A 144179-nucleotide genomic window follows, 5' to 3' on the forward strand; every position below is an offset into this window, starting at 1 on the left:
GGAACAAATTTATCTTTGTCTCGCGAAGAAAATCAGAGAAAATCGTAGACAAAAGATAACTGCAACACTCATCACTTATCCTGAGTCACAAATTTCGATTTTTATGTTGCATTATTTTGTTAATGACTGTTTTCTTTATTCAGTATGTATATTTTGTTATGCTTACATGAAATCACATTGATTTCATTTTTTTTCTTTTTTATGAGATGTGGAAAATAAACTTGAAACTTGAAACTTGATTTGTTCCCCAATCGTCACAGTACTGCATTCACCGCGATGGTCAACATCTACACAAGAATGACAAACAAAGTTTATATACAATGTATTTGAGAATAAGCTGCTAGACAAAGAAAATATTAAGAAATATGGTATATTTTTGTCATAACCGCAAAACAATCTTATAGTGTAACAAGTGTGGTACCACTGGAAAGGTTTTATTTTGCTTTGATGATGAACTCACAAATGGTTCTTGGCCCAATTCTCGAACAAAATCTTCATGTATCTATACATACCGGTATAGATGTACCTTGTATAATGCATGATACACACATGAAAGAAAAAAAATCTTACATTGACTGAAATAACTTGAATTTTCACTTTTACCATTTCCTCAAGATTAACAATCACCATTTATTATAACAAACCTATTCTGAAATGCCCCCCTTAAGAAAATAACAACTACCAACCCTTATCTATATCTGATCATTGTACATGAACTTTGACTTTTCTCATGCTACATTATACACAAGCAAATTAAAAAGCAAAACAAAAACAAAACAAATGTGTTGCAGTTTCAGCACTCTCAATTTCTGGGTACCTGAAGTTGATAGTTAACCAAGATGTAAATACCCCAGTCTATGCACATGATTTAAAATCATGATGAAGACTACAGGCCGTGTCACACCAGCCTTGCGTGCGACTTGCAAAGAACAATTTTGACTACCCGGAGGTCCCCGTATAGATCCGCACATGACAGTACCTAGCATGTATCTCAAAAGTAGTCGCCCGGAGGTGCGCACGCATATTTTTATACCCGCAACCGTGTTTAGGCCCTGTCACACCGTTCCGGGCGAGCTACTCGGGCTTGTTACGTGTAGGGATTTTCTAGCATACCGGACATTCCTGAGGGCGGAAAAGGATTTGAGCGAGTCAGCGCATGTGTCTTACTTGCTGGACGCGTTCTAATTAAATTATACTTGCGAGTATACTGTGTGACATTTGTACCAGTCGCGTGGGGGCTCACAACTCAGTGGAATTCCTGTAATGGAATGGCTGAAATCCCACAGAATTTCATTACCTTGGCTGCATACGGGACTGCGAAGTACCTGCGTGGGAGTTGCCTGGGAAGTTCTGCCGCTAAGGGCCTCCTACTGGCGTTCTGCGTGGACCTCTACGGGCATTCCTGCGACTCACCCGGAAAAAGTTTGGGTCATGCTCAAAACTTGGCTGCGGTTAAATCGGACTTGCGTGAGCACCTCAGGGCAACTACGCGCTATAAATACTGTCAGGTGCGGACCAACTGTGGAGAGCTCCGGGGAATTAATTTGTTTCCCCGCAAGTCAAGCCACAAAACTTCCCCAGATACGGTATGGCAAGGCATGAATAAAAATTGCAAACATTCTTGTTCGCCCGCTGAAAATCTTCTACGTGCTGGAAACTACCTCCTCGCCACAAGCCCGCGTAGCTTGCCCGGAAAGGTGTGACACGGCCTTTAAAGTATACAATGCATACAAAGAAATTGACGCTTGTCCCATTTGGCGGACTATTCTGGTCACCTGGTCTGCACAAGTTCATGCTTTGTTTAAAAATGAATTCCATGAATTGTTATGTCAAGCAAGCTTATGCATCATGACAGTTTTATAACAAGTGAAGTGCTTAACCAACCGAGAAAATATAAAGGTCATTTGACCCACACATGCATGTGAACATATTATGAACTGGCTTATTGTACTTGGATCTAATGCCCACACACATTCAAAATACAGTGTATTTCCCTCTTTTTATAACAATTCAAGGTTGGATTTTTTAAATGGCTGCATAAGTCAACATTGTGGTCTACCACTGAATGCTCAAATTGACATGTTCTAATGCCCACACACATTCAAAATACAGTGTATTTCCCTCTTTTTATAACAATTCAAGGTTGGATTTTTTAAATGGCTGCATAAGTCAACATTGTGGTCTACCACTGAATTTATAATGCTGATAATGGAAAAACAATAGATATTAAGCCCAGCCCATGAAGGAGAATTCTTAATGTAGTACTCTACAGATGTGTACCTTCCCATAGATTGCTTACTTCTTGGACCACAACAGGTAACTCAGTACGTACACTGTACATATAATACCGGGACATTTAAAAAAATCCTTGCTAGACTGCCTTTCTCTTTCTGAAGTTTGTGGGTTTCACTGAAAGGGGTCTTACATGGACTTAGACTTTTATTTTTTTGGTCTTGTCTTTCCTAGCAGATGTTATATCACCAAATATCACCATGACTTTGGGCTATTCATTGCTGCATCATTGAGGTTCTCTCTCTTTGTGTGTTAACTTCCATCCATCTCTTTCAACATGACATGTTGGATACTTGAGCTGGGTATAGTGTATCCAATTATTGTCTTAAAGGGATCATTTTCATACACTGTAGCAGTGACAGTAAATGAACCAACACATCTACTCACTCACATCTCTCTATATGGAGTTTCTTTATTGTCACACAGATTACATATGACTCTGGCAGAAAATCTGTCAATCTAAATGTCTATAGTCACATAACATTTCACGTTGGATCAACATCCACTTTGGCACATGATAGCAGAAGACTGGTCACATGATCATCAGATGATGTAGACTCCTTTGCCAGTCCCATCGCTGATGCCAGTAAGACGGCCAACATGTGTTTACACTGGATCAGAGAAAAAACAGAATGAATCCTTTACTTTTTTCATGATGGAATGGCAAAAAGTTAAGCATTCAGTACAATAATCTTTGGGTGAGTAACCTTACAATCACACACACACACACACACTCACACTCACACACAAAAGTTGTACCTTGAGGGGTAACTGACACTTTAAAAATTGTTCCCATGAAAGCACACATGTCATTGTACATGTGTATTCAAGCCATAGACCTGTAAAACATTTTTGAGTACATTTGGGGAAAAATGGGAAGGTTTGAATGTTTGAATATGAGGCCCACATATGCAACATTGCCATCCTTGGAGCAACAGTTGTTTTGATAAGTAAAATGCATCTCTTTGGGAATGTACAAGAACGTAATACATGTATTATAAATCCTGTACATAATCATGGAAAATGCATACTTTGAAGAAAATTTTCATTTTGACAAAATGTGATAGTGAGATATCAATTATGAACACAAATTATAACTTTACCAAGATGGCACCTCCTAGATGACACAAAGTGGGACTCACTGAATTTCAGTATTTTGCCTCATTTCTGTCAAATTCACACTCATCTTCTTATGTTCACATTTTGCATGTTACTCTCTGATTTCAGATCTCTTTCTCTCTCCATAAACCATGTTCGATATAGTGGGAGTACACTGTACCATCTGGTTTGCGGAAAATCATATGAAAATGTACCACTCTATATGATTGCCCTTTTGAATACATGTATTTGATATTTTTCATTTGGAAATTACTAATCAATGGATGAAAGCTTGTGAGCCATAAGAGAAATAAATTGAATATAATTTCTAGCACAAGTAATTACTCACCATGGGTGCATCTTGCCTCTTGATTACTGCAAGAGAATAAAATTACTAGTTCTTGATAATTCTTACAAACAGTAAACAAAGTAAAACATTGGGCAGTCAGTAACACAAGCAAATACACAATAAATGACTGTTGTTGAGCATTTCTAGATTAACATGGTAGATATCATGGAACACCTTGGTCAGGAGCCAGAATATGGTTACAAAGAAGGCAAACTAAAAAAACAACAACATATATTTACACACACATACACACACACACACATACACATACATATATACCCGTTGTATATAAACCAGGGCTAGTCCTAGCAGCGGCCCAGTGGCCTGGTGGCCTGGGGCAAAAAATAAAAATAAACTAGAAATGTCGCTAAGGCGACTGGTATGCCTCCGCCAAAAGGCATGATTCTTGTAATAGGTCTATAGTACATGTGGACAATGTGTGATTACATCTTCACAAAATTGGCAAAATATCAAAATGACAAGTTTGTCACAAATGTGTTGAATGTTCACCTTCCTTGACCTAGGTTTAATTGGATGAATAGGAGAGCATGTATTTGGGGATTTAGGGACCTTAACTTGACTTTGACCCATTCATATTGTTTATGTATTGAGTAATTTTCAAGGTATGGAGAAGAGTGCAATTTTTGTATTGAAAAGTACATTGTTACCATTTTCATCTGGCCTTTGACCCTACAATTCATAGGATAATCACTGTCAGGCAGAAAATGCATAAATATGTAGAAAGAGTCAAGATAACTTGAGCGACTTCCGAGATATGGAGGAAAAAGTTAGTTCAGCACTTTCCCTTGATCTTTGACCTTTTGACCTTTGAGGCAAAAAAAGAGAGAAAGTTTCCAGAGAATCTCTATTAGGTTATACATGCATACACTAAGTGTCAAAAAAGTAATCCTGCTGGCATTGCATAAATATGAGGGAAATAGTACAATTTTGAAGTATTGCCCTTGACCTTTGACCCCTGACCTTTGACCCCATGAACCCTAAATTCTCTAGATAATCACTGCCAGTCAGTACATGTATATATACTAATGTTCCATGAAGATACCTTGAACAATTTCCAAGTTACGGAGAAAAAAGTGAAGTTTTAATATTTTTACTCGACCTTTTGACCTTTGACCTTTGACCTCATGACCCCAAACTTTCACCTGAGAATCTTAATTGGGTAATACATGTATACACTAAGTTTCAAGAAAATATCTGCAGGCATGGCATAGATATGGTGGAAATAGTGAAATTTTATGTATCTGACCTTGACCTTTTCACCTTTGCCCTTGAGCATGTGCGCCCAACAGTTGATAGGCACAACTTCACCCCGTAATACACATACATGCCAGGTTTTATTAGGCTACCTTAAAAGGTTTTTTAGTTACGCTGTCCACAAAATTCATTACGGACGGACGGAAGGACGGACGGACGGACAACCCGAAAACATTATGCCTTCCGCACTTCGTGGTGGAGGCATAAAAAATATATAGGTTAAGCTACCAAATTTCCCAAAAGGCTTAGAATCAAAGCATTGATTCAAACTAGATTGTCATGTTTCCATTTATTTTGGGACACATCTTTTGTTTTCCCAGGCCACCAAAATTTCAGATTTAGAGATTTTAGAATCCTGAATAGGTCACCAGAAAATAAAAGAAGAAAAAGTTAGTGACAAGCCCTGTATAATTAGGAATCCAGGTGTGATGGAGGAATAACTGCTGGCAGAGAAAGACAAGGCAATCGCCAAATTGTGTCTCGCTCATTCGCGTACAAGGAATTAATATTTTTTAATAACTCCCAGAAGTTAATTGACCTGCTTATGACCTTTGACCTTGTGGTGACCTTCAACACCCTAAGGGACATTTACCATCCAAGTTTGGTCACAAACGGACAAAGGATCAAAAGTAATGAGCCATAATCGAAACGCGCCGTAAAAACTTAACATTGGGCCCTAAAAATTTGTTGACCCCTTTCTGTGACCTTTGACCTTTTGATGACCTTTAACTCCCCAAGGGACATCTCCCGTCCAAGTTTGGTCACAAACAGACATAGGGATCAAAAGTTATGAGCCACAATCAAAACGCGCCCTAAAAACATAACATTGGGCCCTAAAACTTTGCTGACCCCTGTCTGTGACCTTTGACCTTGTGACAACCTTCACCTCCCCAAGGGACATCTTTCATCCAAGTTTGGTTACAAACGGACAACGGGATCATAAGTTATGAGCCATAAACGAAATGGGCCCTAAAAACTTAACATTGGGCCCTAAAAGTTCGTTGACCCCTGTCTGTAACCTTTGACCTTGTGGTTACCTTCAACTTCCCAAGAGACATCATCTCTCACCATCACCCAAGTTTGATTGCCATTGTAGCAACATGTGCTGAGTTACGTGTGATAAGAGAGTCTTGCAAGTAAACTTTAACGTATGACCTCAAATGACCTTTGACCTTATCATGTGACCTCTTACGGCACCATAACATGAAGGTACCCCCAGTGCATCCATCACCCAAGTTTGATTGCCATTGTAGCAACATGTGTCGAGTTACATGTGATAAGAGAGTCTTGCAAGTAAACTTTAACGTATGACCTCAAATGACCTTTGACCTTATCCTGTGACCTCCAACGGCACCATAACATGAAGGTACCCCCAGTGCATCTATGACCCAAGTTAGGTTGTAATCCAAGCAACTTATGTGAAGTTATTTGTCAAAAGAGAGTCTTGCAGGTAAACTTTAGCATAGAAAAGAGAGTCTTGCACATACTCTTTAATATATGACCTCAAAATGACCTTTGACATCATCACATGACCTCTGACAACACCATAACATGAAGATACCTCTAGAGCTTCTATCACCCAAGTGTGGCTGCCATTGCTGTAACAGTTGCCAAGTTATGCATCATAAGAGAGTCTTGCACGTAAACTTTAATATTTGTGACGGACGACGGACGGACGACGGACGACGGACGAACGCCATTTGGATCCCTTAGTCTCGCCTTCACCTCCGGTGGGCGAGACAACAAAGTGAACATACTGCAACGTCTGCCAGCAGTCATTCCTCCGTCACACCTATACATAACTAGAAATGTCGCTACAGTGACTGGTTATACCCCTGCCAAACAACATTTCATAAGCTTTGGTCAAAACAACATTTGATAAGCTTTGGTCAAAAAACTGAGGAAGTAGTTAAATCCGCAAGATCTTTCCTTGATCTTCTGCCATTAATATGCCGTTACCATGGCAACGTACTTTCGGGTACTGTCGAAAAATGTGTCTTGCACATCTACAACCAAAGGCACACATCTGTACCAAGTTTCATGGAAATTGGGCAAAAACTGAGGAAGTAGTTTGCAACACAAAATTTTCCATCATTTTGGCTCATAATATGTGAGCTGTTACCATGGCAACATACTTTTTGTCACTGTCAAGAAATGTGTCATGCTGACCTAAATCCTAAGACAAACATTCAATATGAATTCCATGAGAATTGGAAGAACACTGATGAAGCAGTTTTGCCATGAAGCATTTGCCCTATATTTTACCAACATGCCGTTACCATGGCAACGCACTTTTTGCCACTGCGGAAATATGTGTCTTGCACATTAACATATTCAGATGAACATCTGTACCTAATTTCATAAAAATTGATCAAAAACTGTGGGAGGAGTTCGCGACGCAAGATTTGTACCCATTTTTGCCCATAATATGCCGTTACCATGGCAACGTACTTTTGGGTACTGTCAAAAAATACGTCTTGCACATCTACAACCCAAGGCACACATCTGTGCCAAGTTTTATGGGAATCGGTTGAAAACTGAGAAAGTAGTTCGCGACGCAAGATTTGTACCCATTTTTGCCCATAATATGCCGTTACCATGGCAACGTACTTTTGGGTACTGTCAAAAAATACGTCTTGCACATCTACAACCCAAGGCACACATCTGTGCCAAGTTTTATGGGAATCGGTTGAAAACTGAGGAAGTAGTTCGCGACGCAAGATTTGCAACGGACCGACGACCGACCGCCCGACCGACCGTCCGCTGATTCCTATATACCCCCTTCAAACTTCGTTTGGCGGGGGTATAAAAATAATGCAGCACCCATCACGTACAAGGTTGCTTTTTTGCGTTTTTGTATGCGTCCCATGCCCTTGAAAAAGACTGGTAACTCAGTTGAAAGCTCAGAATTAAAGACAAAGTGAACATACTGCAACGTCTGCCAGCAGTCTTTCCTCCATCACACCTATACATAAAAACAAGGCAATCGCCAAATTGTGTCTCGCCCATTCGCGCACAAGGAATTAATATTTTTTATAACTCCCAGAAGTTAATTGACCTGCTTATGACCTTTGACCTTGTGGTGACCTTCAACACCCTAAGGGACATTTACCATCCAAGTTTGGTCACAAACGGACAAAGGGATCAAAAGTAATGAGCCGTAATCGAAACGCGCCATAAAAACTTAACATCGGGCCCTAAAAATTTATTGACCCCTTTCTGTGACCTTTGACCTTGTGATAACCTTTAACTCCCCAAGGGACATCTACTGTCCAAGTTTGGTCACAAACGGACACAGGGATCAAAAGTTATGAGCCACAATCAAAACGTGCCCTAAAAACATAACATTGGGCCCTAAAAGTTTGTTGACCCCTGTCTGTGACCTTTGACCTTGTGACGACCTTCACCTCCCCAAGGGACATCTTCCATCCAAGTTTGGTCACAAACGGACAAAGGGATCAAAAGTTATGAGCCATAAATGAAATGCGCCCTAAAAACTTAACATTGGGCCCTAAAAGTTCGTTGACCCCTGTCTGTAACCTTTGACCTTGTGGTTACCTTCAACTTCCCAAGAGACATCATCTCTCACCATCACCCAAGTTTGATTGCCATTGTAGCAACATGTGCTGAGTTACGTGTGATAAGAGAGTCTTGCAAGTAAACTTTAACGTATGACCTCAAATGACCTTTGACCTTATCATGTGACCTCTTACGGCACCATAACATGAAGGTACCCCCAGTGCATCCATCACCCAAGTTTGATTGCCATTGTAGCAACATGTGTCGAGTTACATGTGATAAGAGAGTCTTGCAAGTAAACTTTAACGTATGACCTCAAATGACCTTTGACCTTATCCGGTGACCTCCAACGGCACCATAACATGAAGGTACCCCCAGTGCATCTATGACCCAAGTTAGGTTGTAATCCAAGCAACTTATGTGAAGTTATTTGTCAAAAGAGAGTCTTGCAGGTAAACTTTAACGTAGAAAAGAGAGTCTTGCACATACTCTTTAATATATGACCTCAAATGACCTTTGACATCATCACATGACCTCTGACAACACCATAACATGAAGATACCCCTAGTGCTTCTATCACCCAAGTGTGACTGCCATTGCTGTAACAGTTGCCAAGTTATGCATCATAAGAGAGTCTTGCAGGTAAACTTTAACATTTGTGACGGACGACGGACGGACGACGGACGGACGACGGACGGACGCCATTTGGATCCCTTAGTCTCGCCTTCACCTCCGGTGGGCGAGACAATAATGCAGCACCCATCATGTACGAGGCCGAGCCCACTTCACCTTTATACATATTGAGGTGAAGTGGGCTATGCAACACTTCCATGCGTTCTCCAGTTCTTCATTGCATTACCCAAAGTGAATGACAGAGGGCAGCATACATGTTTTCTTGATAGTCACTGCTTGATTTGGGGGCCTAGGCTAGTACTATCAGTTCCTCCCTGTTTCTTCGGTGTTCATGTGTGATTCTTATCGATACTGAACCAAATAAGCAAGAAATTAACTTCTACCCGGAAGGTTGGCATGTACTCGTTCAGTGTATATCTGACAGGTATGAACTAAAACAACCGCACAAAATATTTTGTTGATTGCTCACTTGGGGTTTAAATGCTCATTTAAAATGCGCTGCAAATAACACAAATCCCCCCCACACACACACACACACACACGCACACACGCACACAACAACAACAACAACAACAACATGATGAGACCCAGCAGGGCTAAGCACTAAAATCAAGTTCACTTTTCAAGCATCTTGCAGAATGTGATCGACTACGAAGAACACAGCAAACATGATGGGAGGCTACCTTACAAGTTCAGTGAAAATCTGTCACGGAGTTTTCAAAAAGAAGCTGAAATTGTAAAAAGTATTTATAAAAGCATGATGCATGCCAGACATTTAAATACATGAGGTCAATAGCACAATCAGGGTATGCAATTGCGTAACAGGGGAAAAATGAAAAAACTTGGTGAAAATGCTTTTTTTTTGCTGTTTGTTGTAGCGGAGTGTTCAAATTTTCATTTCATGTAAAGAAAGAGTCCAAATTTTGCATTTTTTGTGCATAAATTAGCATTTTAATTAGGGGGGTCGAATTACATTAAAATGACTAATACAGTATATTGGAAAAATTCATAAAAAAAAAGGAGAATGTTTTTTTCATCTGATATTGCTGAACTTCCTGATAAATATCCCTTTCTTCACCACCAGCACATAGCCATGACATATCACAAAATATGAATAAATGTCATATTTTCACTTCTCGAAATGAATGATCAATTTTGTAGGCATTATTTTGAATTCAAATAAAACCACTTTTACATATTTTATCATATTTCACTTTTTTGCCAAAGAGTGAAGAGGTGAAACTTTCAGGAATAGGTAACAGACATATATTGGCCATTATTACACAGTTTTATGAAATTAGGGCTGGTACTTTGAAAGATATGATATTTTTCATCAAAAAATTATCTGTACAGTTTGACCTTGAATGTGTGCACAGTGTTTGGATCCATTCTCATGTTTGTAAACACAGATAGAAGAATGAATGTGAGATTTATGATGACTTGAGTTGATATCCAAGCTGTGACACTCAAACAATGATTAAGCCAAAATACTATGTTTTTGCTTATGATATTTTTAGAATTGAACATGCATTGAAATATGAACACTGAACACTTATCATATCACCTTCATGCAGTATAACATGGGCATGGATCGGTCTTTTTTTTTCTCAGCATTTTGTAAAAATAAAAAAAAATAAGTTCTTATCGCTCAAATTTGCTAAAATTTTCACACAATAGATTTCTATATATGTACAATTCCTGGCTTGAAAAAAAAAGGATATTCAATAAGGGGAAAAGATTCTTTTAAGTAGTCAAATTAGGATATACCTCATTGAAAATACTGAAAAACGGCTGCACTTATTTTCCTCAGCATTTGAAAATGGCTCAAAACTCAAAACCGGCTGAACATTTATTGGCAAACAGCACACCATGTTGTAGTGTAGAAAAATAAGCTGTTTCTCCATGCATAGCTGTACAGCACGGGTTAAAAGGTCACAATGTCACAAAAATAAGCCAGCATTACACTCCTACCAGGACGGGACTTCAGACCTCATAACTTTCTCCAGCTGAAAGGACCACTGTTTTTTTGTTGCATGCAAGCAATGCCAGGAAGAAATCCATTAATTTGATACCAAACACATAGGGGTAGACTTAAAATTCGGACCTCAAATCTTGATTTTACGTAAGTTGTAAAACGCTTTTTTTGACGCATTACATGGGTTTTGTGGGACTTTTTGGTAATCAATCTTTGATATTTAACAGTAAATGAGAAGAAATTAGCTATTGTATTACCACATGTGATTACTGATGTCTTAGCATGCTGCATGTGAATTTTTAAGTCAGTTGGTACATTCTTTTAGAAGTTACAATTTTTTAAACTGAGAAAGTCATGATTGCATACCGTGATTGTGCTTATCACCATAAGCTAATAGTTCAGTGCACATTCATGTGTATCCATGGGATTATGGCTTACCTGAAAATGCAAAAAATGGGCAAGGACAATACTGGGCACTTGGAAGACAAAGATATGGTGTTCCAGAACTGCCAACGACCTGTGTGATACAGGAAATAAGCAAAGACTTAATACGTGGAGAATGCAGTTTGGCCTATTGAAAATCACATACAAGGAGACCAAAGGCTTGCAGTACCCTTTCTACAGGCAGAAAGCAATCAGAACATTCAGTTGACTTTGCCTCTGCTAGTATCAAATTCAATTTTAATTTTGGAGCTTAGCACAAAACAGACATGACACAGCTAAACTGATATTCTATTGGTGATATGAGTGTAACCAGGAGCTATTTTCCAGAAAAAAAAATAACAAAATAAAATAAACCTTATCACTGAAAAACGAAAGAACTAGAGCAACTAGACTGTTGTCCGTGTGTAACTGGGATGTCTACACCTTCTCCAGAAGTCTGTAGGCCTATATTCTGCCAAAGGGACATCATTGTGGCCCAACATTTACATATTGACAAAAGTTTGTGGATCATAATTTTATCATGACAGATGGAGAAACGATCTGATAACTAGTATGCCACAGGCTCCTTTCGGCAGAGGCATGAGGCACAGCAAGCAATATAGAAACCATCGGGTACAATAACAAAATCATGAACCTGAATGAATGTGTAATTCTATCTATGAATAAAGACACTGCAATAAATGAATTATGATCAATGTTGACATCAGAGACTAACAAACCAACATGTTTACCTCATATACTACTCTCCCAGAGGGGGTGCCAGTTAATTTGGTCACATTTTGGTGGTCAATGAGATCCAAGGCTTGCAGTAAGGGAGGACCAAACATGAAATGCAACCTGGTTAAGAGACAGAAATAAACCAAATATTCTCAAGATACTGCTGGTACACACTAGCATCACTGTAATCTTCATGTGTGCACTTCTTCTATGAACAACATACAGATATCAAAATGATCCTTCAACAAGCTACTCAAGCAAACTCTACAGCAATGAAAACTATACATGAAAGTAGCCTGAAAAAAAAAGTAAATATGCAGGATTTCCTTAAATGAAAACTGTGAAATCCTTGCTTATCGGTGTCTAAAATTCATAGTCTGTGAATGCTGTGAGGTCTAGAACTTCTGACTTTATTTTTGAAGCATGCTGCCAAAGTATTTTGAAATAGTGTAAGTTCTATAGTGAAATTTAAAACTTTCATGAGTTTGCTTTGATTTTCAAGTCACATACATTAGAATTGACACATTGCTACTTACTATATTATTGTTTATTTGTTTTCTTACTTACGCTGACAGTATTTCATCGGTCACTGCAAGAGGAAAGAGAAAACAAGAGCAGTTAAATGAAGATATCAACCTCAGATCCGTTTCATACACTGAATCTTTGAGCAAGGGCATTTCAACTGTTTTTAGGACATCAAGAAAATAATAACAGAAAATGTTATATCATCTGTCATGTAAATTTTCCTTTTATCTCGATACAGAATAAACAGAACTTTTCTTTTCAATAAATTTCTCTACAAATTTATCTCACATAATTTCATTCAAAGTTCTAAATAAAGACTTACATTCACAGCATTTTTTTCTCTGTGTGTGTCTTATTGGGTGGATTCCTGCTATTATCAAAAATATTCATGACTTCTGAAATCTGAGGATCCAAATATGCAGGGTGCCACCATACTTTTTGTTCTTTGTATCCTGAATTTGGCTTCCAGGTTAACTAAATACACTAAACAGCAAGAGGAGCAGTACAGAATGAATTTTACAATGGTATAAATTGAATGTTTGAACGAAACACAAGAACACTAGACTCTACACAACAAAATCTTCTATGGTTCTCTCAAAATTTATTGTCAACAGTGCCTCAGCTTATGTTGCAAGTAATGACAAATTTAGAACACATGACCACACATAAAATGATTGCTATGAATGTTAATTTGTATGCAAACTAAACACTTTAAATTATCTTTTATACTTACAAGTTCCATGCTCCTCATGAACAGCTTTAGCATGCTGCAGTAACTCAAGATGAACTTCTTCTATGACCTTTGCTGCCATACTTCCTGACCTGTGAAAGGAAAAAAATAAATAATGGTAATCTATCACAATTTCAATTTTGTGTTATCTACACGATATGATGCATTTTAAACTACCACAGAAAGTAGAACATTTTTGAAGGGTACTTTCATACATGAACTAGTGAGGCAGCAACCACAGGAACACACAGAGACTCCAACTCTCCCGTTCTCGACGGGAGATCTCCCGCCGAAAACCCATTTTTGCAAAATCTCCCGTTCTTCCGCTTGAGATTTAATTTCTCTCGCCCTGGCTCTGTGTCTCCCGTTGGAAAGGATTTCTTACTTTATACTGCTACTGTATGTTGACAAAAAAGCCTTAGATAGCACCTGAGAGCATCTAGAACCCTAGGAACTTGGCGCTTCGCACACATCAACTTGGAGTCTCCCGTTTGCTAGGGGTTTCAGGCGGGAGAATCTCCAGATCAGAAGGTGCTTTGGGTTGGAGTCTCTGAACACATGATGAGAAATGTAAGAAATGTAAACAATTGGAATGCACTACCTGAGGAAGTCATCAAAGCTGCCCACATAAACCAAGTCAAGTCTTCTCTAGAAAGATACTGGAGAAACAGCCAATCTTTTTAGTATGAACCCTACCTGAGACGGAACAGAACAGTAACAATGGGACAAATAAGCTTTGCTTCCAATCTCTATGCCCAAGAGTATACCCAATGACACCGGGTGCTGTTTAAAAGTGGGAGTAAAAAAACATCGCATCTGGAGAGCTAACCAAGGGTGAGCGGTGCTATAGGGACTCTGTACAGAGTCAATAGATGGGAACTGAAACCACTGTTAAAGGTAGAATATCCCACAATACACGACGCTGGGGGAAAAAAACTGTACTAGTTTACGTGGTAGGAAAGAATTCTACAGTTATGATTAAATTGTAGGTGATGTCCTCTAGCTTGGTACCGGTAGTCCCAGAATGTTGCAAGAAAGGCGGCATAGCTGGAATAACAATAGATCCACTGATAAATTTTGTACGCTATGGTGACCTCGCCGTGGACTCGACATTCATGGATCAAGGAGACTGCCATTGATTGGAGCTCTCTCAGCATTTGTGCAACTCTAACTGCTCTGTTAGTGTTAGCGTGTAGTGGGAATCTCGACTTGATAGCTTCCTTTTTAAATTTGAATTTAAACTCTGTCTGAGGAAATGCCCTCCTCCTGACATAAACAATAGAATTAAGGATCAGCAGACTTAATACTACTTACTAGACCTGTCTGCCAATCAATTATTGCCGAGTAAATTTCTTCTTCCAAGTGCAGTCCACCATCTCGTGTATTTTCACCCTAGATCTAGAATCTTATACACATACTTTAGAGCGCTGGAGCTCTACTCCTACTCGCGTCCTCATAGTAGAAATCTAACAGTTAATGGTCTATTATACAGCTGTATTCTCCTTCAGTTCCCGACTCTCACCAAAGCATGATAAACATCTCACCTCCTCTAACCAAGATTGAAATGGTCCAATTAACGTGATGCTGCCAGACTGCGATTAAATAGAACAAATACTGATACCAGTCGGTATGTGAATTCTACATGTTTTTTCTTTTTTTTTTTTGATAACAGTGTGCAGTGTGGAATCCTTTTACTTTTATTAATATCAACTCACTCGAGCAAGTACAAAAGTCTGCAGCCCGTTTTGTCCTATGTGATTACAGCCCAACATCATCTTCCACAGCCCTAGTAACAGCATTCGGATGGGATAGCCTTCACTCTCGCCGCCTTCTTGCACAATGCACACTTTTTCACAAAATCCAACATCACCTGGTTGCCATGCCCCTCCCACCCGATATCACCCCAGCTAACTACATCGGAAGACAAGATCACCAACTCAAATACACAATCCCTAGATCCACCATTGACTCCCACAAGTATTCATTCTACCCAAGAGCCATAAGACTATGGAATCGCCTGCCGGGACCCGTAGTAAGCACCGCCAACCCAACATTATTCCAAGGAGCTGCTTTGCCCATCCTCAGGGCAATGCAGCCTCCTGCTGGATCAGCCACTGTGTAAGAGGATCGACGCTGTTTTTACTCGCACTGAGCACCTATACTCACATTTTATTGTATGATAGTGAGACATCTGTACATACACTGAATGACACCCCCTCATGACACCCAGTTCCGAGTTCATCCCAGTATAGCTTCATGTACAAGCTGCTTCAAGGGATTACTACATCAAGGTATCAAGGTATCAAGGTAACATCACATCTTCGGCAACGGTCATCTTGAACAGTAACAGTATAATAACATATAGTATAGACTCTACTCTAACCATTTATTTAGTCTCAGCCACTTGAGCTGAACGGAACATCTGATCGTGTCAGTAGAAGACCAGCCTGTAATTTTGTGTTAGGCCTAAAATTTACTCTAAATTGTTAGTCTCTAGTTTTACAGAGACTCCAACTCTCCCGTTTTCGACGGGAGATCTCCCGCCGAAAGCCCATTTTTGCAAAATCTCCCGTTCTCCCGCTTGTGATTTGATTTCTCCCGCCCTGGCTCTGTGTCTCCCGGTGGGAAGGTTTTCTTACTTATTGCTATCGTGTGTTGAAAAAATAAGCCTTAGAAAGCACCAGACCAGAGAACATCAGAACCCTAGGATTTCAGTACGAACTTCGCGCTTCGCACACATCAACTTGGAGTCTCCCGTTTGCTGAGGTTTCGGGCGGGAGAATCTCCAGATCAGAAGGTGCTTGGGGTTGGAGTCTCTGGTTTTATTTAATGTTTTAACAATCTATCTTTCTATACCGTTATCTGAATAAAACAGTGCAGTGCAGTGTGTGTGTAGATAAAGCATGCATATCATTACTGGACATTAGCCCGACCAGACGCCTTACTGTGTACAGCGACAGGGCTGTGTATAGTTTCTAGCATATCATTAACTAACCCCGTCGCGGGGCGCTGTAACACAGTACGGTACGTATAGACCGGGGGCCCAGAAGATTTATTCAGCTGAAAAGGGTCACACTTTTTAATGGTCTCATCATATAAGGATGTGGCCAAGGGTCAATAAAATGAATTGCTGGCAAGTCACATCCTGTACCGTAAGCCTAGGGACCACAAAAAGGGACCCCGAAAAATGGATTTATTCAGCCGAAGGGGGTCACGGACAAAAGTTGGTGGATATTGTTCCGTTGGGTGTACTTATCATGAAAACAGCAATGCCAGCTATTTTATCCTGTACGGGGCCCCAGACAGTAGCCCCAAAGGGCCCCACAAATATGGTGTTATTCAGCTGAAAAGGGTCACGGCTAATTTCTTTTGCAATGGAAGTAGTTCCCATCAGAGATATCCAAAACACCAATGCCAGCTATTTTATCCTGTACGGGGCCCCAGACAGTAGCCCCATAGGGCCCCACCCCCCATAGGCCTACGTACAAACACACACAAACATTGATTTTATTCAGTTGAAAAGAGTCACGACTAATTTCTTTTGCAATTGAAGTAGTTCCCATCAGAGATATCCAAAACACCAATACCAGCTACTTTATCCGGTACGGGGCCCCAGACAGTAGCCCCAAAGTGCCCCACCCCCATAGGTCATACGTACAAACACACACAAACATTGATTTCATTCGTGCAGCTGAGAAGAGTCACGGCTAATTTCATTTGCAATGGAAGGAGTACCCATCAGAGATACCAAGAACATCAAAGCCAGCTATGTTATCCAGTACGGGGCCCCGGACAGTAGCCCCAAAGGAGCTCCCCCCCCCCCCACACACACACACACATTAGTTTCATTCAGCTGAAAAGAGTCACGGCTATTCTTTTGCAATGGAAGTAGTACCCATCAGAGATATCCAAAACACCAAAGCCAGCTATTCTATCCTGCACGGGGCCCCAGTCAGTAGCCCCAAATTGCTCCCTCCCCCCCCCCCCCCACACACACATTGATTTTATTCAGCTGAAAAGGGTCACCATGGCTACTTTCTTTTGCAATTGGAAGTAGTAGGCATACTCATCAGAGATATCCAAAACACTAAAGCCAGTTATTTTATCCTGTACGGGGTCCCAGACAGTAGCCCCGAAGTGCACCCCCTCCCCCCCCCCAACACACACACACACACACACACACACACACACACACACACACATTAGTTTCATTCAGCCAAAATGGGTCACGGCTAATTTCTTTTGCAATGCAAGTATACCCATCAGAGATATCCAAAGCACCAAAGCCAGTTATTTTATCCCGTACGGGGCCCCAGACAGTAGCCCCAAAGTGCCCCCCCCCCTCTCCACATACACACACATACACACACACACACATTAGTTTCATTCAGCTGAAAAGGGTCACGGCTAATTTCTTTTGCAATGGGAGTAGTACCCATCAGAGATATCCAAAATACCAAAGCCAGTTATTTTATCCTGTACGGGGCCCCGCACAGTATAGCCCCAAACACGGGTAATTTCTTTTGCACTGGAAGAAGTACATGTACCTATCAGAGATATTCAACACACCAAGGCTAGTTATTTTATCCTGCACAGAGCCCCATACAGTAGCTCCACAGTGTCCCATCAATTATACATGTACTGTGAATCAGCTGAAAATGGTCTTACAAATTCTTTTGTAGCGTTAATATCAGGGCCTACTGAACAGAGATATCACAAACACACTAAAGCAAGTCATCTTATCCTGTATACGGGATCCCATAGATTACAGTAGCAAAACACTCAAGAAATTTGCAAAGGAAGCATACTTCTGTAAAGTGCACATCTAAGATGACCATATTACGAAAACCAGTCATTTCATCTTGTACTGGGCCCAGGTTACAGTAGCCATACAGTGCCCCTCCCCCACATAATTATTATGACATCATTTAGCTGAAAAGAGTCATAGTTTTTCTTTTACAGTCGAAGTAGGCCTTAGTTTACATCATAGATACCCAAAACATCAAAGCCAGTTAGGTTTTCCCAGCCAATTTCGCACTTTTGTTGGTTCATTTGATAGAAGGTTCGAATTCGTAAAATGTGTATTCAAATTGGCTGGTACCCTACGTTCATTCAAATTCGCCTTGATTTGCCGAAAAGGGTATTTCAGCCATTAAATTTCGCGAAAGACAGTCAAATTCCAAACGTGTTCATTCAAATTCAAATCATGCTATTTCTTTGTTTCAGATCATTTTAACATGTCTTTCTATGTGTGTTTTCGTTTCATCTATGAATTACTGTTATAAAGCAGTAAAAGTATCATATTTCCTATCTAGTATAACTGGATTAGGTTGTTCTGTAACCAGACTAGTAACGCTCCTTCTCTTTCATATACATGTCATTATAGGCCTATACGTGTACCAGTAATGCAGATTAACTTCATTTTTTATAGTCATGACAGCACAATAGATACAGACGTATATCTCTAGAAGACATAGAAAGAATTATTAAAAAAAACCCAAAACATTTGAGGATCATAACCTTGACTTCTTGGAACTGGCCGACCGCTCGTAATAAAGTGCTCGTAACGGCCAGATAATTTGTGGCTTCTTACTTCTTTGAATTTAAAAAACACGTTAAAAAATGGTGTCAAAGTCTCTTAAACGAATACGAAAACATGAAATGCTATGATGCTTACAAAACAATAACTACGATGAAAGAATAAAGGAAAGAGGCCAAGCATGAACATATCTGTTTAATTGACTGCAGAACATGTTAAATTAGATGGCCAGAAATCAATTTGAATGAACGAGCGCAGCATGTAATCACGTGACTATATCATTATGAATTTATGAATGAACGGATAGTGGAATGGCACTTGTCTTATATATGGATTTCAGTTGAAAAAGTGTTATTTAGAATAAGGTTAGAGGTAATGTGAATGTTTCAAAATAAATTTGAATGAAGAGATTAATATGACATTGAACTACCATGTCATCTAGGCGAAATTTTTGCTAAATTTAATTCAACAATAAAGAATTCGATTAAAAGAGGTGCGATATTGGCCCGGATGCAGGGCCCTTGACAGGTATAGCCCCAAGGTATTCCCACCCCATATGAATTAAGTGTTTTTAGGTGAAAAGAGTCATGTATGCCCATTTTCCTTGGCAGCTAGTGGAATTAACAGCTGAGATACGTAAAACACAAACCCATCCAGTTAAGGGGCCCCCAGCCAGTAGCTGGAAAGTGCTCCCGTATTATTTTATTCTAAGTGAAAAGAATCACTGCTATAATTTCTTTTGCAATGGAAGTAGTACTCAACGAGTTATCAAAAACACCGAAACCAGTTATATAGCTGTACGGGGCCCCACGGAGTGTTCCTAAAGTGTCCCCACATGTAATTCCACTATCAAGATCTGCATCCCGATCTATTCTCATGGTCGGACATCCGGGTATTTTGCGTGTCACGGGGTCATGGATAGCGTTGGAGTGAAAACAAACCACTCGCGTGAGCCTGGAGTGAACGCTGTACGTGTTTTCTGCCGGGGCGCCCCGCGAGCATAGCGCTAGCGCAAGCTGTACTGCTGTAGCTGTGCGGGCGGCAGGATTAGGCCCTAGGCCTACCCTGAGCCTACTACAGTACTAACGTTAGGCCTATAGCCCTACCTGAAGTTTCTATGAGGTAAAGTAAGCGTAGATATCGGGGTAGGGCCTACTCAAAGAGATTGTATACTGCACATCTGGCCATTTTGTCGGGTCGTTGATCCAGAGTCCTGCCGCGATTTCATACGGGCACAGGTCCAGTCCGACTGCCTTCAACTTGGCAAAATACCGAGACCGATCGATCGACAGGATCCAGATTATTAGAATATTGCTGGCAAGACATGGTGCATGTATCTCATGAATGATGGCACAAATGACAAAATGAATAATGAAAAACAGTCGATCCCCATGATGTCTGCGTAGAGTTGCACATAAATTATACGCGTCGCACATGCACAGCATGCAGTATGCGCATTATGCAGGCTTAGCGTTTGCAAGCTGTTTGTTTTCCCTCCAGTCAACCGGAAGTGACGTGTAGCCGACCGCAAGAATTCAATCTGTCAGATCGGGAGAGAGCGGCAAAAGTGTACGGGGACCGGGAGTTATAGCAGCAGCGTTTGGGTGATGGGGTTGGATCTGGCAATTTTACAGATCGGGAAGAAATGTTGAACTGGTTCAAAATTTCTTCCTCATCTTCCCATCAAGATTGACCTATTTTGAATCGTAGCTCAAACGGGGAGAGAGCAGTGACAGTGTAAATACCGCGGGATGAGCGTAGCAATTCCAGGTTTTTCTGACCGTAGTAACAGCGGCACAAGAACGGGAAATATATAAGTCTAAACTAGACACCGACGACATGGTCCCGCTGCTGCGCCGCTTTCTTGATCAAAGCACGACCTTCCCGCTTTAACGACGCCCCCGTCACACTAGAGCGGATCGAGCCAACGAATGCCCAGCGGATCCGAAAATTTGGACATACGCTCACATCCGTTGCTCGTCGTTCGTGACCCGCTTGAAGTCCGTTGTATCCGCTAGCTGTTCGCAGAGATTCGCAGAGATCCGCCGGAGCAAAATTTTGATTTTGGACATGTCCAAAATCTTGAGCGGATGACGAACGGAATGACAATCCGCTCTGTGTTCGCTTAGCATCCGCTGATTGAAAGTTTTGGTCGCTCTGCATTAATTTCTCATTCGTCCGCCGTTCGTCCAAATTCTCCCAGCAAATGTGCACAGCAACACACATTAATCAAACGTAGATAAAAAATAGATATTCATATATAGCACATATAATAATAATGATGATAATTATAATGATAAGAAAAAAAGGGTCTTATTTGCCCAGGGTAGCCTCTTCAGTGTTGTCACTGCTCTACCAGAGGGCCCTGCCATTATTATTACCCCAGCGTTGCCAGGTACCCATTTATACACCTGGGTCGAGAAGGACATCGTGGGTAAAAAAAAATCTTGTCCAAGAATGTAAGCACTGGGCGGGATTCGAACCCGGGTCCTCGGTTCGGGAGTCGGATCCACTATGCCACAGCCCCCCACATGACATTTCATTATATGTATTCTGACATTAAGTAATAAGAGAACATTATTCTAAACCACTGCTATAAAAGTCAACCTGTAGTAAATGGGAATCTCTGAATGGAAATTGGGAATTGTGAAAGTTCGACTCCAGTTGGAGGCACCAGACGCAATGGAGGATGTTGGACTACCAACCTCATCGTCACGTGATCATCAGAAGGAAGTACACTTTTAGGGGAATCTTGAATGAGTGACATCAGGAGTACTTGGTGGTTACTTCGGCTTCCTTCTTTTTGGGGCCATTTTCGCAGTCACAACTAGCTAAAAAAAGAAGATCACTCCAAAATCTTCGAGTGATCCCTGAGGTCACTCCAAAATTAGTGAAAATGAACATTTTTACTCCAAAGTCACTCCAATTTCACTCGAAACACACTCTTTTTTGTTATTTACTCCTTCATGAGTGAACAATTTCACTCTTCTTTTTTTAGAGGGACAACATTACTTGACACTGTCACTGCTCAAAATGATTTGGTAAAGACCGTGTGCGTCATCCGAGATCCGTCACGTAATTGCCGCAGTATCGCTCTGCATATGTTGGGCATTCGCTGCTCATTCGCTTTGTCCGCTCAGCATCTGTTGGATGGACTGTAGGCCTACGCATTCGCTTTCATTCGTTACTTTATCCGCTCGTTACACGGTCAGCATATGCTCATCATTCGTCAGGCGAACGTTCGAAAACCACATTTTGCTTGCGAATTCGAGCGGATACGAGCGTAATCTGGACTTTGCCAAATTTTGCCCATCCGCTAGGCATTCGCTGATTTATACGCTGTAGTGTGACGGGGCCTAGTTCTCTACTCTCGTATAAAATCAAGGCCTGTTCCTACGACGCTTCATTCCTGCTTCGATAACGCTGTTGGCCCCTTTAGCTACGCTGTTCTTACGCTTTCCCAGAGTCAATTATGCATGCAATTACAGTGCACTCCCGTTATAACGAACACGGTTATAACGAAATTCCGGTTACAACGAAGTAAAATTTAGGGCCGCAACATTGTAAACTCTATGTATTTTCATTGTTTATTCATTCGGTTATAACGAAATTTCGATACAACGAAAGAAAATTGCCGGTCCCGAGGACTTCGTTATAACGGGAGTCCACTGTATGCGATACGCTGGAAAATGTTTGCCAGAACAGCAAAACTGATGATGATCAGGAGGACGCGTTGTCGTTGTCGCGAAAATGAAGACGAAGGAGCGCATATTTAAGAAGAAGAAGAGATGCAAACAATAAAGAGAATAAAGCAAAACACTTTGGAGCTACTGTCTGGGGGCCCGTGCAGGATAAAATATCTGACTTTGGTATTTTGATATCCGATGGATACTACTTCCATTGCAAAAGAAATTAGCCGTGACCCTTTTCGGCTGAATGAAACAAAATATATATATATATATATATATATATATATATATATGTGTGTGTGTGTGTGTGTGTGTAGGGGGCACTTTGGGGCTACTGTCTGGGGCCCCGTACAGGATAAAATAACTGGCTTTAGTGCTTTGGATATCTCTGATGAGTACTACTTCCGATTGCAAAAGAAAGTAGCTGTGACCCTTTTCAGCTGAATAAAATCAATGTGTGTGGGGGGAGGGGGTAAGGGGGCAATTTGGGGCAACTGTCTGGGGCTACTGTCTGGGGCTACTGTCTGGGGCCCCATGCAGGATAAAATAACTGGCTTTGGTATTTTGGATTTCTCTGATGGGTACTAATTCCATTGCAAAAGAAATTAGCCGTGACCCTTTTCAGCTGAATGAAACTATTGTGTGAGTATGTGTGTTGGGGGGGGGGGCACTTTGGGGCTACTGTCTGGGGCCCCGCACAGGACAAAATAACTGGCTTTGGTGTTTTGTATGTCTCTGATGGGTACTACTTCCATTGCAAATGAAATTAGCCGTTACTCTTATCAGCTGAATAAAGTCAATGTGTGTGTGTGTGTTTGTACGTAGAGCTTACAGGGGGTGGGGCACTTTGGGGCTACTGTCTGGGGCCCCGTGCAGGATAAAATAGCTGGCTTTGGTGTTTTGGATATCTCTGATTGGTACTCCTTACATTGCAAAAGAAATTAGCCGTGACTCTTTTCAACTGAATAAAATCAATGTTTGTGTGTGTTTGTACGTAGGCCTATGGGGGGTGGGGCCCTATGGGGCTACTGTCTGGGGCCCCGTACAGGATAAAATAGCTGGCTTTGGTGTTTTGGATATCTCTGATGGGAACTACTTCCATTGCAAAAGAAATTAGCCGTGACCCTTTTCAGCTGAATAACACCATATTTGTGGGGCCCTTTGGGGCTACTGTCTGGGGCCCCGTACAGGATAAAATAGCTGGCATTGCTGTTTTCATGATAAGTACACCCAAAGGAACAATATCCACCAACTTTTGTCCGTGACCCCCTTCGGCTGAATAAATCCATTTTTCGGGGTCCCTTTTTGTGGCCCCTAGGCTTACGGTACAGGATGTGACTGGCCAGCAATTCATTTTATTGACCCTTGGCCACATCCTTACATGATGAGACCATCAAAAAGTGTGACCCTTTTCAGCTGAATAAATGCTCTGGGACCCCGGTCTAGTATTTGTCCGTATGGGGTCGTTGCTGCGGTTAATCATCACTAGTAACTAGATACACAGACAGCCCTGTCGCTGTACACACGGTACCTGACACAAGTGTAATTTAGTCGCGACATCACATATCATAAACATTGCACTTTGCAGTACATTCAGTCAAACCCTCTAACTGAAGATTTAGAAAATAGAACTACACATCATTTTGTACATTGTCTACGTCTTACGCAATCCGGTGATCATCTGCCACATGGATCCTATCATGACATGGCCGTCTTGTACCTCTCCTTTTGAAATGACCAGATAGGTACACAGGTACGGACGGATACTTTGCTAGTATCCTCCGTTGAGCGGTTTGACCTGCACCACCTAGCCTAGCACCTGTAAAATACGCCTGTATACAAACACGTGCACGTGTACGTCATGATCACCAACTTGTTTACATCCTTCGACCACTGTGACGTGCCTCCGACCCATGCCCACGCGCGCGCCTAGCCTCACATGCGCCGCGCGAGCCGGCGGCGGCAAACGGCGGACAGCCTGGGCGCAGCGATGGATATGGAACGGACGAGTGCTGCCAAGCCATTTTTCGTTTGTGGGTGCTTTTTTACTCACAACATTTTTCTCAAAAAGTTCAAACAGCATGTCACGTATTTGGGTGATGATGATCTATTCATGGATACTTGGAGTAAGGTGGGAGAACAACTTTTGTTAGACTCTTTTTTCTTTTACCGTGCCGTGTAACACTTTTTATAACGAGAGACGAGAACGCGGAGCGCGTCACTGCGAACTGAGTACTAGTACTTCTGTGCGTGTCGCAGTGAGGAAAAGAAATGAATGAATTCCGTTTACTACTATTTGTTATCATTTTGGTGTGTATGTAAGCGAGAAGAAACCCACACACTCGCACCAAGCTCCTGTGCACTGTGTGCACATCACATGGGAAGCTACCAATAGCCTCATGACCATTTTTCTCCCCTGAACAGACGATCGAGTACAATAGGCCTACTCGTAAATCCCCCGTCTGTGCACACGATTGGCATCTCTCCAAACACGCCTACGTGGAGCTTGCATGTGCGTGTGTGTGTTTGTATGTGTGTGTGGGGGGGGGGGGAATTTGTATTATTCGCAGCGCATTTTAAATGAGCATTTAAACCCCAAGTGAGCAATCAACAAAATATTTTGTGCGGTTGTTGTAGTTCATGCCTGTCAGATATACACTGAACGAGTACATGCCAACCTTCCGGGTAGAAGTTAATTTCTTGCTTATTTGGTTCAGTTGCACTCATGACGTTTGAATCGAGAGTGAACAATACATCAAAATTGCAATATTACATAACGTTTTTGTTGTTTTTTCACAGAACAGTAGTCAGTATCGATAAGAATCACACATGAACACCAAAGAAACTTGAGGGAGGAACTGATCGTACTTCATGGGTTTCCAGCGTGTGTGTGCGTGTGCGTGCGTGTGTGTGCGTGTGTGTATGTGTGTGTGTGTGTGTGTGTTTAAAGCTCCTTGATAGTACCGGTCGTATGCTATAACCGAAAAGGAGGGAGATTTATCGGCTATGGGTCACCTCGAAATAAAAAAAGTTGCCGGACCTCAGAGCTTCGTGAAAGCGATAAATTTTTAGCATGCCATATTACCGGTAGTTCCATTGTTTGACCATGGAGGTAGAAAACTTTTCTACCTCCATGGTTTGACTGTATAACCTCGATCTCGTAAACACGGAATGTGTACGTACTCAGTGACCAAAATACCATACCGATGAGTTCGCGAGCGAGGGCACATGCAAGCGGGGATTCCCCTGCAGTCTTCGTTGAGTTACCGGTTCTGTATAATATGACTCTGGATAGACAATAATCTGACAATCGCATAACATTTCACGTTAGATCAACATCCACTTTGGCACATGATAGCAGAAGACTGATCACATGATCATCAGATGATGTAGACTCCTTTCCCAGTCCCATCGCTGATGACAGCAAGACTGCCAAAACAAACAAACAAACAAACAAACAAACAAACAAACAAACAAACAAACAAACAAACAAACAAACAAACATGTGCTTACACTGGATCAAAGAAAAAATTGAATAAATCCTTCACTTTTTCCATGAAGGAATGGCAAAAAGCTTAGCATTCAGTACTTTGGTTGAGTAACCTCATAAACACATAGACACACACACACACACACACACACACACACACACACAATCTGTACTTTGAGGGGCAATTAACTAAAAGATAATTGTTTCAATGAAAACAAACATGTTCACATCATAGACCTGTACAATTTTAAGTGCAATTGGCAAGAGAGAAAAAAAATGCAAAATTTTTCCCATGGAGCAACAGATGTTTTGACAGGGAAAATGTTCTGTTTACTTGGGGACGGATAAAAATGTAACATCATAAATCCTGTGCATGATCACGACAAATGTCATTTTGACAAAATGTTGGAAGTAGCGAGATATCAATTATGAAGACAAATTATAACTTTACCAAGATGGCACCTCATGGATGACACAATGTGGGACTCACTGAATTTCATTATTTTGCCTCATTTCTATAAAATTCACACTCATCTTCAGCTTATGTTCACTCCTAACAATTTGCATGTTACTATCTCTCTCTCTCTCTCTGTATGTATATATATATATATATATATATATATATATATACAGTATATATATATATATATATATATATACAGTATATACATATATATATATATATATATATATATATATATATATATATATGTACAGTGCACTCCCGTTATAACGAAATGCTCGGGACCGGCAGTTTTCTTTCGTTATAACGAAATTTCGTTATAACCGAACAAATACAATATATAACGAAAACAAGGAAACCACGTATATTTGTATATCATATTCTGTTTACTGAATACTCATCATACACTGGAAAGCTATGTGAGATGTGATGGGATAACTGTATCACAATAATAAACGCAAGTTCCCCTCAGAAACTGTGCGTGACACAAAGAGCGAACACACAGTGGTGTGAAGCGTTCACCCATGCAGAGACGCTATAAATGCTTGTTCCGCTAGGTATTTTCGAAAGCAACTCGCATTTCGTTATAACGGAGCACATTTCTTTTGTTTGTCTTTGTCTGTGGCGCCCGGAAAAGACTTCGTTATAACGGAAATTTCGCTATAACCGTGTTCGTTATAAGCGAATTTTTTACCACAGACTTTAATGCTGATAATTTTGGGACCAGAAGATTTACTTCGTTATAACGAAATTTCGTTATAACCGTGTTCGTTATAACGGGAGTGCACTGTATATATAATTGGCAGCAAAACTTGCACATGGACGTGGCTGATGTTGGGTTGCACCCCTTTATTCAAGCTTTCGGGCGAAATGCCCTTCTTCAGAATCTACACAGTCAATGACAACAACGTATAAACAAAATCAACCTAAATATTGAATCATACTAAACTTAGCTAAAAGAAGGGCATTTCGCCCGAAAGCTTGAATAAAGGGGCGCAACCCAACATCAGCCACGTCCATGTGCAAGTTTTGCTGCCAATTATACAAACTGTCCTTGCATCGCCCCGCCATGTTGTGGTTAAGTCCTTTGCTGTCACTATATATAATCAATTTTTTCAATTTAAAGTTTATTTCATTTTTCGACAAAACATATAAGTTACACTTCTTTTGACAACAGAGAATAAGGTAAACAGAAAATTATGTATCAAAACGAATGTACAACAATTGAGATCCTTATAGTAATTATACATTGTAGTAAAAAGGAAACAGAAGTGATCGAAATGAGGTACATGTATAACTTTGCTTAAGTGCGAAAAATGGAGAGACCCACTAAAAAGACAGAGCTTGTAGAATGTAGGCCCCTCTGGAGTAATAACATCTATAGGAAGATTTAAATAATTGAAGCATCATAAATACAAAAGGAAAAAAAAAAAGAAAAAAGAAGAGGAAGAAGTCTGGAAGCCCACTGAGAATTAGATTCACAAATAAGTACACTTTTATACTCATGTAGACGTGAACAATATAGGACAAGACTAGACAACAAAACAACTGCTGGAGAAAAGGCTGTACGGGACAAAACGAGATGGACAAGACTAACAGTCTTGTCCATCCTGTAAATTGTAATTCAATTACTGATACCTGTGTCAAAAATCTTTTCAAACTGTGTACTGTTAGCGAAGAAGATATTTTAAAAGAAATACATTTATTAAAAGATAAGAAATCTGAAGGTTTAGATGGTATATCTGTACATATTTTGAAAATTTCTCAGAATGAAATTGTTAAACCTATAACATTTTTGATTAATAAATCCATAACCCTTGGTATCGTTCTCAAGAAATGGAAGGTTGGTAAAATTATTCCTTTACATAAAAAGGGTGACAGATCGATTCCAAATAATTACCGACCAATTTCTATATTGTCATGTTTATCCAAAATCCTTGAGAGAGTCATACAAAAACAGTTGATTCAGCATTTGAATCAGAATAATATACTCACAATAGAACAATCGGGTTTTCGTCCGAATCATTCTACTTCCACAGCACTGATTAAGGTCACGGATACGTGGTTAAAAGCCATGGATGAAGGAATGTATACAGGTGCCGTATTTGTCGATCTTCAAAAGGCTTTCGACCTGGTCAATGTGAAATGCCTTCTCAATACAATGCATAGAATAGGGATCAGTATCACCTCGCTTAAAAATTTGAAAGCTATCTCTCGGATCGGAGGATCGTTACTAGTATAGGGAATTGTTTTTCTGAAGAATTACCCATTGGGCTGGGGGTGCCTCAAGGATCTATCTTAGGTCCCTTGCTATTCATTATATTTATCAATGATTTACCTTCTGTATTTGACTTATGTAGCGTACATTTGTATGCGGACGACACAGTTTTATATGTTTCTCATAAAGACCCGCGTATAGTACAATCAATTTTGCGATATGAGCTTCTGAAACTCGACAAGTGGATTTCCAAAAATAAACTTAAAATCAATTATGAAAAAAACTGTGAGTATGCTCATTGGGAACCGTCATATGATTACAAGGTATAATAGATTGGATCTTAGCATAAAAGGCCATATGATAAATCAAGTACAGAGTGTGAAATATTTGGGCCTTTATATCGATGCTGAACTCAAATGGGATGTTCATATTGATCATTTGTGTCAAAAGGTGGGTCGCATGATTTCATTTCTTCGTCGTTTACGACAATTTATCAGTAGAAAATATTTAAATTTGATATATCGAACGGTTATTTTACCTCATCTAGATTATGCAGATATTATATTTCAATCATCACGTGGGCAACTTCTTGATCAAATACAAAAGCTTCAAAATAGAGCAGGAAGAATCATTTTAAAGATTAAGCCACAATCTCATTTTTCCGTATCATCCATGCATGAAATATTACAGTTCGTCAAATTCGTCACGTTCAAATTATGATGTTTAAAGTTTTGAACAATTTAACACCCAGTCATTTGCAAGAAAATATATCATATGTTGATAAACCCTATCATTTTCGATACAACAATCTTCCTTTACCAAAACCTCGAACAAATAGTTGTAAACGCACATTTTTTTTATAGAGGTATAAAGTTGCATAATAGTCTTCCCATTTGTATTCGTAACTGCCCAACAATTGTAACATTTAAGCGATTATTGTTAAACAATTAGACTGAATAAGACTCAATGGTGTTTATTATATGAACAATTCAAAGATTTTTCATGTATGATGTTTATGTATCAATCTGTATATCGATTTTTAATTTGAATAAGAAGATAATATTGAATATCATTATTGTTATTACAAGACGATATTACCCCCTTTCCTCCCTCTTTTTTTTCTATATTTTTTTTCTTCTTCTTTTTCTTCTTCTTCTGGTCCCCATGGAAGACCAGTGACTCTACAACAGTGTCGCTGAATATGGGTTTTCCAGCCGTTTTCCACCATCTCATCTATCACTTTGTCTTTGTTATTGTTGCTTAGGTTCTCTGTTTGTAAACTCACACTCGTACTGCTTAATGATGTTAATTTTTTTTTTGTATAGTTTGTATAAAATTGCATTTCTGTAAACTCTGTATATTTGTAAAGTTATTTCATTGTATGCTTTTTATGACGGGAAATAAAACCAAACCAAACCAAACCAAACCAAACAGACGCGAACAAACATGAAACAAGACTAGACAATAAAACAACTAATGAAGAAAAGGCTGTACGGGACAAAACGGAATGGACAAGACTAACAAACAGAAGACAAAATAGCAAACAAAAATGCGCAACAGAGACAGCGATCTTCGACAGAAGCGTGTCAAGAGAAACAGATGATAGTTGTGGAGAAAAAAAAAAGTGATATTGTAACGCCTGAAAGGAGAAAAACAAGGAAATGAAGGGACGTATGAACAAGAATAAGACAGAAATTCAAGTCTTTGACTCTTTTGGCGATAACGTAGATGACAGCAGACATTCAAAATATTACTATTGATTCTTCGTAGAGGAAAAAATTAAATAAGTCAGTATATTATGTGAGAAAGAAGGCCAAATGGCTAGCTCAGTACTCTAGAGTCATACGACTGCAATAGAAAGGACTTCAGTCTCCTCTTAAAAGAATATATGGATAGGGCGTTTTTCATTTCATGATTCAAAGAGTTCCAATGATTTGGGCCTATATAAATAAGTGCATTTTTAGCAAGGATCGTGCGTAAAAGGGGTAAATGAAATTCATTGGAACGCCTAGTGGGATATTCATGAAATGATTGTTTTTTTTAGGAGCATAGAATCAAAGATTGATAGAAGCAAATTGTTACAATACTTGTACATGAATTGACCTAAATTATACAAAAACAGATCTTTAATTTTTAAAAGCTTGTTAGAGGCAAACAACGTGTTTGTTTGAGAACGTACAGAGGAATGGCAGATAACGCGGAGGGCTTTATTTTGCAAGAGGGACACTCTTTCAAGTAAATTCTGATGCGTGTTGCCTCAAACTAAAACTCCATAATTCAAATGAGGCAATATTAACGACGAATATATCATAAGTAATGTTTTTTGTGGAATATGAAATTTCAATCTATTAATAACACCTATATTACGCGATATTATAATACAAACATTATCAACATGTGATTTCCAAGATAGTTTATCGTCCACGATAACCCCAAAAAATTTAATATTTGAAACTCTTTGTAGATGAGAATCATCTAAAATTATATTTGTGTTTAAACTATCAACAGTATTACTAAAAATCATATATTTCGTTTTTTGAGCATTAAGTGATAACTTATTAGCTCTGACCCAATTTGTCACTTTATTCAATTTAATGTTGATTTTGTGAACGAGAAAATCAATATCATTATGGGCAAAAAATACGTTGGTATCATCTGCAAAATGAATAAAAGAGAGATCATCAGATACGCGACAAAAAAATCATTTATATAAATAATGAACAATAACGGCCCTAAAAACTACCTTGTGGGACGCCACATTTAACTTCTCTGATAACTGAATCATTATTTTTAATTGTAACAAGTTGTTTTCTATCGACTTAATAACTCTTGAACCACTCCAAGGCCTTCCCACGTACTCCATAATGCGATAATTTATAGAGTAAAAATGTCATGATTGATGGTGTCGAAGGCCTTGGAGAAGTCCAAGAAAATACTAACTAAATGAGAATGATTAAATGGCATGAACTACTCTATAAACGAAATGTAAAAGAGCATGCGAAGTACTATGTTTCTCACGAAAACCAAACTGAGAGTTCGTAAAAACTTCATGTACCTTCAAAAAATTGATCATTCTCTTATAAATATTGTATCCCTCCCCCTCTCTCTATAATACACACTTTTATACTTACTTCAAATATGACAAATAAGTAGGATTGAATATACATTAGTAATGCAAAACAAAGAGATGCCATCTGGTTTGCCGAAGAAATTATTATCAGATTCTTAAATTATTGTATATGTTTGCTCTTCGAGTAATCAATTTTTAAACATAGCTATACAAATTGCTCCCCATGGATGAAAGCTTGTACGCTATAAGGGAATAGGTTATTGATTACTACAACAAGTAATCACTCAGTATTGATGCATCTTTCCCCCTGATTATTGTAAGAGAAAATGATTACTTAGTTCTTGATAATATGTCTTACAAACAGTAAACAATGTCCAACATTGACTAGTCATTATAGCAAAGGGCAATAAATGATAAATAACAGTTGTTGAACACTTCCAGATTAACATTCATAAAATCATGGAATATCTTGGCCAGTAGTCCAGCCTATGGTTACAGAAATGTCAATATTGGAAATAAAAATATACATAATAATACAAGCCAAGCCAAGTCCACATAATCATTTCAATTAAGCAAAACCTTTGTGTTCTTCAGCTCTTCATTGAATTACCCGAAGTGAATGACAGAGGGCAGTATGCATATTTTCTGGATAGACACTGATTGATTTGGGGACTGGGCTTCATTAAAAAAAAATAACCAACCAACAAACAAAGAACCCTACAAGAGACCCAGCTGCAGGCCTGGCGCTCACCAGAGTATATCGTAAATAGGTATTCGCTTTCCACGCATTCTTGCACTATACTGTGCAGCAAATTTGGGAGGAGCGGGCTTGAGACCTCAAGGAAAGATGTCATCCGTATAATCATTCTATCCTGGCGATGATACCTGCCAAGTTTGCATAAATTTGAGATGGTGTTATAAGAAAGAAATTTAGTATATATATATATATATATATAAGTAACAAAGCTGCAACAAAGTTCATGCTGTATTCACCAACGGTTTATTTCTTCACACAAATTTTCGAGCGTCTCGCCGCCCTTTCTCAAGTGTTGAGAAAGGGCGGCGAGACGCTCGAAAATTTGTGTGAAGAAATAAACCAATGGTGAATACAGCATGAACTTTGTTGCAGCTTTGTTACTTATCTTTTTATCTTGCCAACACGTGGACTACCTTATCAACATATATATATATATATATATATTTTTTTTTTTTTTTTTTTTTTTTTTAAGATCCTCTGAGTTGGGAGTTCTGGGACCCCCACAGGTGAGAGGGGGGGGGGGGGGATGGTGCCCATTGTGCAAATACATGTATATCATATTCTATCACCGTAGCGATAGCACCTGCTAAGTTTTGTGTTAAAATAGACCATGCATTCTGAAAAAGAAGATGAAAATGTGAAAATTAGATTTTCCTAGTTTGGTCCACCCTCCCCCTTCGGGGGTGGGGGGCATGAACAAACCTTACTCATATTGTACTTTGCTCTCTCACCTCTGGTTCTACATAAGAAGATTTTAAAGACTCCTTGATCTTACATTTTGGGGGCCCCATGGGGCACCATGTGACATTTGACCCATTTAAACAAATTTAACTCCATTCACCCGAGAGACCCTACACCTGCTAAGTTCAGTAGAAATTCGTGGGGTTTCAAAAAGAAAAAAGTTGAAAATGTAAAAGGTACAGAACGCACGATGCATGTCTGACACTAGACGATCGATCAGGGCCCCGTTTTATCAAAAGATAAAATCGATTTTAAATATCCTGACCACACAGGCTGCCATAGACTTACAGTTAAAATCAACTATATAGTTGATTTTAACTCTTCATAAAACAGGGCCCAGGTGAGCTAAAAGCTCAGTATTATTCTTGTGAATCAATGGGATTATGGATTACCTGAGAATGCATAAAATGGGCAGGGACAATGTATGGTGTTACTGAACTGCCAACGACCTGTGTAACGCAGGATATAAGCAAAAATTGTTGGACTTTAAGTTTGGTCTGCTGATATTATCATGAACCATGAATTATTAGATACCTCATTGGAACCGTAAATTTATCGTGGAATGTTTGACTTGGCGCTAAAATTCCCACAGGCAGAAAGCAATCAATTGATTTTGCCCCCGTTTGCCTATGCTCGTTTCAATTCAATGTTTATTTGCAAGCTGAAGCTATGTAAAAAACAGGTATGATACAACTGGTGATATGAGTATTATTGTAACCCGAAGTCAATACGATTTCTTGCAAAAAAAAAGAAGGAGTTCATTCACATGCAAGAGTGGATGCGTATAAACACAAGCAAGCAATAAAGAAACTATGAGTAAATAACAAAACCATGACATTGAATGAATTCATGATTTCATCTATCAATAAAGACTCTGCTATAAATGAATTTTGATCAATATTGACATCATGGACTTACATTTTTTTTTTGGTGAGCTGGTGAGAAATCCAGGGGCGGATCCAGGAATTCTGTAAGGGGGGGGGGGGGGGCTCAACTAATATTTCTGGTGCCATTTTCGGGTTTCATTTCATTTGCTTCTTTTTATTTCTTTTGTTTTTAACGATAAATACAGGGGGCGTGCGCCTCTTGCGCCCCCTCTGGATCCTCCACTGAAATCTCTAATGAAATATAAAAGAGCATGTAATTTCATAAGGATTTCAACATTTTTGATGAAAATTGATTCTGAAATGGCTGAGATATCCAAAACAGAGTGCTCCTAATGAAGTGTGGGACCCACATCTTAATACTATCGTTTTGTTTTACTTTGTTTTTGGATGTTTCAGCTATTCCAAACCCGATTTTCATCCAATAAACTTTGAATTTCTCTTAAAATGGTATGCTCTATACTATTTCATAAGTGTTTTCTCGGTGTCTCACAAAAAAAGAAGAAGTTAAAACCCAATTTTCATCTCCACCAATACTGTAATAGACCACTTTCCTGAGGGAGTGCACTTAATTTTTATCACATTTTGGTGGTCAATGAGATCACTGGCCTGCAGTGAGGGCGTCGCGACGCGTCGGGAGGACCAAAATAACTGTGTTTACAGTCAACTACAGAGGGTCTCCTATTTCTTGTGTACACATGCACCATCTAGTCTCGCACCACAGAATATTACCGATTATATTTGTTAGTTGTCAAACTTTTCGTGCTTGTATGTCGAATCTTTGCCATATATTCGTGATTCGTTTAATTCATTTAATTTTATTCGTTTGATGTCTGAATAACTCTGAAGACTACTCGAGTGTTCTTAACTTTTAATATAGACTAGTTGTTGACGCACATACAATAAGATGTCTTTTGCGTGAATCGTTCTCAATAAGGTCAAGTAGGCCTTCCTGTTCTATTGCACATTTTATAAAGAGCATCTTAATGGAAACGAACACGGTTTAACAACATTTTCTTTACAGCGGAGTAGAAAAACTAATATCCCCAAACTATCATCCATACATTTCTATACTTTACCCTTCTGTTATAACGAAAGAATACTGCCGGTCCCAAGGGCTTTGTCATAACGGAACCCGCCTGTAGTACAAGTATCATGATACTGTAGTTCCAAACACACAAACTCTGTGGATTAGGGCCATGGGGCACAGTTTCGGCTGGACTTAGGTTAGGTTAGCTTATCGCCGATTTTGAAGGGAATGAATCTGCATGAGGTACTGAATAGATGCAGATGCATGTGTTTATGTTTGAAATGTTACTTAGTGAGTGATTGTTATTGATTTAGTAAGAGAAATATAGAGATAGAGGTAGTATCAGAGTTTAGATAGAAAAATAATGAGAAAGGGAACAAAGGAAACATTAAAAAAACATTTTTTCTAACTATTCAATCTTTTAGTAAAATCTGAAAATTACCTCTTGAGGGAGGAAAGAGTTAGAACGTCTTGTTAGAGTTTTACCATATGAGTATCTGCATATAAGAACGACCCAAGTCCATGGAAGACCATTTCGAGTAAACTTTAAAAAACTTAGTATCTTTTTTGTTTGTCCAATAATATTCTATTTAACTGTGATGGGAAGGCAACATTGTATATACAAACCAGAACATATTATAATGACAATTAACATTGACATTAATTGTGGAGAGGCCATTTTGTGTGATGGACTTGGGTCGTTCTTTGAATCATATGGACTTGGGTCGTTCTTTTAATCATACACATGATATTCTGCTATAGAGATGAGAGAAGGATGAGAGAGGGCGCTATAATATGAATGTAAGAATGACCCAAGTCCTTCATTCTTACATACGATTTAACTCATTCATTTCAGGCACTTCCGGGGGTAATTAGGCTTTTTCACTTATACACAAGATGAGTCCATGCATAAGCTACAATTTTCTATGTCAAACTGAATTTGGTCAAGAATTGGACTTGGGTAGTTCTTATATTCAGGTCTTCATATAGAAATGATCGATCATCTCTAGAATTATTCTTTTTTTATCAGAACATTGTAACTGTAAGTCCTGATTGCTGATGTAATCTGTTGTTTCTAAATACCACTTGACGCATAATTTCTTGGCGGTGTCGCGCATCACTTCAAGGTTAAGAGCACTTCGTTTCTATTCCATCTTTGACACCTCCCGTGTTTGAGTTCGATGTTGTATACATCATTGTCACGGGGTAAAATATGCAATCAATTCAGCATCGATTTCTTACAGATTAAAATAATATAGAATGTCTCGAAGTAAAGATGATAGATAAGATTGTTTGTACTGCCCATATACACACAAATAATTATGATTCTTTTTTTTTTCTTATATAGACTGAAGCTGATTACCGCAGAGCTTTCCTTCGGCAAAAATGTTGTAGTTTATATTTACTAAGCCCTATAAGTTCAAATCCGGTGTTATTCTTTATTCACTGTTATTCATTTTCTTATTTATTTATGTATTTATGTATTCATATATTCATCTTTTTATTTGTCTATACATCTAATAATGTTATGCATTTTTTCATTAATCTATTTATTCATTTATTTATAAATTATTCCTTTTTTTAACTTTTGATATAAATCGGGATAAGGTCCATCTCAAATATATAGACACAATGATTGACAACAAGTAAAAAAAAAAATCCGAAAACAAAAAGGAGTAAACATAATCTATATCGGACCTAGGAATAGACTATCGCTGCTGACGGGTCTGCGATATGTTTTGATTTACACTCTGTGCTTAGCCAGTGTATCGATATTTGACAATATTCAAGCAAGGAGGTTCAAGAAAATGGAGTCAAACTGCCATATTTCCTTGGATTCATGTTCAATGCTGCCACTCAAAAATATTTGAAGCATGTACTAAATAGATCTGCCACACAGACAGGAAGACAATATGATTTATTGACTCGTGTCTCAATGCATAATCACCAGCCACTTTTAAAGGAAGATAACGATATAATTATTTTCACCATCCCTATACTTACAATAGAAATTGCGCAAAAAAAAAATGATAATATGAAAACGAAAATGACTCGACTGAACAAACTTAGACACTAATCTCATTTATCTTTTAATATAGGACTATATACTTGCAGATTATTCCATGTCAGTTTTATTTGTCGGAATCATGCAGAAAGGTGATGAAGCCAGCTTTTCCGGGGAGTACAGTCTTAAACACTTTCACATGTCACAGCTCTGATTTACATTTTTGCACAAATTTCTGGACGTGATAGACTTTTGTTTTATATGCTTTGTCATTAAGTGATATTATCATTTAGAGTCATTTCATAAATAAACAACATGTAGCCAACATTATAAACGAGTGTTCACATTGCTCAGCCAGACGGCCATAGAACCTCGATCATCAAAGGCACAAAACACTATGGAATTCTTTTATACATCAACAGAAAACTAAAAACTGTTCGAAAACAGCCAGTTGGCACTCCATCTCTTGAAGCTCCTTGATGCCACTTTCTTTCTGAGGTTTCTTCTTAGACAATGACTACCAGTAGAATCGCGCCATCTACGGACGGACAATCAAAGAATGAAGTAATGACGTGGCAAAAAATGCGCCTCATGCAAGACTAAACTTGTGATTGGGGTCCTTTTTTTCGGGTGCACATCACGAGAGCGACATCCTCGAGTCATACAACCAACGAGTCATACAGCTCACAAGTCATACAGCCCACGAGTTATACAGCTCACGAGTCATACAGCCTATTAGTTCAACACTAAGCTAACTAAGCCCACGAGACCGACGCAAGCCTCGTGCTGTATCTGTCGAACTCGTGGGCTATTTTAACCTAGAATCGAACTCGTGGGCTTTATTTGCCTAGTGTCGAACTCATGGGCTGTATGACTCGTGAGCTGTATAACTCATGGACCTTATTTCAATGTCTAACTCGTGGGCTCAATGACTCTTGGGTGTCGGTCGAGTGGGATGACCCCACTTTTGTCCCCGCCGAACGAGTTCGAGCAGGGGACTATGAAACGGGCTCCGTACGACCGTCGTGTGTGTGTCTGTGTGTCCTTGCGTGTGTCCGTGCGTGTGTCAGTGTGTGGTGGCGGGGACATTACGCACCGCGTAATTTCTACTTTTCCTTGTTTTCCCTGTTACAAAGTCTGTGTAAGTAGGACCGTTGCACCAGCGATCTTGACTTATCATGTTGTTATCTAGAGCCCGCGCAACGGCAGAATGTATGCAGAATATGATGCATATGGCTACGGTGGCGAAATGTCATCAAATCTATGTACCGGTACGAATCTTGCCTAGAAAGTAATTGTGCTTTTTCTAACTGCAACATGGACAGTTACATGGCGGATCATTTTTTTTTTTTCAGGTAACACTGATGAAAAAGAAACAAAGATCTTGAACATGATCCTGTTCTGATAGGCCAAACGTTAGGCTAATCGTTCATGCCTTTAAAGGGTCTGTAACTGTTAGTTTTAATGACACTGACATTTAAGAATACTTAAGAGCAGAAGAGCTTTCAGAAAAGAGTACAGAAAGAATGAAATAGGAACCAATATTATTGCCCCACCACTAAATCTTGCTACTAAACTGTCGACATCTGATTCAGATAAAACTACAATTTACTAAGTATTAGACTAGTGTGGTGACATGTTTCACAGGAAAGTACAAGATGATGTACACGCGTACACACACATACATACACTAACACATATGATCTCTGATATTGTGAACACATCACACACAATAGCGCATGATTAAGGCTGTTGCCTCGACGGCATTGTTTTTATGCACGTTCCAGAGAATTGAGCCCTTTTTCTGTCCTACGCAATGAATATTTATGAATTTGCAAACGTTTATTTTAGAAAAAAAAAAGAGAAAAACAAAAAGACCGGTTAGAGTGGGTGCATGCAAACATGGATGACGTCATTATATCATTTGGCCAATGAGAGCTATTCTTCGCTCTGCAGCATGCTTGGAATTGGAAGTTAGTCACTCAAATAACACTGACTGCTTTGATGCGCAGCAGTAACATTATTCTGCAAGAGTCGAAGGCACACGGGCTCCCTTTGACTCCATTATTCCACTGGCTCGGCAGCTTTAGCAGCTTTAGCAGCTTTTTATCGTTGCTGCACTTGATAAATTTGTATTCATATCACACTGGGGGAAGCGTATCTCCGTCTCATCGGGGAGGTGAGACTACCTCCCTGGTCTCATACTCACCTCGAGTGATAGCCCAACCAGACGACGTGCGAAGCACGGCCTGTCGCGATTTATACAACGACTGGGCACCGTTTTTCAAACAACGAGACTGGACTGTTTGTCTGGACCCCCTGGAAACGCTCTAGTCCTGCCAAGGAGGTACTAGGCTCGCCGCCAGCATCTCCTTGGCCCCCTCATGAGCACTGTCCTTCTTTTGTACAGCCACCGCACTCTCACTCTGGACGTTAGTGGTGTGGACCAGGACTCGACACCATCAATGCTGGTGAGTGGTAGCTATCCTTCTGGGAGGGAACTCATTTCGTCACTAAAGTATAGGCTAAGTCAAAGTAAAAACAGGGAGGTGAAACGACTTCCCTGGTAAAAGGTGCGCAAATCGTATTCTTTCGTATATATCTGATTTCCTTAAATTTAAAACTTTAAAATCAAATGACAGTAAAATTGCATGAAGTAATTGATAGATTTTGCCAGTCTGTCACTTCAATTTGAATTAAATCTGTTTCCGGGATCTTTTGTTATGGACGACGAATTGCATATCTGGGCCAATGATTGTCATAACATCGGCTCAGCTGAAATTTTAAGAAGACTCCAATGTTAAGTTCTTCAAATAACTTATTCCCTATCAAGTTCCCCCCCCCCCAAAAAAAAATGAATTTACAAAATCCTTTTATCACCAATAAACATCAAACGCAATCGAGTTGCTACGGGAGAGCATGGATTTACAATCTGAAGTCAAGATTCTCACTTGAAACTCATAGTCATATCCATTACCCGTGACTCAATGTGAAAATACACATCCATGAATCTTTCATGTTGGCTGTGATGATGGGGTAATTTAATTACAGCGATTAAATTTAGCTCAAAGTTTCGAGCGATTTGTGTGCTAGTTGTAGTAGGACTATAGCACGTTAGAAACACAAAAAACAAGCCTTGATAAAATAATGTGAAGGAAATGACGCAATTTGGTAAGGAGGGATTTGAGATATCTACATGGCTAAGAAAGTTCTAATCCCTTCGAATTTTTGGATGACTTGCCAAGGACAATATTCATCCATGTTGTTACTTCTAAAGGAAATTTATAGCGATATATTACAAACTGAATCACAATTTTGTTTATTCTTCTTTTGAACCTATCGACAGGTCAAAACTTGAGGGAATAATGTCGCTAACCCATTTTCAGTTGATTATATAGGCATATTATGTTTGCATAATCTGATATGCATTCATTGTGAAGACAATATACAAAACTGTATTTCTTACTCTAAATTATTTTCGTAGTCGATACCATCATTATTCTTTATACAGTCGCTATTAGGCTATTTTGAAGCCTTACAAAAACTGTATTCCTGCTTATCTGCCTGTAGGGAAATTCAACATCGCTCTGATTGCAGCGATTGGACAGGATTTTCACTGCCATTCGAATCAGAGGATCATCGGTTCAGTCACTCCCGGCTGAAGACAACAAGCATAAATTCCATCCACCAGACCTGTGGCTGACTAGACAAGATGGGTGCGATGAGCAAAATGAGTGATGAACATAATGAGGATGCTGTGATCAAGAAGGGTGATTTGACCATCACCATGAGTAATGGAACCCTGGTCAAAATTGTTGGTATTGCCTGTGCTACTGTGGCGGTGATCAGCATAGGGTACATCATGGGACCCACTGCCACTGCTGCGTTGGCACAATTTTTTATTACCGCAGTTACTACTCTTGCACTGACCGGTATGACGGAGGTTTCAAGGTTGGGGGAACTTATGATTACTAAACTATCTAGTCTTTCTAAGGATGCAATTAACGACTTTATGAAACTTCTAACGAAACACCTAGAAAACAATCCTAAGTTAGTGAAGGAACTGACGACACTGTTTCAATCGTAATTTGGTTCCAACGAACCTTTATGAATGAACCTTTGGGAACTCATGTGGGAACTCTTTTATTGCGAGGTACTGTAAATCTTAGACTAAAAATGCAAAGAAAAGCAAAGATTTCAAAGTTTTATAATGTAGATAATGTTTGGTACCGAAACAGACAGCGGTGAAAATCACAGGCACTGTCAAAACCTGGGTGTCCAGCGGAGTACCGTTGAATAACTTGTCTCTAGGACTCTATACTTGCCTGCACAATATCGCTGCTTGTGCTCTGCACACGACATTTCGAAAAGAGGGACTTTCAGTTTTGTTATCATTCATTTGGAATATACCTCCACACTATTGGAGCTGGAAACATTCTTTTCATTATTTCCCCACACCATTCGTAGATGAAATGTTTCGTCTTCGTTTTGATCTGTTCATACATCGAAAATTATCTCTTTTTTTATCCTAGTGACAAACACGTTTATTCCATGTATTTGTAAGAAATTTGAACACGTTTGTTGTTTACCACTTACACTTTTGTTTCTTGGGTACAAGCCCAAGACAGAGACCAATCACATTCGACCTTTATCGAATCCAATTTGCTTCATAGCGTTCTGTTATCAAATCCTCTTATCCCTTAACTTCTATAGCTATCTTCTTGTATTCACCTGTCCGATTACTTTAATACTATAATAGCGTGCTATCTCCACAACCTCGTTTCTGTTTTTAAATTCGCCCTAATTCAATATTCGTCAGAAATCCCTGTTGGAAAGAGCACAGTGTCCCACTGTGTGTTCAATAGTCGATTATGTGAAAACGCTGGTTTCACAGTGTGGCGTGGTTTTTCACAGAGAGTTCACATAGTAATGTTTTGTTTCACACTGTGAATTGATGATTCAAAATGTGTTCACTGTTACGAAATTGCCCATAATCACTTTAATTACTAGTACATGTAGTAGATTTGGTACGTTCGGCTGTGGTCGCGTTGTATGGTCGTGATCAGGTACACGCGGCGTGCGATCACGAATGTTTGTAAACACTGTACATAGTAGCCTTTCTGGTTACGTAGTCATAATGTTGAGCTGTTCGCGGTACAAAGTGTATTCGATTCAAACCGCAGACCTGCAATGTCATGTATATATGAAATATTAAGCTTGTCGTAGCCACACTTAGCTGATGGAAATTTCCATGTGTATGAGTATAGGACTGGAAATTAGTCCTAGTTAAACTACATTGGTTGTGTCAGTCAATAATCCGACTCCTGAGAGAGGACCATTATAGCCCTCTCAACGTTCCCGACCACGGTCTTGAGAGAAGTTGTTTCCTTTAGACAATCATTCTGCTAATAAACTGAGTTAAAGTACTAAACAGCAGAGTAATCCGGGAGACGCTATCCTGCCCGCCTGTTTTCCCTCGACGTTCAACGACGACGACGACGACGATAATAACGTCGACTTGGCCAGGCGGTCTGGAGCCAACGTCCACCTGAGAGTACTATACGCGGTAACCAGTGGGAGCCACGCCGAGGTCGATCCAGGGTGTGGAGACAGTGTCACTGTCCGGCATAGTCGCGAAGCTGCAAGACGAGTTGGGCCCACACGCGTCGCGACGTTGCTCCTCTTGAACCTCTTTGGTTCTCTAAAGGGGATATCTCACTGAGCGGCGAACGTTTGCGAACGTAGCGAATTTGGGATTTCGCTAGGGTTCGCAAAGGGTTGCAAAAGGTTCATTAACAGTTGCAAGAAAGTTCGCAAACGGTTTTTATTGTCGCAAAAAGTTTTTCTTGTCGCAAAGAAATTTTGAACATGTTCAAAATTTCTTTGCGAACCTTTGCGAATTTGTATTTTCGCTAACAGTTGCAAACATTCGCAAAACACTCGTAAGAATTCGCAAACGGTTGTAATACGGTGTCGCTAACATTTTTATTTGATTCGCCACTGCTAGCGAACAAGTAATCATATGGTTCTTTTATAAAAGCTCCTGAAACAGGCAAGGTTCCACTCTAAGAAAGTTCTTAAAGCTCTTGACATCTCCATCATGTAATTGCTGCAAAAGCTTTTCATATTGACCAAAGTCTGTCCTCAACAACCACTCTTTGATCCCAACAGTCTTTCTTTTCTTCTTCCTTTCTTGTTTTTCTTTATCTTCTTTTTCTTATGCTGCACGATAGCTGTAGCAGCAGCCTGGCAAAGCAGCTCTTCAAGGATATCAGCACGTTGAGCCTCTTCTTGGCAGAAATTTATTTCCATATACCTTTAAGTGTGTATATACTGGAAATCCATCTTAAACGGTTGTCAAAAGAGATCTGAATTCAGTGGAAGGTTGTACGTTCGTTTTATGGGTCTGGCTATACATAATCGCCTGGTACTTTTCTAGGTCCCAGGACATTCGCAAATTGTCGCAAAGGATTTGCAAACAGTTGCTGATATTTGCAAAACTGTCGCTAACATTTGCAAAATTGTCGCTAACATTTGCTAACAGTCGCTAATAGTCGCCACCTGTGTTTCGCAAACACTTTCGCAAACATTCGCTGAAGTGTTGCTAATTGTCGCTATATATATAAACATCGCTAAAAGTCGCTAACTGACGCTAATGGTAGAAGCGAACCTTGATTTTTCGCAAACAGAAAAGTTGGCGAATCTCAAATTCGCTACGTTCGCAAACGTTCGCCGCTCAGTGAGATACCAGCTTTAGGGCACATGTAGGGTAAAACCCCGGCCAGGTATTACATTGTCTGTGTTTAAGTTATTTTTCGTCGAAACGATCCCATCTAACCTTGAATTGTTATATCTATCACTCAATCACTCACTCAATCAATCAATCAATCAATCAATCAATCAATCAATCAATCAATCAATCAGTCAATCAATCAATCATTTATTGCTTTCAATTAAAGGAAAGTAATAAGGTGAAACATTTTCATTTTGTGTAACATGCACAGTATAGAACAGTGTATTCCTTTGTAATGTTCATTCTGGTTTCTGTTTCATGCTTGTAATGTTTATGATGATTATGTATCCTATATTCTTTTCCTGACGGAATTAATAATAGTACATAATGTAATAGTGATAGTAATATAGTAATACCAGTAATAGTAATACTGATAGTAATAATACAAGGTGATACATGGGGACGGAATAGTAGGGGCAAGTAAATATTACATTTCTTGTTTAGGCCTCGCTGTTTTGTGTGTACATTCATTTGAATTCAGTTCAGTTCAGTTTAGTTCAATTTAACACAATTTCTATTTTCCATTCATGGAGTGGAGCACCTTCGTCAGCCAAGACTGGATTTTTAACTGTGTGTTTCAAATATAATTATGCATGATAACATACATACACTTCAACCTCATGTGATTGTAGCGTGAAGGTTTTTAATACTCTGGCGTAAACCTTTCTTGCACAACTCCCAACGATATAGACGTTAAGAATTCACAACAGACTGGTGTAAGTAATTAGTACAAAGATGGTATCTTGTTCTTGTCATGATGAAGTTCTCAAGTCTCCTTTGCCTTGCAGTATACGATAGTGGATGCCTCCCACTGAATGAGTTAAAGACCGATGAATGAATGCTTATGTCACACTTCAGTGAACATGAAATTTTATGCTGGGTGTCTTCTGCCTGAGCAGCACATTGTGCCATGGAACATTAATGTAACACCACCTAGCAACAAAGTAATGAATACAATATCATCGACGCGATGCTTGTTCCCTTAATGATTGATAGAAACCTGCATGCAATGGTATTCTGTGTAAGACTGAGTACACTGCTATGGATATCAAAACTTTCCACTTAATTTCCTATGAGCTTTGTGTGTATATTTTCATATATGGCTTGCAAAGGGGAAGACGATGTTTCTCCTTGAATGATAACGTTTTCCAGCATAGAGCCAATATGGCGGCGGCAGTATATCTCATATAGGCTTACGTATATCTTTATGTAATCATGGATATATTTATAGATAAAGTACAGTTTATTTTGGTGTAATTATACTCCATCAAACAATGTATATCTTCCCAAATGATATATTGTTCCATAAACATCCATTACTGTACCATGCACCTGTTGTAAACATGTGAAGCACGATTATTGCATTTGCTCTGCCATGCACGACTAACGAGCTGAGAATGTAGAAGTGTTCACAAAGGCGGGCCAGGTGGCGTATTAAATGCAACACTGAGCTATCTAAGCTGCACGTATATTATGTGTTCAATTGTTTTCATTCAGTGTCAGTACTATATAGTATGTTTTGTACATCTACACTGCAAAAAGTCCGGTGTTAAATAGTGAACACCGAGCTGGTGTTAAATTTTCGGTGCTCATTTAATGGTGTTAAATTAACACCTTCGGGTGTCATTTCCAAATTTTAAAATGTTTTTTGAAGAGTTTCTTAGTAACTGCACTTCTAGTTGATTTTTAATTTAAACAAGACGATCAAGAATTTTGCATTAAAATACTAGATTTTTGAAAAAATGTGAAAATAAATTTACACCAAAGTAACACCAGCTGGTGTGGTCCCTTATTGAAGCTGGACGGGTGTTAAACCATTGATATTAACACCAACAAATATCAAATCAACACCATGTGGTGTCATTTTTTAATTAACACCAGTACAGTGTCAAAATAACACCAGGTACAGTGTCAAATTAACACCACGAAGTGTCAGGTGAACACTTTTCAACACCATCACAGTGCATTTTCAACACCTGTGGGTGTGGTCCTCTATTGAAGTTTGATCGATGTTAGATTTAACACCCGAGGTGTTAAATCTAACACCGATGTTTTTACAGTGTATGTATCCACCATACATGTATAAAGAAACCTGTCGCAGCAACCACCTTAAACAGACTTCTCAAACATTTACCCCAGACCTTTCCCTTGATCCTAACTCCAAAACTAATTCTGAATCGAATCCTGACCCCAACCCTATAATTCTAACAACCTTATAACCCGTACCCTAATGTTTCTCTAACCCTATCACTAACTGGTATTTGACCGGGGGAGGGGGGGGGGGGGTAATAATTAGCCTTTGGGGGTAATGATTGTCCTGATAAGCTTAAAGAAACCATTCAATAATGGAGATAATTTATCCTCTTATACCACCAAAAGGGGAAAAACAGTTTTCTCGCTCCCAATGTGCCTTTCACAAAACAATAAGAAGAACTTGGAGTTCGGCTATTCAATTCATTTTTTTTTCTATTGAAATTCATTTCAGTTCAATTCACTTGAACAGTTTTAAAAATTATTACAGGAAACTCTTCAGGGGATTTTTGCATTTACATAAATGAAATTTACATGCATGATGAGACAAAAACATCAAGAACATGAAATACATCATAAAGAAATACAGGCATGCATGCACAAATACAAGATTTCAATACAAAAATAAATTACATGTAATATAAAATGAGGACATAAAATCGATTCAATTACTGTATAGCAAAAACTCCTGAAATCTTGTTGCCTACCATGCCCACATCTTGCTTGTTCCCATCCAGTCCCGTCCCTCTCCATCCTCTCAACCTACGATAAACTAAAGCAAATCCGCGATGGAACACACACACACACACACACACACACACACACACACACACACACACAACTACCAAGCTCTTTACAAGATCGCGGTTTTGCAGCAGGGAATGGTGGGGGAAAGGGGTGAGAAGGAGTCAGAAGTCATCTTTTTGGACTGGGAAACGGAATTGCAGATGAAAAATAACAAAAACCTCGTACAAAACTTAAACTTCGGATGGAGAAAAGTATGCGCACTAAAATAGTATAAAAAGGACGAATTGTATAAATCGAAGTAATAAAGTACAAAGCTTTGGATTACTGACAATGTTTAGGCTAATAATGGTTCTCAGAAGATCGTGAACAGAAACAATTTCAGTTTAGATTATATGAATGGGGACAACTTTACATATTACTTTTATCGCACTTCTATGAAAACTTACGCACGAAACCTTTATAGAGCAGACATTAATGAAAGACTTCTTCGTGAGGAGGATCAAATACAGTATTGCCTAGAAGTCTATCTAAGCATTGATAAAAAAACGTATGTAGAGCTTGCTTCCAAAAGGCGCTAAGTCCATTACTTTCAATGGAATTGGCACGTTTTGGAAGCAAGTTCTTCATATATTCGTCTTTTCAACAACTAATGACAATTTTTATCCTTGTGCGACATCTTTTAATTCATCATCAACACACTGCGCTTATCAAAATATTAATGTCAGGGTGAGAATAGAAAAGTTTGTAGTCATCCGCGAATAACATACATGAGAGTTTGTCTGAGGACCTATACAAATGAATCAATATGAATTGATAAAGATTATAAATGGTCCGAGCAAACTTCCTTGTAGGACGCTACATTAAGTTGTTTTCATTTTGGAATCAAGCCGTTGACATGTCACTATTGTGTTAAATGTTCTGTTACGTATAGAACTCGTGAACAAGCCTATAGGATTTTCGACGTATGGGATAATTTAAAAAGAGGTTTAACATTTAGTAGTCGTATCAAAAGCCTTTGAAAAGTCCACGAAGATGCCTATATTGTATGTGAAAAATGTATCGTGTGCATGTGTAACCTTCTCAACAATGGTAATAAGTATATATAAATGCGGGCATATCTTGTGTTGTGATATTCTCTGATTCCAAATAGGAAGTTTTAAAATACATCGCTAATTTTAAGAAATTTTACAGTTATGATAAACATCATTCTTTCAAAAAAGAATAAAACGAAGTTAATTTAGACAAAAGATGATACAAGAATTACGGTGCGTGTGGCCGATTCATAATCGATAATCGGTACTGGGTACTAAAATTGTGTGTGAGTGTGTGTGTGTGTGGGGGGGTGTGTCTATTTGTTTTAAGTGTGGGTGTGTGCGTGTGTTGATGTCTTTCTCGCAGTGTTTCGTCGGGCACCAACCGTTAATTATCGACAGGCTGTCTCCTGAGGACAATGCTGTGGTTTCACACGATGGTAACAAAGAGACAATTAACTGCAATCCTATCTTCTCATGTGGAATCAAGCAGAATTTTCAAAACATTTTTTTTTTTTCATATTGGCGAGTTACAGTCTGTTAAATATGTCAATCTCATGTGAAGGCCACTTCAAGGAGGTTTGGTGAAAATCTGCAATCTGCATCTTCAAAAGTAGCTAAAATGTGAAAAATCTGCTCCCTTCCTATCCATCTCCCATGAACATAATATGATAGACATCCCTAATCCGTCATAGCAAACCTGAAACTACCTTTACAAAGTAGCGTACATAGGAAGCAAATGATATAGCACTGTATATTAGCTCTATCACCTTTTGTAACATTTTTAAAACAATCCCTTGAATTGCCCCCCCCCCCCCCCCCGGATTTCGCGTCCCTTTGAATAAAGTGATATTCTGTACCCTAGGGATGCTACCTGCCACGTTTGATGAAAATCTGACACATCAGGGAAGTGCATACCCAGTGTTTTCAAGGAGTTTTGACCCATCGGCCCCATGAAGGCACCCCTTGATCCGCCATAAGCAAACTTAAAGGACAAGTCCACCTTCATATACATGTGGATTGAGTGAATGCAGCAATATTAGTAGAACACATCAGTGAAAGTTTGGGGAAAATCAGACAATCCGTTCAAAAGTTATGAATTTTTAAAGTATCTGCGTAGTCACTACTGGATGAGAAGACTACTATAGTGTATGACGTCATATGCGTACAACCATATAAAGAAAAGAAAAAGAGAATTTCACAAAACTTTACTTTTTGAATTAAGTGAACATTTCTTCGACTTGTTACTGACATATGTTAAGGGTAATATTATTCCCCCTGCCTTCTGAAAGAGAGAATTCAAGTGTTCTTTTGTTATGCGAGAAAAGTGAGAATATGTTGAATTTTCTTTATTCTTTCTTTATATCGTTGTACTCATGTGACATCACAAGCTATAGTAGTCTTCTCATCCAGCCTTGAGTGAGCAGAAACTTCAAAAATTCATAACTTTTGAACGGATTGTCCGATTTTCCTCAAACTCTCAATGATGTGCTCTACTAATATTGCTGCATTCACTCAACCCACATGTCTATGAAGGTGAACTTGTCCTTTAAAGACAAAATTTACCATTTGCAGATGAAACAAAAACTCAACATTAGTGCCTCAAAATGTTCTAAAATGTGAGTTAGGGATAGAAACAACTAATGTAAAAATTCAAACAGTATAATCGATGTTAAGTATTGTTAGATATACAGAATGTTGACAATATTGATAATAAAAATGTTTCCAGTTACCGTCTACAGTTATGGTTTAATTTGTCAATTCAATTTATTCAATTTTCCACAATCAGGTAAAACATAAACAAAATACGACTGTGATTAAGAATAGCAACAAAAAATAAAATACTTAGTTTACATGACACCTCATGTATGCACCTGCGTATAATCATCACAAAGGGCTGTTAAAATACAAAAGTGGATGGGGATAACAAAAGCAAAGTTGCTTTTCGAGGTTAACCCCACAAAAATGTCATGCATAGCGAATCCCATCAATCAAGTATCTGATCATAAAAGCTATGTATGTACAGAGTAAACTTGTATGCAAAGGGAATAAAATAAGTTTCTAAATCATTGCGTCTATAGTCATACAAGCAAACAAGAACACACACTCTTAGACATACACACACCCACACACACATGCAGACACGAACGTGTATACACGCACGTGCATACAACCATACGTGCACATTACACGAACATTATATTTTGCCCTAATACTTCCTTTTTTGTGTTTTAGACGTTGCCAATCATAGATGCTTTTAATCTGCGTTCGAAAATATCTAATGAAGTACTACAAATTATTCTATCACTCAAACTATTCCATATAACTGGGCCCTTATAAAAAAAGAAATAGAACACTTTGAAACATGAGTTCTTATTAGAGGAATATGAAATTTGTTGGCTAATCTGGTATTATGATTATGTATATTACTATTGACGTGAAAATGTAAAAATATATGACGAGGCATTTCATTTTTAAAACACAAAAGCATGAAAATTGCAATGTTGTAATAATTCAAATCAAATATATTCATAATTCTCAATTTGGCAAAAAGAGGCATGGTATATATGCGCTAAGAAAAATGAATTGGAAAGTACTCGTATAGCTCTCTTTTGTAATAAAAACAATCTATTCATACAATAATCTGTTGAATTACTCCAGGCAAGGTTACAATAATTCAAATGTGGAAATATTATTGCATTATATACTATTCTTAAAATACATCGAGAAACGTAATCTACTCAACATTTCAACACCTTTGGATATCTTATTACAGACGCTACCAATATGATCATGCCATGTTAATCGATTGTCAACTATTACTCCGAGGAACTTTGTTGAGGAAACACATTTTGTTCTGTTCTTCTCCAATTTTAACATCAATATCAAAATTTATATATCTTTTGGTAAATATCATATAACTTGTTTTCTTGATATGCAAAAACAATTTATTAACAGATAACCACTGAGTTAGTTTTTCTAATTCCATATTGAATCGATTAGATAAATTTTGAGGATCATTACCGTACATAAAGACACTTGTGTCATCAGCAAATTGAATGAACTGCAAAGTACTTGATCATTGTAAACATCATTCATATAAAACAGAAATAATAAGGGTCCCAAAATGGATCCCTGGGGCAGTCCACATCTTATAGTTTGTAATTTATATTCAAAATTATCATTGATAACATATTGTTTTTTATCACTTGGATAACTTTTATATCAGTCCAGCAAAACACCCCTAATTCCAAAATTTTTTAATTTTTCTCGTAAAAAAAAATGATCTAAAGTATCAAAGGCCTTGCTTAAGTCAAGAAATAATGCTAACATTATTTCTCTTCTGTCAAAACAATTTGCGACTTTGGCAATAAGATTTGATATAGCTGAAGATGTGGAGTGCCCCGGTCTAAACCCATATTGGTGATTGGAAATAACAAATAATATTTTTCTCGTAAAAAAATGATCTAAAGTATCAAAGGCCTTGCTTAAGTCAAGAAATAATGCTAACATTATTTCTCTTCTGTCAAAACAATTTGCGACTTTGGCAATAAGATTTGATATAGCTGAAGATGTGGAGTGCCCCGGTCTAAACCCATATTGGTGATGGAAATAACAAATAATATTTTTCTCGTAAAAAAATGATCTTAAGTATCAAAGGCCTTGCTTAAGTCAAGAAATAATGCTAACATTATTTCTCTTCTGTCAAAACAATTTGCGACTTTGGCAATAAGATTTGATATAGCTGAAGATGTGGAGTGCCCCGGTCTAAACCCATATTGGTGATTGGAAATAATATTGCATTCATTCAAAAAATCAAAGAGTCTATTATAAAACAATTTTTCTGATACTTTTGAAAACACAGGCAAAAGTGATATATTGACCGATAGTTACATATTATCTCACTTTCTTTACCACCTTTGTAAATTGGAACTACTTTTGCCATTTTCAATTTGTCTGGAAATACTCCTTTCTCTAAAGATAAATTAGATATGTTGCATAATGGGACACATATGGTATCAACAACACGCTTAATGATTGAAATGTAAGTCTATGTCATGAAGTCCTGGACTACAATGGTTCTTTAGATTACGTACATCAATAATGTCTTCCTTTATTACAGGTAAAAGTAAACATTTTTTCCATTCTTAGTAACATACATACCAAAATTATTTTGCGAAGATTGCACATTGTCCCGTAATTTACAACCAATGTTGACAAAATAATAACTAAACATTTCTGCTATTGTGCATTTTATTTTGCCTTGTACAGGAATTCCATTCACCTCTATTTCAGATAATATATTCTTCATAATCCTTTTCCTTTCAGTTTCTAAAAAATCCTGTAATACATTCCAAGTAGGTTTCATATTTTCTTTCGCATTTTCAATTATTGTCGCAAATGAAAATGTTTCGCATTTTTCAGTTCTCTGTTAATAAAATTTCTGTATTCTTTGAACACCTTATGCCTGTATTCTGTACGGCTTTTAATAGTTTAAGGTATTTTTGTAGAGTTGCCATTTCTTTTTGCACATCCTATATATAACTCTTTAGTGAACCAAGATTTGTTTTTAAACTTTTTACCGTATGTTACAATCTTAATTGGAAAGCACTCATTGTAACATTCAAGAAATCGATGTAAAAAACAACACGGAAAATAGTGATATCTCCCTGTATTTGAGGCTTTATTGCAAAAATGGTACATGGTAGGATGTTTTGTGATACAACCGACTTACACATTATGCATCAAAAGTGATATCTTAATCTTTTTTTAATCACTGCTCCCAGAGGAAAACAGAACCTTTAAAATTTTTCATGACATCATCATTTGATCTCTATCTTTCTGGTTCATTAGAATAAGAAGATCAAAACAAAATCCATAGATCAAGGACTCTGAATCTCCATATCTCCTTCATTTTTTTTTTTTTTTTTGGGGGGGGGGGGGGGGGGGGGGGGAGGGGGAGATGCTTATTCATGAATGTTATTCAAACAATTGAGATCCTGGGTTATAGCCCCATAAGTCTTCTGTCTGCCCGGTTTGGTGAAAATCGCGAGGGGGTTTTTCATAAGAAGCTGAAAAATTTGAAAATTACGCCCAAATTGAGATACATTATCCCTATTAAGGGATGCTACCTGCCGAGTTGAAAATCTGTCATGGCATTTTCAAGAAAATGAAATCGTTGGAGGTTCAAGCGCAGTTTTCATATTGAGTTGTTCCGCCATCTATACGCACATGTACTTAACTGTTGAAGCAAACGAATGATTTGCACGAATGCCAGATGTGTTTGTATTCAAGGTATACCCTGTCAAAATGGAAAATTTATACATTTACCGGGGTCATTTTGGCACATTTGCCATTGATACAATAAAGTGTATGAAGTATAGAGATCTGCACATTTCTCGGCATTTACAAAGACCTCTCTGTGAATAATGTATGACACATTGTGGGAGCCAGGCGTCTTTGAATGTTTATACAGATAAATGGCGCTCTGTGTCTGTTTCATCATCATCACCACCAACACCACGCCGCGCCGCGGCGTTTGTACATTTCCCGGCTCCACAAACCATCAACACGATCTCACCAACGATTTTCTGTAGGTGACGTTCCAGTTTCCTGAATGAATGTTGGGAGTACCGGTAGATAAAAAAAAAGGGGGGCGGGGAGTATATCAAGCAGATTTTTTTTGTAACATAAAGTCCAGGAAACAAACTCAATTATCTGAATTAAAGCTGATATCAACAGAGTGCTCATAAATCTTTGATGTTCCTAAAAGTAATAGTGTGTGTATGTGTGTGTGTGTGTGTGTGTGTGTGTGTGCGTGTCTTATTGAGTAATACCAATGCTGAAACTGAGATGGAATTGCACTAAATGCAGTGGTAGTCTTGATCTTGGCTCCTGTGAACCAGTATGACTGATTTGTTTGAGTCTTTATTTATTGAAATCACAGTTCCAGGCAGCAAAAATATAATCATAGGTGTAGTATATCGACCACCAAACGCGAATACTAAATCATTTTTAGATTATTTTTCGGATCTGGTTAAAAACCCACTTTTTATCAATAAAAATTGTTTTATAATGGGTGATTTCAATATAGATTTACTAAAACAGAATAATATGTCGCAAGATTTTTTGGAAATATTTTTGTCTGCCTCTTTTTTACCCTTAATATCTAAACCCACACGTATAGTTAATGAAATTGTTTCTTTAATTGATAACATTTTTTGTAACATTCTTCCTCCTCCTGATTCTTTTGTAGTACTCTCAGATATCACCGATCATTTCCCCATCTCGACTGGTTTTTCTTTAAATGAAACAGTTAATAATAAAAACAACAATATATTTAAACGAAGAATTACTCATGAAAGTATAGCTAGGCTAGGTGCTAGCTTAGACACCGCAGACTGGTCCTGTATCTTTGATACAGATGATGTTAATTTGTCTTATGAATATTTTATGAAGATTTTTATCCAACATTTGGACATTTGTATTCCAAAACGTAGAGAAAAATCAGCTAATTACAAAAAAATACCCAGGCTCCCATGGATTTCAAAATCGCTCCTGCGTTCAATAAATAGAAAGAATAATTTATATTACAGATTTAAAATGAAACGTACTGAGCAATCAAAGTTGAAATACACTAGTTACAAAAATACTTTGACGAAAATTATACGAATAGAAAAGAAAAAATATACTAATCAGTTACAATTTTACAGGCATGATATGCAAAATACATGGAAAGTTTTAAAGCAAGCCATGAATATATCAAATGTTAAGTCAAATATTACAAAAAATTAGATTTGATGGTGAAATTGTTGAAGATTCTCAACAAATTTCTGATATTTTGAATAACAATTTTTCTTCAATTGGGGAAAGCCTGGCAAGTAATATTCCTCCCTCCACAAAACATTTTTCCGAATTTTTGGGTCCCCCAAATTCTAGTTCAATATTTTTTAATCCAACATACACTCAGGAGATAATCGATATTGTCTCTGATTTCAGTTCCAAAAAAAGTGCTGGACACGATGACATCAGCAATTTTCTTTTAAAGGGGGTAATATCGTCAATTGCGGATCCCTTAGCTCATATATTTAATCTATCCCTTTTTAATGGCACCTTCCCCGAAAGTATGAAAATAGCAAAAGTCATCCCCTTGTTTAAAAAAGGTGACAAATTAGATGTAAATAATTACCGACCAATTTCTTTGTTAAGTGCATTGTCAAAAATTCTTGAAAAAATTATTTATAAAAGAACTATTAATTTCTTTAAATTTAATAATATATTTACGAATTCTCAGTTTGGATTTAGGGAGAAACATAGCACCACATATGCATTATTGAGTTTTATAGAAAAAGTGGCACATGCTATCGATAAATCTTCTCATTTGATAGGTTTGTTCCTGGACTTCTCCAAGGCCTTCGACACCATTAATCATGATATTCTACTTAACAAATTACACCATTATGGAGTGCGTGGGAAGGCCTTGGAGTGGTTCAGGAGCTACCTCATGAACAGGAAACAATATGTTTCTTTAAATGGTTGTAATTCACAAATATCAAATATTAAATGTGGGGTGCCACAGGGAAGTTTATTAGGTGCACTGTTGTTTACTGTTTACATAAATGATTTTTGTAGATCATCAGATGTTCTTTCTTTTATTCTTTTTGCAGACGACTCAAATCTATTTTTTTCACACAATAATCTTTTTACCCTTGTTAATACAATAAATTCAGAATTAGAAAATGTTGCCCAGTGGATAAAAGCAAATAAGCTATCTCTTAACCTTCAAAAAACAAAATATATGCTCTTTAGTAATTCTACTGAGGCATTACCTGTTGATATTGTTTTAGATGGTACTCCACTCGAAAATGTTTCCCATATAAAATTTCTTGGAGTAACAGTTGACAATAAGCTGTCCTGAAAATTTCATATTGACAGTATATGTAAAATTATTTCACGTAATATTGGTATAATTAATAAGCTTAAGTTTTGTTTTCCTTTGTCGTCCCTGCTCGTATTATATTCATCCTTAATATTGCCATATTTAAGTTACGGTATTCTCGCGTGGGGAAATACATATAAAACATTCTTAGATAAATTACTTTTATTGCAAAAGAAATCACTCCGTGTTATATGTCATACTGCATTTTTGTCCCATACTGACCCACTATTTTATGAGCATAAAATATTGAAAATTAATGATTTGTATTTGTTTAATCTAGGACAATTTATGTATAATTATAATAAAAATAATCTCCTAAATATATTTGAAACAATGTTTCAAAGAAATCAATCCATTCATAATTATCCAACACGGCGATCAAATGATTTCCATTTGCCATTTCTGAGAACTTTGTTGGCTCAAAACACATTTATTTACGACGGGCCAAAGTACTGGAATTCACTTCCCAGTAACATTACTACAGCTCAATCTCTGAATTCCTTTAAGAATAAATCAAAATCATTTTTATTGAAATTTTACAACATCCAACAGAGTTAGTTTCCCTTTATCATCTCAGTCAAGTCATCATTCTTTTTTACATAAGTCCTCCTATTAAATTATGTCCCTGTCTGTGTTCTAAATATAACGATGTGTTTTTTTTCTCCTGCATTCTTACCAACATAACTACGTATAAAAATGTTTTGCATTACATTCAATCCAGCTTGTATTTTATCACTTATTTTACATTATGAAATCCAGATTGCTTGCGTCCACGATGGCACATGCTGTAGTTCCCTCTTTTTTCTCCCTTTTTTTCCTCTCTTTTTTTCCTCTTTTTTTTCCTTTCCTTTTCTCTCTTTTTCCTCTTCCCAATCATTTTGATGTCAGTTGACATCGGTTCGTTTATTGTGTTTCATATTGATGTTTGTGTATTTTTCTGAGGGTCCCATATCGTACAAGCTTTGCTTCTTAGTGGGACCCTCCACTTCCATCCTCATCCTTAGTTGACTTGTATTATACGCTTTATGTATTTAACAAAGATGTAATCACATCTACTTTTCATTTTCATAATTTTCTTATGTACCTTTTCAAGTTTTGTTCTGTATCACAAATATCCCGTGTATATGCAATGTACATAAATTTCTTTGTTCATTTTGATGGAGGTGAAAATAAAGTTGAAAGTTGAAAGTTGAACCTTTGATTGTACACAAGACAGTGTTTAAATCTGAACGTACTTTGGAGATTCATGCGACGTTACTAGGCACTTAAATAATCTTATTGTTGTGTGCATGTTTGTGTGTCTATGCGTGCATGTGCATTATTAGATGTCCTTGATTTCTCGTGTATTTCTCAAAGTATCGTCGACGTCTATAGCACTAACCGTAGTTATTGACAGGCTGTCTTCTGAAGACAAACAATGCTTCGGTTTCACATGATAAAAGACATAACTGATTCATATCTTCTCATGTGAAATCAAGCAGAATTTCAAAAACATTTATATTCGTTACAGTCTGTTAAATATGTCAATCTATAATGTGAAAAAAAAAAGAATTGACGGCCTCATTTTGCACGTAGGCCTACTAGGTCACCTTCACACGTCTCCCATTTCCCAAAATCAAAACTTTGATCAATGCGTACCATTGGTATAATATATACTCGTGATGGAGAGGTAAAGGTGTTTCTTCTTGAAAACCAACAACGGATTTTCACCAAACTTGGCAGATAGCATCCTTAGCGTGACACGATTTAAATTTGATCAAATGAGCACGGAGAGGGGGGGTGGGGGTGGAGATGGAGTCTCATTTTTGGTCATTGGTCATGGGCGTCACGAGGGGGAGATGGGTGCGTTGGGTGCGAACGCACCCCTCTTCAGACCCTTAAAAAAAAAATCACCTTTTCAGTCTGCGAGCGAATTCAACGCCGGACGTTAAATAATTATTCTTGCTTTTTATTGTTTTATTTTTTCAGTTTGCACCAGGGACAAAAAATTCGTGGGCAAAAACAATTCGCACCCTGGGTTCTGGAAGCACTGATTTTATACATATCTACTATATTCTACAGTGTTTACTACATGTGTATTGTATCTATCGACCGTACTGTACATCCGTACGGTACGGAGCACGTACACGTTTGCATGTACGTGTGCTACTTACAAGTATACATACAGGGTCTATGTACAGCACGTTACTTCAGACCAGTCCATATTGAAAATGCGAGCCTTAGCCTCTGTTTCAAGTCGATAAAACAAGCAAAAACATGCACCAAATTGCACCATTTACAACATCAAAATGCAAACAGTTCTCACCGTGGGAGGAGGACACCCCCTCCCACCCCCCGCCGCCCCCCCCCCCCCCCCCCGCTCACTCCGCTTGCTCGGACTCGGTCGCTTCGCTCCCTCGCATACTAACACCCCCAAAATAAGATGAAATCCTAGCTACGCCGGGGCCCTTTCCCCGCTTGATTTCCCTTAAAAAACGCTGAAAAGTCTTGGGATTGAGAGCTTCCTAAATTCCAAATGTCTGTCAAAAAAAAAAAAACCCACACACACACACACAAAAAAAAAAACCTCGTTACATTAAATGTCAAAACGCCCTCCTTGACAAAAAGCTGGTGACGCCCCTGTTTAGGCATCCCCTAATCCGCCAGAGCGAGCTTACTTGATGCACTGCAAAGTACTAGCTCAATCCCTTTTGATTCTAAAGGATGTTTTTCCTTTTAACGATCCGTTATATGTTATATTTGGGCATTTACCCACCCAACTTGGGGCCTCTTTGATACAAACGAATTTATAATACAATCCTAAGGATGCTACCTGCCACGTACGTTTTATGAAATCTGTCACAGAAAGGAGATGAAAATGTGAAAGCCTCATAATGGTATTGGTACCCCTTGATTCGTCATGAGCCAAGTTGAAATTGCAACCGTGATAATGTTTAGCATTTAACTTATGTCTGTCTTATCCTGTAAAACAGCGGTGCCATGTTGAATATTCGCTGAGTGAGACAATCCAGTCATATACCCATCAGATGTACACACCTGATGTAAATGTATCATAATTATTTGCACGATTTTGTTGTTTGTTAAGATTTACATTTAAAATTAAGTGCATGGACATGGTGTCGCTCTATCTGATGGGAGATTTTTGTTTCTTCCCCTGATGGGCGAAGTGACGTAGCGGTGGTGTCTATTTATTTCACTTTATTTTTCTTCTTATACGCAAATGAATCTGTTTTGCATAAACGTAGATAGTTCTGCTGCTAGGTGGTAAAAACATTACAAAGGCATGACGTCACGCATCTGCTATCTCGTTTATTTTGTGGGAGTGGGAGGGTAGGGGGGTAGACAATCTGCAGTTGGTATATAATTTTTGTACTAAACAACAATTGTGGTCCGTGACGCCATTTTCATAGGAAAGGATGATTTTATGTTTTTTCTTTCTTCCCCGATAGAGTTTCAGTACCCGATTCAGAAAGAAAAGTTTATTCATATATCAAATTTTGAACAATTTGGTTTGATAAAATAGGTGGTATTACTGTTTTGATAATGTAGTGTTATGACCATCGTATGCATTTCTATGCATTTTGTGTTATAGTCCCCTCGTGGATCAGTTATTATTATTTTTTTTTTATTCATTCTCATTTCATGGAGAACTCTGGTTCTAACTTTGATCTGGTTGGGGTTGGTCTTTAATAGGCACTGAATAGAGTTTGGGCTTTGCAGTCATTCCATCGGAGTTCTAGGTTTTGCATATAGGCTCTACCATCATGTGGTGATGCGGAGTTTTGTCCATGGTGTTGTCTTGGGTGTACCTTTCTGCTTGTAATATTTTGATGGCATACACTAAGCAAATGCAGCTTTCCCAAATTCTGAGCGATGTATGTCGCATTGGAGTTTATAGGGGAGTAAAGTAATAAAGCGGGAGAGTTTTGAATTACATGGGACCTATGTGCAGGTTTCTTTTGTTATATGGGCATGAATATATATCAATGAATGTGGTATATCTGACGTGTTTCTTACGACTGGTTTAGTTGTTGTTTTTTTCAAACCTTGATAGCAAGGTGGAAAATTGGTTAGTAATTCTGAATAAACGTTGGGGTGGTGTCAAACAAGAAGGTAAGGTCGTTGTTATAACGTTGGTCTAACGTTGATTTTACACTCTGATGGTACGGTGACACGACAGTTTTTGGTGACATTTTTTCCGGTCTTATTTTCTCCAAGGACTCAGAGTTGGGTTGTGATACGGTTTTAGGTTTAAGGCTTAGTTAGATCTGAGGATTATATATAGGATTATGGATGGAGTTATGTTTGTGGATAGAATTTATATTTGGCTTAGCGTCACAGATTTTTCATGGGAGCAATTTTCGCCTGGTGTAAATGTCATGGAAGTACAGGAACCGATATTACCGAGTACGAAAAATGGGAGGTTTATTAAAAAATTTACGACAGCGGGAGATGATCTTCTATGTGGCGTAAGTAACTTGACTACAATGTATTAAAGAAACCGTACAGTTCTGGTTGAGGTGAGGATTTAGCTTTGAATGTTTTGCGAGATATTCAGAAACCACTCTGATGTCAAAAAGCATACAATTCTAAGAGGAATCAGAAGTTTATAAGAAGAAAATCGGTTTTGAAATGACAGAGATATCCAAAAAAAATGTGATACAAAGAGATCCCAGTAAAAGGCATGGCCTATTGCCTTTTTTATTATCGCTTTTTTGATATCTCGGCCATTTGAAAACCAATTTTCATCAAATAAACGTTGAATCCTTCTTAAGATTACATGCTCTTTGATATTACATTAGAGGTTTCTCATTTTCTCACTTATAGGAATGTTATAAACCTGAATCCTCCACTAAACCAGTACTGTACAGTTCCTTTATATTAAGTTTGCCAAAGGAGAAATCCAATCCAAATATAAGTTAGTCTGATAAGAAAGAATAAAATATTACGAGTTCAACGGTAAAATTTTGATCAAAATCGGGTGGAAAAAAAAAGGAAGTTATGACATTTTGAAGTTTCGCTAATTGTTCAGGAAACAGTTCTTGAACGGTCAATACGAATATTCAAATTAATGGCAAAGTGAGCATGTCACCCCAGCAACATGCCAAAATAGTTTGTACATAATATAATTTTTGAATTCCCAGTTTTTCATGCAAACGCTATTATGCCCGAGCCTCAAATCCTGGTATATCTTACTGATCACTATTCTGAAGTTATTCAGCCTGGAATAACATCATGTTTTAGACTTCAATGACAGAAACATTGAATTTTCGTCATTTTTTTATACACGATCATTGGAAAATTGTGAGGTTATGACATGGTCACCTCATTTATTTGCATATTCATATCCACTATAGAAGAACTGTTCATAAGTTCCTTAGTTTTCATCCGATTTCAGTCAAATTTTTACCGTTGAATTCGTAAGATTTTGCTCTTTTTTATTACACTAACTTATTTTTGGACTGGATTTCCCCTTAAAACCATCATCGACCTTCCCGCGAGTTCTTCTCTATAGCCACCACACAAAGACATTCTATTTTTGTCTGAGGCAATTACACAGCATATCCTCTCTTGAATGTTTTGTAGGGTATCGTTTTGTGCGTGCGTGTCACCTGTGCATGGCGAAGGGATACGTGAAATGTGACAGTAAGATTAGAAGTAGGCAAAATAAAACAATCCAGAAATGATCACAATGTACATTTAGATGAACAGTTGCCCAGTCTCAAGCCTGCTTTTCTCTTACATGCGAGGAGATTAAAACAAAAAATACATATTTGGGCAAAAACGTATGTATACAGAATATACACCTCTGTGTACGCGGGGATTTATTCTGCCAGTGCCAGACTGTGTACATCCAGTGGTGAACAATCACGTTTATTTTATTCATTTGTGTGTGTGTGTGTGTGTGTGTGTGTGTGTGTGTGTGTGTGTGTGTCCTTGTTTGCATGTAAATTTGTTGGGAGTGTACTTAAAGATTTACATTTAGAATTATGTGCGTGGCCATGGCGTCTCTCTATCCATCTGATCGGAGATCTTTTGTTTCGTCTCCCCAATCTGATGGGCGGAGTGAAGTCGCGGTCTATTGTCTGTTTATTTCATCAACATCTTCTTTTTTACGCAAATGATTGTTTTTGCATACACGTAAATAGATATTGTTGCTAGGTATATTACAAAGGCATGTCACGCATCTGCAATCTTTTTTAAAATCATTTTTCGGTAGAGTGGGAGGGTTTGGGGTAGACAATTCACAATAATATTGTCGTTCTTGGCGCCATTTTTTTTTTTTAAATCCGAAAGGATGATGTTGTGCGGTTTTTTTTTTTTTCTTCCCCGGATGGGTGGAGTGGCGTAGATTCAAGATGATTTTTAAGTGGAAAATGTGGAATGTACAGGATAGTGACTTGGGAATGGGTGTGTATACAATGTATATGGCTGTAAGGTGTACGCTAATACTTGAAGCATCTGAACTCCTTTTGGGTTGTCTGCCCAGAGTACACCCTGATGAAGGGTTCTGTTTCCGCCTGGCGGGTATTGCTCCAACTTGTGGTAATTTTTGTCAGGTGGTGGATGTGGTACGTGGAGCTCGCCGTGAGTGCGGGGCTTGCACACGCGGTCAGTCAGGCTTTGATGTTGTGATAACGGTTTCATGTACAGTTTCGATACCTGATGAAGAAAGAAAAGTTTATTCATATACAATTTTTAACAATTTGGTTTGGTGTATAGGTGGTATATAGGAAGCTGTTTTGATGAAATATGTTACAACTACATTGTTGTACCATATGCATCTCTATGTATTATGTGTTATAACGAGCTACATAGTATTTCCCTCCTCGGGGATCCTTTATTTTATTATTACAGTGCATTTTCTTTAAATTCATTCTCATTTCATGGAGAACTCTGGTTCTAACCTTCATTTGGTGAGGGGTTTTGCAATCATTCCATCGGGGGAGGGGCTTTTGGCAACATGCTCGGTTTTGCATGTACACCTACCACTCATTGATAATAATTTTATTGATGCAGAGTATTGTCGATGGAGTTGCCTTGGGGTGTACATTCCTGCTTAAAATATTTTGATGTCGTATACTAAGCACAGGTACAGTTTTCCCAAATTATGAGCAATTATGTTACAGTGGAGTTCGCAGAGGAGTAGGTATACCTATCGAGTGAAGTATTAAATCGGGAGAGTTTATAATGTACAGTGTATGTGGATATGCTACATAGGACTTATGTGCAGTTTTCTTTTGTTACAAGGGCATGAATGTATAGTGAATGTGGTATTTCTGACGTGTTTCCTATGACTGGTTGAATTTTTATTTCTTAAACCTTAATTAAAAGGTGAAAAATTGGTTAATAACTCTGAGTAAACGTTGGGGTAATGTCAAACAAGATGGAAAGGTCGTTGTTATAACGTTTGTCTAACGTTGGAATAACGTCTTAACAAGGAGGAGTTTACACTATGATTGTACGGTGACACGACAGTTGCTCCTGTTACAATTGCTCCGGTCTTATTTTCTCCAAGGGTTGTGATAGTGTTTAGGTTTAGTCTGATGTGAGGATGATACTGTATGGGATTATGGATAGAGTTATATTTGTGGGTAGAATTCATGTTATGTTTGGCTTACCGTCACAGATTTTTCAATGGAGCAATCGAGATATTGTCGCCGGAGGTAAACGTCATGGAAGTACAGGAACTCACTGTATAGAGTACGAAAAAGGGGAAGTTTATTTAGAAATCTACGACAGCGGGAGATGATCTTCTATGTAACCTATGAAAGTTCGTTAAACCGTCATCGACCTTCCCCCGAGTTCTGCTCTATAGCCATCACACAAAGACATTTTATTTTTGTCTGAGGCAATGACGCAGCATATCCTCTCTTGAATGTTTTGTAGGGTATCGTTTTGTGCGTGCGTGTCACCTGTGCATGGCGAAGGGATACGTGAAATGGGACAGTAAGATTAGAAGTAGGCAAAATAAAACAATCCAGAAATGATCAGAAGGTACATTTAGATGAACAGTTGCCCAGTCTCAAGCCTACTTTTCTCTTACATGCAAGGAGATTAAAACAAAAATGTACAGGATAGTGACTTGGGAATGGGTGTGTATATATGGCTGTAAGGTGTACGCTAATACTTGAAGCATCTGATCTCCTTTTGGGTTGTCTGCCCAGAGCACACCCTGATGAAAGGTTCTGTCTCCGTCTGGCGGGTATTGCTCCAACTTATGGCAATTTTTGTCAGGTGGTGGATGTGGTATGATATGGAGCTCGCCGTGGATACGGGGCTTGCACATGCTGTCAGTCAGGCTTTGATGTTGTGATAACGGTTTCATGTACAGTTTCGATACCTGATGAAGAAAGAAAAGTTTATTTATATACAATTTTTAACAATTTGGTTTGGTGTATAGGTGGTATATAGGAAGCTGTTTTGATGAAATATGTTACAACTACCATATGCATCTCTATGTATTATGCGTTATAACGAGCTACATAGTATTTCCCTCCTCGAGGATCCTTTATTTTATTATTACAGTGCATTATTCTTTAAATTCATTCTCATTTCATGGAGAACTCTGGTTCTAACCTTCATTTGGTGAGGAGTAAGTCTTAGGCACTGAATACAGATTTTGGGTTTTGCAATCATTCCATCGGGGGAGGGGCTTTTGGCAACATGCTTGGTTTTGCATGTACACTTACAGGAGTTGCCTTTTGGGTGTTTTACATTTCTGCTTAAAGGGAATGTAAACCCAAAGAGCAATGTGGATTGAGTGAAAGCAGCAATATTAGTAGAACACATCAGTGAAAGTTTGAGGAAAATCGGACAATCGATGCAACAGTTATGAATTTTTAAAGTTTTGGTGTTGGAACCGCTGGATGAGGAGACTACTAGAGGATATGACGTATGAGTGGACAACAATACAAAGAAAATATAAAGGAAATTCAACAAAAATTCACTTTTCTAGAATTATGAAAGAGCAACAGACCAACCGCTTTCAGAAAGCAGGGGGAATAATTGCTACCCTAAACATATGTCAATATCAAGTTGATGGAATTTGTAATTTTCTTGAAAAATAGATTTTTGTAGAATTTTCTTTATATTTTCTTGGTATTGTTGTCCACTCATACGTCATAACCTCTAGTAGTCTCCTCATCCAGCGGTTCCAACACCAAAACTTTAAAAATTCATAACTTTTGCATCGATTGTCCGATTTTCTTCAAACTTTCACTGATGTGTTCTGCTAATGTTGCTGCTTTCACTCAATCCACATTGCTCTTGGGGTTTATCTTCCCTTTAAAATTATTTTGATGGCATATACATTGTACTAAGCACAAGTACAGTTTTTCCCAAATTATGAGCGATTATGTCACAGTGGAGTTTGCAGGGGAGTATCGAGTGATGAAATCGGGAGAGTTTATAGTGTATGTGGGTATGCTACATAGGACCTACTGTATGTGCAGGTTTCTTTTGTTAAAAGGGCATGAATATCAGAATGTGGTATTTCTGACGTGTTTCTTATGACTGGTTTAATTTTCATTTCCTTAACCTTGATAACAAGGTGGAAAATTGGTCAATAACTCTGAGTAAACGTTGGGGTAATGTCAAACAAGATGGAAAGGTCGTTGTTATAAAGTTTGTCTAACGTTGGAATAACGTCTTAACAAGGTGGATTTTGCATTATGATTGTACGGTGACACGACAGTTGCTCCTGTTACAGTTGCGCCAGTCTTATTTTCTCCAAGGACTAAGAGTTAGGGTTGTGATATATAGAGGTATAGGTTAAGTTTGATGTGAGGATGATATAGGATTATGTTTGTGGGTAGAATTAATGTTTGGCTTACCGTCACAGATTTTTCATTGGAGCAATTAATTGTCGCCGGAGGTAAACGTCATGGAAGTACAGGAACCGTTTGTACAGAGTACGAAAAGGGGGAGGTTTATTTAGAAATCTACGACAGCGGGAGATGATCTTTTTTTTTTTTTTTGTGGCGTAAGTAAAACATATGAAAGTTCGTTAAACCATCATCGACCTTCCCGAGGGTTCTGCTCTGTAGCCATCACACGTGCACACAAAGACATTCTATTTTTGTCTGAGGTAATGACACAGCACATACATTGTATTGTCTTGCCTGTTTTGTAATGTGTTTGTTCGTGTGTGTCAATACATGTAATGACAAATAAACGATCGGGGAACAAATTTATCTTTGTCTCGCGAAGAAAATCAGAGAAAATCGTAGACAAAAGATAACTGCAACACTCATCACTTATCCTGAGTCACAAATTTCGATTTTTATGTTGCATTATTTTGTTAATGACTGTTTTCTTTATTCAGTATGTATATTTTGTTATGCTTACATGAAATCACATTGATTTCATTTTTTTTCTTTTTTATGAGATGTGGAAAATAAACTTGAAACTTGAAACTTGATTTGTTCCCCAATCGTCACAGTACTGCATTCACCGCGATGGTCAACATCTACACAAGAATGACAAACAAAGTTTATATACAATGTATTTGAGAATAAGCTGCTAGACAAAGAAAATATCAAGAAATGTGGTATATTTTTGTCATAACCGCAAATCAATCTTATAGTGTAACAAGTGTGGTACCACTGGAAAGGTTTTATTTTGCTTTGATGATGAACTCACAAATGGTTCTTGGCCCAATTCTCGAACAAAATCTTCATGTATCTATACATACCGGTATAGATGTACCTTGTATAATGCATGATACACACATGAAAGAAAAAAAATCTTACATTGACTGAAATAACTTGAATTTTCACTTTTACCATTTCCTCAAGATTAACAATCACCATTTATTATAACAAACCTATTCTGAAATGCCCCCCTTAAGAAAATAACAACTACCAACCCTTATCTATATCTGATCATTGTACATGAACTTTGACTTGTCTCATGCTACATTATACACAAGCAAATTAAAAAGCAAAACAAAAACAAAAGTGTTGCAGTTTCAGCACTCTCAATGCCTGGGTACCTGAAGATGATAGTTAAAGGGACCGTACAGTTTTGGTTGAGACCTAATTTCAGGTTTCTAACATTTTTTGGTGAGATAATGAGAAACCTCTTAAGAAATATGAAAGAGCACGTAATTCTATGACGAATTCAACGTTTATTTAAGGAAAATTGGTTTTGAAATGGCTGAGATATCCAAAAAAGAGCAATTCTAATAAAGTGTGGGACCCACACTTTATTACAACCGCTTTGTTTTACTTTGTTTTTGGATGTTTCTGTCATTCCAAACTCAATTTTCATCATATAAACTTTGATTACCTCTTAAAATGGTATGTTCTGTACTATATCATAAGTGTTATGTTAGTATCTCGCAAAAAGTTAAAAGCCCAATTCTCATTTCCACCAATACTGTACCATCCCTTTAACCAAGATGTAAATACCCCAGTCTATGCACATGATTTAAAATCATGATGAAGACTAAGTCGGTTCGTAGTTCCACTTTGCACATGAGCAGTAAAAAAAAATCATTTGTACCAACAGGCATGATGGTTTTCAACTTCACTGAGATAAGCATCTGCAATGCAATGAGTATTCATGCTATCCTTGAAAATGTTTCTTGCCAGCACATCCAGCTGACAGCAGGCCTGGTATTTGAGCAAGATTGGCATGAAAAGTTTCTTAAGGCCGTGTCACACCTTTCCGGGCCAGCCTTGCGTGTGACTTGCAAAGAACAATTTTGACTACCCGGAGGTCTGCGTAGATGATCCGCACATGACAGTACCTAGCACGTATCTCAACCGTAGTCGCCCCGAGGTGCGCACGCATATTTTTATACCCGCAACCGTGTTTAGGCCCTGACACACCTTTCCGGGCGAGCTACTCGGGCTTGTTACGTGTAGGGATTTTCTAGCATACCGGACATTCCTGAGGGCGGACAAGGATTTGAGCGAGTCAGCGCATGTGTCTTACTTGCTGGACGCGTTCTAATTAAATTATACTTGCGAGTATACTGTGTGACATTTGTACCAGTCGCTTGGGGGCTGACAACTCAGTGGAATTCCTGTAATGGAATGGCTGAAATCCCACAGAATTTCATTACCTTGGCTGCATACGGGACTGCGAAGTACCTGCCTGGGAGTTGCCTGGGAAGTTCTGCCGCTAAGGGCCTCCTACTGGCGTTCTGCGTGGACCTCTACGGGCATTCCCGCGACTCACCCAGAAAAAGTTTGGGTCATGCTCAAAACTTGGCTGCGGTTAAATCGGACTTGCGTGAGCACCTCCGGGCAACTACGCGCTATAGATACTGTCAGGTGCGGACCAACTGCGGAGAGCTCCGGGGAGTAAATTTGTTTCCCCGCAAGTCAAGTCGCAAAACTTCCCCAGATACGGTATGGCAAGGCATGAATGAAAATTGCAAACATTCTTGTTCGCCCGCTGAAAATCTGCTACGTGCTGGAAACTACCTCCTCGCCACAAGCCCGCGTAGCTTGCCCGGAAAGGTGTGACACGGCCTTTAAAGTATACAATGCATACAAAGAAATTGACGCTTGCCCCAGTTGGCGGACTATTCTGGTCACCTGGTCTGCACAAGTTCATGCTTTGTTTGAAAATGAATTCCATGAATTGTTATGTCAAGCAAGCTTATGCATCATAACAGTTTTATAACAAGTGAAGTGCTTAACCAACCGAGAAAATATAAAGGTCATTTGACCAACACATGCATGTGAACTTATTATGAACTGGCTTATTGTACTTGGATCTAATGCCCACACACATTCAAAATACAGTGTACATGTATTTCCCTCTTTTTATAACAATTCAAGGTTGGATTTTTTACATGGCTGCATAAGTCAACATTGTGGTCTACCACTGAATTTATAATGCTGATAATGGAAAAACAATAGATATTAAGCCCAGCCCATGAAGGAGAATTCTTAATGTAGTACTCTACAGATGTGTACATTCCCATAGATTGCTTACTTCTTGGACCACAACAGGTAACTCAGTACGTACACTGTACATATAATACCGGGACATTTAAAAAAATCCTTGCTAGACTGCCTTTCTCTTTCTGAAGTTTGTGGATTTCACTGAAAGGGGTCTTACATAAACTTAAACTCTTATTTTTTGGTCTTGTCTTTCCTAGCAGATGTTATATCACCAAATATCACCATGACTTTGGGCTATTCATTGCTGCATCATTGTGGTTCTCTCTCTTTGAGTGTTAACTTCCATCCATCTCTTTCAACATGACATGTTGGATACTTGAGCTGGGTATAGTGTATCCAATTATTGTCTTAAAGGGATCATTTTCATACACTGTAGCAGTGACAGTAAATGAACCAACACATCTACTCACTCACATCTCTCTATATGGAGTTTGTTTATTGTCACACAAATTACGTATGACTCTGACAGAAAATCTGTCAATCGAAATGTCTATAGTCTCACAACATTTCACGTCAGATCAACATCCACTTTGGTACATGATAGCAGAAGACTGATCACATGATCATCAGATGATGTAGACTCCTTTGCCAGTCCCATCGCTGATGCCAGTAAGACGGCCAACATGTGTTTACACTAGATCAGAGAAAAAACAGAATGAATCCTTTACTTTTTTCATGATGGAATGGCAAAAAGTTAAGCATTCAGTACAATAATCTTTGGGTGAGTAACCTTACAATCACACACACACACACACACTCACTCACACACAAAAGTTGTACCTTGAGGGGTAACTGACACTTTAAAAATTGTTTCCATGAAAGCACACATACATTGTACATGTGTATTCAAGCCATAGACCTGTAAAACATTTTTGAGTACATTTGGGGAAAAAATGGGAAGGTTTGAATGTTTGAACATGAGCCCCACATATGCAACATTGCCATCCTTGGAGCAACAGTTGTTTTGATAAGTAAAATGCATCTCTTTGGGAATGTACAAGAACGTAATACATGTATTATAAATCCTGTACATAATCATGGAAAATGCATACTTTGAAGAAAATTTTCATTTTGACAAAATGTGATAGTGAGATATCAATTATGAACACAAATTATAACTTTACCAAGATGGCACCTCCTAGATGACACAAAGTGGGACTCACTGAATTTCAGTATTTTGCCTCATTTCTGTCAAATTCACACTCATCTTCTTATGTTCACATTTTGCATGTTACTCTCTGATTTCAGATCTCTTTCTCTCTCCATAAACCATGTTCGATATAGTGGGAGTACACTGTACCATCTGGTTTGCGGAAAATCATATGAAAATGTACCACTCTATATGATTGCCCTTTTGAATACATGTATTTGATATTTTTCATTTGGAAATTACTAATCAATGGATGAAAGCTTGTGAGCCATAAGAGAAATAAATTGAATATAATTTCTAGCACAAGTAATTACTCACCATGGGTGCATCTTGCCTCTTGATTACTGCAAGAGAATAAAATTACTAGTTCTTGATAATTCTTACAAACAGTAAACAAAGTAAAACATTGGGCAGTCAGTAACACAAGCAAATACACAATAAATGACTGTTGTTGAGCATTTCTAGATTAACATGGTAGATATCATGGAACACCTTGGTCAGGAGCCAGAATATGGTTACAAAGAAGGCAAACTAAAAAAACAACAACATATATTTACACACACATACACACACACACACACACATACACATACACATACATATATACCCGCGTTGTATATAAACCAGGGCTAGTCCTAGCAGCGGCCCAGTGGCCTGGTGGCCTGGGGCAAAAAATAAAAATAAACTAGAAATGTCGCTAAGGCGACTGGTATGCCTCCGCCATAAGGCATGATTCTTGTAATAGGTCTATAGTACATGTGGACAATGTGTGATTACATCTTCACAAAATTGGCAAAATATCAAAATGACAAGTTTGTCACAAATGTGTTGAATGTTCACCTTCCTTGACCTAGGTTTAATTGGATGAATAGGAGAGCATGTATTTGGGGATTTAAGGACCTTAACTTGACTTTGACCCATTCATATTGTTTATGTATTGAGTAATTTTCAAGGTATGGAGAAGAGTGCAATTTTTGTATTGAAAAGTACATTGTTACCATTTTCATCTGGCCTTTGACCCTACAATTCATAGGATAATCACTGTCAGGCAGAAAATGCATAAATATGTAGAAAGAGTCAAGATAACTTGAGCGACTTCCGAGATATGGAGGAAAAAGTTAGTTCAGCACTTTCCCTTGATCTTTGACCTTTTGACCTTTGAGGCAAAAAAAGAGAGAAAGTTTCCAGAGAATCTCTATTAGGTTATACATGCATACACTAAGTGTCAAAAAAGTAATCCTGCTGGCATTGCATAAATATGAGGGAAATAGCACAATTTTGAAGTATTGCCCTTGACCTTTGACCCCTGACCTTTGACCCCATGAACCCTAAATTCTCTAGATAATCACTGCCAGTCAGTACATGTATATATACTAATGTTCCATGAAGATACCTTGAACAATTTCCAAGTTACGGAGAAAAAAGTGAAGTTTTAATATTTTTACTCGACCTTTTGACCTTTGACCTCATGACCCCAAACTTTCACCTGAGAATCTTAATTGGGTAATACATGTATACACTAAGTTTCAAGAAAATATCTGCAGGCATGGCATAGATATGGTGGAAATAGTGAAATTTTATGTATCTGACCTTGACCTTTTCACCTTTGCCCTTGAGCATGTGCGCCCAACAGTTGATAGGCACAACTTCACCCCGTAATACACATACATGCCAGGTTTTATTAGGCTACCTTAAAAGGTTTTTTAGTTACGCTGTCCACAAAATTCATTACGGACGGACGGAAGGACGGACGGACGGACAACCCGAAAACATTATGCCTTCCGCACTTCGTGGTGGAGGCATAAAAAATATATAGGTTAAGCTACCAAATTTCCCAAAAGGCTTAGAATCAAAGCATTGATTCAAACTAGATTGTCATGTTTCCATTTATTTTGGGACACTACATCTTTTTTTTTCCCAGGCCACCAAAATTTCAGATTTAGAGATTTTAGAATCCTGAATAGGTCACCAGAAAATAAAAGAAGAAAAAGTTAGTGACAAGCCCTGTATAATTAGGAATCCAGGTGTGATGGAGGAATAACTGCTGGCAGAGAAAGACAAGGCAATCGCCAAATTGTGTCTCGCTCATTCGCGTACAAGGAATTAATATTTTTTTATAACTCCCAGAAGTTAATTGACCTGCTTATGACCTTTGACCTTGTGGTGACCTTCAACACCCTAAGGGACATTTACCATCCAAGTTTGGTCACAAACGGACAAAGGATCAAAAGTAATGAGCCATAATCGAAACGCGCCGTAAAAACTTAACATTGGGCCCTAAAAATTTGTTGACCCCTTTCTGTGACCTTTGACCTTTTGATGACCTTTAACTCCCCAAGGGACATCTCCCGTCCAAGTTTGGTCACAAACAGACATAGGGATCAAAAGTTATGAGCCACAATCAAAACGCGCCCTAAAAACATAACATTGGGCCCTAAAACTTTGCTGACCCCTGTCTGTGACCTTTGACCTTGTGACAACCTTCACCTCCCCAAGGGACATCTTCCATCCAAGTTTGGTTACAAACGGACAACGGGATCATAAGTTATGAGCCATAAACGAAATGGGCCCTAAAAACTTAACATTGGGCCCTAAAAGTTCGTTGACCCCTGTCTGTAACCTTTGACCTTGTGGTTACCTTCAACTTGACCCAAGAGACATCATCTCTCACCATCACCCAAGTTTGATTGCCATTGTAGCAACATGTGTCGAGTTACATGTGATAAGAGAGTCTTGCAAGTAAACTTTAACGTATGACCTCAAATGACCTTTGACCTTATCCTGTGACCTCCAACGGCACCATAACATGAAGGTACCCCCAGTGCATCTATGACCCAAGTTAGGTTGTAATCCAAGCAACTTATGTGAAGTTATTTGTCAAAAGAGAGTCTTGCAGGTAAACTTTAGCATAGAAAAGAGAGTCTTGCACATACTCTTTAATATATGACCTCAAAATGACCTTTGACATCATCACATGACCTCTGACAACACCATAACATGAAGATACCTCTAGAGCTTCTATCACCCAAGTGTGGCTGCCATTGCTGTAACAGTTGCCAAGTTATGCATCATAAGAGAGTCTTGCACGTAAACTTTAATATTTGTGACGGACGACGGACGGACGACGGACGACGGACGAACGCCATTTGGATCCCTTAGTCTCGCCTTCACCTCCGGTGGGCGAGACAACAAAGTGAACATACTGCAACGTCTGCCAGCAGTCATTCCTCCGTCACACCTATACATAACTAGAAATGTCGCTACAGTGACTGGTTATACCCCTGCCAAACAACATTTCATAAGCTTTGGTCAAAACAACATTTGATAAGCTTTGGTCAAAAAACTGAGGAAGTAGTTAAATCCGCAAGATCTTTCCTTGATCTTCTGCCATTAATATGCCGTTACCATGGCAACGTACTTTCGGGTACTGTCGAAAAATGTGTCTTGCACATCTACAACCAAAGGCACACATCTGTACCAAGTTTCATGGAAATTGGGCAAAAACTGAGGAAGTAGTTTGCAACACAAAATTTTCCATCATTTTGGCTCATAATATGTGAGCTGTTACCATGGCAACATACTTTTTGTCACTGTCAAGAAATGTGTCATGCTGACCTAAATCCTAAGACAAACATTCAATATGAATTCCATGAGAATTGGAAGAACACTGATGAAGCAGTTTTGCCATGAAGCATTTTGCCCTATATTTTACCAACATGCCGTTACCATGGCAACGCACTTTTTGCCACTGCGGAAATATGTGTCTTGCACATTAACATATTCAGATGAACATCTGTACCTAATTTCATAAAAATTGATCAAAAACTGTGGGAGGAGTTCGCGACGCAAGATTTGTACCCATTTTTGCCCATAATATGCCGTTACCATGGCAACGTACTTTTGGGTACTGTCAAAAAATACGTCTTGCACATCTACAACCCAAGGCACACATCTGTGCCAAGTTTTATGGGAATCGGTTGAAAACTGAGAAAGTAGTTCGCGACGCAAGATTTGTACCCATTTTTGCCCATAATATGCCGTTACCATGGCAACGTACTTTTGGGTACTGTCAAAAAATACGTCTTGCACATCTACAACCCAAGGCACACATCTGTGCCAAGTTTTATGGGAATCGGTTGAAAACTGAGGAAGTAGTTCGCGACGCAAGATTTGCAACGGACCGACCGCCCGACCGACCGCCCGACCGACCGTCCGCTGATTCCTATATACCCCCTTCAAACTTCGTTTGGCGGGGGTATAAAAATAATGCAGCACCCATCACGTACAAGGTTGCTTTTTTGCGTTTTTGTATGCGTCCCATGCCCTTGAAAAAGACTGGTAACTCAGTTGAAAGCTCAGAATTAAAGACAAAGTGAACATACTGCAACGTCTGCCAGCAGTCTTTCCTCCATCACACCTATACATAAAAACAAGGCAATCGCCAAATTGTGTCTCGCCCATTCGCGCACAAGGAATTAATATTTTTTATAACTCCCAGAAGTTAATTGACCTGCTTATGACCTTTGACCTTGTGGTGACCTTCAACACCCTAAGGGACATTTACCATCCAAGTTTGGTCACAAACGGACAAAGGGATCAAAAGTAATGAGCCGTAATCGAAACGCGCCATAAAAACTTAACATCGGGCCCTAAAAATTTATTGACCCCTTTCTGTGACCTTTGACCTTGTGATAACCTTTAACTCCCCAAGGGACATCTACTGTCCAAGTTTGGTCACAAACGGACACAGGGATCAAAAGTTATGAGCCACAATCAAAACGTGCCCTAAAAACATCACATTGGGCCCTAAAAGTTTGTTGACCCCTGTCTGTGACCTTTGACCTTGTGACGACCTTCACCTCCCCAAGGGACATCTTCCATCCAAGTTTGGTCACAAACGGACAAAGGGATCAAAAGTTATGAGCCATAAACGAAATGCGCCCTAAAAACTTAACATTGGGCCCTAAAAGTTCGTTGACCCCTGTCTGTAACCTTTGACCTTGTGGTTACCTTCAACTTCCCAAGAGACATCATCTCTCACCATCACCCAAGTTTGATTGCCATTGTAGCAACATGTGCTGAGTTACGTGTGATAAGAGAGTCTTGCAAGTAAACTTTAACGTATGACCTCAAATGACCTTTGACCTTATCATGTGACCTCTTACGGCACCATAACATGAAGGTACCCCCAGTGCATCCATCACCCAAGTTTGATTGCCATTGTAGCAACATGTGTCGAGTTACATGTGATAAGAGAGTCTTGCAAGTAAACTTTAACGTATGACCTCAAATGACCTTTGACCTTATCCGGTGACCTCCAACGGCACCATAACATGAAGGTACCCCCAGTGCATCTATGACCCAAGTTAGGTTGTAATCCAAGCAACGTATGTGAAGTTATTTGTCAAAAGAGAGTCTTGCAGGTAAACTTTAACGTAGAAAAGAGAGTCTTGCACATACTCTTTAATATATGACCTCAAATGACCTTTGACATCATCACATGACCTCTGACAACACCATAACATGAAGATACCCCTAGTGCTTCTATCACCCAAGTGTGACTGCCATTGCTGTAACAGTTGCCAAGTTATGCATCATAAGAGAGTCTTGCAGGTAAACTTTAACATTTGTGACGGACGACGGACGGACGACGGACGGACGACGGACGGACGCCATTTGGATCCCTTAGTCTCGCCTTCACCTCCGGTGGGCGAGACAATAATGCAGCACCCATCATGTACGAGGCCGAGCCCACTTCACCTTTATACATATTGAGGTGAAGTGGGCTATGCAACACTTCCATGCGTTCTCCAGTTCTTCATTGCATTACCCAAAGTGAATGACAGAGGGCAGCATACATGTTTTCTTGATAGTCACTGCTTGATTTGGGGGCCTAGGCTAGTACTATCAGTTCCTCCCTGTTTCTTCGGTGTTCATGTGTGATTCTTATCGATACTGAACCAAATAAGCAAGAAATTAACTTCTACCCGGAAGGTTGGCATGTACTCGTTCAGTGTATATCTGACAGGTATGAACTAAAACAACCGCACAAAATATTTTGTTGATTGCTCACTTGGGGTTTAAATGCTCATTTAAAATGCGCTGCAAATAACACAAATCCCCCCCCCCACACACACACACACGCACACACGCACACAACAACAACAACAACAACAACATGATGAGACCCAGCAGGGCTAAGCACTAAAATCAAGTTCACTTTTCAAGCATCTTGCAGAATGTGATCGACTACGAAGAACACAGCAAACATGATGGGAGGCTACCTTACAAGTTCAGTGAAAATCTGTCACGGAGTTTTCAAAAAGAAGCTGAAATTGTAAAAAGTATTTATAAAAGCATGATGCATGCCAGACATTTAAATACATGAGGTCAATAGCACAATCAGGGTATGCAATTGCGTAACAGGGGAAAAATGAAAAAACTTGGTGAAAATGCTTTTTTTTTGCTGTTTGTTGTAGCGGAGTGTTCAAATTTTCATTTCATGTAAAGAAAGAGTCCAAATTTTGCATTTTTTGTGCATAAATTAGCATTTTAATTAGGGGGGTCGAATTACATTAAAATGACTAATACAGTATATTGGAAAAATTCATAAAAAAAAAGGAGAATGTTTTTTTCATCTGATATTGCTGAACTTCCTGATAAATATCCCTTTCTTCACCACCAGCACATAGCCATGACATATCACAAAATATGAATAAATGTCATATTTTCACTTCTCGAAATGAATGATCAATTTTGTAGGCATTATTTTGAATTCAAATAAAACCACTTTTACATATTTTATCATATTTCACTTTTTTGCCAAAGAGTGAAGAGGTGAAACTTTCAGGAATAGGTAACAGACATATATTGGCCATTATTACACAGTTTTATGAAATTAGGGCTGGTACTTTGAAAGATATGATATTTTTCATCAAAAAATTATCTGTACAGTTTGACCTTGAATGTGTGCACAGTGTTTGGATCCATTCTCATGTTTGTAAACACAGATAGAAGAATGAATGTGAGATTTATGATGACTTGAGTTGATATCCAAGCTGTGACACTCAAACAATGATTAAGCCAAAATACTATGTTTTTGCTTATGATATTTTTAGAATTGAACATGCATTGAAATATGAACACTGAACACTTATCATATCACCTTCATGCAGTATAACATGGGCATGGATCGGTCTTTTTTTTTCTCAGCATTTTGTAAAAATAAAAAAAAAATAAGTTCTTATCGCTCAAATTTGCTAAAATTTTCACACAATAGATTTCTATATATGTACAATTCCTGGCTTGAAAAAAAAAGGATATTCAATAAGGGGAAAAGATTCTTTTAAGTAGTCAAATTAGGATATACCTCATTGAAAATACTGAAAAACGGCTGCACTTATTTTCCTCAGCATTTGAAAATGGCTCAAAACTCAAAACCGGCTGAACATTTATTGGCAAACAGCACACCATGTTGTAGTGTAGAAAAATAAGCTGTTTCTCCATGCATAGCTGTACAGCACGGGTTAAAAGGTCACAATGTCACAAAAATAAGCCAGCATTACACTCCTACCAGGACGGGATTTCAGACCTCATAACTTTCTCCAGCTGAAAGGACCACTGTTTTTTTGTTGCATGCAAGCAATGCCAGGAAGAAATCCATTAATTTGATACCAAACACATAGGGGTAGACTTAAAATTCGGACCTCAAATCTTGATTTTACGTAAAGTTGTAAAACGCTTTTTTTGACGCATTACATGGGTTTTGTGGGACTTTTTGGTAATCAATCTTTGATATTTAACAGTAAATGAGAAGAAATTAGCTATTGTATTACCACATGTGATTACTGATGTCTTAGCATGCTGCATGTGAATTTTTAAGTCAGTTGGTACATTCTTTTAGAAGTTACAATTTTTTAAACTGAGAAAGTCATGATTGCATACCGTGATTGTGCTTATCACCATGAGCTAATAGTTCAGTGTACATTCATGTGTATCCATGGGATTATGGCTTACCTGAAAATGCAAAAAATGGGCAAGGACAATACTGGGCACTTGGAAGACAAAGATATGGTGTTCCAGAACTGCCAACGACCTGTGTGATACAGGAATTAAGCAAAGACTTATTACGTGGAGAATGCAGTTTGGCCTATTGAAAATCACATACAAGGAGACCAAAAGGCTTGCAGTACCCTTTCTACAGGCAGAAAGCAATCAGAACATTCAGTTGACTTTGCCTCTGCTAGTATCAAATTCAATTTTAATTTTGGAGCTTAGCACAAAACAGACATGACACAGCTAAACTGATATTCTATTGGTGATATGAGTGTAACCAGGAGCTATTTTCCAGAAAAAACCAAAACAAAATAAAATAAACCTTATCACTGAAAAATGAAAGAACTAGAGCAACTGGACTGTTGTCTGTGTGTAACTGGGATGTCTACACCTTCTCCAGAAGTCTGTAGGCCTATATTCTGCCAAAGGGACATCATTGTGGCCCAACATTTACATATTGACAAAAGTTTGTGGATCATAATTTTATCATGACAGATGGAGAAACGATCTGATAACTAGTATGTCACAGGCTCCTTTCGGCAGAGGCATGAGGCACAGCAAGCAATATAGAAACCATGGGTACAATAACAAAATCATGAACCTGAATGAATGTGTAATTCTATCTATGAATAAAGACACTGCAATAAATGAATTATGATCAATGTTGACATCAGAGACTAACAAACCAACATGTTTACCTCATATACTACTCTCCCAGAGGGGGTGCCAGTTAATTTGGTCACATTTTGGTGGTCAATGAGATCCAAGGCTTGCAGTAAGGGAGGACCAAACATGAAATGCAACCTGGTAAAGAGACAGAAATAAACCAAATATTCTCAAGATACTGCTGGTACACACTAGCATCACTGTAATCTTCATGTGTGCACTTGTTCTATGAACAACATACAGATATCAAAATGATCCTTCAACAAGCTACTCAAGCAAACTCTACAGCAAAGAAAACTATACATGAAAGTAGCCTGAAAAAAATGTAAATATGCAGGATTTCCTTAAATGAAAACTGTGAAATCCTTGCTTATCGGTGTCTAAAATTCATAGTCTGTGAATGCTGTGAGGTCTAGAACTTCTGACTTTATTTTTGAAGCATGCTGCTAAAGTATTTTGAAATCTAGTGTAAGTTCTATAGTGAAATTTAAAACTTTCATGAGTTTGCTTTGATTTTCAAGTCACATACATTAGAATTGACACATTGCTACTTACTATATTATTGTTTATTTGTTTTCTTACTTACGCTGACAGTATTTCAGCGGTCACTGCAAGAGAAAAGAGAAAATAAGAGCAGTTACTCATAAATGAAGATATCAACCTCAAATCCGTTTCATACACTGAATCTTTGAGCAAGGGCATTTCAACTGTTTTTAGGACATCAAGAAAATAATAATAGAAAATGTTATATTATCTTTCATGTAAATTTTCCTTTTATCTTGATACAGAATAAACAGAACTTTTCTCTTTTCAATAAATTTCTCTACAAATTTATCTTACATAATTTCATTCAAAGTTCTAAATAAAGACTTACATTCATAGTATTTTTTTTCTCTCTGTGTGTCTTATTGGGTGGATTCCTGCTATTATCAAAAACATTCATGACTTCTGAAATCTGAGGATCCAAATATGCAGGGTGCCACCATACTTTTTGTTCTTTGTATCCTGAATTTGGCTTCCAGGTTAACTGAATACACTAAACAGCAAGGAAAGAGCAGTACAGAATGACTTTTAAAATGGTATAAATTGAATGTTTGAACAAAACACAAGAACACTAGACTCTATACAACAAAATCTTCTGTGGTTCCCTTAAACTATTGTTGACAGTGCCTCAGCTTATGTTGTGAGTAATGACAAATTTAGAAGACATGACCACACATAAAATGATTGCTATGAATGTTACTTTGTATGCAAACTACTGTAAACTTATCTTTCATACTTACATGTTCCATGCTCCTCATGAACAGCCTTAGCATGCTGCAGTAACTCGAGATGAACTTCGTCTATGACCTTTGCTGCCATCCTTCCTGACCTGTGAAAGGAAAATGAAAAAATAATGGTAATCTATGTGTTATCTACATGATATGATGCATCTTAAACTAAAACAGAAAGTAGAATATTTTTGGAGAGTACTTTCGTACAAGAACTATAGTTAGGCAGGAACCACAGGAACACATGAGAAATGTAAGAAATGTATTAACAATTGGAATGCACTACCTATCAGGAAGTCATCAAAGCTGCCAACATAAACCATGTCAAGTCTTCTCTAGAAAGATACTGGAGAAACAGCCAATCTTTTCAGTATGAACCCTACCTGAGACGGAACAGAACAGTAACAATGGGACAAATAAGCTTTGCTTCCAATCTCTATGCCCAAGAGTATACCCAATGACACCGGGTGCTGTTTAAAAGTGGGAGTAAAAAAACATCGCATCTGGAGAGCTAACGAAGGGTGAGCAGTGCTATAGGGACTCTGTACAGAGTCAATAGATGGGAACTGAAACCACTGTTAAAGGTAGAATATCCCACAATACATGACGCTGGGGGAAAAAACTGTACTAGTTTACGTGGTAGGAAAGAATTCTACAGTTATGATTAAATTGTAGGCGATGTCCTCTAGCTTGGTAGTCCCAGAATGTTGCAAGAAAGGCGGCATAGCTGGAATAACAATAGATCCACTGATAAATTTTGTACGCTATGGTGACCTCGTCGTGGACTCGACATTCATGGATCAAGGAGACTGCCATTGATTGGAGCTCTCTCAGCATTTGTGCAACTCTAACTGCTCTGTTAGTGTTAGCGTGTAGTGGGAATCTCGACTTGATAACTTCCTTTTTAAATTTGAATTTAAACTCTATCTGAGGAAATTAATGCCCTCCTCCTGACATAAACAATAGAATTAAGGATCAGCAGACTTAATACTACTTACTAGACCTGTCTGCCAATCAATTATTGCCGAGTAAATTTCTTCTTCCAAGTGCAGTCCACCATCTCGTGTATTTTCACCCTAGATCTAGAATCTTATACACATACTTTAGAGCGCTGAATCTTATACACATACTTTAGAGTGCTCCTACTCGCGTCCTCATAGTAGAAATCTAACAGTTAATGGTCTATTATACAGCTGTTTTCTCCTTCAGTTCCCGACTCTCACCAAAGCATGATAGATATCTCACCTCCCTCCTCTAACCAAGATTGAAATGGTCCAATTAACGTGATGCTGCCAGATTGCGATTAGATAGAACAAATACTGATACGTGTACCAGTCGGTATGTGAATTCTACATGTTTTTTTTTTTTTTGTTGTTGATAACATCAAATCTTCAGCAACGGTCATCTTGAACAGTAACAGTAAACGCGTTAGTATAGTATACAGACTCTACTCTAACCATTTATTTAGTCTCAGCCACTTGAGCTGAACGGAACATCTGATCGTGTCAGTAGATTGGTTCTGGATTAAAATGCAGATTTAAACCCTTCCTTGGATATCCAAAGGGCAGGCTCCCATTGTTACTCCTAGCCAATATTCTTGCATGGGATGTAAACTTAAACCCTGGCCCTGTGAAATACCCGTGCGGTGTATGTACCAAAGCATGCAAGTGGAAGCAAGATTGTATTGCATGCGATAACTGTGACACTTGGCTTCATAAGGAATGTATACAAATGAGCTCCCAGATTTTCCAAATCCTAGGCAATTCTTCTTATTCTTGGATATGCGATAATTGTGGCCTCCCAAATTTCGGCTCGTCATTATTTGATACACAAATTCTTGAAGATGAAAACTCCTTTGCCTGCCTGTCTGACTTGTCGTCCAGTTCTCCCATGTCAACCAACAATACCAACATAGGCACTCCAGTTGCATCCTCCTCCCCGAAGTATCGACCAAAAAAGGACAACAAGAAACAAGAGAAACAATCGATTAAGTTTCTAAATATCAATTTTCAGAGTATCAAAAATAAAGTGGCAACACTACAAGCCCTGATTGAAAAAGAACATCCTGACGTAATATTTGGAACAGAGACATGGCTTGATGACTCTGTCTTCTCTCATGAAATTTTTTCAACTGAATACCAAGTTTACAGAAAAGACAGAGGCACACTAGGTGGCGGAGTCCTGCTGGCCATTAAATCTGAACTGATTGCATGTGAAGAACCACACCTTACAGCACAGTGTGAATCGGTTTGGGCGAGCATACACACAAAGGGACACCAAACTATGTACCTGGGTGTGTTTTACAGACCTGATACAGGTTGTAAAACAAAAGACATGGACTGTATTGATCAACTTGATTCAATCCTGAGCAAAATTCCTCGCAACGGTCACATCTGGTTATGTGGTGACCCAAATCTTCCAGACATTAACTGGTCCAACAACACCTTTTTACCTGGAGGCAAATGTCCCTCGGTCAGCAGAAAGCTCCTGGACATGGCCCTTGATTATAACCTAACTCAAGTTGTTACGTCCCCTACTAGAGATGGAAATGTTCTTGATTTAGTATTCACAAACACTCCCTCCTTCATTCAAGACGTTACTATAATACCTGGCTTGAGTGACCACGACGCCGTCCTCACTGATATCGCGTTGTCTAGACAAAAAGTGAAATGCCCACGTCGAAAGGTATACCTGTACAAAAAGGGTAACTTTGATAAAATTAACGAAGATATTAGATTATTTGGTGAATCTCTCACAGAAGATGCCATCAAACAATCAAGTGTGAATGAATTATGGTGTTGTTTCAAAGACACAATTTCTTCTTCAATAGAGAAACATATACCCACTGGTCTATCTAGGAAATGTTCTCAGGCACCATGGATTCATCGTTCCCACATCAGAGGGATTAGACGCAAACAACGTTTGTACAATAAAGCTAAAAAGTTCCAGACTACTGCTACTAACACAGAATTTAGGAAATATCGCCGTGAATTAGATAGGAGTATTCGCAAATCCAGGTCTCAGTTCCTGTCAGACATCGGGCATAGTTTAGAACTTGGAAATGTAAAACCTTTCTGGCGTTACATCAAGAACTCTCGACAAAACTTTTCAGGTATCGCACCCTTAAAAACGGTAAACGGATTTGCAACAACAGCCTTAGAGAAAGCTTCGTTACTCAACAAGCACTTCCAGTCTATCTTCACAAAGGAAGACACCATGAATGCTCCTCCAATATCCACAAATAGTGGAGACTCTCCAGCTATGGCACCTATCACAGTCACTGTAGAAGGAGTTGAAAAGCTCTTGAAAAACTTGGACCCCCAGAAATCTCCAGGCCCAGACGGAATCTCAGCTAGGGTTTTGAAAGAATGTGCATCCAGTGTAGCACCTGTCCTAACAACAATTTTCCAGAAATCCCTTTCTACCGGAGATGTCCCAGAAGACTGGCTCCAAGCCAACATTACGCCCTTGTATAAAAAGGGAAATCGTTCAGATGTCAGTAATTATCGTCCCATTTCGTTAACCTCAATAACGTGCAAGGTTCTTGAACACATTATACACACGAACATCATGTCCTTCATCGAATACCATGGCATCTTGAACGAAAACCAACACGGTTTTCGGAAGAAGCATTCCTGCGAGACACAGTTGGCTCTTCTTATTGATGACCTCACCAAAATTTTAGACAACAAAGGGCAAGTAGACTTAATAATTATGGATTTCAGCAAAGCATTTGACTTAGTTCCCCATGAACGACTCCTCTACAAGCTCCACAACATTGGAATTCAGGGTGCCCTCTTGACATGGATCAGAAATTTCCTCACAAAACGAACCCAACAAGTAATAATCGAAGGTGTCGCATCTACGTCAGTACCAGTTCTGTTCGGAGTTCCACAGGGTACCGTTCTCGAACCGCTCTTTTTTCTTCTCTATATAAATGACATCTCTAATGACTCTTCTTCAATAATTCGATTATTAGCAGACGACTGTATTATGTACAAGGAGATCCACACTACACAAGATAGTCAGGCCCTTCAAACAGATCTTGATCGTCTGAGAACGTGGGAACAACAATGGCAGATGAGATTCAACAAAACAAAATGCTTCGTTATGCACATTTCACATAAAAAGAACCTAATTAAGGCAACTTATTATATTGGAGAAACCATCTTGGAGGCTGTTACAGATCACACTTACTTAGGGATCCAATTAAACAATAAATTGAACTGAGCAAATCACATTCGAGGTGTATCTTCAAAAGGAAACCAAATCCTTGGCCTCCTGAGAAGAAATCTCTTCAGTTGCTCATCAAAAGTCAAATCCATCGCCTACAAAACCCTCGTACGACCCAGACTAGAGTACTGCGCATCAGTTTGGGACCCATACCAGAAAGAATATATAACTCAACTGGAAGCCATTCAACGACGATCTGCCAGATTTGTCCTCAACATCCACCAAAGAACCTCCAGTGTCACTGACATGCTTGAACGCCTTGAGTGGAAACCACTTGAACATCGTAGGGCTGCCCTTAGACTGACATTACTCTATAAATCGATCTACAATTTTAATGCTCTGGATACGTCTCATCTACAATCAAGTCCACTGGAAAACAGCAGGACGACAAGGCAACAACAGTCTATTTTCTTCAGAAAGTTAAAAACATCAAAAGATTGTTATAAGTATTCCTTATTCCCGAGAACCTGTGCTGAATGGAATCTCCTTCCACCGGATATCAGAGAAGCTCCCAGTCTAAACTCATTCAAACGGAAGTTATATTCATTTGACTTGGGGAAAATTATCCAAAAAGCACATTACAAAATATAAACGCTCCGCTCACTCGACCACGCCTGCACGTTTATATCCCTGATGTGGAGTTTGTGAGTATCTCACCAGATCCAGAAGACCAGCCTGTAATTTTGTGTTAGGCCTAAAATTTACTCTAAATTGTTAGTCTCTAGTTTTACAGAGACTCCAACTCTCCTGTTTTTGACGGGAGATCTCCCGCCGAAAGCCCATTTTTGCAAAATCTCCCGTTCTCCCGCTTGAGATTTGATTTCTCCCGCCCTGGCTCTGTGTCTCCCGGTGGAAAGGATTTCTTACTTATTGCTATCGTATGTTGAAAAAATAAGCCTTAGATAGCACCAGACCAGAGAACATCAGATTCGCAGAACCCTAGGAACTTCGCACTTCGCACACATCAACTTGGAGTCTCCCGTTTGCTGAGGTGTCGGGCGGGAGAATCTCCACTCCAGATCAGAAGGTGCTTGGGGTTGGAGTCTCTGGTTTTAAAATGTTTTAACAATCTATCTTTCTATACCGTTATCTGAATAAAACAGTGCAATGCAGTGTGTGTGTAGATAAAGCATGCATATCATTACTGGACATTAGCCCGACCAGACGCCTTACTGTGTACAGCGACAGGGCTGTGTATAGTTTCTAGCATATCATTAACTAGATACACGGACAGCCCTGTCGCTGTACACACACCTGACACAAGTGTAATTAGTCGCGACATCACATATCAGTTCGGGAAACCCACTCACAAGGGGGGCCCCTCCTTATAAGTAACCCGTCCGCCTTATAAGTAACCCCGTCCCCTTATAAGGAGTCTCCACGCTTTTTTGCAATGCAACGCGAAAATGAAAGGACTGCGGCAATTCGCTTGATTATGTCCATAAAGCTTCACAAGTTTCCTAGTTACTCACGAAATTTGAGCAAAATCGGTTTGAGGCATCATATCTAAAATCATGGATTTAAATGCGATGTCAAACGACCCATGCGAATGCTGAAATGCGAGCGATTACTGGCGTGAGTGTCGCCAGGCGCGGCGGCGCGGCAATGCTTGAGTGCAGACGTGGCGACTGAGTATGCACTCAGTACAAGGAGATCCACACTACACAAGATAGTCAGGCCCTTCAAACAGATCTTGATCGTCTGAGAACGTGGGAACAACAATGGCAGATGAGAGTCAACAAAACAAAATGCTTCGTTATGCACATTTCACATAAAAAGAACCTAATTAAGGCAACTTATTATATTGGAGAAACCATCTTGGAGGCTGTTACAGATCACACTTACTTAGGGATCCAATTAAACAATAAATTGAACTGAGCAAATCACATTCGAGGTGTATCTTCAAAAGGAAACCAAATCCTTGGCCTCCTGAGAAGAAATCTCTTCAGTTGCTCATCAAAAGTCAAATCCATCGCCTACAAAACCCTCGTACGACCCAGACTAGAGTACTGCGCATCAGTTTGGGACCCATACCAGAAAGAATATATAACTCAACTGGAAGCCATTCAACGACGATCTGCCAGATTTGTCCTCAACATCCACCAAAGAACCTCCAGTGTCACTGACATGCTTGAACGCCTTGTATGAGTGCGTACTCAGTCGCCACGTCTGCACTCAAGCATTGCCGCGCCGCCGCGCCTGGCGACACTCACGCCAGTAATCGCTCGCATTTCAGCATTCGCATGGGTCGTTTGACATCGCATTTAAATCCATGATTTTAGATATGATGCCTCAAACCGATTTAGCTCAAATTTCGTGAGTAACTAGGAAACTTGTGAAGCTTTATGGACATAATCAAGCGAATTGCCGCAGTCCTTTCATTTTCGCGTTGCATTGCAAAAAAGCATGGAGACTCCTTATAAGGGGTGCCCCGGGGGTTACTTATAACTAAGGGGGACGGGGTTACTTATAAGGGGGACGGGTTACTTATAAGGAGGGGCCCCCTTGTGCGTGGGTTTCCCGAACTGATATCATAAACATTGCAAAGTTGCAGTATTCATTCAGTCAAACCTTCTAAATTAAGATTTAGAAAATAGAACTACACATCATTTGTACATTGTCTACGTCTTACGCAATCCGGTGATCATCTGCCACATGGATCCTATCATGACATAGCCGTCTTGTACTCTCCTTTTGAAATGACCAGGTACGGGTACGGACGGATACTAACTAGTATCGTTCGTTGAGCGGTTTGACCTGCACCACCTAGCCTAGACAGAAAGATCCGTCTGTCCGGAGGACTCTTTTATATTTTGCCATTAACGCTGTCCTCCGTAGACAGACGGAAGGTTGTAGTACCCATTGCTGTGTGGATGTTCTTAACCACTGTCTCTATGGAAAATTGGGTGAGGTACCTCACCCTTCTCGATTGCGTCTAATTCACGGCCCTAGGTCGGCAAATTTAAGCTTGAATAGTTAAATCAACTATTCAAGAATAGACTACACTCACCAGATTAATGAATAATCCAATATTTTAGTAGAATTTTCAACGTAAAACACAGCCTGTCGCGTCGTCACGTTCAAACTGCAGAAACACACACTATGAATCTCTTAGCCAATCACATGCGAGGTAGCTTCTACGTGTTTGTTTTACTAAAACACGTACCTCGCATGTGATTGGCTTTCAATGGCTTACAGATTAAAAATGGCGACTTACTGCTTGCGAACGGCGATGTTGCGATATCGATAAAATTTCTGCGTTATAACCGAGTAACCATGGGCGTCACCAGGGGGGGTGCGTTGGGTGCGAACGCACCCCCTTCAGATCCTTTAAAAAAAAAAAAAAAAAAAAAAAAAAAATCAGTCTGCGAGTGACCTCAACGCCGGACGCTAAATAATTATTCTTTTCTATTTTTTTTTTATAGTTTGCACCAGGGACACACAAAACAAAAAACTCGTCGGCAAAAACAATTCGCATCCCTGGTTCTGGCAGGACTGAATTTATATCTATCAGTATTCTACAGTGTTTATACTATCTATCGACCGTAATGTACATCCGTACGATACGGAGCACTTATACATGTTTGCATGTACGTGTGCTACCTACAAGTATGTAGGGTCTATGTATTGCTTCTGACCAATCCATATTGCCAGCCCAAGAGCGAGCCTTAGCCTCATTAAAAAAAAAAAGAGGGGCAAGCATATTTCAGTTTTGCCCCCCCCCCCATAACTAATAATTCCCGAAATGAGAAGATTTTCTTGCTTTTGAAAGAAAAAATGTTTCCCCCATAAAAATATTGGAAGGCAAGCGCACCATTTGCCCACCCCACATAATCATAATTCCCGCGATGAAAAGATTTTCTTGCTTTTTTGTTAGAATTCAAGAAATCTGTCCAATTATTTCACCCAAAAGCAGTGGCGTAACTACGGAGGAGGGGGGGGGGGGGTGCGCCCCCTCCGAATCCGCTGGTAAAAAAAAAAAAAAAGATTTACCGAAATAGTAGTTCAAGTGTTAGTAAACTGTTTTTGAATGAAAGGGTGATCCAGAAATAAGATATTTTTCTATGATTTCCTTTAACCATAATTAAATAGGTATATAGTGTGAAACATTGTTCAACAAGCCCGGACCCGACAAAAGATTGTGATTCCTGGTTGGCATTCTGCATATAAGCAGGATGTGCGCAGTGTACATCCGAACGAAGAGTGGCTACAATGTTGCGCAATGTGATGTTAGAATGTACTTAGTACACCTTTGTACCTTACGCTTCGTTGTATCAAAGCTCGATCATCGATTTTGCAGTGTTGCTTTACATACTAGTATATATAAAAATGTCTTGCATTGCCAATAAAAAGACTTGACCTGGGGTAATTCCTAACTTTTCCATGCAGAACACACACACAAACAAACACGCACAATTAGTTTAGGGGATGCTCTAAAGTGCAGATTTTGGACATCCTTTCCCCGCTTGGTCACTTCGACGCCACCTCGCTGGTCATACCTCCCCCAGTCATGAACATAAACCCACACCCTTGATTTCCACTGTATCCAGGGGGAGGGGCGCATAGGGCGTCCCTTCCCCCCCCCCCCACCCTTTGATTTTAAAAGCGAAAAAAAAAATAAAATAGCTGCAAACGGGCAGTTTTTGGACAGTAAAATGTCAAAATTTTCAAGCTCGCTCGCTCCTCTCGCTCGCATTTAGTCCTAATGCCATTCTCCTGAAGTTGCTGCCAGTAATTGCCGGCAGTTGCGCCTGGTGCGCCCCCCCCCCCCTTAATTTCCAAAGCAAAAAAATATATAGCTATACAAACGGCAGTTTGGGGACTGTAAAATGTCAAAATTTTCGAGCTCGCTCGCTCCGTTCGCTCGCATTTAATCTTTATGCCATTCTTCTGATGTTGCTGCCAGTAATTGCCTGCAGTTGCGCCCGGTGCGTCCCCCCCCCCCCTTAATTTCCAAAGCGAAAAAATATGGCTAAGAACGGCAGTTTTTAGACTGTAAAATGTAAAATTTTCAAGCTCGCTCGTTCCGCTCGCTCGAATGTAATCATTTATGCTCTCCTGATATTGCTGCCAGTATTTGCCAGCAGTTGCGCCCGATGCGCCCCCTTAAATTCTAAAGCAAAGAAATATAGCTATACAAACGGCAGTTTGTTTGTCTTTTACTGTAAAATGTCAAAATTTTCAAGCTCGCTCGCTCGCTCGCATTTAATTGTTACGCAATTCTCCTGATGTTGCTGCCTTGCGCCCAGTGCGCCCCCTCCTTTATTTCCAAAGCGAAAAAAATATGGCTCCAAATGGCAGTTTTGGGACTGTAAAATGTCAAAATTTTCAAGCTCACTCTCTTCGCTCGCTCGCATTTAATTGTTATGCCATTCACCGGATGTTGCTGCCAGTAATTGCCAGCAGTTGCGCCCGGTGCGCCCCCTTAATTTCCAAAGCAAAAAAATATGGCTACAAATGGCAGTTTTGGGACTGTAAAATGTCAAAATTTTCAAGCTCGCTCGCTCGTTCGCTCGCATTTAATTGTTATGCAATTCTCCTGATGTTGCTGCCAGTAATTACCGGCAGTTGCGCCCGTTGCGCCCCCACCCCTCCTTTATTTCCAAAGCGAAAAAATATGGCTCCAAATGGCAGATTTTGGACTGTAAAATGTCAAAATTTTCAAGCTCGCTCTCTTCGCTCGCTCGCATTAATTGCTATGCCATTCACCTGATGTTGCTGCCAGTAATTGCCAGCAGTTGCGCCCGGTGTGCCCCCCTTAATTTCCAAAGCAAATAAATATGGCTACAAACGGCAGTTTTGGGACTGTAAAATGTCAAAATTTTCAAGCTCGCTCGCTCGCTCGCATTCAATTGTTATGCAATTCTCCTGATGTTGCTGCCAGTAATTACCGCCAGTTGCGCCCGTTGCGCCCGTTGCGCACCCCACCCCTCCTTTATTTCCAAAGCGAAAAAGTATGGCTCCAAATGGCAGTTTTGGGACTGTAAAATGTCAAATTTTTCAAGCTCGCTCTCTTCGCTCGCTCGCATTTGATTATTATGCCATTCACCTGATGTTGCTGCCAGTAATTGCCAGCAGTTGCGCCCTGTGCCCCCCTTAATTTACAAAGCAAAAAGATATGGCTACAAACGGCAGTTTTGGGACTACAAAATGTCAAAATTTTCAAGCTCGCTCGTTCCCCTCGCTCGCATGTAGTCGTTACGCCATTCTCCTGATATCGCTGCTACTAAGTGCCAGTAATTTGTCGTTTCACACCGTCATCCATAATCCATTTATAGGGGGTACAACCCCCTCCGGCACTTCCACACCCTCCCCCCACCCTTGCTCGCTCCCTCGCATACTAACCCCCCCCCCCCCCCCCCCCCCCCAAGATGAAATCCTAGCTACGCCGGTGCCCTTTCCCCGCTTGGTTTCCCTCAAAAAACAGTAAAAGTCTAGGGATTGAGAGCTTCCTATATTCCAAATGTCTGTCCAAAAAATTTCGTAAACATTTAGTGTCAAAACGCACCCCCCTTGAAAAAAAGCTGGTGACGCCCCTGGTAACTGTGAGTATTTCGATTGCACAATGTGAGAAATTAACCCCAAGTATTGCTGCATAATGTGTCATGTCATGTCAAACTTGTTTGAATGTAAAATAGCTGCCTGAAATTTGGTTAATCGTAACGTTTGATCTGTGCGCTATTGCCACACAGGAGCTGGCATCATTGACTTCGGTCTGTATACGGAGGGGATCCGTGAAGCCAGACGTAGTCTCCGCGGAACATTCCCCGACGGACAGATACAGACCGATCTTTCGGTCAACACCTAGCCTAGCACCTGTAAAATACACCTGTATACAAACACGTGCACGTGTACGTCATGATCACCAACTTGTTTACATCCTTCGACCACAGAACTGTGCCTCCGACCCATGCCCACGCGCGCCTAGCCTCATGCGTGCGCCGCGCGAGCCGGCGGCGGACAGCCGTAGCCCTGCGCATGCTTGCGATGGATATGGAATGGACGTCATATCAATGGTTATCGGAACTTCAAAATAATGAGTGCTGCCAAGCGATTTTTCGTTTGTGGGTGCTTTTTTACTCACAACATTTTTCTCAAAAAGTTCAAACAGCATGTCACGTATTTTGGTGATGATGATCTATTCATGGATACTTGGAGTAAGGTGGGAGAACAACTTTTGTTAGACTCTTTTTCTTTTACCGTGCCGTGTAACGTTACGTGTGTGTCCCATTGCGGGCATTGGCATTGGGTACAGTATAACTGGAGTAATGTAGTCCCACTCGCGCATTATTGTGTGAGAGGACTAGCTACACGTTTACTTGTTGGCATTTGTGACAATTGATGTGATGTAATGCAATGGAAACGCCGCATCTGGATGCAAAGGTCTAACAATACATATTGCTGCAGCATGTGGAATGCTGTTACTTACAGTTCGTGTTGGTTGGGATGTCCTATTACAGTTCGGGAAACCCACTCACAAGGGGGGGGGGGGGGCCCTCCTTATAAGTAACCCGTCCCCCTTATAAGTAACCCCGTCCCCCTTATAAGTAACCCCCGGGGCACCCCTTATAAGGAGTCTCCACGCTTTTTTGCAATGCAACGCGAAAATGAAAGGACTGCGGCAATTCGCTTGATTATGTCCATAAAGCTTCACAAGTTTCCTACTTACTCACGAAATTTGAGCAAAATTGGTTTGAGGCATCATATCTAAAATCATGGATTTAAATGCGATGTCAAACGACCCATGCGAATGCTGAAATGCGAGCGATTACTGGCGTGAGTGTCGCCCGGCGCGGCAATGCTTGAGTGCAGACGTGGCGACTGAGTACGTACTCGGTCGCCACGTCTGCACTCAAGCATTGTCGCGACCATGGCATAATTCAACTTCAGGTTACAGAGTAACACTAAACAGTTAGGCAAGAGATCTTTCTACACTGCTGTAGAGATAACGAATGAAAAAGGCTGTGTTTGATGCTCAATGTGTGGTAGTACAGTACTCTCCGCGTAATCGGGTATCACTTAAACGGGTACTCCGTTTAATTGGGTAAAAATGTCAAAATCAGTTCCAATGCACATTAAAATTACCTGATAATCGGGTTGCCTCTCCGCATAAACGGGTAAATAATTTTCGTCTAATCTAATTTCTACCCACGTTTTATCGCAGATATAATACTTTAAGAAACCATGAATGTCAAAATTTCCACGACTAATCGCATTCTCTGCTTAATTTGCTAAGAAGACCGATCATTTTGCGAGTGAATAGCCTAAACATTGAAACACATGTACCAGTACCGACTTGCCACATGTAAACGAACATTACACATGTAGCTGGCATTCCAATTGCATAGTCAGTCAGGAGTTGAACACACTTGCGCTCCTCCCTGGCTCCGCAACATCATTTCACAATACGAGAAGTTTTCAACGAAAATCAGGTCATGCACCAGCTTCATAATTTTGCTTTTCCCATGCATTCACTTATCGAAAAGTAACTCGACGTTCTACGTGAGAGAAGTGTTCATTTCGGAAAACGCCTGCTTGTTAGCGAGGAGTCCATACAATTCAAATGACGAAGTTTTCTGCAAACATATTATTTGTCCATAAAAAGAGTGTAAATTTTTGCTCGTGACTGAGCAAATGTGAGGTATATAAGTATAATGTGCCGTGCAAGCTTAAGCATACAGTGTAGGTGTTTGGTGCGGTGTACAATGCATTATGTACATACACATTATGTGTGTCAACTGTGAATGAGACGTGTTCTTCTGTTAATCGGGTACTCCGCTTAATTGGGTAAGAAACGCTCTGCTAGAGCCTACCCGATTATGCGGAGAGTACTGTATGCCAATATTTAGATTGGTGAACTGGGTGATGCTGTATAACAGATATTATTACCTGCCTACGATGAGGCCAGTCTACTTGGGCAGGCAGGGGTCTGTGGGAAATGCATGTTGTAGCAAAGTCAGTCCGTCCTCAACAGGTTTAAAGTCTTTTCAAAGTCATTTCACTTCACTATTGTGACTACTTTCACACAGACTTTGGAGAACAAAGGATGTACAGATGAAGAGCTACCAACTGTACTCTGCCAGGTATTCAGAATTTAAAGCATGATTTATGTGATCCACATCAAACTGAAAAGTTTGCATAGTTGGAAGCTGCATATTATCTCTGTTGATTTGTGCTGTGATCTTGTAGTGCTACCATAGGCATGGTCTTATGAGTTTGCATTTGCCTATGGTCTGGACAAGTGTTGTTCACAACTAGGACTCATTTGATGTTTTGTTGGTGTGTTTTCATCGTCTTTGTTGTTGCAATTATGTAATTTGTTTGTATCTTTATGTATTGCATGCTTTGCATGCTGAAATGATCAAAATCTGTTTCAAATTCTGGTATTCAATCATGTATGTTATGAACCTGTGTTTGTGTGTGACCTCCTGCATCACAAATCACCATCACCACCAGTACCACCACCACCAACAAACAAACAAAAGTCACCAGACATTGATTTGGAATTATGGCTAGATTTTTAAAGGGCAGACTGTCTAGCTTTAAAATGATGCATAACTCATACATCAATACAAATGGATGTTCCTTACTCATCTTTTTTTTTTCAAAGATAACATGCCCTGTGGAAAAGTACATGTAATTAACTTGGAAAAAAAGTGACATTTTGGTTTTATGATGCACAGTCAAGTGTATATCAGTCAGTAAGTTTGAAAGCAAGACAAAAACTTTGAAATTTGTTTTTAAAATCAGTTTATTTCAAATTACATCAGTCTCAAGTGAAGTCTTGTCAATTATGTCATTCATCTATCAGACCCAAACTAGTACATAACCCTATTCAATGCCCCCCCCCCCCCCCCGATGTTTCAGGTGATTGATATTCCGCAACGCGTGATGCTCTCACCGCGACATTTTGTGACTTTTTTCTTTCAAGTATCACACAACTTTTGAGACCAAATTTGTCGCTCCTGGGCATACCGTTTTGAAGCCACGCCCCTTTGAAAACAAATTTGTCGACCCAAAAATTGCTCAAAAATGTGATTTTGTGTACAAATCCATTGCAAATTGTGTTTTTGCAATTAATTCATATTAAAAAAAAAAATGTTTTTACTTTCAATTGGTGGTAATGATTTATTTTAGCCTGATTATGCTTTAAAAAGTTTCTGCGACAAATTTTGATGAAAAAAAACCCACAAAAAGTAAAAAAAAAAACAAATACATATAAGAAATTCAATATGAAATACATAGGAAATGATGATGAAGCCGAATTTTTGCTTCAATATCATTGTTGAGGATATTGAAAAGAATATGTTCACCAAAAATTAGAAGTCTTGGAGCTTTATTTTTTTATTTATAGGCAAAAAAATATATATATTTTTTTCATAAATTAGCATAAATTAATTAATATAAAATACATAAATAAAAAATTTGAAAAATCTAACTATACAGTCTTGTAGATTGCAAATTTTTGTGAGGATTGCGCGATCCACGACCGAGATCTGAAGGGGGGCCAGAAAGGCTCCCCGGTGGTTTCAAGTCCCTCAAAAAACCCGATGATATTAGGGTTAAGAGGCTGAGTCTTTTTTGTGTGTGTGTGTTTGTATATTTAAAGTTACTGTGGTTCATTAGTTTGTTATTGTAACACAGTTATATATTTGCTGTCGTGTTTTCATTTGGTTATACACAATGATGATTGATGCATACTAGAATTTGAATTTATATTGCCACTGTGTTAACATCTCATGCTTTACTGAATACTAGAAAATTGTGTACTGATGACACCGAGTTGTGTATTTTTGATCGCTGCAAATTGGTTTAGGTGAAGGCTGAGGTAGAGAGGAGAAGAAATCTTGGCAGACAATGTCTGGACAGGACAGAGAAAATATCAGCTGGATACAAGTCTCTTCACCCCCAAATCTACACGCTAAGGGTGAGCTTCTTTCAAACAAACGGAAACTAACTGGGAGGAAAATGGTAAAGGTCCATTTTACCTTTGGGAGAAGTGATTTCAGAAATGTACAAGACATCACATTTGATGCATATGTGTCGGTCTGTTGTATCACAAAACATATTACCATATGAAATTTTTACAATAAAGCCTAAAATATATGGAGATATCAGTGTTTTTTGCAATAAACTGTAACTGCATAGATGGTTTAATCTGGAAACATTTTTATTATAACTATTGTTCACATTTTGTGTATTTTACAATGTTCACTTAACATTGATTATTCAAATTTGTATAGCGGTTGTTTCTATCCCTAACTCACATTTTAGAACTATTTTAAAGCACTACTGCTGTGTTTTTGTTTAATTTGCAAATGGTAAATTATGCCTTTAAATCTCATGTTTGGGTCTTGTTTCATGAAACAATAAAAACAACTTGAACTTGCAAAAATTGCATGCTTGCTCTATCCTGATAATATTTAGGCAATATTTCTTTAGCCTACTACATCATTTGGCATTCTAGTAGCTGTGATTTTTCGGAAATTTACTATTATTCGGAATGATTTCTTCATTTAGTTGTTCAGCTTGATGTAGAAACAATATCAATCACATCTTTGTCCTGAAAGAAATACTGCTGATATCTTTACAGTGCCAGCATTCTTCTGAATGACAACAGGTCCCTTCAAAACCTATTGATTATTATTATTTTTTTTGTTAATGATGGAAAAGTCAACATTTTCTTTTTTGATGACACTGTAAACAGATTTATTCTTTGTTTAATTGACTTTGCACCTTGGAACAAAAGCTGATTGCTTGATGTTTGATCTCTGTTTCCAGGATTCCTACTTTTCTGGTGAGTTTTTGAAGATTGTAGATTACTGCAAGACCCATGGTGCCACAGCGGAAGGACTGGCTGAAAAGTTAACAAAGGAAGAAGGTTAGCTTCATTGTTATTTGAAAGAAAGGCATTTAGCCGGGCCTGCATATACATTGTACATGTATTCCAGCTGTGAATGGTGTAAGCAGAAATGATGTACAAGTCTGACTGGTGAGACCAACCTTGAGTGAGAATTTGAAGTGAGACACTGCTGTGCAAGGGAGCAAAGTGACCGTGGGATGGGGTTGTGGAAGGGTGTCTAACCCTAGCACATTCTTAGCAAGTCCAAAGGTAGCTAGCTGTGCACAAACTCTTCGTAGCTTCAGTGTCTTTTGCAATTGTGTGTGCAGCGAGTACTCAAAGTCATGCCCTACAATAACCTTGTTACACTGCTCTCTGTGTATACCTCATTGTTTTTTTTTTGTTGTTTTTTTTTTGTTTTTTTTTCCAAATGAAGATGAAATGTCTTCCTCCAGATACAGTATGTTTTAGCCACAGGAAAACTTTCAAATGGCCCACCATCACATTATCATGTTTATCCAATTGCTGTCTGGTATATGACTAACCTATACATTTATGCTATGTGTGATATACAGAGGTAGAGTCTTCTAGTGAAGTGTTGATATATGACATGTAACATCTTTACATCTTGTCCCTTAGCTGAATGACTCTTATGCCTTCTTTCACTGTGTCTTTGTTTAGGGAGTAGAGTCTTCTCATTCCCAGTTTTCTCCGGTGAGTTTTGTGACCTCTTTGTGGAGGAGATTGCCCACTTTGAAGCATCCCCACTACCCAAAGGAAGACCAAACACCATGAACAATTATGGAGTGAGTTCAACCTCTCTGTGTTCCAGTCTGGTTAACATTGAGTTAATAGAAAACTCATTTGGTTTAATTTGTGCTGGTACAGCATGGTGCTGAAGGGTTAGAATATTGCATACCTGCAATTTTTCTCTTATCTAAGGAGAGTGAGTGCAGACATTGTTTACCTGGCCTTTTTGATTTGAAAGTTATATAGAAAACCTGGAGCATCTAAATACCTAATGTGAAGCACAAGTTTCATGTTTAGAAGTAAGAAAGAACGTAGCAGTCATATTTTCTGTAATTTTCTTTATGTGTTATGTGTTTTTCCTACATTGTATACACCAAGTGTAATACATTGACCTGTTTCATTTATTTCACACAATAAATTTCCATTTTGAGGTGCACCCAATCTAGTTTCTCCCATTTATGATGTTTCAACTAAGAAAGCTTCAAGCTTAATCCTTAATCTGCTGTTGATGCTGTGCTACTGTGAATGCCTGGTGCTACTTTACTCAATGTGATGATCATTGTACCAGGTGATGAGTGAAACCGTTGTATGTTTTGTGTGGTGCCAAAGCTTGCAAGGGATTAAATCATCTCATCTCATCTCATTTCAATCAGGTTCTCCTAAAGGAGCTTGGCTTTGATGAGAACTTCCTGGATCCCCTGAGGACGGAATACCTGTTACCCCTGACGACCTTACTCTATCCGGATGTTGGGGGAGATGCGCTCGACTCTCATCGGGCCTTCGTCGTGAAGTACAAACTGGGAGAGGATGTGGACCTCAACTATCACTATGACAACGCAGAGGTGACAATCAATGTCAGTTTGGGGAAAGAGTTCAGTGATGGGGAGCTGTACTTTGGAGATATGAGACAGGTACAAACATGGATCATGCCTTTAATATGTAGCCAACACAATTCACGAACATACTCTAATGTCAAATAGTTCAGTGTTTTAATGCATTTACTGTATACGCCAAATATTTAGCGAGGTTTTTATTTTTGTGAATTTCACAAGTTAGGTAGTATTTGCAAATTTAGAAACACAGAATTATTCATTCTGATCCCTGATCTGAATTGATGTGCATGCATATATTTCTCTGTTCAGTACTGTACTCTATGATCTTGAATTTAACCAATCACAAAATTGTCAGGAAGTCCCAATTCTCAAAATATTAGACTCACTATTATATGGTGTATACAATAATTCATTAAAGGATGCATTTCCAGATTGATTATCCTTATGATTTCTCCCTGTGTAGATTATGTTTAAGATATGCGTATAAATCTGGTTTCACTCATTGCATGATGTCTCACCTATATGTATGAATTAAATTCCTAAGCTGACTGCTACAAGTAAGCTTACTGGTGCCTGCATTTGTTCAGTAACATGCTGTAAAAGTGGTTATTTTTGTGCGAGTAGTATTTTACGCTGGGCTGGGAAGATGAATTTCGCATGTTTGTAATTGTGCGAAGTCAGTAGAATAATTACTGGAACATATGGCATACAAAAATACTTGTGTGCTGTTATTTTGTGCTAGCTTCTGGTGCAGCAAAATGCGGGAAAATTTTCACTTTTACAGTCAATGCATTCATAAAACCAAAGACAGTGTGTATCTGTGTGCATGTAAAACATGTTTTTTTTAATGTCTCATAAGAGCAGATACAGATATCATTCATGCAAGACTAGTGTTATTTGGAGGGAATGATAAAATATGAGGATCATATTTCAGAGATGAATATTACATGTATTTTCAATATCCAACAGAAAACTTGCTAGCCATCTTTCATTATTTATTGACTGCATCTTACCCGATGTTGTAGATTCCCAGAGATGGTGTGAAGTACACAAGATTCCAGCACAAAAGGACCTTTGGTCTTCTGCACCGCGGCCAACACATGCACGGAGCAATGCCCATCAGTGATGGAGAGCGCTACAACCTCATTATATGGATGCGGTCGTCACGGCAACGGAATGCGCTTTGCCCCATGTGTGACGAGGAGCCAGAGCTGGTTGAGAGTGTTGGGTATGGTGATGGGTTCACGTCTGATGGAAGGCCATACAGGAGGTCAAGTCCAGAGACTGTTGACATGTGCGTGACTCTCTGACCGCTGTCAATCTTTAAAGCTGATGTGAGGCTGTGTTTAATATGGCTTGCTCAAAGTTGGCTGTTGGACATGCGTTTTAGGCTGGCTAAGGCTGTGCAATCCTCATATGTTGGTGGTTACACAATACTGGTACCTCTCTGATGTTTGCTTCTTCACTCTGCCCCTCCAGTGTGCTGTAGTGCACTGGAGAGTTAGGAGAGTTCAGAGCTTGCTGTTCACACAGCCTCTGGTTGGTTTGGTAATACAGTGGACTCCCGCTATAATGAAGTCCTTGGGACCGGCAGTTTTCTTTCATTATATCAAAATTGCATAATGCTGCAGCCTGACTTTTTATTTTGTTGTAACCAGAATTTCATTATAACTGTGTTCGTTATTACGGGAGTGCACTGTACATTAAAGGGGATGGCTAGTAACCGATCAGTGGGAATCAGTGGGAATGCTGAGGGATGATTGTTCCAGTCCTTGTGGGATTCATTTAAGAGTACATTATCATTTACTGTTGTGTGAAAATCATTTGCTTCAGAACGGTCTCATATTCAAGTAATGTGCAGATTAATGCCCCGTCACTGACCAGGCACGCTAACCTGGAAACATTAAAATGCACATTACTTGATTATGAGACCATTCTGAACCAAATAATTTTCACGCAAGAATAGATATAAAATGTACTCTTAAATGAATCCCACAAGGATTGGAACAATCATCCTCCAGCATTCCCACTGATTCCCACTGATCAGTTACTAGCCATCCCCTTTAAATACTGCCTATGAGTAATTCTTACTGCATTCTAAATCTACAAGTTTGGTTAAACTTCTTTAAAGCTGGTTTCAATTTTCATGTTACTTCCCACATATTGTGGGGACAGCTAGAAGCAATCAGTGTGACTCATATTGCCTGTAAGAATGGTCTGTACTTCAAGTCCGAGTGATCTGATTTCTCATCAAAGCAAAGATTGCTACTGCTTATACAAGAAATCATTAACTGGTCCATGTTAGGTCATGTATCATTGTCATCAAAATAAAGCCACGATCAAAAACTCTCATTAAAAAAAAAGAGACTTTTAAATTTGCAATACATGTATCTGTATCCTTCCAGTGCATAGACAAATACTTTAAAAAGGTCTCCTCCATGTATCAGTGAATTTGGGTACAGGAACTGATTATCAAAGTGCCAAAAGGTGGCTGTGGTGTTTAATTATGTTTTAGATGAAACAACTCAGCGTTACTTTCATGTCATTATCAGCTTTTGTACCATCCTTCTATCTATTCCACCTGTTCAACTAACTCATTGCCACAATACTAATTGCTCTTATACTAGTAGTTACCACATTGTGTTAACATGTAGGGCCACTGTGGCCAGTTTCCTGTATTGTGGTTTATGTCAAGTTAATTACATGCCACAATAGATCTTAATTCTGGGGGTGTCAAAAACTAACAAACAAACAGACTTTGTGGATGGTTTACAATGCAACAAATACATATTTCAATTGAGTCAATTATCTGATATTAGTGATATTTTCTTCTGTTTTCAAGGACGGGATGTGCTTCTATAAGGTTTGAAGAAGTGGCATTTAACCATATTGCAAAGAACAAGATATGTAAAGCAGCAATTTTGATAAGTCTGAAGGAATTCTAGTTGATATGCCTTCACTTCTGGGCATGGTTGAACCATTGGCCAGCAGTCTGGTTCTGATTTGAATCCCTTAACCTGTTGAGGACGAGTCCTGAGTATACTCGGACAAGGGTCTATGCTTGTTGTAGCAAAATCAGCCCATCCTCAACGGGTTAATTCTATCATCCATGGCATTGAATGCTCGTGTATAATCTTCACAAGTCAAGACAGAGTTTCAGGGAAGCGAAGGATAATAGTCCAAAACTTTACATCACATTTATTTCAGAATCTTGTGAGGCAAGTCTTCGATTAAAACATGTGCAAATAGGGCATTGGTAAGAAAAACATATTTGTAAGGGAAGTACATTGTATGTGAATTATAAACTTCAGGGGTGGATCCAGGAATTCCGTAAAGGGGAGGCACCTGGACTAAATTAGGTGGGGGGGCTCCTCATTTTTTCTTTTTATTTCTTTTGTTTTGACCAAAAATAAAGAAGGGGCACAAGTCCGGTGTGCCCCCCCCCCCCCCCCCCCCCCCGCCACTGGAGTACATTTATACGTACATGTACATTGTATTATGTATTGTCTTTTATCACCGTGATATTGTATATGTAATGGCACTAGTTCAAAATTAATGTTTGGCATGATCTTCAGATTTTCATTTCGACTTCGCTGATTCATACTGTTAAGATTCATGAGAACTTTTGTGATGGAAAAAATGAAACAGTTGGTTTTCCTCAAATGAAACTTTTACATTTGTAGGGATGATTAGCCCATGTAGCAGTGTTACTTTTTATGCTGGTAAATGTTTCAGAGAATATTGTAAAGTACAGCATAGTATCTATGTAAAAGATGTTGATATATAAAAGTAATATATATTTTCACAAATAATGGCATGAATTTTCTCTTATGTACTGAAAACTACGATAACAATTTACTCGAAAGAATGATTGGGTAATGTGTGTTCAGTTTACCTGTTTGTTAGTGTGTGTGCATGTGTGTGTGCATGTGTATGTGCGTGTGTGTGTGTTTATTTGCAGAGTGGTCAGTTTGTCTGGAAATTCAATGCACTGTACTTTAATCTTGATGACTATAAACAGGAATAAAAATCTTTCAGGAAAAACAGTCAGAAATTATTTGGTGGTTTGCCTGAAAATTCAAATATGTATGTCTGAACGTGTATTCAAATTTAATAAAACAATAGTAAAGTGAAGGTATTTTTTAATATGAACACTTGATGAACCCCCATAAAGCCCCTTGAAGGTTGCTTGTATGCTTCTGATAATGTAAATATCTGCACGCACAGTCATGCACCAATCAATGTCTCTTCTCTAATCACCTTTGACTCAATTTACACAAATTTGTTCAGTTTGATATGTAACTTGAATAAGATACATGCACACTCTGAGCACTACAATGTGCAAGTGACTCCTGTTACAGTGCACTCCTGTTATAACGAAATTTCGTTATAACCGAACAAATACAATATATAACGAAAACAAGGAAACCACGTATATATATGATATTCTGTTTGCTGAATACTCATCATACACTGGAAAGCTATGTGAAATGTGATGGGATAACTGTATTACAATAATAAACGCAAGTTCCCCTCAGAAACTGTGCATGACACAAGGAGCGAACACACAGTGATGTGAAGCGTTCACCCATGCAGAGACGCAATAAATGCTTGTTCCGCTACGTATTTTCGAAAGCAATTCGCATTTCGTTATAACGGAGCACATTTCTTTTGTTTTTCTTTGTCTGTGGCGCTCGGAAAAGACTTCGTTATAACGGAAATTTCGCTATAGCTGTGTTCGTTATAAGCGAATTTTGCACCATAGACTTTAATGGTGATAATTTTGGGACCAGAAGATTTACTTCGTTATAACGAAATTTCGTTATAACCGTGTTCGTTGTAACGGGAGTGCACTGTACTGTATAATGAAGTCCTCAGGACTGGCAGTTTTCAATTGTTATATTGAAACATAATTATTATAACTGAACAAAGAAAGTAAATAAAGATATATCGATAATGAATTTGGGACCGAAAATTTTACTTTGCTGTAATGGGATTTGCGTTACAATTCGTGTTCATTATAAGGGGAGTGCATTGTAGTACATGTACAATGCATACACCAGGGGCCCGTTGCATAAAAGTTACTATTATCATAACTTCGCCATCCAATGGTAACTTCCATAGAATTCTTGATTTTGATTGGCTCTTGAGTATTGTTGCCATGGTAGTTACCATTGGATGGCAAAGTTACCATAATAGTAACTTTTATGCAACAGGCCCCAGGAAAAACACACCACAGATTGCTCTCTATCACTGAAACTGAATTTGTAAATCACCAAGATACATGCATTCCTCTGATCATCCGTGCATCTGCTTTATTGCCACACTCAATACATACATGCCACTCCATTGTATGGAGTCTGCTGATTGATACATGTGACATGCAGTACTGTACTTACTTCCTACAGAACAAAAGCTACTGCAATATGACATTCAAAAACCCACAGAAGTCATCTCCTCTACTGAATTGCTTACTTCAGATCCAGTCTTTGTCCCAAAGGTCTATCAAAAAAAGGTTTTCAACGAATCTTTCATACTTTCTGTTCCTTTATTAAGTCCTGATTGATTTTTCACCATCGATCATTTTGCAGTTTAAACATTAACTGCCTTTTGCCACAGGGTTCACACGCCTCCCAAAACCGTGCACTACTGTAAAAGTGGATATTTTCGCGCAACAAATTTTTCACGCTCCGCCGGGTAAGAAGAGTTTCACACGTTTTTAATTCTGACACCAACTGCTAAAACATACGCGAGCAAAAATTTTCGCGTGCTTTCATTTTCGCGCTAGTTTCTGGTTGCGCGAAATGCGCAAAAATTTCAACACCATGAAAATTTCCACTTTTACAGTATATCCAGAATAACGAAGAATTGTCAGGAAAAGGTTAATATTTCATATAGTGTTGTCAGTCTACAAGAAAATGAGGTTGCAAACAGTACTAAAGAGTTCTGAACTCTTACACTTGTAGCCAATTTAAAGATTCCCTTGCCATTCACGCATTTGCTACTAAATGACAAAATGCTTCAGCACATAAAAAAATCTATGAACACACACAAAAAGGCACATAATGAGATTTGTTGGTGATTCAATATGAAACTATTGGTAGTTCATGTCTATCACTAGGTGCTCCCTCACGGCTCCTGGATACTTCTGTGAATGCCTTCTGTTTTATACCAAAGTGGGAAGCATTGTAAATCAAAGCCTAGAGTTCTCTGCTTTGCTACATATGGTATACTTGACAAAGGAGAAAATGAAAACAACAGTCTCTAGATGGCTAGAAGTTTACAGACTATTTGTGACCCACTACAACCAAAGGATCCGAAAGGCAGGGAAGGTTTATGTTCTTTATTGCATTATTTCCTTGTTCTTCCACTTTGATTTCATATATAACATGACTCATAAAATGCCTTGGTTGTGGAGATATCGACAATTTTATGAGAGCATGTCAAGTGGTCTAGGAAATCAGCGCTTCAAGAAACCGCCTTCAAAAGTTTCCTTCCAATGCAATAGCGATCTAGGGGAGGTAGGACAGTTTTCACCTCTTGATAGTAGAAGGTACACTCCTAGCAACCTCTGCAATGTTCATTTCAGCTTAGTGCCAGCAGTCTATGCATGACCAATCAGTAACCAGGATGCCACCCACTAACCAATATCATCAGTCCCTCGTTGCTAGGGGCGGAGTCTATCTGCAGCGCTAAATCCAAATCTTCGGACACATTTTTTTTCCACTGAAAGTTGGAAAATCATGGCCCAGAAAAACGCTAATTTCTTGCCTTTCCTTTGATCAGTTAGCTTCAAAAATTTTTTTTAAACATAAATTTGCTTCAGCTTCTTATCAGGTAAAACCTAGGACTAGCCTTCGACTGTTTAGAGACATTGCTGACAACATTTCCTTTATGATATAGGACTGACTGCAAACCCTAAATGTAAGTTTTTGAAAAGAACAAGATGATTTCACCTGATGCACAGGACATCTACTTATCTGTCTGGCTCTAGTGAGTTCATAAATTTAGCTGACACAAATTAACTCTGATCTTGTCACCAGCCAAGAGAGAAAGAGTAGGGCATGCAAACAACAGGAAAACTACAAAAGTTTATGATCAAAGTCACTTCAGGTAATGTCTTCCTATGTGTCAGTCATCAAATACAAGATTCACTCAACTAGTAACGTGATGTTTACTTGCTAGTAGAAGTATAGCCGAAAGACTGGTGAATCTCCATGCCTGTTTGCTGCAGGCAGCAGTAAAACTGCTTAATCTCATTGTACTGGTATACATGTTAGGCGTAGCAATGAGACTGGTGAATCACCCCCATCTATTTGCCAGGGATAGCATAAGACTGGTGAATCTCTACGTCTATCAGTCAAGGATAGCAATAAGACTGGTGAATCTCCAGATCTCTCTTGTTGTTGTACATCTTGTCACACTGATGGCAGATATATGTGTCCACTGGTTCATAATGGCTGTTCCGAGACTGTGTGCCCTCTGACCTTTGACCTGGGTCAGGTGTTTTCCATGCAGTCCTATTTTTAGCAGGGGGCCTACTGCCTACAAAGAAATCAGGACCTAAGAACAAAACAAATAAACAAACAAACAAGAAATGCAAAGATAAATCTTATCTCCACTGCTCAAATAATTCATGATTTTTTTATTTTTTTTAATGTTTGATGTAATATTAATCCGGTTGACATATACAATTACATGACCACAAGGCAAGCAATAAACAGGAGCAAAAATTTGTATCATAACAGCAGTATATAATGTGAAGCAACATGAGCAAGGGTACTGCAGATGTGTACTCATTCTGATATTTCAAAAAGAGAGAAAATTAAAGATGTTAAAATGCTACGCACAATCGGAACTATAGTCTTATAATGCAACTTGCCACACTAGATTTACAATGCATCGCTTGCAGCCAAATGGCTGATTTGGCCATGTGTAAAAGGTGGTGAATGATACTGATTCTTCCTACATGATCCTAAAACCAACAACTTTTGTGTGTGACATATGACACAAATTGAGACTTGTGTGAAAGGATATAACCTTGAATATTGCTTGTGGTATAAAGCCCGATGATCACATATAACTGCCAAAAACATTACCATCTATCATAAAGGAGTAACTCCTCATCTTGGAAAGATGTCTACAGAGTAATAAGCAGCCAGATCAACCCAAAATGAGCATAAAACAAAATTTGCTGGGCAGGGACACTCCACCCTACTATTATACAGGGAAGCAATGAAAGAATTAGTATCTGCAAAGATGAATTTATTGTATACTGTCCTTTTTAGTGACTGGAGCACATCAACATCTTTCAAAATTGTGTATATATAAATCTGCTTTGATCTTATTTGGGAGAAGAGCATGCTGGATTTAAGATTAATAACTCTGCCTTGATTAACTTGTTGCTAGCTTCCTTTGACCACACTGACGTGACCTGTTATAACATGGGAGTTGATACACTCTGCGTGTTGTGAGATAGAGAGAGAGAGAATTTATTGGAGAAGTGTCTCCGACACGTGCTTACAGCAGACTGCTCACACAAATGCATTTCTGGAGAGTAGAGTTGGGATCGGTAGCATGGTGGTCCACCATGGAGACACCTGTTTCTGTAATGAATATATATATACAAAAAAAAAAAACTCTCTTCCTGGGGATCTAATAATGGTCGGTGGCTGGGACCTGTGGTCAGACAGACGTTACACAGAGTTTGGCCATGGCTAACCTGGCTATTATATAATATATGACACACACCAGGGCAGAACTGCTTGATGAGAGAGAAGAACTCACCATCCTTCTCCATCACAGCTGTCTGAGTTTTAATGGCACCACTGCTCTTCAGGATGCGGTAGGCATGGAGACTAGAGTTTGTTGGTCCAGTGAGGCGCCCGACGTTGACACCACTCTTACTTGAAGTTCGTTTTGCTGTACATCAGGAAAACAAAGACATGGTCGTTTTCCATAAACACTCAATTTTATATTTTTAGTATAAAAATACTTCTTGCATCTCACAACATTTCACAATAGCATGTCAAAAAATGAAGAAAAGATACATGATTCTCACTAATCATGCTTTAGCACAATTTGATGGTGTAAAATTTCATAGGAGACCTCCAGATGATATTCTGACTTTTACATTTGAACCACTCTAAATTGGTTATAGTGGGTACAGAGTTTCAGAATTTATAGTCATTGGAATGAGAAATAAGAATGGTTTCAAAATTTATCACATATCACAATGAACAAGGATGAGACATGTCAACCTCAGCATAAGAATACATGAGTGGGGGCTCACAGAAGCGGAACAAAATACAAAAGCACGCATAAATTTTACACTGGTTAACTTGTAATGAAATTACATTGCTACATTTCTGAAACATGTGAGCCTCCTATGTTATCATTATTACCTCCGCCAAGGGAGGAGGTTATGTTTTCGTTACCGTTGGTTTGTGTGTTTGTTTGTCTTTGTGCAAAGTAACTCAAAAAGTAGTTAACGGATTGGGATGGAACTTGCAGGAAAGGTTGAGAATGACACAAGTAACAAATGATTAACTTTTGGTAGTAATCCGAGAATTTTGGGGGAATTTACGAAGGATTTTTGATATTTTGGCAGGTAGGGTCAATGAACTTGGGAGTTCAGGCTGCGCGTATTTGAGGTTTGCATGCATGCACTAAAGTGCGTGCTCTAGTTTCTGCCAGGGCGAGGTGCGCCGTGCAGCTGAGGGTTTATGACGTAACAAAGGCTTCTATATCAGGAAATCGGGCGACTTTCAGCACACAATGCGACGTATGGGTGGAAATCACTGATATCTCTATGGAAGAACAAGATCAGTGGTGGAAATGAGCTGCATGCTTGGCGGAGGTCTGTGCTCTGAGAGTGCTTTTCTAGTTGTTCAATGTAATTTGTTTTGGGTTTTTAGAATACTGTTTTCGCTGCTCAAGGACCACAATAGATTCTACAAATCTATAGGGCCTACATGGAGATGTTGATTTATGTACGACATGATGTGGAATTATGAATATCCTCTGGACTTCTCCTTTTAATGAAACATCAGTAAAATGTGGTAAATTAAAAGAAGGAAGACACCAACCTGACTTTGGTCTGGTCTTGTCTCTGTCTCCTTTCCTAGATGGAGGTCTGGGAGGAATGTGGTAGTTTGAAGCCTCATCCGATGCTGGGCTGAATTGACGATTCTTCCCACCTTGACCCATGTACTTTTTAATAACCTCCTCCTCACTGAGATGCTCACTGGAACCAGAGAAGAGTCAACAAAACCATGGCAACCAGTTGACCTTGGGTATATTCCATCTCACCACTATACAGTCCTTTCTCTTGCAGCAATAATCATCTATTGATATAATACTCTTTCTTAGGTATATATTCTCTCTCTCTCTCCTCAATATAATCATTCCATCCCCTGTAAAGGTTTAAAAACAACACAGCACACTTGTCAAGAAGTATAAGACTCATACTGGACTACATTTTACTACAAATATTTCAAAAAGCTAAATCCTGTCATGGTTCTGCTTGTTTGAGTCAAGATTGCTGACTTGTCTCTTTAACACTATGATAATGATAATGATAAGGTCTTATTTACCCAGGGTAGCCTCTTCAGTGTTGCCACTGCTCTACCAGAGGGCCCTGCTATTATCATTACCCTAGCGTTATCAGGTACCCATTTACACACCTGGGTCGAGAGGGACATTGTGGGTAAAAACATCTTGTCCAAGGATGTAAGCACTGGGCGGGATTCGAACTCACGATCATCCGTTCGGGAGTCGGAAGTCTTATCCACTATGCCACAGCGCCCCCACATCAAAGTACCTAGTACTGATACACCACTGAGCGGTGTCGTCATAGGTCAATCCTTCTTCATATCCTTACACTAATGTCTAATTGAGTTTTTATTAAGCAAAGACCAGTGACAGCTACCAGTCATCTGAGTTCTGAAAACCACTCACTGCATGTTATAGTGACCATTGGAACGGACAGGTTCTGTTTGACCTCTTGGTGACCTCGGTGACCTTGGTGACCTGTGTGACCTCTTGTCCACATTGCTGTTGTTGTTACTGCTGGCTGCTTGCTTTGCATGCTGCAGTGAATCCTTCTGCCAGAGAGGGATTGCCGGACCAGACATCTGAAAAGTCATTTAGGGTAGAGGTGGGGTATGGTGTGTTAATATTTAACAAAGGAGAAATGAGAGAGTGGATGAAATTTTCATGACTTTTACAAACAAAGGATAACGGGCAAAGATTGTCATGAAAAAAAAATAAAATAAAAAAGAATATATAAATATACAGTATATACATATAATACTTATTCTGTCTGGAGATGACTTAACTTATACTATTTCATTACCATCCAAACATGGCACAAGCTATGAAGCATTATTTGTTTTATAACATAGAAATAGATCCCATGATGTATAGTATGACAATGCAATCATCATTTCATGCATTACAAGAGAATAAATTCTAAAGTTGTTAATTGAGGAGCTAATACTAGAAAGTTCTGCACTCCGTGCACCTATATGATGTGTATCCTAAACACTGTGTAACACAGGTGCATACAAAGAATGAATAACATACATGCAGAAGACATATGATCAGTGAAGTTTGTATTTGGGATACAGGTCAGGTTACACAGTGGTTTTCTAGCATAATGTATCATGGTTCTGATAAAAAGGAATTGTGTTTGCCATATTTGGATTTTATGAAGAAAAGATACACACTCTACGCAGATGCAAAGTAATATTTTGAAACTATACAATACCTAAATAAATAGACAATTAGCTAGTGCAGAAAAAAAAGAAAAATATATATATATATATATTCCCAGTGAGTAAATACAATTTCCAGTTCCAAAGTTTGATTCAGTTTGAATGCATGATCTTCTTTCCCCCTTTACAAGTAGCTTTGCAATGACTGTGATTATGGTAAAGTACTTTCACTGTACAACTGGTCAAGTATCCTGTGGAATGTAGAAATCTCTGACAAAGAGAAGGAATCAGATTCCTACCTGTGTATGTATGTCACGTTCTGTCACAACCCATCCTATCTTGATTGGAATTATTGTTTCTCTATCACACAGAATGAGGGTAAATTAATATCAGCAGAGAAACATTCTTTGCACATCAGATTGATACTGGAACATACAAAGGTCTAAACTTGGCAGTTCACACATAAGTTAACTGCATTTAATGAATCTCAATATAGTCAATTTACAAAACCTGCAACCAGGGGGTGTTTCATCAAGCCGTTCTTAAAGTTACAAACAACATAAGAATGACTGGAGTTCAGTTCTTGTGCTGAATTGTTGCAGGGAGGGGACTCACCTCCCTGATTATTGAAATTTTGATAAGCATAGCACACAAAAACTGATCAACAGTCGTTCTTAAGTCGTTCGTAACTTTAAGAACAGCTTTTTGAAACACCCCCTATGACGTCATGGACCTGCTACATCATTCTACCAAGCCGGTAGTTCCCCTCACCTCTTGGACTGGTCCCTGGGGTGGGCCATCCAGAAGCTTGTCAATGTTCTTACGCAGGAGACCGTTTTGCTCCTCCAGGATCTGGATGCGGAGGTTATTGACCTGAACCTGCTGACCCAGGTCACTGGCGCTGTCTCCTGTGAGAGGTAGGATCCACGAACAGGAAACATGAATTCTTAACCCTTACATACCCAGAGATAAGACTATCAACAGAATAGAGCTTAGAATTCTGCTCCATGAGTGGAAAGAAGTACATTCTTTAGATCCAAAATACTTGCAAAACCTTATTCGAGGATAATTATCTACATTCCTGGAAGCTTCTTCCATAAAGTAAACAATGAACAGTCCAAAGAATGACCTAAACTCTTGGAGAAAAGGCTTTCATTTCAGCAGCCACATCTATCTGAAATGACCTTTCACTGAGGGTCCGATTAGCAGAATCCATAGAAACACTTGAAGTGGTACATGTTGGCATCTTTTTTTTTTCTTTCTTCTCTCTCTGGTCTCTCTCTCTCTCTCTCTCTCTCTCTTACTTAAATATGTGTTAGAATTGTTTATTTTTTATAATTCTATCTCTCCCTCTTCCTTTTCCTCTTGGTTTTCTACCAAACTCTCTCAGTCTGGAAGGCATCAGGGGGTTGCCTGCAGCAGCAGCAGCAGCAGCAGCAAAAAAAAAATGAATAAATAAAATAGAAAAAAATAAAATTAAAGAAAAAATAAAGAAGAAGAGTGCATCCCTTTTGATTTTTGTTAAAGAACCAAGAAACCATCTTTGTGAGGAGATGGTAGTGGTACCAGAAAATCACTCAGGAGCCTTATTTATTTATTTTTTTTTTTTTGGCTTGTCAGCTGATTAAACCCAGAGGTGCACAGATTTTATTATTTTTCTTTAATGTGGAAAATAAACGAACTAAAAGGCCCACTTTTTCTAATTCTGAACCCTCCTACAAGAATCCTAGTTCTGGCCTGAACAGGCCACTGATATTGTATGCAATCAAGTTACTGCTAGTAACAAGGTAGTTCATGTTGGTATTCCTGATTACCAAACACATGTGTGCTACAGGAAGGCTAACCCTACAATGTAAGATATTTTTGTCTTAAACTGATGTGAATCAAAATGAAGACATGTGATTGGGTGTTTCTAAGTTGAGTGTAAAAAGAAAGTTCACTGTTCCAGAATGGTTTGTGGTTCACTCACCGTCTGCTCTCTTCGTTGCAGGAACCAAACCAGGGTTGGAGTCTGGATAGATAACTAGTAGCCGCTCACGTTCCTTTGACTCATTCACCTGTTCTTCTAGAGCTAGAATCATGGTCTGAAGATCTCCAACTGAACTCTCCAGAAACTCCTTCTCTTCTTTGATGGACGTGACTAAATTCTGGGGAAAAGTAGCATAATCACACATTGCATATGAGGACTGAGGAATTACAGAATTTTCATAGAAGCATATCACACGATCATTATCATTACTTTCACCATCCATTTTTTTTTCTAAGTTTGAAACAGCTGCTTTAACATCAACCCATTCTCTAAATTCAAGCTATCTGGTACAACCATTATTACCACAACCACCGCAATTATGACAACTGTTCACAGTACAACAACAATCAATATCACTCTCTCAACTTTAGTCTCAAACCAGAACAGTATTTTATCTTTAAATCATGGCATCATATCCACTACCTCAACCACCACTTTTAACCCTTACTGTACTGGGCTATTTGGCTCCATGAAAATACTGGGGGGGGGGGGGGGGGGGGGGGGGCCTGGGAGGCCCCCCCATTGATCTCGGAAACGCAATGTCCGATGAACTTGAAAATTTGCATGCTGATAGATCTTTGCGTGCTGAATCTGATGGTGTAATTTATTTTAATCAATTATGCACATTTTTGCATAATTAGCTAATTAATCATTCATAATCCGTATTTTATGCATTTGGGGGATATTTTCATAATTTCAGCCTAAACAAGTACAAAATTACATGAAAACTGTGTAATAATGAAGAATAATGTTTCCCAAATGTGAAATAAATCAGAGAGAGAAAAAAAAAAACGAGAAAAAAACAACTTTTTTGTTATGTTTTGTATTGTTTCTATTCCTTATGTATATTATTGTTTCTAAACTTTGCCCAATTTATTTCAGAACAATATAGAAGCATGAACCAAGTGGGAAACCAGTTCCTGAGCAAAATTTATAAAGTAATGCAAGCCATGGTCTATTGACAGTATGTAACTGTACACAAATATATGCAGCGATTAGCCGTTTTAATGACACGTGCATACTAATTGGCCCATAACACCCCCTAGGTAGGTCTGATATGGACAAATGTGGTATCAAAATGTGCGCAAGACTTCAGGGGAAAAAGTCATGAAGCGAGAATCGGAAATTCCCAGCGGTCGCGATGCAATCGCCAAAAGTATGGAGGGGGGGGGGCCTCCGAGGCCCCCCCCCCCCCCCCCCCCCCCCCCCAGTGCAGTTAGGGTTGAGACCACTACCAAAATCACCACCACCTCAACCCAGCAATACTAAATCTATCACTTTAACAACACCCACCACCATCACCATCATTATCACCACAACTGCCTTAACCGGTTCCATGACATTTGCTCTTACAACAATCACTCCCATGAAATATGTGCATGCTAACCCAAACATATATTCTACCTACAAACATAACCCTAACCCTAACCCTAATCCTCACATCAAATTAAACATAAAACCCTATCACAACCCTAACCCTAAGTCCTTGGAGAAAACATGACCGGAGCAATAGTCGCAGGAGTAAATGCCGTGCCACCCCCTCAACCATTAACCTAATATCGCTCTTCACACCCACACCATCATACCGTCTGTGTCTGCAGCTCTTCCTGCAACCCCTGCAACTCCTCCTGAGTTGCCTTGAGTTGCTCTACCACCTCCTCCTTGCCATCTTCAGCATCAGCCACAGCATCTCTCAGGTCCTGGCATTCTTGGTCCAGCTCATCGACCCGCTGCACCAGGGCATCATGCTTGCTCTGGAGGGCCTGAGAGGTGGAGGTACACAGGAGGATGACAACAGTGTAACATCTTTTGACTTGATTAACACACCGTTTGCTTCCAGTTTATACCAAACAATAATAATGTCAAAGGACAAACGTGTCAATGGTAATTATAGCTCTCAATATCTTCCTCCAACAGTAAAATTCATGATGGTCAATTAGACTGTAATAACATTAGTAATGATGTGATGTTCCACCCGATGAAATTTGGACTTTGGTCATGGGGGATTAAAACAAGTCATGGGCATCTCAAGAAATTTGATTAAGATTCAGCCACATCATCACAATTTAGGGAAATTGTGTTGTCAGAAATGTGCTACACACTACTGTGGTATCTACACTCATCCAATGACTGCTGTAGAAAAAAAAAATGAGCATTACAAGCCTGCTTAAATACCTATGCTAACATTTAAGCTGCACTGTGCCAGTTGCAATTACTAAATCAAAGAACAAACAAGAAGAAATTCTCATGGTGCATATTCATTAACACAAAGAAACAGTAAAGGATATATCCACCTGGGGAGATACATAAGTAATAACAGGCCATCTACTACCATTAAAGATTGATATGGAATGATTTGTGAGAAAAAATCAGTGTGACGCTCTGTTCAAACTCACCTCTCCGTGTTTGTCAATGCTGCGGTTCTTGGCCTGCTCCTTGCCCAGCTGTCGGCTGGACTCGGTCAGTTGCTCCCGGGTCTCGGTCAGTTGCAGACTGAGCTGACCGACCTGACTCTCCAGCCGGGTGATGGCCGCTTGGTTGACCACACTCGTGTCCAGTGTCTGACTCAGCTCTTCTTTCACACCCTCTGGGTCAACAGTAATGTAACAGGCCAGTTTACTAATGTGTTAAACTTATCCATTTGTCCCTGTGAACTGCTTAACACATTAATTCCTGTGTCACTAAGACCTACATTTCAATATTTGGAACCCAGTTTGCATGCACTAGGTGCTGCTTTGTTTGGCAAGCCTTAGGTAGGCCCTGGACAGGCTTTCTGGTAGACATCCCTTGACAGAAAGATGTCCATAAAACGTTGAATACATTTACCAAATTACTAGATTGCACAAGGCAAATATTACATAAGCACACAATTGCTATGATAAAAATGTATTTTCAGATACACCATCTGATTTCTTCCTTGATATGTCATCATGTAAAAAAACAAAGATCTCTAACATTCTGTGTTCTTTATAATCAAATATCAAATGTCGGAATTTCATTGAAAAATATTTACTTAACAATGTAAAAGTGAAGCAACACTAACAACATAGGATTTAAAGAAAATTTCACATACAATTGAAGATTGTTAGTACAGAACAACCCTCTACACTATATGACATTGATGCTGATTTTAAGAACCAGATCCCGTACAAAGAAGATGTGACATATGATCAAATGCTGTGATTGTACTTAAATCACATTAAAGGACAAGTTCACCTTCATAAAAATAAGGGTTGAGAAAATGCAGCAATATAAGTAGAGCACATCAGTGAAAGTTTGAGGAAAATTGGACAATCGATGCAAAAGTTATGAATTTTTAAGATTTTTGTGTTGGAACCGCTGGATGAGGAGACTACTACAGCTTGTGAGTCATATGCGTACAACAGTATAAAGAAAATATAAAGAAAATTCAACATATTTTCACTTTTTTCGTATAATAAAAGACCACTTGACTTGCCTCTTTCTAAAGGCAGGGGGAATAATATTACCCATAACATATGTCGGTAACGAGTCAAGGGAATGTGTACTTTTTTTCAAAAGATGAAATTTTGTGAAATTCTCTTTATATTTTCCTTGTATTGTTGTACGCATGTGACATCTAAGTTATTCATACACTGCAGTAGTCTTCTCATCCAGCGGTTACTACACAAAAACTTCAAAAATTCATAACTTTTGAAGGGATTGTCCGATTTTCCTCAAACTTTCAATGATGTGTTCTACTAATATTGCTACATTCTCTCAATCCTTATGTTTATGAAGGTGAACTTGTCCTTTAAACTGCTCAATAGCTGTACAGCTTTACCTAATTCCTTGAGTGCTGCGTATTGTCTCTGTAGCTCCCTCTTGAGTTTCACCAATTCATCATCAGCCTTCTTCTTCCCACTTCTCGTCTCCTCATAACTTCGTTTGACCACCATGATGGACTCGGCGTGCTGTCGCTCTATCTCCTTAAGCTTCGCCTCAAACTGTTTGATCTCTGATCCATGCGACATCCTGGCACTTTTGAGATCCCTTTCTCTGCTTGCCACATTCTCTGTCAGCTCCTGGCATCTATTCCTGGCTTCCTCCAGCTCAGCCTTCAGTGGGTCTATCTGCATCATCAGGTTGGTGAGGTGGTCTTTGATCTTATCCAGATCCTTGCCCTGCTCTAGAGCCCACCTTGCAATGTCCGCAGCAGACATCACATCTCCTGGCAGCATCTTGCGGTGCCTAGCAACGGATGATGGCATGCCTTGTGAGCGGCACACCTCTGAGATGGTCTCACCCACTTCCTTCAGACACAGCTGCACTCTGTCACAGGCTTCACATGGTACAAACGCTGTCTCATGTGTCTGTGAAGATACTGTCCTAGTGTCTATGGATATCGCTGGCTGTGGAGTGAGGACTGCAGCCTGTGATTTGGAGAGGGTTGATGTCTCAGGGGATAGTGACCCTGGTTCATCAGAGTCCCCGTCTGGTAAAAAACCCACATGACTGCCAAGGAGGTGGTTAGAAAGGTTAGCTGATTGCATTGTCCTGCGAACTTGGTCCTGTAACTCTGCATTGATGACTTCAAGCTTGTTGATGGTGCTCCCTTTTGATTTGCTCTGGAAAGAAAAATGTTACATCACTTTAAGAAACAGAATAAAGAAGACAGACATATGACATAAAGAAAGATAACATTCCCTCTCTACAACACATGCACGTCACATATTACTGCATCTCCAGGCAGAAAGTTGTACCTCACTTTTGTAACAAGTAATGCAGACCATGTGCTGCAACTACTACAAATACATGCTGATTTCATTTTCACCTATAGATGTGGTATTTTACAGTTTAGAGATTCGGTTAAGTCCAGAAGTTAGTGAAGTTTCTGTATGACTACTATTCTTCTCCAGGACACATTCTTTATTCCCTCTTAGATAATAATACCTCAGTATGAAGCTTATGTGTGATGTTGTTCAGCTGCACAATTTTGTTCCAAAACTTCTTGACTACAAGGCCAATGGACATCTGTGAACCCATGGAGGTTGCTGTTGGTGGTCGCCCTACTGTGCCCTGGATCAACTGTTCCACAAAGCGAGTGAAACTTTGCAAAAGCAGAACCATCCTGGGGGAAAAAATGAGATGGACAGACTTAAAACATCAGGTTTCTGAAGTCATGATGTACCATAATTAAGTTCATTAGTATGAATACAAGAAAACATAAATCTCTAGGGGTATAAAAGAACTCAGTTGAATTCCGTTGGATGCTTCAATGACAGGAATATCATTGCCCCTAAGCTGCATGGTATCAGCTACAATCATTACACTGAGATTAAGAAGGAAATAGAATTATCCTTGACGATTCTGCAATTAGTGGATTGGAAAGATATGATTTTTTTCCCCCCATAATATAACAATCAATTCTTGAAAGCATGTGCTCAAACAACAATTTGAATCAATGAAACCTGTGCCTGCACAGAGGAAATTGTCTGTGATAGCAAACATATATTGTCAACAGCTCTACTTCTACTGTAAAACATCTTATCTAGGAACCATTGTAGTTGGTATCACCAATGTTTTCAAATGTGGGGGATCTCCTTCTCAAATTGTCACTGTGAAACTGACCTGTCAATGACCAGCTCAAAGAGGATGATATGGGAGACCTGATTGTCCTCTTCATCCTCACAGAATGCATGATCCTGCAGTAACTCCTCAATGTCCACTTCACTGGACACCTGTGACACGAGGTGGACCAGAGAACAAGGATTGAGATTGGAATGCAATTGAATAATCATCATTAGTGTTGACATTTGTGACACACAGAATGTGATCTAAAAAGATTAAATGATTGTATAGTATATACAGCAAATGAAACTTTTGCTGGTTTGTACCATTTGCTCGGCTGCCAACATGCACAAACTGAAATCATGGATATTCCAAGGAGCAGTCACAGAGATAAAAGTGTATCACATGTATCTCAATATGTGAAACTATAATAATAAATGAATAAATAAAATCATATTAAGGAGTCTTCATTAGTGTTTGATTAAAACTTGTCAAGGAGTCCCCTGAAAAATCAGGGAGACTTGGCAGCCCTCTCAGTGCAATGAGACTTTAATCTTGGCCATGTTTCCTTCATCATGCTATCCTGACTAGCCAAGCAATAGTTTACAATTATGTCTACACCATTGTACATGTACTGTAAAACATGATACATTCGTGGCATGAAATTTTCGTGAATCGCCACTGGCATTCTCAATGCATGTAGTGTAGACAAGAACTTTTGTGTGCTTTCTAATTTCGCGAATCTTGGCTCTCGCAAAATTTGCGAAATTAGAATGCACGCAAACATTCCTCGTTTTACAGTGTGATGTAATACAAATGCAGCATTTCAGCAATGGTAGAAACACCTAACTTGAAGCCCATTTCACTGCAGCTGTTTGTTTTTATCTGCAGTTTGAGTAAATGAGAGACAAAAAGTGCCCTTCATTTGATATTGGCTAGACTACACGGAATATTGAAAAGCATGTAGCATCATGTCAATAATTCAACAAACAGCAAATCTGACAGTCAAGAGATTAATTTTACACATGACTCCCATACAATGTATATTTAAAACGTAGAGTTTGGGACCGGCAGTTTTCTTTCATAGATCAAATTTTGTAATAGCTGAACAATAAAGTATTTAAAGGTTTATCTTGAATCTTGAATGGGTAATCCCTGCTGCAGCAGCTCATAGAAAGCTAAACTGGGATTAGAAAATGATTGTGGGACCTGAACTTTTGCTTCGTTGTACTTGTAATGAATTTTGCTGCAACCCTATTCATTATAACTGGAGTGCAGAGTAGCGTTCTTCAAAAGACTAGACCTTCTACATCTCTTCTGTTTTTCTCACCTTGTCTGGAAATTTCCAAGAAGGATACCTGACAGGCCCCACCCTAGAGAGAGTGTCAGCCACAGCAGACTGAAGATCCATCACATCACTGTGGAGACTCTCCACACAGTACTTGCTGCCCAGCATGTGTGCCATGGTAAGCGTTCTGAAGTGAAGGGGGAAAAATATTCGCAGGGCATAAGAAAGAGAGTCAACTCATATGCCCCACTCTTAGAGTCTTACCTCAGTTTCCTTTGTTTGAAGTGATGGCATCAATTATTTGTGACATTCAACTACAGTAGCTCCAACACTAACAGTTACATTCTACTTCAGTATTTTACTGACATTCATAGCTTCACAAAGGAGGCAAACATTTTGTTAATCATACAAAATTCTAGGCATTTTTTTTTTAAATTTAATGATCCAATGGTGACATGATCCAAGTCTTCAAAATCATGAATGACTTCACCGACACCAACTGTTCCAAGCTTTTCAAAACAAAAAACAAGAAAGTTTATCTTCATGGCCACAACTTCATCAAGATCCAGAAACAACATGCACGTCTTAACATCAGGAAAAAGATAACTTCACTCACAGGGTAGTATCTCACTGGAATATGCTACCAAAGTCAGCTGTGGAAGCAACTACAGTTAACAGATTCAATTCAGAAGTCGATGTATTCCTGTCAAAGAAGTACTACAAATTCACATACAACAACAAATTCACATTTACATTATTTACTCAAATTCACATTTACTCCTCAGAGTAAATTAGATTGAATTATCTCAAATAGACAATTCTAGTAGGTAACATACAGGTCTGTAGCACTAGCAGTCATAACTGCAATAAAGAAGACGAGGCAAAATACTCAATACGCTAAACCTGATGAAACTTTCTCTATAAAACAAGATTACCTGGGGCCCGTTTCATAAACCTTGTTATCAGTGACCACTACAACTGCCACATTTCTATGAGTGGTAGGGCCTACAACTGTTTGACAAATTTTCTCTCTCAGCCAATCATATGCAAGGATGTCAGTAGCTTGTCACAGAGTATGACAACTTGTCACCGATGACAAGACAAAGTTTTATGAAACGGGTCCCCGGTACTCTACGAGACATAAAGCTGAAATGCAGTCCTATACAAGTAGGGCCTAGCACGCAAATTTTACTATTCATAGTCAATAAGCATATTAAATAAGCAGGGGCAGCACCTGGCAGCAAAGCTATTTCACCGGTGGCGTTACTTCCATGGACAGCAACAAACGCCACGTATGGGACTAGCAAATCTGCATGCGCCATTCACTTGCCCTAAACAAACAACTCAGTATCTCTATATGTTCATTACTTGAAAACATTGCTACGTACATCGGCACCAGTACTTACGTTGTAAGACTACAGCAAAGTTAAATGTGACATTTGAGTGCTGGGACGGCTTCTACATTACACCTTTATTGCACTTTGGCCGTCGGACGAGTTGAGCTTCGGTGTCGTTGTGTACAATCTCCATAGGAATTTTTCTCACGGATCGGAGTAGTCTTTCGTTCCAGTCGTTAAAATCGAAAGCGGGTACTCTATCAGCTGGAATCGGAAGCGCTCCAGTCGTTTCATGCACCTGCCCCCTCCCTCTCTCTCCCTCTCTGTCTGTCTGTCTGTCTGTCTATCTCTCTTGGTCAAAATCATAGAGCACACTAAATCTATTATCGTGTCATTCAGAAAAATGGTATACATTGTACTAATAGCGCAGTTTAGTAAGTCAACAGGGTATGCAACTCTCAATCTTTTGTCAATTATTTTGGTTACACAAGCACTGCCATTTTTCTTTATAGATAGGAATATTTTGTCAACTTGGTGCACACTGCAAATTTTTAGGAAGCAGTACAAGGAATTTAGACTGTGTGTGTGTGTGTGTGTGTGAGTGTGTGTGTGTGTGTGTGCGTGTGTGAGAGTGTTATGTGTGATTCCAACAGAAGCTGTTAATTTTTACTTCTGTGAAAAAAAAGGTACACATCATCAGGAAGGATATAATTCTTTCAGCTGTGTAAATTGTTACATGTACTTTGTTACAGTAATACCAATTTAAAACATTGCCTCTGTATTATTTGAATTGAAATTAACAAATATCATTGACAAAAGTGTGTGTGTGTGTGTGTGTGTGTGTGTGCCTGCCTGTTGGAAGCTGTAGGTTATCTAATGCATGAATCTATATGTCACTTTATTCTACCTGGGCCCCGTCTTATAAAGACTTGTGATTGATTCAAATCAATCACAACTTTACCATTGAATGCAAATCCATCTTATAAAAAAAGTTATGATTGAAATTAAGACGGAGAACTACAATCAATCAACCACAGGTTGCGATTGATTGCAGCTTTCAAGAGATTTGTGATTGATTGATTTCTATCATAAGTTTTATAAGACAGGGCCCTGGGGGTGTTTCACAAAGAATTTAAGTCTAATTTAAAATTTAAGATTGATTAGAACTTATGGTATATGCTGTGTGTGTCTTCAATCTTGCTCAACTTTTGAACAGAAATGAAGATTTTGGAGACTTTTTTTTTACTGTAGACATCGATAATACAAGATAGACTATATATCTAAAGAATCATTCTGTAAACATTAATGATAATTTGAAGTGGATGGTGATTATGCTAATACATTGTAAAATTGAACAGGGAAACTACAATCACCACTGGCATGCCGCACCCATGGTCATTGGTTGGAAGTTGTATGATTGCAGTACTGTACTTGAACAAAGGCAGTCGTTACTGTTACACATCTAGGCCTACACATAATTACAACACTACATCACATGGTGAGCTCAGTGTGACACACTACACTACAAAATTAAAAAGCACAGTCAGTATTTCAAGGAGAATAAAACCCAAATATGCATGTGTGGATTGCCTGAATGTAGAAATATTAAGTGTAGAACACATTAGTGAAGTTTGAGGAAAATCAGACAATCCGTTGAAAAGCTACACATTGTTTAAAGGGGATGGCTAGTAACTCAAATCAGTGGGAATCAGTGGGAATGCTGGGGGATGATGGTTCCAATCCTTGTGGGATTCATTTAAGAGTACTGTACATTAGGTATGTCTACTGTTGTGTGAAAATTATTTGCTTCAGAATGGTCTCATATTCAAGTACATGTATATTGTAATGTGCAGTTAAATGTTTCCAGGTTAGCATGCCTGTACAGTGTTGGGGCAATCGTTAACGATCGCCCCAACACTGTACAGGCATGCTAACATGGAAACATTTAACTGCACATAACTTGAATATGAGACCATTCTGAAGCAAATATTTTCACACAACAATAGATATATAATGTACTCTTGGAACAATCATCCCCCAGCATTCCCACTGATTCCCACTGATCACTTACAAGCCATCCCCTTTAAGGCACAGCACAGCCATCGCTGGATGAGAAGACAACTACTGTACAGTTTGTGCCATCACATACCGGTACAATACGAACAAAATATACACATAATTCAAAAAAAAAAATGCTTTTTATGAAAAGTACACAAACTCTTCAAATTGTTACCAATATATGTTGAGCATAATATCATATTTTCCCTGTTATCTGAAAGACATCATGGTCTAGTGCTCTTTCAGAGAGCTAAAAAAGTGAAAATATGTTGAATTTTCTTCATAGTTTCTTTATATACATCTTGTACTGTACAACGTTGTACATATTGTACATACAATTTACTTGACATTACAAAGTGCTGTAGTCTTCTCATCCAGAGATGGCTGCACCATAACTTAAAAGATTCATAACTACACGGATGTACTAGACATTTGGTCCAATTTTCCTCAAGCTTCACTGAAGTGTTCTACTAATATTGCTGCATTCCCTCAGTTCACACATATATGTGGGTTTCATTCTCCTTTAAATGTTGTTCAGACAACAAAGCATGGATGGGGTACATCAGAATTTTGTACAGCTTTTATTACAAGTGTTTAATTCAACAGGCAAGTCAATGGATCCTTACACATTCTACCCATGGAAGTACAAGTACAGAATTTTTTGCATGATTATCATGTGTGCTACATTTGTACTTTGTGCTAAAAACTGACAACACATCTCATTATTATCATAAGAGGGGAAAAAAATCAAATCCATGTCCTCAGCAAAGTGATCATGCCCTTCTGTTTCACTTCACTGCTGAGGTTACAAGGATTTTTCCCCCATTTCTGTTTTTTTTTTTTTGAAATTCATTTCTACTTCAAGACTGGTACAGAACCCTCGGTAAGGCTCTAGACTGTTACCTCTGACTGACCACCAGAGGGCAGTACACAATGGAAACAAAGATCCTCGAAACAAGCCTCTTGTCGGTGTTAGAAATCAACAACACACAAACAAAATCAATCAAACAAACAAGCAAACAAACAAACAAACAAACAAACAAACAAACAAACCTATACCTTCTTTGTACTGTATACACTGTACTAGGAAACATTCTTGTAAGCATAGTTGTACTGTTGTACATGATCAATGGTAAGCAGTGATGCATATAAATGTGAATAAATGTGAAATAAGACTGATGTACGGTAAATGTAGGTTATTTCTTATGCAGGAAACAATGAAATGCAACATTCCTTATAAAACTGTATACCAATGAACACATCACTTTTTACAGTTAATGAAAGTACATGTACACTGTAAACTGTTTTGAAGTTCTTGTTCACTCCTCCCAAAGTGGAATGTGTTTGAAGTACCAGCAGTACAGTGCACTCCCGTTATAACAAAATGCTCGGGACCGGCAGTTTTCTTTCGTTATAACGAAATTTCGTTATAACCGAACAAATGCAATATAAAACGAAAACAAGGAACCACGTGTATCATATTATGTTTGCTGAATACTCATCCTACACTGGAAAGCTATGTGAAATGTGATGGGATAACTGTATTACAATAATAAACGCAAGTTCCCATCAGAAACTGTGCATGACACAAAGAGCGAACACACAGTGGTGTGAAGCGTTCACCCATGCAGAGACGCTATAAATGCTTGTTCCGCTACGTATTTTCGAAAGCAATTCGCATTTCATTATAACGGAGCACATTTCTTTTGTTTTTCTTTGTCTGTGGCGCTCGGAAAAGACTTCGTTATAACGGAAATTTCGCTATAACCGTGTTCGTTATAAGCGAATTTTGTACCATAGACTTGAATGGTGATAATTTTGGGACCAGAAGATTTACTTCGTTATAACGAAATTTCGTTATAACCGTGTTCGTTGTAACGGGAGTGCAATGTACAAATATCAGCACATCATGCCTTCAAGTAGCACAAACATCTCTATCTACTTACCACGACATCTATAACTTCAACTTTCATTGCAAAGGTTTGAGCTGTTTTGGGACTGTGATTCCTGCACTTAAAATCTGACTTTGACATATGTCCATGCATTTTATGAAGTAGAAATATATATCCACAACTCTCAAGGGCAACGGATGCTGACAGAATTAGTTAACTTATATAACATTTATCTTTGAGAGGGGTTTGTTACACAGTATATTCAAAACAAACAAACAAACAGTTCTTGTGTCTCTGAAGTTGCACTGCATATGTCCACAAACATCTGAAGGTCACTGAAAATCCTCTCCCCGTGAAGTATGTGAATCTCAATCTTCTTCAAAGAATAGACTAACAAGATCTTCTTTAGCGCATTCCTCCTCTACCAATTTTTTGGGCTGAAAGGCAAACAGACAGACAAACAAACAAATGTAATTGAACAACATTGTGAGTTAGTCCACAAAACAACAACAACAACAAAGATTCTGGCTCATGGCATTTGCAAATTATTCTACAATGAATGACAATTCTGAATATTTTTGGTTGAAGTTCTTGTTGATGCGAAAGTAATTCGAGCATTTTCCAGACTGTCTTCAAGAGCTTTAGAAATGTCATTAATCTAGCTGCAAACAAGAAATAATTGGTGGAAATTACAATGTGTTCTTGGTTGATGACTGATAAGAAATTATTGTATATCTGCAGGAAGGGTTTACAGCAAACTGTAAGTTTCAAATCTTTTAATTTTGTCTATTATGCCATCATTAACACACAGACAATATACAAGTATCAATATATGAATACAGAAAGAGTAAATGACTCTACACTGTACTCTGAGTACATAATACATGTAGTAGAGTTAGGAAATAATGTTCACGGTTCCAATTAAGCCATCCTTAAAGCTGAATCAAATTACATTCTTGTAATTATACCTGAAAAGCACTTGTTTGAATCTGTGTACATGTGAGCAAATATCCTTAATGTTAAAATAACCCTATCAGGCCAACAAATACAGACTAGAACTTGACTGATTTCTCAGTAAATAAGCTGACAGACAGAAATCGTTTACTCTCTTTGTTCACAAGATAAGAGGATTACATACTTGTTTTTTTTTTTTAATACTTTTTAAAATACTTTTTTAAGCCATAAAAACAATATGAACTTGAAATCATTTATGAAGGAAATGTACAGAATTCCAATCTCTGATTTTTGGTTATGGCAGAGATTCTGAGTTAGGGATAAAAAGGTTTACTTACAGTATTCCATTGAAGAAGAGTTGGTACACCTTTGAGCAGCAACTTTGGATGTGTTCGGTATGAATTGTTTGGATCCTTCCAGCTAGAAACAAACAATCAAATAATGGAAGTTACAGTTCTAAGCAAAACCCCGGATGTGGTTCATACAGCTTTGTCTAAACATGAGAATTTAACAGTGATAGTCATGTGTCATTACCTAATTTTTAACTGCTCTCTTTTTCCCATGTACAGCTTCTAGTACTGTACACAATTCTCTTGCATCAAGATCAGCATCCTTTCTTCTTGTATCAACTTTTCATGTGCCCTCTGCATTTCAGATCAGCATCAGGCTATTACTGTATACGCCATATATTTCGCGAGTCTAAATTTTCGCAAATCGGGAACTCCCGATGATTTCGCGATCAGGGAGTCCTGTGCTGAACTGAGAAGTGTGCATGAGTACGTCACATTCACATCAGGATCAGAGTCAATATTTTCGCGCGTCTTTAATTTTGCAAATTGCACTTGACACGCGAAATTCGCGAAAATAAAAACCTCACAAAATATTTGGCATATACACGGATCTTTTTTTTTGAAAATCATTGTCCTACTTTGACATTACAAACTGTAGTCATCTCATCCAGCACCGACAGCCATGACATTAGATTTTCAACAATTAATTATTGAATGAATTGTTCAATTGTCCTCATAACTACAATTATGTTTTCCACTAATATTGGTGTATACACTTTACACAACATATTATTTGGGGATAGATTTACCCTTAAATATGCTGGACCTTCTTGTTTTGTTTGACTTGGACAACATTTGAGCCTTTTTTTTATGTATCATAGATTTACATTCGTATCATGAGGGACTCTGCAGTGACAGTACTGAATTCCATCTGACGTACATGTACAAGTATATTCTCTGTTATACATTCTCATTTCAGATAGCACCTATGAGCTACACATATTAGCCTCTCACCTGGATTCATAAGAAAACTGAGAAAGAAAAAAAATGTCCTTCTTAACACTACAAATACTTAAGAACCGTAAATCAATACTTACCTTGCTCTATCACCCACAGAGCAATAAATAAAGACAGCGTTTTCTGGTGCAGCTTCAAGGCATTTCATCACAACTGGCTCAGCTGCAACAACAATAATAATGGTATCAATGATAATGATAATGGTAATCAAGATAACTACAGTATAAGATAACAACAACAACCTTTTCTCTCTCTTTTTTTTTTTTTTTTTTTTGGGGGGGGGGGGGGGGGGGCAAAAATATCTACTTTTACAGTACAAATTAATAACCACACCCAGCATCTGACTACATGTAATACCACCTGGGGAGCATGTCATGAAGCATTTTATTAGTTATTTTTTTCTGACAAAATTGCTCTATAGATGCCACTCGGATGCAAGGATTTCCATAGCTTATAGCAGTTTGTCAGAAAAAAAAAAAGAATCTGGCAGAGCGCTTCATGAAATGCCCACCTGATGCAGCTTTTGACTCAAATATTAAAGTATTCTCTCCATGATCCAGGGAGTTGGACTATCTACTACTGTAGCAGGCCAGTGACAGCAGTCAATGGAAAAGGGGAAAACCAACATCACAAGGAGCTACAATAGGAGTTGACCGAAAGATCGGTCTGTATCTGTCCGTCGGGGAATGTTCCGCGGAGACTGAGTCTGGCTTCACGGATCCCCTCAGTCTGGAGGACAGCGTTAATGGCAAAATATAAAAGAGTCCTCCGTACAGACGGATCTTTCTGTCTACATTAGAAAGAGGAACTCCAGGACACTGTAACCAGTAACGCTTGGCATGGTAAAACACTCCTTTAAATAGAGAAGTCCAGAAATAATCATGCAACTCTATAAGTCGCTGATTAGGTCCCATCTTGACTACAGTATCTAAGTGTGGAGACCACACCTAGAAAGGAAATCAAACTATTATAAGAAGTCCGAGTGCAAAGAAGAATTACCAAACTCATCCCAAGCATAAGACATCTGAAGAAAGACTCCAGAAACTCCACCTCACTACACTAAAACATAGACACAGAAGAGCAGACTTAATCCAAACCTACAGAATTTTCAACATCATAGACAAAATCAACCAAACAGAAATCTTCCAACTTGCTACACACCAGGGCACAAAGAGGACACCAACTCAAAATCCAGAAGCAACACATGAGATTTGATGCTAGGTCTGTAGGAAGTACGATACTCATTCAGCCAAAGGGTCATCCAAGATTGGAATAATCTCCTTCCTCCATCAGCATGATCAGCAGTTTATGCAGCATCACTTAAGGGTTTTACTACATTCTACATTCTACATGGTACATTACCAACGGCAAGATGGATGTGTGGCACTTGACAGTAAGTTTAGTAACGAACGTGTTGAGGTCACTAGTATAGTGGAGAGCAGTTACAGTACAGTAGGATATAGGAGGGTGCTCTCTACTGACTCTAGATATCTTCAACAGAGAGGTGCAGCCTCCTGAAGGCTCTCACATACGCAGTTTAGTTTCACTTTACTGGCCTGGCATGGTTTTTGTTAACTATTAGATTGATTTATCTGTACATCACAAAGTACATTGCATTGATCTGTGACAGTGTTTTGTCAGCACACCCTTTCTGCACTTCACGGTACTCCACTCCACGCCAGCTCTAACCCCGGGCCGGCGGTGCGGGGCGCTCCTTCGCAGTTATACTCCAGCTCCGCCGGCGCCAGCTCCATGACCATGCAACTACCGGTCGACGGTCTCCCGTCATCCGTCACCGACACTTCAGTAAATTTATAATTTCCTCAGTGAGCTGCTACATAAAATACTCTAGACTCTATATCAAGTATCAAACTCTGAAACTAGCTCTGAATGAAAACGTGAACTTGTTTAGTTGAGGGCTAAGTCAAAGCTAAGAAGTAAAAGTACTAAAAAACATGATTTAGGTTAGGCCTACCTACCTAAATTTTGACTTTACCTACCTGTCACGCAGTCCGGACACCAACTCGTACCATCACTGTTCTTCGAACCACAAAACAGAATGTACTGCACCTTCTTATCCTTATGTTTCTCTAGGAGTTCGAACAAATTATCAATCCCTTCAGTTTTCTCTTTAATCACCATTTTGACTGGTCTTCTACCCTCTCTTTTGGCAGTGATAAAGGCGAAACTCAACACAAACATTAACAGACTTGTTTCCTGTACGGACGGCGTGCAATAACATGCATTCGGGCTGGCTCGGAGTCGGGGACACAGAACTGTGGTCGTCGGGGAACGTCAGGTTAATCACGTGATCGAGTCAGGTGCACACTGGACCGTAGTCTAGTTTCTGGACTCTTTTTACTCGTAGCGGTGTTTCAGTGCCGTAAGAGGGCTTGACACCCGAGGGTTGGGATAAACCGAGAAATGCGATATTTCAATTCAATTTTTCAATTCTAGTTTGATTTATTTTCACAAAATATTCACATGTAATACAGACCCCTTGTGGGGACAAATACATTGTTTTGTACAATAATAAAAAAAGAAGAGCTAGGTTGATGTTTACATGGAATGTTAAGTAGGCGCATATACACACATTGGTCAACAAAATGTCATATCATCATCAATCAACATAAAATGCAAGGAGGTGTTCTTTAAATCTTTGCTTATATACACATAAACTGGGATAGATTTAACATCAATTAGCAAATTGTTCCAAAGCTTAGGACCAGAATTAATAGCAGCGTTTTGTGCAAAGGTGACCAGTGTGTACGAGGTATATGGAATACGTTTTGCTGACGAGTGGAGTAATTATGAACATGACTATTCTTCTTATAAAAAACAGAAAGGGCAGTATGACATTCATTCACGGAAGGTTTAATACATCAGATATCCAAGATGAAAAAGGTACATATCACACATTTTCAGTATTTTTTTCCGAAAAAACCCCATGTATTTGGAGAGTGTAAGCGGAAGTCCAAATTAAAAACAGTTCGAAGGGCCCTCTTTCTACCAATGCACAATCTTGGAGCTGACCCCCAAGCAAGCAGCCCATAATTTACATGTGACACTATCAGTGTATTATAAAGCTTAAGTAATTAGATACTAGTATTGGATGGGATGAAATTTCAGTTTACGGATAATCCCAGCATTTCTTCATAATAACTTTGCCAAGGCATCAGTGTGTGTCTTCTAGGATGAATTCTTATCAATGATTATTCCAAGAAATCCGCGTTAGAGCAATCCGCACGACGTGGCGACAAGTCGGCTAAAAGTGGAGCCCACCTGGTCTTCAGTGGGTGGCGACTTTGCTCTATTCCTGTCTTCTAGTGCCATTTCACATGAACCCACGTGGTCTGCGTCACTGTAATGTAAAACAGGAACTTTCTTCCACTCTTCTCCTCGTGGCGCCTTCAGGACCAGACCAATGGGTATGTGGTGTAAGAACAAACCACCGAGAAACAGCAGCGCCCCCTTCAGGCCGTACGCTTGATGAAGTCCAGCCGTGAGCAGTCACTGTGGGACCAGCATTCCTCCGAGTAGTTTCCTTATCATCGCAATCAAATGATTTGTGTGTTGTTGTTGTTTTTTCAGAATTTGTTTTTCTTTCAGTATTACTTTCTCCGCTAGCACATTTTTTTAAGGAAATGGAACAAATATTATTTTTTATTGATCTGGTAGATAAACGAGATAAAATCAACGGACGATTGGAGATAATTGTCAGGGAGTCTTAAAGATGTTTCGCTTTCCATGCGTAATTTCTTAACTTAAAATGACCTGGGTGAAAATACTATTAACGGGATGATATAGTATTGTTGGAAATGAGAATTGGGCTTTTAACTTTTTGCGAGACTTACGAAGAAATCACTTATGAAATAGTACAGAGCATACCATTTTAAGAGAAATTCAAAGTTTATTTGATGAAGGTCGGGTTTGGAATAACTGAACCATCCAAAAATAAAGTAAAACAAAGCGATCGTAATAAACGGTGGGTCCCACGCTTTATTAGAATCGCTCTGTTTTGGATATCACTCAGCCATTTCAAGACCGATTTTCATCAAATAAACGTTTAGTTGAATTCATCATGGAATTTACATGCTCTTTCATATTTCATAAGATGTTTCTCATCATCTCGCAAAAAAAAAAAATTAGAAACCTGAAATCAGGTCTCAAACAAAACTATATACGATCCCTTTAAAGTCCTTCGTCATTGGACATGTTGGAGAGGCTAATAAAGCATTGGTTCCGTGGTTGTTGTCGTAGAAGTATTAAAATGTTTCCTCAGCAGTCACGTACAATAAATGCAAACTCAAGTGAAAAGACCGGTTTACTATATTGATTGAGTCCAAATCATGAGTGTTTGTTTTTCTGGGAGAGGACGTGATAACGAGGTATTCAGTCGATTCGTCAATATCGACTGCCAGTTTCCGCCCTAGACCGATAAATCTGCCTTTTGTTCGGACTTACAGTCGGTAAAACTGTAGAGGCGACCGTATTCAGACCGGAAAGTTAGTTGACGAGAGGCCACCGACAGTCGAGCAAGAGGTAGATTTATCGGTCTAATTCCGGGCAGATGCGGCGACCAAGACATGCAATTGTTGCCTTTTTCGTCGCATCCAACATCTACATGGGTAGGTATACAATTGGCCAGAGGACTTGGTACATCGCAGAGCCTAGTCTCGATAATTTGCAGCTATATCAGATAGTTTTGGCTACAAACTCTTTCTCATCAGTGCCAAGGCTATGCAGGGCATTGGAGAAGGTGTGGTATGGCTTGAGGTGCGTGTGTCACAGCCACAGTTTATGTTTTCATCAATTGAATATCCCCACTTTTTCAAGCTAACTGTATTGTCTTTAAATCGACCCATCTCGATCTGTGCAAAGTCGGTTACGAGATCTCCATGTCTTCCAGCTATGCTTGTGCCCTTGGGGAAGCATGCTCCTTAGGAAGAGGTATGTGCCATGATGATGGTTGCTGCTGCGTCTCTCCTCCCATGTCTACATCTGACCACCTGTGGGGATTCAGTCAAGGGTTGGACAGAGCAGGGAGGTGAGACAAAACTTTTTGTCTCACCTCCCTGGACAGAGTGAAGGAAGCTTTTCTTTGATTTGAGCCGTTTCTGGGCTGGTTAGGAGCCGTGGCATGGGTTGCGACAGTCCTGTCTGAGACCGAGGGATCGATCGAGGTGCTCCATCTCCTCAGGTGGGGCAGTGGCAGACAGACAAGACATAACTTTTAGACTGTTTACCATTCTCGGCTCGAGACATCCAGGGATAATACCTGGAATTGTTGTTATTGCGCGTTACTTGATACCAGACTCTCCTATTATAGCTGCGTTCCCACGTGGTAATATCATTGACAACATACCGGGCCTGGCGCTCACCTGAGTATTCTAAGTTACTTTCCTCGCATTCTTGCAAACTATAATAGCAAACTGGGTTAATTGTAAGGGCCTTTGTATACTGGGGGTCTTCAATAAAGGGCATGGTACTTGCTGTTATCGCTTCTGACACACTAGTGAATACCTGCCAAATTTGTAGAAAACTTGACTACATGTATGGTCGGGTTTTCAAAAAGAAGATCGAAATGTGAAAAACTGACCCCTAATTGGAGCCTTCTATTCGGGTGAGCCTAAGAGGGAATAAAAGAGAGGAATACAGTGAGAATTTTGCTGATCATCTCATTAACATAGCTCATAGTATCCCACATCTGAATGTTACTTTCTGTCCTCTTCCGGAAAGTTATAAATTCCACCATATAAAGTTTATTCATTACTATCGGCCATTCTATGGACCCATGTTATGATTAAGGCATAATGTAGAAAGATTTGAGCAGTATTAGATACGACTCTCAATACTCCATGCCTTCATTGCTGGGTCCTTTAGGGCTCACGCCTGTAAATATATGTCCCCGACCGCTTTACAAAATCGTACCAAAGATACAAAAATAAATGAAATTAAAAAAGAAATCAGAAATGCAGTGGAAAAAAAAGAAAAGAATTGATAGCGGCAGAAAATGTATATAAATTCCTCTACAAACTAACTGCACTTTGGTTGGAAGATGAAAGCTTTTCTCATGGAATTTGAAGGGACTATATACTTGACTGGGTGCATGTAAAGTGAAAAGAACTGGTAGTCTGGCTTTGCGAACCCTTGGACAGAGTTTGAGCCGAAGAAGCCCCCTTGGAAATTTGCTGGATGAAAGGGTATAATATCTCACTTATCGAGATTAGTGAAGATGAAACACCTTATTTCTCCCAGATATTTTACAGAATTTTTGAATTTTGAATTTTAACACACGTCTATATGAGGAAATATTTATCCGTGTGAGCCCTTATTCCCCTTCTCGTAAAAGAGTGTCTGTGTGTATTTTGGGCTATATAAAGACGATGTGCTAGCATTGGGGACTGCATCTCATTGGTAGTATATTGCTTAAAGAGAGTGCTATGTGTTTAATAGATGGAAAGGCACATGGAAAAGATAGATAAAAAACAACAATAACAACACCACCACCAACAGCAACAACAACAAAAAGCAACAAACCACTTCTTCAGCTGGGGTCGACATTGATGGCGTTGGGAATTTAACACAAGAGTACGGTATACATACGTGATGTATTCAAGGCCTGTTAATGGCCTCGTGATTAACTCTTTATTTTACATCGCACTCTCCTTTTCACACATTTTTCTCTGGCAGGCTTAGAGGCTTCCGTCAAAACCTTTTCAAGAGAATTTGAAGAGGTTATGTAAATTCTAAACTTTGATAGAAAGTGATTTACACATGCACCTCAGAAGGCACCTAAACAACACACATCTTAATAGAAGCCATTGTCAATACCAGAAAAATAGCTGGAGTGAGAATTCAAAAACTTCATTGTAAATGTATCTGCGTGGCCCCTCCAAACCACTCAGAACGGAAAACCCCACGCGTAAAGAGAGTCAAGCATTTTTCTTGTCTTCACTTATTAATCATATGGAATAAATCCACGTCCGCTAAGCATTGCTAAGTGTCTTTTGAAGTGCCTACAGCTGCAGACATTGACTTGTTAACCCCAGAATTGAGTAGCGATTGCTATTTTCTGATGCTGTAATTTGTATTTAGCAGTGGAGATTACTGGTATTTGTTTTGTCTATACTGATAAAGAAATGCTGGTAGAGACTCTATAGAACGTACGTGTTTCCGCGATCATTCTCTCTCTTGTCCAATGGGAAAGAACCTTATGTACAATGATCAACATGACTGTGCAGGTGTGAAATTTTGTGCGCTTCGCACTGCGACGAAAAGGACGCCGGAGTCATTCACGCGGCGTGCTCTTGAGACGAGAAGTCACCTCCAGCAAGACATGGTAGATTCCGGCGAGGAAGCCGATGATCATTGTTGGTAAGAGACAGTGCTGTTATTTCCGCCAAGGAGGTTATGTTTTTGCCGGCCTTGGTTTGTTTGTCTGATGTCTGTTTGTTTGTTTGTTTGCAACTACAACTCAAAAAATTATTCACGGATTTGAATGAAATTTTAAGAAAAACTTGATATTGATACAAGAAACAGATGATCAAATTTTGATAGTATTCCGGATCACCGTCTTGATCCAGGATTTCATTTATTAATTTGTTAATTATTGTTATTATTATTATTATTATTATTATTATTATTATCATTATTATTATTAGTAGTAGTAGTAATATTAATATATGTTTTTGCTATCACAAAAAGGGTGGAAATATGAACTGTTTGGAAGAAGTATGCGCTGATCTCCGAGCTCTGTATTCGATTTTGTTTTTTTATGAACTGCCAATATTAAGAGATGCAATTAAAGCACGTTAAACTCAGATAACAGCTTACTTCAATAGGCAAGTGTAAAAACTTATTCTGATATTGTATTCAAACTACATGTACATCCGGCAAACAGCCAGAAAGCTTGTTCCACACTTGCTCAAAATATCAACAACTACAGTCATGTGCGTGCGACATGGCATCACGTACTGAAATGTAACTGGGCGTACTCTACGAGACAGGTGTACCGTCCGAAGCTCCTACTAAAAGACCGATATAAACAAACATAAATGCATCACCTCTAATTTTAACTCTATCATTGGAGAAGTTATCGACATGGTAACTGTAAGCTATGTGATAAAAACCTAAAATGGCATTAAAAATTTTTAGGTTTTTCTCACATTTATATTCAGTTTTATATACCATGAATATACCATGTTAGGCTCTTTGAAGATTTTTCCCTGATCATGCATATTATGTCCATCTTTCGCTTTGTTTTAGAGGAAATTTGCGGGAATGTAATCTGTTGCCTATTACACATAGTTATGATAACGTTATTAAGTTGGCGGAAATCTGCATGAGATTATTTTCACAAGGACCTGTAAACAAACCGTTCTTAAGTATACTCATACTACGTAGAGGATCCGGTTTGAATACGTTAATGTATGGAGGGCACGATTTTTTTTTACATTTTATTTATTTATTTACTTACTTATTCATTTATTTATCTATATTTACTCTTTTGGTGATGGGGGCATGGGGTGGTGATGCAGAAAGGGGTTTACATCTGGGACTAAACGCCAAAAGTTGGGTTTTTAATAAGTTATAAGTTTGTTTTGCGGGTGGTTTGTTCTCATTCTTCAGTAAAAAAAATGAATATACTGAGTTTTTAGCCCAATATATCGTGTGTGTGTGTGTGTGTTATGTGTGAGTGTGTGTGTGTGTGTGTGCGAGTGTGTGTGTGTGTGTGAGTGTGTGTGTGTGTGTATGTGTGTGTATGTGTGTGTATGTGTGTGTGTGCGTGTATGTGTGTGTGTGTGTATGTGTGTGTGTGTGTGTGTGTGTGTTATGTGTGGTCGTGTGTGTGTATGTGTGTGTGTGTGTGTGTGTTATGTGTGGTCGTGTGTGTGTGTGTGTTCGGGGGAGGAGGTTCACTGCAAGTCTTCTTCCTTTTCCCCTTTCCGTTCGGCTACTCAGTTGTTATGTCGTACGAAAGTCGGGCTTGGGCAATTATGATATTCTGATAATGAGAGACAACCTAAGACGTGCTCATAACGAATGTGAATTCAGAGAGCAAAAAGCCTATCACGTGTTTAGATAATGAGCCTGAGAGGATGTCCATGCATGAGTTGGAAAAGTGACCAGGGCCCCGTTGCATAAAAGTTACGATCAAACGTAAGTCCCAATCGCTCCATTCTGATTGGTTGAAATTCAAGTTGCATATGATTTTCTTGACTTGCGTTTGATCATAACTTTTATGTAACAGGGCCCACAAGCAAGTAATAGCAATCTTGTTGTAAGCAACCAATGAAGCAGAGTATTCCCCAAATCGTTGCTTTTGAATAGGGTTGGTTGAGTTTAAGGCAAGACTAGTTCTCATGTCTCCTCATGCCACACCACTTGCGTTAGGTATAACAATGTTAAGGGAGGTGAGTCTCACCTCTCTGGTATAACATTAAGGGTAGCAGGTGGTGTAGAGTGGTGTGGCAAGATAAAAAGGGCGACATGAGGAGGTCTTTCCAAGTCAAAGGGTATTCCAGACGATTTTCATAATTTCACACCATTAAATATAGGTCATAAATCGACAGCGCCATGTATAGATTTGTTGAATATCATGTGGTTCTTGAGCAGAGAAACCAATATTCGGAAACACTGAACAGTCGTGTTGATGACATAGAGCCTCACATATTTCAGAAATGTAGGAATGTAATTCCATGACAATACCGCTTGGTTAACAAGTTCACCTGTGTAGAATCTGTGCATGCTCTCTCCTTTTGTTCTGCTTCCTTGAGCCCCAACTTATGCATTCTTATCAGCTTATGGTGGGGCTGCCATATGTCATCATCCTTGTTCATTGCAAGTAGTTATACATAGATTTCGAGAACATTAATTATTCTTCATCCCAATCATAAATTCTGAAACTCATTACTCAGTATAACTAATCTATAGTTGTTCAAGTATGTATAAGTCTGAAAGTCATCAGGAGGTCTCCTTTAAGGCAAGACTTTTTTATGTCTCTTCATACCCCACCACTTGTCAAATGTGTGTGAATGCGTGCATCCTTTGCGTGAGCTAACGAGGGTAGGGTAGTGTTGAGAAATACGTGGCAAAATAAGGGGGGGGGGGCAAAAGGAAGTCTTTCAAAGTTTAAGTAATAAGGGCCTACTTACATGATGATCACTACCAGTATATGATTTATGACAGTAATGGTAAATGCTACTTAATTTTTGATACCTGTTACTACAATCGAACCTATCTGTAGCGGTCATCCAAGGGAGACGAAAAGTGACCATCGCAGACAGATGGCCGCTATAGACAGGTTATCTGACGTTTAATTGTGTACATTGCCTGCATTTACATAATTATTATCGTTGTATACATCTATAGTTAAAAACTTACATGTACATGTATGTGGTGGATACGTATGCACATTAATTTGTGTTTCATGCATTGAACAATGCCGGTGTTTGTCAAGGCATGTGTACAGTCATGAAGAAAGTGGTACACAGTGCATCATTGTGACTGAATGAGTGATGACTGCAGCGGTGGCGATCACTTAACTTTGATCATGAATGGCTTGTACGGCTACAAAGCAGAAAAACATGCTGATATCGGCTCGGCTACGGCTACATGTGAGTCTGTAGCCGCTATAGACAGGTTAAAATCTACCGCGGGAAATAAAATTTGTGGCAGGTGGCCGCTATACACAGGGTCTTCAACCGGGCTTTTCGGGGGGGGGGGGGGTTCAGTGGCCGTATACGGCAGGTGGCCACTATAGGCAGGTGGCCGCTAAGGCAGGTTTCACTGAGTTAAGACTATCATTGAAAATTCCCGAGTTATTTTATTACAACGTCGGCCTGTTTATGTTTCAATTTTCAACTGGCCAATTACCAGACGTATTTTCCCAAATGTTTACAAGAAATTATACAGTTCATGATTATCCAACTCGTCAACGTTACGCATATCACCTTCCACGTACCCGAACAATTTTCGCGAAAAAAACCATTATGTTCGCTGGGCCCAAATATTGGAACGAACTCCCTATGGAACTTGTAAGTTGTACCACTGTAACCTCATTCAAACGAAAACTGAAGCAATATCTTCTTAGCAGCTACATTGTACGGCATGCATAGTGTATAGTTCTTGTTACTCTTTACATGTTACCCCTTGTCTATCCCACCTTAGTCCGGCGGGATCCTAACCATGAACACTATTTTTGAACAGTCTGCCTATTGCGCAGTTCATGCACCTATTGTTCCACTCGGTTATCGAAACTCTCGCGCGTGACAGCTGTCGGTTACTATGGTCACACGGAATGCTTGGTTTTAGGACCCATGCTGGAATGTTACTCCTGAGCTTTCGGTATTGTTTACATTCACGACAAATCTCATTATCCCACCTTCTACTTATGTATTTATGACATACAGTTACGCCATTTTCTATACTCTGCAACACACCCCTTGAATCTCTGCAGTTGTTGCTCACTGCTGCAACATGTGACCTTTCAGCTTTCTGTTTTTCTGTATTTTTATTTAGTGATATATATTTAATTGGATTTTTTGTTTTGTTTGTTTTAATCGGTTTCCCCAGATATAGTTGGTCTTAAAAAACATCCGTACTTTAAACTTCCCCTAATCTGATTACTCACGGGACCTGCGGCTGTACAAGCTAATGCTTTTACGCAGGCCCCATCATATTTTTTTTTCGCATTATGACCACAGTGTAATTCGCATGCATACAGACCTCATGTTTATACCAAATCAAACTTCTGTACATTCTGATGAAGTCTCATCTGAATTATGTTTTGTATAATTTTCGTATTTATATACTTTATTGTGATATATGTGAGAAATATGAAAATAAATTGAAATGAAAATGAAATGAAATTGTCATCACTATTAACATATTTACAAATTTTAGTTGTTGTTTCAATTCCTGTATCATCATGATCATCCGACTAACATGGTATCACTCACTCTACAGATTCTACCAACACAATGGCTTTGGGCAAAGAATCAAGAGACAAGTGGTGGATAGTGGTCATGATTGCCAACTTTGGGATAGAGTTCCTTCATCAGGGTTACCTGAAGTCTGTTGGTGTTCTCCTACCGTCGATCGTTCTCTATTTCGACTTGAGTTACTCCACAATGGGTTTCATTCTATCCCTCGAGTATTGCACGTATTCGCTAGCCGGTGAGTATCCTGCAATCGAAATTCATGCTAAGTCAGGATTGAAGTCTGGTAACTGGCCAACTGCTGGTGAGGATCAGTGTCGGAACTTAAAGATTACAGATTGATACTCTAGTGACGAGGGTGATGTCATGCTTCCAAGGCCCGCTACCTAGGTTCCACCGGAACTTCTTCTTTTTTTCAGACTTAGGCTACTATAGCTGTCGGGGGATACAAGCTAAATTTTCGGGCTTGGTCGTTGTCTTTTTCCCCTAAATTTCCTCCTTTGCCATTCATGCATCATGTACATTTATTTAAAAAAAAAACCCAAAACATTTTAAACCACATATTTTAATGAAATATTGACTCGATAATGAGTTACGCATGTCTTATGACACGGTCATTTATAGGACTATACCCTTATGGCCTTGTCACCATTTCGAATAACGATGATAGATCGGAGATTCCAAATGGCAGCTGCTCTTAAGTATTGACAAAACTTCTCATTTGACTGGTTGTCACCCTTCTTACCCGAGAAGACAGAGAAGACAACATAGAAACATCGCCCATATCAAATGCAATATTAAGTGGGAGGGGTTTAGGCATAGAAGCGGTTGTTTATTGAAAGGGGTATAATAGGCCTATTTACCCCAATCTTACCCCAAACAGATAAATGTGTTCAGTGATAGCAGAAGAAAAAAAAATGCAACAAATCACTTGATATCGAGGAATTATAATGTACCATCATGGCTGAATGGGAAGGCAACGAAAATACAAGCTACATGATAAAAAGGACATTCCTTAGGACATTACTTTGGGAAATGCACACTCCCTCGGCCTGCTACTGACATACGTTTACAGTTTATAGTATTCTCCCTACATTATGAAGGAAGGTAAGTCAGTTTCTCTTTCACTCTTCTAGAAAATGTGTGAAATCATTCTATATTGTTACGTAATATTTTTACCGCATAGCTGCTATGGTGAGGTGATATCTTTAGCATGGATATTGTAATTTCTTCTTCAGCCCAAGCATTTTCTTTTGTCCATAGCAAATCTTAAGAAGATATTTCATATATAGAGACATCTGTACTTAGTTGTCTAAGCACTTTATATACGATTAATATTCCAAAGCAAATTGCTGAATGTTTGTATTGCTGCCAATAGATTATTAAAACGGGTACAATTCGTTATCACTATTATGGGAGATGGAAGACAAGCTATGCTTGATGTCACAGTTGTATCCATAAGCGCCTGAAGAATGCAATACATGTATCCTGAAAAAGTACAATTTTCATATCGCTTGCTTACACATCTACACAGCAACATCAGTATGAATGAGGCTTCTGATTTGTTATGCAGAACACTTTGATAAAAAGAAACGAAAGGTTTGGTGTCAACGTGGAATCAACAATAATATCCATCCATTATGTTCGTTTAGAACTTGAAGTCGTACGTTCAGGCATTGCCTAAATTGATATGTGAACGTCAATGACCGTATTTTAATATATAATGGTTTTATACATGTACATCATTCAATTTACTGCTAGCACATCTAATGTTTGAAGTTCCGCAAAGTAAACCAAACACTATTCCTCAAAAGGACCGCTTGTGATAAGCAGTTGTTTTCATGAGCTGTCATATTGTTTCCCGCCTTCAACCAAAAATGCAATATCTTATATCTATACACACTCGACAAACTAATCACTGCAACGTCGTACGAGTTCAAGCAGGTTATCATTCCCATAAAACATAAATATCAGCTTTTAATTCAAACAGAGAAACATATATCCAAACATTGCTGTAAAGAAGGGGGAAGAGAGAGGGGGAAACAGAGATAGAGAACAAAGATAGGTAAATAAATTGGATGAACCCTTGGATGCAAAGTACGGTCCTGTACGTGCTGTAAGCACAACATATTCATAAGCATATATTACGCCGTACCAAGGAGGTATATCACCTTCTTGGCCGTTACACTAAGATAATTAACAGCGTGCATTTTGCACAAACAATTCAACCTTACGAGTTTGTTTCTTTGACTGTGCATGTAAAAAGATCATTGCTTTTTTAAAATGCAAATAGATAAGCTGTTGATGTATGAACCCCTATCACTCCCTCCTTCTCGCACCCTTCTGTTCCTTCTTTGAATTGCCTTTCTTCCTCGATGCGAGTCATCTCGTCGAAATCTTATTTATTTTCTTCTTATTGAATCAAATAAGCTAAGATATTCCCCCATCTCTCTCTTATTATTTATCATTGCCGAAGACAGCAATTTGTTTTGAAAGATAATAAGTGAAAGACATCTTTCACATGTTTCAATGATTCTATGCACCTGCGATAGCTCCAATATGGCGGATTCTGTCCAAGAGGATCAATCCTCGTTTCCTAGCAACCGTTGGTGGGACTGGAACAGGACTTGCCATCGTGGCTACTTATTTCTGCGACTCTCCCTCAGCATTTGCAGTCATGTTCTTTCTGTCTGGTGAGTAGCTGTAGGACCTTGTGTCAACTTAGATATGTCTTTTTTCACAAAGAAATTTTATTCACTTATCAACATTCGGCTACAAATAATGTCACATCATAATATGATTCATAAATCAAATGATACAATTTGACAGGCAGCTATAGCTACAAACAGTCTGAATAATATGAATACGATTTCAATTGATACTGGATACGAAACTTTTAGTTTTTCAGACATTTATTCATCTACTTTCTTCGCAAGCTTTCAAAGATGACAGAATTGGCAAAAATCTAATGATTTCTTTTTATTTCTGGCAGAAAAAAAATAAAGTACTTTGCATACAAATTACCACTTTGTTACACCTTAGGTGTTCTGTATAGAACCAAGTATAAAAGTACCTCTAGTAATTTGAGTTGGAATCTGTAACATAATTTTCTATATTTGAGAAATAAATCTTTGTGTAACATCGGATTCCCTAAACAAATGAGTAATTGTTTCTGTGGAGCTCAAACAAAGGTCTGTGTTAGAGATTCCCATTGCAAAAAGTAACTTTTTTGACACCAACATTTCTGTGCAGAATTTCGTATTGAAAATAACGAAGTCTTTGATTCAGGTTGGATCTAAGGAACATTGTACATTATGGATTCAGTATTTCTTTCCATTTCCTTTCAGATTGATTTTGGTGGTTGAAATATTTTGTTGCATAATTTTCGGTGTATATATCGACATACTTTGGTTCTTTAAACAAATATAGATATTATATCACCTTGTTGCGTCTATATCTGTATATTTCGTTATCATACTCTGATTTCCTTTCAGTATGTTTTTTTTTTCACTGAAAGGGGATTGCAATCGATAAAAGAATCTTAAAAAATACAAGCACCATGTTTAGCACGAAACTGTTCAAAAATTTAAAAGATGACCCTTCATCATGCAGTATTTGGTTTTGCCACTGTAAAATACCCCTTTGAAACATTTCTTTCTTGAAAGCAATTTTGTTATTCACGCGGATTAATGAACTTAACAAAATTACCTGATTTTCACAAGTTCTACGGATATATTAGGGGCCACCTATATTCACACCAAGCCTTAAGAATTTCATCAATCTTCTTTTCAGTACCGACCATATTACAAAACCAAATCATATTACCCCTTGAATCATCTAAATAATGTTAAAAATTTAAATTTTTCTCCGTTTTGGTCATTCGTTAATAATCTTTTCATCCAAGTGATTTTAAGTCCAGAAGTAAATGATGGAAAATGAAACATCTTTAAGACTCCCTGACAATAATGTCCAATTGTTCGTCGGTTAATTTTACCTGGTTTATCATCCTAGAAAAAAGAAAATACTATTTGTGCTATTTCTTTCACAAAATGTGCTGGTAGAGAAGGTTATTCTGAAAAAAAAAAATAATTTGGAAATGGCCAATGATAGATAGTCTTATCTGTTCAAATCAATTTCTTTAATTCCTGCATGAAACATTATTTGTAAAAATAAACTCATACTTCAAAAATGCGATGATAGTTGATATTGAAAGTTGAAATAGAAAAAGACAATTGGCATTCATTCTGTTCTTCGTAAAACTCTTGTCTATTACAAAGGTTTCTTTGGTGCGGCTGTGTTCCAAGTTGCGTTCGTCACCCTACAGCAGCACTGTAAGGAGAAATTCGGAGCTGCCAACGCTTTTGCAATGATGGGCACACTACTCGGAGGAATGCTGGTCCCACTGCTCACGGCTGGACTTCATCAAGCGTACGGCCTGAAGGGGGCGCTGCTGTTTCTCGGTGGTTTGTTCTTACACCACATACCCATTGGTCTGGTTCTGAAGGCGCCACGGGGAGAAGAGTGGAAGAAAGTTCCTGTTTTACATTACAGTGACACAGACCATGTGGGTTCATGTGAAATGGCATTAGAAGATAGGAATAGAGCAAAGTCGCCACCCAATGAAGCCCAGGTGGTTTCCACTTATAATACTAGTAGCCGACTTGTCGCCACGTGTATCCGGATTGCTCGAACGCTCTCAGATATTCTTGACCTCGGCATTTTGTGGGAGGAGCGGATCTTCACCTTCACGCTACTACCTGTAAAGATGATTCTGGAGGTAGTCTATGTGGGATGGGCCATGTATACAGTATCTTACGCTATGTCTGTGGGTGTACCCGAAAATCGGGCAGTGTATCTGCCAGTGACAGGCGCGGCTGCAGGACTACTTTTACGTTTGGTTCATGTACTCATTTTCAACTACCATATCGAGTGGGTGGTGCATGTTTTCGCCATCAATCAATTACTCATTATCGGATCATATTTTGCATACACCGTCAGTTCGAGTTACCTTGTCCTGCTGATATGCTCATTTATCGCTGGTTCTGGAGTCTTTTCAGTCACACCATGTTTCTACGCCCTGATGTCCACAGCAGTGTCTGGAGAGAACTTTGCTGCCGTGTTGACCAGTGTCCTGTTTGCATCTGGGATGGGAGCTGTGGTGGCCGGGATGTTTGCCGGTGAGGAGCATGTGGTATAAACCCTACTGTGATCAGTAGGCCTATATTAGCATACTGACTTCGGTTAAGATTCAAATGACAATCGTGTGTGCTGGAGCTTAAACAACAACACCACCAACAACAACACACCAACAACAACATTAACAACCACAACAACAACTACAACAACAACAACGCACGCATTACCATGATACAGTTTAGATAGACTTCTGAAAACGAAACCATGAAACTGAGGGGGGGGGGATTCTGCACTTTGCTAGCGAAAGATTATTTCTTTCATAGGCTAAACACAACACAGGCTCTGTTACATTATATATTGTAGTTCCTATATCAATACGTCAATACAATCAGTCATGTACCATAGCTCCATCATACCGTCGTTTCTTTCCCGGTCCCCCCCCCCCCCCCCCCGTTGCCTCGAAACTGTATTTTGAAACAGTAGGCCTGTATGCAACTTATAATTACTATCCCACCTACCTTCCACGTGTACGTTCATTTATAGGCCCGTGAATAGCTAAGTCTTATTCTTGGTTGTATAGTCTTGTGCTAAGACGCAAATCTTGAAAATGTCCGCTGTTTTTGCTTCACACGGGAGGAGTAGGTGTAAATTGCTTGAGGGTGATAGGTGCTGTAATCATCTATAGTCAGGTTTGTTTTTTTAACATTTTGTCATATATTACGTGTTAAATAAAGATCTGTTTTCCGTGTGCCTTACATAACTTAATGTTTATCATCATTCTATACCGTTAGGTACAAGTATTTCTCACTTAGACTGTAATTGCTTGGAATTAATAAATGAAGTAAATAGTAGGCCTATATCAGTGTACACTCCCGTGCCATAAATATTGCAACATAGTGAATTAAGTTTTTGGCGAATGACTTTTATTTGTTGAAGCGGTGTTTTGTTCTAAGTCATTGAACACTGACCAACACTCTGGTATTAAAGAATGGTGCCCATTGTTAATTTTGTCATTCAGGGCTATCGAGTCCCTCAAGCATACACCATGGTTAAAGGGATGGTATAGTTTGGTTGAGATGGAGCTTCAGGTTTCGAACATTTTTTAGGATGATTTTTGAGACAATGAGAAACCTTGAGATAAGAAAAAAAACCACAGTTCTGAGAGTATTTCAAAGTTTATTTGCTGAAAATTGGTTTTTAAATGGCTGAGATGTCCAAAACAAAGAAATCCTCATAAAAGGAGCGACCCATCTTTTATTAGGATCGCTTTGTTTTACTTTGTT

General features: G+C 38.9%; 6 protein-coding genes across 7 annotated transcripts in view; 2 read left to right on the forward strand and 4 right to left on the reverse strand.

Annotated features, from left to right (window-relative positions):
* Nucleotides 1-2426: 2426 nt before the first annotated feature.
* Nucleotides 2427-86975, reverse strand: LOC139734396 (zinc finger SWIM domain-containing protein 7-like). Its single transcript, XM_071645184.1, has 7 exons — nucleotides 86915-86975; nucleotides 13561-13649; nucleotides 12870-12891; nucleotides 12317-12422; nucleotides 11580-11658; nucleotides 3740-3765; nucleotides 2427-2903 (listed from the first exon to the last, which is right to left on the reverse strand). Exons 2-7 carry the CDS (start codon nucleotides 13637-13639, stop codon nucleotides 2778-2780), a joined length of 438 nt encoding a protein of 145 aa, XP_071501285.1. The 5' UTR covers nucleotides 13640-13649; nucleotides 86915-86975; the 3' UTR covers nucleotides 2427-2777.
* On the reverse strand, nucleotides 69416-80140 carry LOC139734397 (zinc finger SWIM domain-containing protein 7-like). Its single transcript, XM_071645185.1, has 6 exons — nucleotides 80062-80140; nucleotides 79365-79386; nucleotides 78811-78916; nucleotides 78074-78152; nucleotides 70376-70401; nucleotides 69416-69541 (listed from the first exon to the last, which is right to left on the reverse strand). Exons 1-6 carry the CDS (start codon nucleotides 80138-80140, stop codon nucleotides 69416-69418), a joined length of 438 nt encoding a protein of 145 aa, XP_071501286.1.
* Nucleotides 86976-91294: 4319 nt separating the features above from the next.
* On the forward strand, nucleotides 91295-99443 carry LOC139734395 (2-oxoglutarate and iron-dependent oxygenase domain-containing protein 2-like). Of its 2 annotated transcripts, XM_071645181.1 has the most exons (7): nucleotides 91295-91444; nucleotides 93312-93365; nucleotides 95099-95209; nucleotides 96064-96163; nucleotides 96806-96930; nucleotides 97528-97785; nucleotides 98733-99443. In XM_071645181.1, the coding sequence occupies exons 1-7, from the start codon at nucleotides 91319-91321 to the stop codon at nucleotides 99015-99017; spliced, it is 1059 nt and encodes a 352-aa protein (XP_071501282.1). In that variant the 5' UTR covers nucleotides 91295-91318; the 3' UTR covers nucleotides 99018-99443. The 2 variants fall into 2 exon arrangements, with proteins under 2 accessions (XP_071501282.1, XP_071501283.1); XM_071645182.1 differs by lacking the exon at nucleotides 93312-93365.
* Nucleotides 99444-105067: 5624 nt separating this feature from the next.
* Nucleotides 105068-118447, reverse strand: LOC139734398 (coiled-coil domain-containing protein 157-like). The gene is made up of 12 exons (XM_071645186.1): nucleotides 118313-118447; nucleotides 117043-117152; nucleotides 116365-116542; nucleotides 115256-116039; nucleotides 113850-114040; nucleotides 113040-113216; nucleotides 111394-111571; nucleotides 110175-110332; nucleotides 108667-108842; nucleotides 107796-107953; nucleotides 106495-106629; nucleotides 105068-105270 (listed from the first exon to the last, which is right to left on the reverse strand). The coding sequence occupies exons 1-12, from the start codon at nucleotides 118445-118447 to the stop codon at nucleotides 105068-105070; spliced, it is 2583 nt and encodes an 860-aa protein (XP_071501287.1).
* Nucleotides 118448-123565: 5118 nt separating this feature from the next.
* On the reverse strand, nucleotides 123566-127978 carry LOC139734399 (thioredoxin domain-containing protein 17-like). Its single transcript, XM_071645187.1, has 4 exons — nucleotides 127819-127978; nucleotides 125899-125980; nucleotides 124850-124931; nucleotides 123566-123994 (listed from the first exon to the last, which is right to left on the reverse strand). Exons 1-4 carry the CDS (start codon nucleotides 127958-127960, stop codon nucleotides 123926-123928), a joined length of 375 nt encoding a protein of 124 aa, XP_071501288.1. The 5' UTR covers nucleotides 127961-127978; the 3' UTR covers nucleotides 123566-123925.
* A 9824-nt stretch (nucleotides 127979-137802) lies between these two features.
* LOC139734412 (monocarboxylate transporter 11-like) overlaps nucleotides 137803-144179 on the forward strand; it is a 7959-nt gene continuing 1582 nt past the window's right edge. Inside the window, exons 1-4 of the mRNA XM_071645199.1 lie at nucleotides 137803-137998; nucleotides 140313-140453; nucleotides 142038-142223; nucleotides 142851-142937. Coding sequence (XP_071501300.1) covers nucleotides 137803-137998; nucleotides 140313-140453; nucleotides 142038-142223; nucleotides 142851-142937 — 610 coding nt within the window. The remainder of the gene's footprint in view (nucleotides 137999-140312; nucleotides 140454-142037; nucleotides 142224-142850; nucleotides 142938-144179) is intronic.

The sequence above is a fragment of the Diadema antillarum genome, unplaced genomic scaffold (assembly GCF_040938485.1).
Source record: "Diadema antillarum isolate AM-2024a unplaced genomic scaffold, OU_Dant_1.0 seq00000525_RagTag, whole genome shotgun sequence".
Taxonomy (NCBI): domain Eukaryota; kingdom Metazoa; phylum Echinodermata; class Echinoidea; order Diadematoida; family Diadematidae; genus Diadema; species Diadema antillarum.

What these genes read in the sequence shown, in the direction of transcription:
- LOC139734398 (XM_071645186.1), bottom strand. Translation starts at nt 118,447, where the DNA reads ATGGCACACATGCTGGGCAGCAAGTACTGTGTGGAGAGTCTCCACAGT. An exon ending in CACATAAGCTTCATACTGAG is followed by an intron (nt 116,040 to 116,364) that starts GTATTATTATCT and finishes TTTTCTTTCCAG; the next exon opens with AGCAAATCAAAAGGGAGCAC. An exon ending in AAGAGCTGCAGACACAGACG is followed by an intron (nt 111,572 to 113,039) that starts GTATGATGGTGT and finishes ACTTTTCCCCAG; the next exon opens with AATTTAGTCACGTCCATCAA.
- LOC139734397 (XM_071645185.1), bottom strand. Translation starts at nt 80,140, where the DNA reads ATGGCAGCAAAGGTCATAGACGAAGTTCATCTCGAGTTACTGCAGCAT. An exon ending in TCATGAGGAGCATGGAACAT is followed by an intron (nt 79,387 to 80,061) that starts GTAAGTATGAAA and finishes TTTCTCTTGCAG; the next exon opens with TGACCGCTGAAATACTGTCA. An exon ending in ACCGCTGAAATACTGTCAGC is followed by an intron (nt 78,917 to 79,364) that starts GTAAGTAAGAAA and finishes TCTCTTTACCAG; the next exon opens with GTTGCATTTCATGTTTGGTC.
- LOC139734399 (XM_071645187.1), bottom strand. Translation starts at nt 127,960, where the DNA reads ATGGTGATTAAAGAGAAAACTGAAGGGATTGATAATTTGTTCGAACTC. An exon ending in TCTGTGGGTGATAGAGCAAG is followed by an intron (nt 124,932 to 125,898) that starts GTAAGTATTGAT and finishes GTTTGTTTCTAG; the next exon opens with CTGGAAGGATCCAAACAATT. An exon ending in CTCTTCTTCAATGGAATACT is followed by an intron (nt 123,995 to 124,849) that starts GTAAGTAAACCT and finishes TTTGCCTTTCAG; the next exon opens with CCCAAAAAATTGGTAGAGGA.
- LOC139734395 (XM_071645181.1), top strand. Translation starts at nt 91,319, where the DNA reads ATGAGTGCTGCCAAGCGATTTTTCGTTTGTGGGTGCTTTTTTACTCAC. An exon ending in TACCAACTGTACTCTGCCAG is followed by an intron (nt 93,366 to 95,098) that starts GTATTCAGAATT and finishes AAATTGGTTTAG; the next exon opens with GTGAAGGCTGAGGTAGAGAG. An exon ending in AAAGTTAACAAAGGAAGAAG is followed by an intron (nt 96,164 to 96,805) that starts GTTAGCTTCATT and finishes GTCTTTGTTTAG; the next exon opens with GGAGTAGAGTCTTCTCATTC.
- LOC139734396 (XM_071645184.1), bottom strand. Translation starts at nt 13,639, where the DNA reads ATGGCAGCAAAGGTCATAGAAGAAGTTCATCTTGAGTTACTGCAGCAT. An exon ending in TCATGAGGAGCATGGAACTT is followed by an intron (nt 12,892 to 13,560) that starts GTAAGTATAAAA and finishes TTCCTCTTGCAG; the next exon opens with TGACCGATGAAATACTGTCA. An exon ending in ACCGATGAAATACTGTCAGC is followed by an intron (nt 12,423 to 12,869) that starts GTAAGTAAGAAA and finishes TCTCTTAACCAG; the next exon opens with GTTGCATTTCATGTTTGGTC.